The sequence below is a fragment of the Lathamus discolor genome, chromosome 3, assembly GCF_037157495.1.
Source record: "Lathamus discolor isolate bLatDis1 chromosome 3, bLatDis1.hap1, whole genome shotgun sequence".
Taxonomy (NCBI): Eukaryota; Metazoa; Chordata; class Aves; order Psittaciformes; family Psittacidae; genus Lathamus; species Lathamus discolor.
Window position 1 is genome coordinate 135417211 of NC_088886.1, and position 134776 is coordinate 135551986.

The following is a 134776-nucleotide window of genomic DNA, read 5'->3' on the forward strand; positions in this document are numbered from 1 at the left end:
TAAAGAGCTCCAGTCTACAGTATTAAACTAGTTTGGAGAAATCAAAATTTTAAGATTGAAATTGTTAACAAAAAAAAAATAGTCATACTATTTTTCCACTAGCTTGGCCCTGGACACTGGTATAAAGGGGGCAGTATTTAGGTGTTAAGCGGTACTCTGCTTCACATTCTGAATTATTTAGGCTTGCTAAAGCATTGAAATCAGCAAAGCTTTGCCCACAGCACTAGCCAAAGACCTAAAGTAGTGGTGAGTTTTTTTGTAAGTCAGGAAGCCGATTGATCTTATCTTTAAGTAACTTCATTAGGCCTTTCTTAGGAGAATGCTTCTCTCTTATCAGTTAGCAGCTGTTCAGATTTTACACAGAGCAGAATATTCTGTAATTCTGCCCTGGAGAGTGCTTCTGTATGCTGGTCCTTTTCCCTTGTTTGCTTTTTCCTTCCACATTCCAAGAAGAGGCATGAGGGAACCATGTGATATTTGATGCAACTGTATGAGGCTGAATCAGAGAGATGTGGCTTTTTCTCTAGTGGATTCCAAAGGCAGTCAGATTTGCACATTGATATGCACTTGGAGAAAAGTAACTACTTCACACATGCTGCAAAGATGTCTGTTAAAATATTAGGACTCAAGCATTTAGTATGAATTAAAATGTCTGAGCTTGAAAACATCAGAAGAGATAATATAGAGAAAAGGTTAAAAAAAAAAAAAAGTCAAAAAACCCCAACCAACCAAACTAAAAATGCCTTTGTGAATAAACAAGGAGCTGACTTACAGAATTAAAACCAATAACACTGAGCAATTTGTTCTGTTTGCTGCAAAACTAAAATCGTTATGTTTCAGTAGGTTCACAGCCTGGATGAATTGCTGGCACCTCACCTTCATTCTGAGAACAGAAAGTTAGCAACATAGTTACAGCCCATTGCATAAGCACTTCCCCTTTGTTATTCTAACAGGAAGACAGACTGTACCCATACAGATACCCAAAATGAGGAAACAGTAACAGAGGACCATGACCTGGGCTGGGAATGTATGATAGAGGTTGAACTACGCAAGATTCCAAGGCAAAAGTCTGTGCTATAATTGTTTCACTTGTAAATAAGTTAAAAGCCAGTCCAAAACCCAGTTCAATGTCAGCAAGCAAGAGAAACCTAGGAGACGTAGCAAGGTCTTGATACCAGTTGTCACTTGTCCTCCATGCTTATTCGAGGGATATTGACCAGACCACAGAGATCTTGGCCAGACTGGAGATACACACATCTCGGTGCTTGTGAGTATGAAATACAAGAACGTGAGAGATTGAAATCTGTGCGAATGAATGTTTTGTTTAAAAAAAAAAAACACCTTCCCCTTCCATAAAGTTTTATGCTGTGTTTTTACATTAAATATCTACCAAAGAAGGCACTTCTTTTTTCCAGGGACCTTTCTGTATTTTACGAAGAGTGCTATACTTTTGTGTCCACAAAGGAAACTAAACCAAATTTGATTCCTTTGATAAAATCACTCTTGTATATCTTTACTTGTAAAATTAGGGATACTGCGGGCTCAACTATGATCAGAGTTCAGGCACTGTCACCACATTTTTTTCTTTGCTTGGAATAACATCTAGAAATCTAAAAGCTCATATTGCCCTGTGAATAAAAATGTGAATTTCTGTAATTGGGAACACAATCATAGTAACCTTAAATGAAGGTCATATCCTTACAAGGAGATTTATAATGAGAGTGACAAGTACACATCCTGAAACATAACCCTCTGAACTGTACTGCATAGAAGCTGGAGTAATGATTCATCGGTTTTGTGAGGTTTTTTTAATTAATTCAGTGATGGGTGAAATCCCTTATGTCTTGCTTTTATTGTCTCTTTGTGACATTTGCCACATAATTATCATATTTTAATGTTTCATAGGATCTCCCAACTATCTTCTGTTCTCAGTAAAATCATTTCACTGTTGGTCTATAGCATTATGATTGATTCTTTAAAAAAATAGATCATAGTATTGCAGCATAGACTCCTAATGTGCAAACCTCAAAGCTGTAATAAATCAGCATTTCCCAGGTTTTCAAGGGAAAGTCTTGTAAATTAAGGATTTATAACAAATTGTATTGTAATCTCAACTTGCTCCCTTTGTTAGATGTTTAAAAAAAGTAGTATTCTGAACATCAGCAACTCTTTCATTATTCTCAGGCAAGAAGCTTTGTTTACGTAAGTTGGAAGAATACTGGTCAAATTAGATTTCTAGTTAATCTTTAGTTTTTAAAAGTCTTGAAAGCGGAAACTACTTGGAATCTTCCCAGTGCTGTCTCAAATTCTTGGTGTGCTAGCCATTGATACCTCATTCTTGTGTTATTTCTAATTGTATCTTCTGAAATTAAACATATTCCACCTACAAAAATTAAATTGTTGTGCCTGTACTGCACTTAAATAAACACATTAGATATGTTTTCCTTTGAAACTGTTCCCACAGTTAGGTAAGATCAAGACTTAGAAAGTTTTCTCATGACTGTTCTAGCTGTATAGGTTTTTATGCTATTACATGAAACAGTATGGATTTAAATAGTTTGCTTTGCCTTAATTTTATTCTCTGTTTAAATATTGTTTACTTGAGGACACTAATTGTACTACCACAAATGGAAAAATGTATGGCGCAATTTAATACAGTTTTCAAAGTGTCTCTCAAAGTAGCAATTATTGAAATGGTTCAGTGCACCAGATAAAAGAAAAATGTTCAGTGCAACAGGTTGAAATACTTGTGTTATGAAGCCATGAAAGAGTGAAGATAATAACCCTGAAATTCATTGTTGAAATTCATCCAACACAGAAGAGTAAAAAATAAGGTACTCTTAGTGGAACTAGCAGCATGGCAAAAAAGGGTGAAAACTGTGGCAGACCAGAACTTGCAAGTGCACGGACCTAGCAGGTTTCAAAGGATCTTCTCAAAATTAAATAATTTTAGCTGTTTCAGTTCACTGTGATATAGTAAACAATGTCTGAAATTACCATTTTAGAAGTGGTCTGCAATGATTATATTTCATTATACACTTTATGAATTCAATTAATTATTTGAAAATGCTTACATTTATGTATATCAGAATACTGCTTTGAGTTCCCTAAAACTACTTGAGTTACATATTTTCAAATGAGCTAAACTGTAATACTGGTATAGTTAGTTTTAGTGAGACAGAGGCAGCCATGACACAGTATGTATTGTCATAGCAGTATCTGTTAACTGTACATCTTTGATATAAGTTTGGAATAAGATAGTTCTAAGACTGAAATATCACCTGTCTGGTTCAAAACCCATGGCACACTTATACCAGTGTATAACTGGTGTCTGTGTGTTTTGGTTTTTTGGGTTGGATCCTAAAGGGGAGAATTTTTGTGTTGCAGTCCAGGACTGCAGAAGAAGCAGCAAATTATCAGAGCTATCCCTATGAAAACCATGATGAAAGTACTGTAGGAGAACATTCCCTGACATTTCCAGCCTCAGTCAGCTGACTGATTTTTAGCTCATATTGGTCAATTGTAAACCCTCCTGCAAAAGGAAGGTCACAGCCGTTGTAGATATAAGTTATCTATGAGACTTCAGAGCCTACCTGTTGTGGGAGATCAATGCAATGGTTTGCTGTAGCCAGCAAGGCACTGTGTAACACACATCTTCCAGTAAAAAGTGAGCTGGTAAGGGCTACTTCAGATGTTTCTACCAAATTTTTCAGTGTGATATAGACATCTCAAAGGCCTTTTTTTATGTAGGAGTTTAGGGTATTGCTTGATGAATGGAAACAGTGCAAGTGTTGCCATCTTAAAACCTCTCATTCCCTTCACTGGGAACTATTAGTGGCTCAGCTAAATTTCAGCAATGAAGCTTGTGTTGTCTGTGTCCTTTCAACGGAAATATGAACAGGTTTGCTTAAAGTTTACATTAACACATTTCACTTTGCAGTGAAACCAATGAGGAGCAGTCACACTGTTGTTTCCTGCACCTCACCTGAGATATGATATTAGCTTCATTAGTTTCTGTAACTGACTGACTTGTGATTTTCTTACATGGTGAATTACCAATGTCACTTAAATACTTTTGAAAATGTCAGTGTAGGCTAATCACAGACATACCTTTACTACTCACATTTTTTCTTGCCCAACAATAATTTTGGCCAGCTTCATCTTGTGAATTTCATTTGACTGTCATTTAAATCACTGCTTTTGAACAATTTATATTACTTTCAGCATATTCATTCATAATTTACTGTGATGATGTAACTGTTCTGGTATTGTTCTAAATCTGAAACAGGTGAGTCTTTTCAGATACATCTTTGCTGTTTACAGCTTCACTGATATTTAATCTTTGGGAAAGGAATACTCCAATTTAGGTTTTTGAAAATGATCCAAAGATATTAGAAAGTCTGAAGAGAGTAGTGTGAGAAGTCGATGTCTAATATAGGGCATATTGAGTGGCAAAAAGCTTAATAAAACTGGCAGACTTTATTTAGCAGGAAGATATTATGGATGTCTTCTATACTTGCCAGAACTAATGGCTAGGAGTCAGGCCTGGCTCTAGGGTATTATGCATGTGCAAGGTTCTTGGAGAAAAACAATTGAGAATGGAAACTTCATTAAAATGACAGCTATTTTAAATTAGCGCCCTTCACAGCTGTCTTATTCAAAGGGTAAAAGAATGATAGCTGACCTTCTGGATAAAAAATGACATTTAAAAATATGAAAGAAGTACAAATTAATTCAGTTATAAAAGAAAAACACAGTATATAATTTCTTTGTCTTGGGTATTACTGTTTTGCAGTGATAACCTGTGTCAGTTGAAATCTGTGGGAATTTACAATGGATTTTAACTCAGGAAAATGTGCCATCTCCTGACATCAGAAAAAGACCAACTGAAGAGCTTACGGTGTCTATTACATTATTTTATTTTGGGAAATTATGCAAATAAAGTTACTGATGTATTCTAATCCAAAACTAGCATACGCTGGTCCTGATTTTCATGATTGCTCTAAGTAGCTTTCCAACACTCTGGTGCCTAGGATGTACATTTGGGAAGTGGGAGGCATACATTTGAATTTGCACAGGCTAAGGAGAACAGAGCCACAGTTTTTATGGGTTTGAACAGATCAGCCTAATTGTGAGTTGTTTTCAAAAAGGCAGGTATCATCAGCCAGAAAAAGTGAGTCCTGACTAATTAACTGCCCGTCTTCAGAAAATTATTCCAGTCTGTGAAGCCCACATGCATGGGGCTCCTCAATATGCCACACTGTCACCAGTACATTTGGTGGGCTTTTATGTTCATTGCTCTGCTCATAGTTGCTTATGGGCTGGAACTGAAACCCTTACTCACAGAATGTTTTTTGTGGGCCAGCCTACTGACTTTCTTGTCTGTATGTATTTACTGCTGAGGGAAACCTGGGTACCTAAATGCGACTCCCTGGATCATCCTCTTAGAATCAGCCACCTAAGTTTTTGCTACTGCCTAAGTTGGAAATACTTTGTCACTTTCTTTTAAACCTAAGTTAATACCCTTGCTTTAAGGAATCAGTTTTGTCACTATTTATTACTAAATTATTATTCTCCCAAAAACGGTCTTTCAGGAACCAGTATTCTTGTAAATGTCGGAAATAAGTCAGATCAACTGTGACAATCACAGCTGATGTGGTAGAAGCAGTTGTCTGAGGCTTAGTCTAGGAATGGGCAAAAAAGCTGGAATCAGTCCTTTGGTTGTTGTCTCTGCTGCAGTAACCATGTCAGTGCTGTCACAAGTTAATTTATAACAGAGGCTGGACCTGGTTGGAAAATATCTGATGGAGCATTTCCATTGAGCAATATTGGTTTGTCAAGAAAAAAAAAAAAAGGAAATGTGGTAACTATGATCAATCTTTTGAATGAAATCATACAAGTTTCTGACCGAACCCTGTTTAGTTTCCCAACAGCTCGCCTGACCTCACTTGCTCTATTACAGCCCATGGGCAACTGCATGCAGGGGCTGTGTGCAAGCCAGGTACTGTGGGTTATTCAGATTCCCAGGTGGAAGACTAGTCAGTTTTCAGATCCTAAAAGCACACACATACACACAAACACACACACACACACCCTTTTTTAAAGTCACCAGCTTTAATGCTGGAGCATAGCTTTAATGAACAGTACTTTTTGGAGCCACGTTATTAGTGGTTTAGGACAAGAGATTCCAAGGCGTAATCTAAAGGACATGGTGAGTAATAAGTGGCTATGGAATTGTGTAACAGAATTCTCGCCTAAAATCTTTTGAAATGGGTATATTCCAGCTTCTGGAATATGAAATCTACTTACCAAGAACAAAAGTATGGGGGCTTCCTGATTTTTTTTTTTTTTTTTTTTTAATTCTTTAAGGTAGAGAAAGGGTTGTTAGGGTTTTTTTTTCCCTTTTATGGGTAGAATTTAATTTTTGACAGAGCAGTGTGCTAACTCAGTTATCAACAGAATTTTGTAATGACCTCCTTCATGCTGTCCTTTATAATTACAATCATCACCCTCAGTTTTGTGAGCTTGTAAATGTGCTGCAATTTGTGCTGTATCTCCACTTACCAATTGTGTCTAACAGTGTCTTTAAGAAGGCACTGGAGAAAGGATGTGGCAGCAATCTCGCTATACAGAAATCTGAACTTATTTAGAATATGCTTTCACTAAATTGCAGGGAGCAACTTTTCCTCTCTTGCTTGCTTCTATAGCACAGTCTTTTACTAAGCTGTTGCTTAGTAAAAACACTGACAGGCAAGAACTTTTGCTTTTCAGCTGCAATATCTGTAAAAGGAAAGGGAAATTCATGCTTTTCTTAAGTAATACGTGTTAACGACAAATGCATCACTTATTGATATCAAGGTTTCATTTCAGGAGTTGAATCAGCTGATAAACTATGGAAAAATTTATTAAATCTAATTATAAGCAAGGTTTACAAGCAGCTATATAGAGAAAAATTCTGCACTATTTTGTTCTTACATGAAGCAACAGTAGAAAACAGCTGGGGGGGGGGGGGAGAGCAGATCTAAACCCACAAATCATTAATTCATACTTTCATCAACTTTTTGTAACAAGTTTTGATGCACCGAAAGACACTGTATGCAACAGAAATCACTCCAGTGTGAAAACAGTGAGTTTTGATTTTTTCATTTCCTCATTTTTCATCAAAACCATTGTACCAGTGCAGAATATAATGTTATTGTATTGATCTGAGTTTCTCTACTACCCAATCAGCCGTAAGCCAGCAGTGTGTTGCAATGACAGCAGGTCAGAGCACATGTAGCCATTGTTTCTAATACTTACTGTCTCTTCTAAAAAAAGACCTATTTATGCCTATAGCAGCAGATTCATTAATTTTTACCAGCTAAATTGTATTGCTAAACTAGCATTTTTCAAACTCCTTACTGACAAAAACTCTGGAATGTCATTTAAGACTAGATTAAGTTTCAGAAAAATGTTTTCTCATATTTTTGCTGATTCAGGGATACAAACTACAATTGTTCTTTTTCCAATAAAGCACAACAGATAATTAAGGTGATCATATTTGTGTGAAGTACTGAGTATAGCTTGCTAAATGTCTTAATAAATTTTATTTCACTGTGAGGCATTTGCTGATCCAATGCAGATAATTAAACACTTCTAGGTCTATCTATTAAAAAACAAAAAAAAAGAGAGAGAGAGAAAAAAAAAATAAGAGAAAGGAGCCACGAAGTACTGCATATTACACCAAATGTGTGGCTTGCCATAAAGTTAGCATGATCGTTTTGGATTCCTAACATCTCCCCACTCCAAAATCTGCCCATTTATTGCAGTGAAACAATTGATCCTATTTACATAAAATTTTCACTGTCGTGGCTTGACACCTTTTTCAAATGAACAAAGCCTTCCTCCATACACATTATTTTTATACAAAGCCCCCATATTGCATAACTGCATAGTAACTAATGCCTTATAAACAAATTAAGGTATCTATATTCGTTGCTGTGTTGCTGCATTTGGCTTTTTAGCCTAAAGCCATTTAGAAATAGTTAATGGAATTTCATTTTTCACCCTGGTATATAAACCATGATAAATTTCCCCATTAAAGATCCCTGACAGTCTTAGATGACAGTAGATGAAGCTGAGTGATAGAAGCCTCTGCCCTCTTGTGGCAGATCAGGTTGATGAAGTAAACTAGCGATTAGACATTTTAACTTCAACAGTGTACTATAAAAGGATAAAAAGTTTTAAGGGTTCAATTCTGCAGGCACTGAAATCTCCAGCTACGCTCCTAGCTTCCTAATGAAGCAAGGCTCATGGGGAGAAAACGACTGGCCGTTCTGATTCAGCTCTGCCACTCAGACTCTGCTTTGAACATAGGTGTTTTCACCCTGTGCCATAGTGATGGGTAAATTCTGCAACTTCTCTACTGAGACTAACCAAGCTGATTTCTCACTGTAAATATCCTAGCATACCCTGTTTACAGTAGACAAATCATCAAATACAGGAATAATCCACATAGTTTAGTCCCATTTTACAGAGATACCAGAGAGAGCTAACTGAAGGGATATCTAACGAAGATATACTTCAATACAAGTGTTAAACACTAAAAACTAGTGCATGCATGCGTTCATATTACAAGAAGCTTGAGGAGTCTAATTTGGAGCTTTGAGCAAGGAAGAAACTTTTTCCTTCTTTCTTTCCCTAGCAGCAAAGAATTTTTCAATTACATTTTTCAAGGCACTTGCTGATTCAGCAAACGCCGTTTCATATTTTGAGCTTCCTGACATGGTTTGTGGGTGGTTCACCATGAAAAAGAAATAAATACAAAAATAGAAAGAGGGGAGGGGCACAGCTGTGAACAGAAGCACAGGGACACGAGAAATTTGTGGAGACAAGCTAAAAAGCTCTGGATATATCAAAAGCCACAGGAGGTTACAATAAATGAGTGATAATGGTAAAATGTAGAAGTACAGAAAAAGGTAGCTCAGGGAGACTGCATGTCAGGTTTTGCTTGTCTGTGCAGAGTGGCTCCTCTAATTCACTTTTGGAACCAAATCAGTATGGTTGTCTTAGAACCAATTCAGTATAGTAAAAGTCTGAGAGACTTTCTGAGGGAATAGAGATTGGTAAGAAATCATGTGTTAACAAATAAACAAAACAAACAGCAACAAAACAAGCCACAGCCAAAACAAACTAAAACCAACCAAACAAAAAAACCCCAAACACAAAAAACCCTGAAAATACCCCAGGTTCAGCGTAGAAAAATAAGCTCAGGCTAAGTATAATGCTATAGTAATATACTTACTGTCTTTGAACTTTGTTATATAAATTAATGGTAGATTTTAACTAGACCAGTCAGTTCTGTTTCAATCTTGTGTTCAGTGTGTTAAGTTCAGAGATCCCATCTATTTAATTGAATGAGAAAAATGTGTCAGTGATTTGACAGTTGAAGGTTTTTGCTGTAATGGTAATATATACAGGTATAAAGATGTGTCTGTTACCTAGGTTTTGAACTCAGTACTACAGAGATCTCTCGCCCAGATGCCTTAATAACAGCAACATACTATGCGTGACATATTTAGATATGAGTAAATGTACCCACCACAAATAAAACCATATGGTATTCAGATACCAGATTGTCAAAGAAAAACGGCTGTAAACAAGGTATCACAAAAAAAAACCCAGCTGAAGCCCACAAGAATAAAAAGTAAAAACTGGAACATAAAAAATACTAGTTCTTAAAGTTTGTAAGGCAAGACCAACAACGTAATAACATCTGTCTGTTTGTAATGTATCTGCTGAATGTCCTAGCCGGTCAATACCAGAGAATATTCTAGGAATCAGTCAGCAGAATGCTATTGACTTGGGGACCTTTCAAGGAAAACAACAACAAAAGGCAGAAGAGAGGATGATGAAGCTTTTGCCAGTTTGGCAGAATCTCAGTTTTAGTGTTTCTGCAGTTGTTGGTAATGGCTGGCATCCTTAATGCTTTTCCATCCAACCTTGCTGCTCCACCTTACAGTATTTAAGATAACTTGACACCAAAATTACTATCTCCCAAATAAATAATAACAGAAAGGGGGAGGGAACAATAAAGAAGGCATATGCACAAAGATTGAAAATATGCAGAGCCCTCACTGACAAGAAGAAAACAAGGGGTGTGAGTGGGTGTTGGGGGACTGGGAGGGCCCTGCCCAGGCATGAGAGTAGGTAGGAAAGCTGCAGAGAGAGATGACGGGGAGAACAGAGGCCAGCCAGGAATTACTGGTATCTGTGGTAAACTTGGGCTTACAAAAACTATTAGGGTTATTGTTGCCTTCTGCGTCTAATTGAAAAATAAAAAAAAGAAACATTGTGGACTAGCATCCATGTAGTTGTGAGCTTATTTATTATTAAATCCTACTTCTTCATGTCCTTTGTGTACTGCTACCATGAGGGGACAGCCTACAATTTCTCAAACATCTGTTTTGAAAGACTTGTGAATATTTGCTTACAATAGCATGTATTTAACATTTAAGCACTTTCAGCAACTCTTTGAAACAATTAGTTCATAATGAGCAGCTTCCATGCTAGCAAACTATACTAAAATGCTTATTAAAAACTTTAAAATGTTAAGACTCTGACTTTAACAAGAAAAAGGCCACACTATCATCAGCTCACTCTCAGGAGTATTTTTGAGGTGTTGTTTCTACAAAGCAGAAAATAATTGCTGCAAGGAAATTCTACTTCACTGTAAGTTTTTGTGCCAGGACGATGTCTGAAGCTACATCAAAGCCTGCTGAGGTTGAATGCTTTGTGACAGATTCCTGAAACATCATATGAACAGAGCTTTGAAATGATACATTATAAAAGTTATTTGGGGTTTTCTTCGGGCTTCTTCATGAACCTTTATCTCACTCCCTTCATCACCATGAGGCCCAAGGTGCTACCTTGCCAACCTAGCTGTAAAAACTAGAGTTTAGTAAGATACTCAAGCAAGGAAAAAGGGGAAAACAAGGAAAGTGTTCCAGGGAAGGGGGCTGAAAATGAGGTCTTGCTAAGTGTGTAGACCATCAAAAAGAAGAACTTGGCTTATAGGCAGGGCTTTTCCTCATTTTTCTTGACCACAGAATATTTGAGAACTCTGACTTATTAAAGCTGTCCTTGACGAATCAGCAGTTTCTTTGTGGAGATTCCTCTCAGAGGCCCCAAGAGTCCAAAAAAACACAAAACAAAAAACCCCAACCAAACCCAAACAGCAATAAACAGCAAACAGATTAAAGTTCATTCTTGGAACTTGAATGCTTAAGTTTGCTGAACCACAATAAATAAATTTAAAAAATCTCTCCTTCTTTCCCCGAAACTTCAGGACTGTTTATTTTTGTCTTGAGATGTTAAGTCTTCTCATGTAAATGAACCTAATCCATAGTTTGCAACTTCTGGTCATTTTGCAAAAGGGAAAAATACCTAAAAGGTACTTCCCACAGTTCATTTCAACTATTCTATTAGAAGTACTGCTTCACATCAAATATGCATAAGAGGGAGGTACTGTAAGGTTATTACAAATTTAGAAAGCAACAGTGCTATGAAAAAAACATGGAGTACATGTGCATAACTGTTTAATGCCTACATTTTAATTATTTTATTTTCAATGCGTACTGCCACATGCTTGAAGGTAAATTTTCAGGACCTTGGTGCCTGGGAAGCCCATCTAACACTGTTTCTATTATGCTGGAGACTGCAATTGCATAGTATGAAATGTTGCAGGGAGAGCTAATACTTTGGGTAGACATAAGCAATGAAGAAAATCCTATTTAGGGATTATAGATGAAATGAGGGACAGGTGTAGCCATAGTTCTCCGACTAACAAGAAGCAAATTTCATCATGACTTCAGTGGCCTTGTGCATGTAGCTTAGATGCTTACTCTACCATTCTGCATTTTGGTTCCTTGGTCTTGTATATGTGAATTGCAGTCCTGTAGATCACATTCTGTGCTACTGAAAGATACTGCACTTACGAGGAAGCAACAAAAACTTTGAGACATTCATTTATAAGAAAATACCTGGGGTGCAGATATTTGGAAGTACCTACTTTTTTCCTTCATGCTCAAATGCATTTGAAACACTGTTATAAAATATGCATTGAAAATCACAGTGATAAAATGTTCCTTCACATCCTCTAAATAGACAAAAGATTTCTTGCAAGTTATGCAGATTTTAAAGACATAAATCAAATAACCAATGCAGTGTAACTTCTTTTCTGTGATTATCTACATAATTGCGATAATTGCCCATTGTATTCAATGCTTTTTAGTAATATTTTAATTGCTATTATGTTCCTGAAAATGCCATATTCATAGACATTGTCAATAGTCAACAGATGGCATATGTGCTTGGTGTCATAAATTATATATCATGTCAAAAAAAAAATATCACTTTATCCTTTGCTAACTTGGCTAACTGGGGGGTTGAGTTTAGTTTTTAAAATATTCTATTTTAAGTATATAAGTATTGCTTTAGATCATGGTTTTGCATAATCATGAAATTAATATCTGTGAATAACTTGAGCAAAACGACCCAGATTAGAACTTGACCAAAATGCCATGTGAATATATTTACTTTCAACATTGATACCTGCTTCCATAGCAGACAGAAAAATAAGGTATGAAATAATAATTCAAAAAAGCATATTACGAAAAACAAGTTTTGGACTTAGCAAAAAATCTGAGTTTTTTTCTTTTTCCACTGTTACATAGATTTATATGAGCTTCTAAAGGCAAACATGATTTCTGCCTGCCCATTCTCTGAAGCAACAGGATCCAGTTACTAAATATGAGCCATCCAGCAGCTATACAGCTTCATTAGCACAATACTAAACATAGCTACAACACCCTATATCACGGCAATCCATGGCTTCTGTTTTGAAGATGATTTCCTCAAATCAGCTGAAAACGTGGGCAGGCTGACATTGCATTTGGTGGTAAAATAGAGTGTAGATATATCTTCTCAACATCATCTGATTTAGTGTGCCATTCAGGAAGCTTAGACTCAAGTCTTTTAGTTAGTTCCAATCAGAAGGCTTGATTTGGGGATTTTTCATATAGAGTCCCTTGGATACATAGGACAACCCTGCATATCCAGAACTCCAAAATATCCAGAGGGGGGCAGGGAAACCACAAAATAAGAACAAGAAAAACAACTTCTTATATTTATATTTTTAATGTTTAATATAGTTAAATATCTATTAGCAATCAATTAACAAATTATATATGCAAAGCTACCCTTGCCATTAGTGGCAGATATGCTGAATGAACAATGCAGCATAGAACACTTGTAGATTTTTGTTGGCTTGCTTTGAAATTATGTTTGAACACTTACTGTTTCAAAGAATGCACTGACATAAACCTTCACTAAATTTCCAGAGGATACACCATCATTCCGCAAACCAGCTTTGATCCTCAGTGACAATCTTGGATCCCCAATGACAACTAATTGCACATATGGTCTGGAATCTCCAGAATGCTTTGTATGGAGGATTGATGTGAGTGTGGGAACTGTTTCTTGGAAGTAAACTCAAAAAAGTTAAAAAGAATATTTTATTTAAAACCAGCAAAACTGAGCTAGGGAATGACTGAAGACAATTTTTAGGGGAGTGGGGGTTTTTGTGCTTGTTATATCTTGCTTGTGTAATGGCACCAGAAGACACAGATTATGTAAAGAGAGTTCACAAAAAGAGGTTTGCTATGCCAAACAAAATTTTTAAAAGGTGCCTCTGGTTTTGATGTCTCCAATACTGGATACTCAGGTTGATCATGTCAAAGTTGAAGGCATATTTTTAAATCTTTTTAATTATCTCTACCTGTAGAGTTAATAAGCAGTTAAGCCTACCTATGAATAATTCTGAGGCAAACAGATCCATTATTTTCTGTTTTAATCTGCGTGGTAGCCTTTGTCTACAAAGTATTATGCCTTAATAGTGGAGGGTTTATGTTGCTGATAAGCCTTTTGTCTAGGTTTGAAAACATTATGTGGTACCTAAACCAACAAGAATACTATTATTCTTTGTATTTTTTAGGGAGGGAGGTCTAATTAAGCAGGTTTCCACTGTTACAGGCACAGCTGTGAAGTAATTGACTGTGGCATGAGTTATGTTTCCCTAACTGAAGGCAAGGTTTCTCAATAGAAGATAGGTTTATTGTCTGAGACTAGAATCCACAACAAAAGGAATAATTAACATCAGAAGAATATAGATCCCAATATTTTCTTATTTTAGGTGTTTTCTTTTTTTGACGAGTCTGGTAAGTTGCTCTTTTAAAACAACTTGTTCTTTTAAATACTAGCAAGCTTCTTTGCTGGGTTAGAGTCCAAGGAAATTCGATTCTATTTAGTTAAAATATACATAGTGCTCTGGTATGTTAAAGTGACCCAATTAATGTATATATTCACCAAGAAAAACATCTAACTGAAATATCAAAAACTATTGGAAAGAGACCAAGTATCAAAAACTAAATGAAGTCAAGGACCACCCTTTTTTGTTTTAATTATTGTCATATCCTCAATTCCCTACCAATAAAAAGTATGGATTTTCTTATTCTCCTCTTTTCTGATATCTTGTAGTTAGGTTGTTTTAAGCAAGGCCAGTTTTCTCCAAACAAAGCAATATCAATCTTGATTCTGTGATGCAAATATTAAGCACTTCAGTCAAATGTTTTCAACTTCCTCTGTCGTGGGTCAGTGACAAAGTCTCAGTCCACTTCTACAAAAGTAGGCACAGACGTGAGAGGTCCATTTCATGATACATGTGTAAACAACCAGAAATGTTTTCAATGGGAAAACAAGGATTTCAAGGAGCTGAGAACTCTTAACTTTGAAATCTTCAGTGTATTAAGGAAGCTATAGCAGATTTAGTCTCCAGGCGACTAAAAAACGGAGTCAGCCTCTAAAGTAGTTTGGGAGCTGATTGAAGTGTAACTAGCTCATTTAGAAGTATTATAAGTATTACTTTTCATAATTTTATATTTAGAACCTTTCACATTTCCTCAGATTCATTTAACCCAGAATGAGTATAGTTACATATGCAAAAGTGAAGGCAGCATTATTTTTATACATTGAATTAAATAATTTGCATTTTAGATATAGCTCTTTATTTCATTATTTTTAATCATGAGCATTTTCTTTTAAATGTTTTTTGGGGTTTTGTTTGTTTGGTGGGGTTTGGGGGGTTTGGGGGGAGGATTGTTTTGTGAGGTTTTTTTGTCCTTGAGACTTTTCTGCTACGAAGCCTTTGTTTTTCAGCCAAGGACTTCAACATATGAGGCCTTGGAGAAAAACCACTGATTTTATAAAATCTAATTAAATAACTGTCAACCCAACCATACAGATAAAGGAACTTTAAACGGCCTGAACTTTACAGACATGGAGGCGTAAGCAAGAAGACATGTAAAAGACGAAGCAAATATGATAAAGGTATGGGATATGATCACTGTTAACATAATCATCTATCAGTCTCTGTTTCAGTTGGCTGATCAGTAACACTTGACATTTTCCTTCGAAAACAGTGGATCTACCCTGTTCTTTGCATTAGTCTTTTCTGTATCTTTTATTGTCATCTCTCAAATCATGGTGATTTTTCATCCTCATCCAACATTTTCTGAACACCTGCATGAACAAAGCTAAGTTTAAATGCAACTTTCTGGAAAACAAGCAAACAAAACTGGTAAGGTATTTATTTCTTAACAGACTACTTGGTTCTCATTTTATTGCTTACAGAGAAAATAATTTACTAAAAAAAAGCCTAAATTGGAATTGTACCCTCTTAAGCTGCTAAGTTCTGTCATTCTCTTGTATTCCTTATAAAGGGCCACTTACAGTCCTTCAACTATGATCCCACAAATTCATGGGTCACCCTTTGCCATTTCCTGCATTTTGAGCTTCTCCACAAGGTAGGTACCTTTGGAGCTATGAGCTCATACCCACTTTCCATATGCCACTCCGAAAACTTTACCTGATTCATGAAGTTTGATTCTCTGCTGTAAAAGCGTATGCATCTGCCACAGTTGCTTTAGGAGCACTGAGGACAAGACATCTCCTTTCCTTCAAAGCTTCACATGAAATGATGTCAAGCAGTGATTATAAAATGGTCTGCTGGTATCAAGACAAAGGTTGTCCTGTAAATTATTTTGACATGGGTATTTTTTTCCATATTTGCTGTAATGCACTTCACCTGAACAATCTTCTGGAACGGCAAGGACAGTAACTTTTTAACCATGCTATCTAAACGCTGTTCAGAACAGATCTGGAAGTAAATGATGAAGTTGTAATAGCCTAATGACTTACCTACATGATTATTACTACTATTGGAAAAGAATAGAAAAAGAAAGGATTCTATCATAGACGGATTTAATGAGACAGATAAGGTTATTCAGTGTTACCACAGCAATCAGACTGACTGTATGTAAAATACTTTTCCATGAATATTTTTTCAGCCTGAAGAATAATCAGTTATGCACCAATGTAGACTGACTAAGCATTCCGTATATCTCACATTAAAGCCTAAACATAATGTTTGAAATCCCTCCCTTTGAAAACACTATTGCATCTAGAGTTCAGAAGTGTAGTAGATGATAAAAAAATCCCAAGAATCAGGAGGCTGAAACTCTATACCAGTTGCTTAGAAATGCAGGTGCTTATTATATGATGAACAGATATTTATGATTTGCATAAAACTTATTATGTGAATTGCAATTTATGCCATGAAAAACAGCAGGTTTCTATCCTGATTTTCTAATCTAGTGCTGAAAACAGTAGTGAGGGTCAGTTTTCTTCTTGTGACTTCACAATATTTGTGGAATTACCGTAGAACAAATGATTGGCAACTATGTACTACAAGGAAATAAGTACAGTGAGGAATTGTTGACACAGTGTAGTAGGTAAAACTATTGATGTAGAAAATAGATTTCCCTGAAGTCAGTGGGAATTTTACTAGTGGGTTCCACATTGCCAGCATTTCACTGCCAGTACACAGAGTTTGGCTATTTAGTAGCCTTCCAGTATCTGAAGGGGGCCTATAAGGATGCTGGGAAGGGACTCCTCATTAGGGACTGTAGTGACAGAGCAAGGGGTAACAGGTTCAGACTTAAACAGGGGAAGTTTAGGTTGGGTATAAGGAGGAAGTTCTTTACTGTGAGAGTGGTGAGGCACTGGAATGGGTTGCCCAGGGAAGTTGTGAATGCTCCAGCCCTGGCAGTGTTCAAGCCCAGGTTGGACAAAGCCTTGGGTGACGTGGTTTAGTGTGAGGTGTCCCTGCCCATGGCAGGGGGCTTGGAACTACATGATTTTAAGGTCCTTTCCAACCATAACTATTCTATGATTCTATGATTCTATTTTTACCTTGAATTAATGTACAGTTCATCTAATTTCCTATCCCTCCCCACTCATTTTCTCCCATTCCTACTCTCCCTCCCTCCTTACCTCTCTTTGGTTTCTGTTCTATATCTGCTGCATCTGCCAGCAGTTAAATTTTAAAATAGATTTTTCCTTTGAAGTGCTAATGCCAGCACTGCTATTTCTATAGCAAGTAACTTCACTGACTGTTGTGGTTTTTGTTTTTACTCTTTCTTTTATGTGTTTGTATGTGCATGTGTAGAGTGTAATGTGACCTTAACAGTGAAGAGCAGAAAAATTGGAAAGAAAAAATCTCCTAATTAAGTTTTATAAATAAAAGTTAAACCCCAGCTGTTCCACCTCAGTCTGTGATTTTGTCAGATCTCAGGAGCTAAGCAGGTCGAGCTTGTTGAGTAATTAGATAGGAGACCTCTGAGGAAAACCCAGAGTGCTGTTAAGTGGTGGCACTGAAGATTCAGTAGCTGCCACTATTCCTTTTCAGTAAGTGTAAATCATTGCTTCTGTTGCCCTTTCTTCATTCAGCCCACCGATGGCTATTAAACATGACATGTCTGTAGAGAACCTGTTTTACAAACAGGTACAGGTTTTTTTAGAAAACCTTTACACTTTTTATTACTAGAATGTAGGCAGATGCTCTGAAAGGGCTACTTTATGCACACACTCTTTTTACAGTCTTTAACCATCTGCTAGTGGCCAAGGATAGGAAAGTAGATGAACACTGGAGACAGAGTACTGGATCTTTGATCAGTTCCAGCTTGACATTTGTGTGCTTTTTTAAGAAACAAGTTTTTTGTGTATTGAGCTATTGAGCAAGATGGTTATTTTTTGCTGTTGAATAAAATACGTATGTGTGTTTATTTTAAACGTCTATACTTACCTTATTTATGGTAATGACCAGCTGCCCTGTGGGGACCATTATATGCTGTACATTTATGTAGAGAAGTAAAAAAAGCAGAAAAAATTACTTCCATCCTTGGGTGTTACCCTGAAAGAGTTTGGGAGTCCTTACTGATACTGTGAGACTTAACTCAGAGATGTCCAATTGAAATATTTAGGTTTTATTCTTTCAGACTGGGAATATTTCATTCATGAGTGTGTTGTATCTTCCACGTAAGTTCTTTCATTTATTTACAGGTATAGAAAAAAACCCACTGATGAATAATCAGAAGTCACCAGTTATGTATGAACTGAGAAAATTAGTAATTTGTACTATTTGGATTATCCACAAGGTTTGCTTTGTGAAACATAATTTGAGACAACTGTTTCCTGGTCTGTATGTATCAGGAATATACTCATACTTCAGTGAGTTGAACTAAAGCTTGGCCAAAGCTTGGTGGGTTATCCTCTTCTACGGCTGTTTCTTTGAGCTGATACCGTTTGTTTACAAGAAACTACAAAATCCTATCTTTCTGTAAAAGGCAATAGAGTATTCCTTCACCACTTGCTCCAAGCCACTGTCAACTCACTCCTGCAAATGCTTTCTTCTTTTCTAAGTTATTTTTCAGGGCTGCAGGGGCCAAATTCAAAATACACCTGCTTGCATTCTCTCTTATTTTGTCCTAAGCTTACTAGAGAAGGGATGTAGGCATTTTGGGAAGGTTACAGACACCTAAATCTTCATATAAAAGATGAGAGTTAAAAATTTTTTCTCTTGTATAGGAACGTCTTTTTGATTTAGCAGGTCTTCGAGGTATTTGAATGATAGCTGTATATATCAGTTTCAGCCTCCAAAGCGTAATTCTGATGGATACCTTAAAGGAAGGTGTACCTCTGAAAATGTGGGGTAAGAATTCTGTAAATCAATTAATAATGATATTTATATTCATATCTGAGATTTATCACTTTAATAACAGCATGTATATTTACAACTGAGATTTATCACTCTGCCACATAGCTTTGTTATTGTGCCCAACGGCTTGACAGAATTTGGGGGTTTGTAGACTATTCCCCTTAGAAGAAGGAACTGTTAATAAAGATTGATTTTTTTTTCAGTGAAGTCTTGTTTCTAAAAAGCAACATAAAAATAAATCCTGTTTCCTTGAGCACAACAGAAATTATACATATTGAAAAGCTTCTTTTTGTCAAAGCTCATAGCATGGTTTGGGTTGGAAGTGACCTTAAAGATCATCTAGTTCCAACCCCCCTGCAATGGGCAGGGACACCTTCCACTAGACCAGGCTGCTCAAGGACCCATACAACCTGGACTTGTACATCTCCACTACTATAATGTCACCTATTCTTTCTCTCCCTTTAATCCTGACCCACAAGCTCCCAATTGGCTCCTCATTAATTCCCAGGCAAAGCTCCATGCACTCCTGCTGATCACTGAGGTAGAGGCCAACACCCCCTCCTGATCTCCCCTGCCTGTATCTTTCTATTCTATCACTCCAGCCACAGGAGCCACCCTACCACATCTCTGTAATGCCAGTAAGATCATAGCCCTGTAGGTGTGTGTCACTAACTCCTCTTGTTTACTTCCCCTGTTAGGTGTGTTTACATAGAGTCATTTAAGTTGGGCTCCGATGAAGCTTATTTACTGGCTGGAGTAGCAGGAGTTCCTTTGTGCTGCTCATGTCAGTCCATGTTCAACCCTTGTCAGTCTGTGCCAGCAGCCCTAAACCTGTCTCATTTTTCTCAGTGATAGCTGTTCTTTGTCAGTAATTCGACATTGCTCCTTCTACATATTGGCTGTTTCTGCATGTTTACATATGTCCTACATATCTAGCCCCTATCTGCTTCACTTGTATTTATTTCCTGCTTAAAACAGCAAAATCTCACCCACTTCGTTCACATTCTGAATGGGCTCTTTCAAGCTTTTGTTTCGTACAGACGCATGTAATTGTGTTTGGGGTTTAGAGACTACAGGCATTCTAGGTACTTCTTTCTGCAAAGGAGCATAATGACTTCTTACATCTATCTTAAATGAAGAGGGACAGCTATACCCAAGAGCTGCAGTGAGGTTTACCTGACATTTTACAGCATTATAAACCACATTTCAGCTGAAACTTCAGGGCTAGCAAAACAATAAAGGTCTTTGTTCAGCATTGTGGTGTACTGAGTTTTCCTCCCAGTGATCTCATGTCTGTTCCTCCAGAAGCAGGAAATGCATCAAGGTTCTGAAGAGCAAGTCTGCAAAATGCTTTATTCTTTGGCTATTTGCACAGCTTCTGGAGGGTGTTCTGTTATGGTGTACTGTAGACACCAGTGCTGTCTGCAACTTATGCTAGCTGTTTATAGATAATTTTTGACTGTTTTCAGGGTGAGAGAACTACAAAAGCAATTTTACTTTCAGTTACAGTCTGCTCTGAGTCTGCAGAAGGTACAACTCAGCTGTACTAACCATTTGGATTAATGTCTTCTTTTGGATCATCTTAATTTCTTGCTGTGACTGTTCATTCACCCTTCCTATTTTCTTTCTTCAGTTCACTGCCTCTGGTGACACGGTTTAGAGCAGAGCAATGGACATATGAGGGAGGGTATTTAAAATCAAGGACAACTTTAAAAATCAAAAATAGAGTATATGGCGAAATGTTTCAGCTTCAAAAATGTTCTACACTTGTTTGGAATGCCCTCAGTAGCCCCTCAGGAATGACAGAATTGCCCCATTTGGGGAAAATAAATCTGTCATCTTTCAACAGCACTGATGTCTTCTCAGTAACTTGTGCCTTTACTGTTAATAAGAATTTCTAACAATCGTTATGACTTCAATGAGAAAAAGTCATTTAATGATAATTTAGATGTCAGGAATTACAATACTCAATTACTAAATAAACATGAGAAAAGACACACTTCTCTGGAGTATTTCAAAGGTTGGTACTGTGTTGAATACCAGATGCTGCATATGTCAAGGCCTGAGGTTTCATATGATGACATTCCCATAAGTTTTTTGCAGATTAAAATCCACATTTGTCTAGATAATCTCACTTTTTTTATAAAGCTGCAAAGAAAAGGTCTTTGGAGAATGAGGAAAAGTTGAATCAAATTCACTCTTAATGAACTCTAGTGACTTGTGTACAGAAAGGGTGCTTTGACCCATTATTTTTCAGATGTTTAATTCACCTGAAAATTAACTGAAAATCAAGGCAGAAGACACTCTTTATGCCTGGAGTTTTAGTCTGTGCTTCAGACTGAAACAAGTAATCATAATTCAACTGAAACCAGTTTCTATGTAGTGCCCAGAATTAGTCATAAATCAGACCAACTTCATGAACCTTACTAGCTTAATATCTGTGACCAAACTTTGAGTATTAAGCTTTGAATTGAACAAATGTCATATGGCCTTCAGGCCTGGATATTTCACACAGCTGTAGTACTATCACTTGCTTTTAGTTTTACTAAATCAGGATTGATTTTATCATAAAATATTCCTTCTTCAATATAATAAATTTTCTCGAGAAAAAAAGAAATCTAGAAGATGTCTATATTTATATTCTAGATCAGCTACTGTATATAGTCATGTCATGTCAAATAGCATGAAACCTCAGAGAAGGTTCAGTGAATTAAATCCTAGCTCTGACGAAGGAACTAACAGAATTTCTTTGACTTTTGTGTGATGAAGATTTCATCCAAAGTCTTTGATAGAGATGCAGCAAGACTGAATGTCTAGATGTGACAGAACTGAAACTTCAAATGATCCACAGTATGAACACACATGACTTGATATTTCCAATGAATCTGTGTCCATATAAATTCAAATGTTGCAGAAGTGGAACTATGCATACATATGTAATAAAACTGTCCATCTTTTAATGCCAATAAGGCACCAGCAAGGAAGTTAATCATTTAGTGGAAACATAAATCTGCACTTCAATAAACAATATAAGAAATCCAGTCTTTGAAATCTTGAATGCTTTAATAGACACAAAGGTATACAAAAGTCAAGATGACTCATAGAATCACAGAATAGTTAGGATTGGAAAGGACCTCAAGATCATCTAGTTCCAACCCCCCTGCCATGGGCAGGGACACCTCACACTAAACCATCTCACTCAAGGCTCTCTCCAACCTGGCCTTGAACACCGCCAGGGATGGAGCATTCACAACTTCCATGGGCAACCCATCCCAGTACCTCACCACCCTTACAGTAAAGAACTTCTTCCTTATATCCAATCTAAACTTCCCCTGTTTAAGTTTTAACCCATTACCCCTTGTCCTATCAACACAGTCCCTAATTAAGAGTCCCTCCCCAGCACCCCTATAGGCCCCCTTCAGATACTGGAAGGCTGCTGTGAGGTCTCCATGCAGCCTTCTCTTCTCCAGGCTGAACAGCCCCAACTTTCTCAGCCTATCTTCATACGGGAGGTGCTCCAGTCTCTTGATCATTCTTGTGGCCCTCCTCTGGACTTGTTCCAACAGTTCCATGTCCTTTTTATGTTGAGGACACCAGAACTGCACACAATACTCCAAGTGAGCTCTCACAAGAGCAGAGTAGAGGGGCAGGATCACCTCCTTCAACCTGCTGGTCACACTCCTTTTGATGCAGCCCAGGATACGGTTGGCTTTCTGGGCTGCAAGCACACACTGAAGCTGGCTCATGTTCATTTTCTCATTGATCAACACCCCCAAGTCCTTCTCTGCAGGGCCGCTCTGAATCTCTTCTTTGCCCAATCCGTAGCTGTGCCTGGGATTGCCCCAACCCAGGTGTAGTACCTTGCACTTGTCATGGTTAAACTTCATAACATTGGCATCAGCCCACCTCACAAGCGTCTCAAGGTCCCTCTGGATGGCATCCCTTCCCTCCAGCATATCAAATAAACCGCACATCTTGGTGTCATTGGCAAACTTGCTGAGGGTGCACTCAATCCCACTGTCCATGTCACGAACACAGACGTTGAACAAGACCGGTCCCAACACCGATCCCTGAGGGACACCACTCGTTAGCGGTCTCCAGACGGACATTGAGCCATTGACCACAACTCTTTGTGTGCGGCCATCCAGCCAGTTCTTTATCCACCGAGTGGTCCACCTTGAATTTCAATATCGTATAACGAAATTCTAGATCGTGTACCACAGCCTAATAAAAAATTTTGGTATAATCTGGTAGTTTGAGAGTCAAAAGTTGTACAGCATGAGAAAAAATTATTATTAGTACTGAGCATAGGACAAGCGATAAACTATCAACATAGGAAAGTCATGAAAGAAAGTAAGGCCAATCCCATCTTCATCAGTGTTTAAATGGGATGGAGAGATTTAATGCTACTATGCACATTACTAGTGTGTACATTACTAGTATGTACATTACTAGTTTACTATAATGCCATGTATAAAACTCTGTCCATCAGTGTTTAAGACAGCCTAAATTAAACTGTAATAGATCACAGATGTTACCAGAGTAATACACAACTTGTTTTATGAAAAGAGATTAAAAGAAGATCTGGTTCAATTTAGTAAAAACTGAGTGTTGTATATAAATACATTAAATGGTGAACAGAAGAGATTAGCACTTAAGAACATTATTGACAGAAAAACAAATAAGACCGTTTCTAATCAGAGGAGTGATGTTCAGGCACAGCCTCCAGTAGGAACAGTGAAACAAACGGACTTTAAGATGAACCTCTGGATTGTAGAAGTTATTAGATAACGTAGTCTGCTAAACAGCAGAATCTTCGATTGGCAATTCAGAGGTTTTACTCAGGTCACACTCTTTTTTACTTTTTTCCTGCTAAAAGTGATGTACCTGAAGCTTTTGATTCTGATAAACTCTTTTTTTCCAATAAATACTAGATAAAATAGTTCTGTCTGATATGATGTAATTATGTTGGAACACCTGTACTAAGTACAGTGAAGTAATATGCCGGATATAGCCAGAAGCATTGAGAACACAATGAAGAAACTTAAATCAACCTGAAAACCAGACACCTGAGTTAAAAGAAAACTTTTGTTTCATTAGAATATTAATCCAGGACAAACACTTTTAAAAACAAAAGCAGAAACACCTCTCTCTGACAAGCCTTTTGTCAAATTTAATTAGGCTGTAACAAATAATAAGATGACCTCATATGCTTAATTTTAAAAGTTCTAAATTGGCTTTGCTTGTGTTCTTATCCTACAGTAAGAACGGCATGCAATACACACAAGAACCTTAAGAATTCGCAAATGTGAAGAAAACATGAAAATCTTGAAAACGAGGACAATTAAGATTTTTCTCTGCAGAAGGCAAATAAATATTATTTTAAAAAAGAAAATTCAGCTGTAATTTTCAAGTATTACTGTGCCAAATGTGTGGTCTAAATGCAAGTATTGAAGTATTAAATGGAGAAATTTTAGTCCTGCTGTAAGTACAAACCACAATGAAACCTCAACTGTGTAGTTACAAGTAATTACTTTTGCATACAAGTAACACAAAATCTACAGCATAATGTGAAAGGAAAAATAACAACGAAGTCTCATGCAAATGAAATTTTACCACTCTACCTTTCCAGTTTGTTTTCTTCTTCCTCCTTACACAGCTTTAATCATCATTGCTCATGATTATCTAAGGGCTTGTGGCAATTTTGGGATCTCTCTGTGTAAAGCTCATGGATTCTGATATTTGGGAATCTCTACAGGTAGCTGGGTCAGGTTGAAAATCCTAAAAATCCAGAAGAGGTGACAGGAGAAATTTTTGCTTTTAACACACAACCGATAAAGAGTTGTTAAACCTTGATAATATCCTATTCAAGTACAGTCCTTTGAAGCACGATGATGCTACCAGGTAGGCAAACCTGGTTTTATAGATGAGGTGAGGAGGTAATACGTAGGTGATAAATCATCTGTTTTTCCCAAACAACTAAGATAACTAAGATAACTACCTAATATAAGGTGGCTGTAAGAAGGCATCTCTTCCTTGGTGTTGTAGACTAAATACTTATGTGTAAGTATTGGAGAAGGATGGTGGACTTGCAGGGCTTCTACCTATATTTGGAGTGGAAAATAAAGACAGAGAAATGCGAAGGTTTTTCGGCCCTAAACAGCTGTTCTGAAACCCTTACAATCTGTGCAGTTGCTTACTCCTGCTGTGAAGAAACTCCAAGTCCAGCATATCACAAGTTTAAACAAATGGCATTTGAAGAAACGTGCACTGCCCCTGTAAAGGTCTGGGACAAGATATGTGCCGGAGGACTGGGGAGGGAGTCGGTGTTGCTGCTTCTGCAGACCAAAGCAAATTCACATGGACACCAACGGTGTCTTGCACGGAGAAACCCGACCGTAGCGACTGGCAAGTGGCCGAGCAGTTGTTTACCAGGGCTGGGGGGGGTGGGGTGGCTATCTTTGCGCAAGTGACCCCTGTGCAGCTAATGTTATCAGGGCCATATGGATGCTCAGTAGCCCTGCTGCCGTCAGGGATTCTTGCACGGACCGGCTCATCCCCTCCGTGCTCGGCAGCAGGCAGCTCGGGGCTCTGGGGCCCTTCTCCACAGCCAAGACACCTGGCAGCGAGCAGACAAGCGAGCGGCACACCTCCCGACCGCGGCCTGTTTCCTGCTGCACGGGGGATCCCCCCGGTGACCGAAACCCGCCCCGCGGCGCGGAGCCTTTGCAACTTGCGGGTACTTCCCCCGTCCCCGGCCGCTGCCCGCCCCGCTCCCGGGCGAGGTCCCGCTGCCGGCGGGCTGAGGCAGCGCGTGCCGCGCACGTTGAACCCTGACGGTTCACTGCGCGCGAGGAGCTGGCCGGGGAGCCAGGGCTGGCGGCGGCGCGGGGGCCGGAGCGCCTTTCCTGTCCCTCAGACCTCAGGCGGGGCACGGGCAGCCACGGCGAGCAGGGCGCTGGGCGCAGCTTCTCCTCCGCTTCCCTTCCTCCGTGCTGGCGGACTCCTGCGCTGCGGGGTGAACTCCGGGAGAAGGGACGTTTCTGAGCGCCCTGCCTCTCCCCAGCCCCCGCTCCCCTCAGTGCCTCCTCCTCTGGTCACTGGCACTGATGAATTAATCATGATGTGGCTGCTGTTAATGCATTTATGTGGAGCGGGCTGTGCCACCGGCTCGAGGCGTAGCGCGGACGGGTGATGGAGTGAGGGGAGCGCTGGCCCCTCCGCTCCAGCTTGGAGCCGCCGCCGAGCCGCCGCCGCCAGCCGCACGGAGCCGAGGCCGCGGCCGCACCGCCCTGCTCTCCATGGCTCCGGACGAGGTAATGGGAGTTGGGTCTCGCTCCCCGTCTCCCCAGCAGTCAGGGAAGGGGGCAGGGCTGGCGGGGGTGTGGAGGGGTACAGTGGCGCCGGCAGGGCAGGTTTAACTTGCCGGGTGCGGGGAGCGAAACCCGCATGTTGGTTGTGGGGTTGGGTTGTTGGTTGGGTCCTGAGGTTCCCCCAGACCCTGCCCGTGGTTTCAAAATTGGTCGCTTGGCACCACTGTGCGGGAGCCAGGCTCACTTTTATCGCCGCTGACGCTGTCAAAAACGCTGTGGCTTCAGCAGTAACAACAGCGAGCACCCTCCCTGTGCCGGGCTGCCGGGTCAGCCGCTCAGTGCGAGAAATTAAACGCTGTTAATCCATTAGCTTCATCTTCCCCGTTTACACGAGAGTGAAGAAGACTTGCTAATTAATTTGCATACGAGGGAATGATCTCTGAAGGAAGGAAAAAACACCCCGTTGCACCTGCTCCGCCGAGACTTGTCAGCTGAATCTGGAGGAGAGCTATAAATCATGTAAAGTGTTCGCGGTGGAGTCGGCTTCTGAGAGCTGTAGGATTATGTATCCAAATGCTGATTTTATATTTCCCACTAGGAAAAGACTGAAACTCAGGTCAGATATAAACTGCAACATTTCATTTAAAACTAAACTGTAGTTATTTATTGTAATTCTAGAGGGGATTTTTTTCTCTCTTGATTGAATAGAAAGTACTGCTAGAGCATGTAGTAATGATTTTACACATTATAGCTTGAAATTTCTTGCAGAGTTGGATGTGGTTGTCAGTGTAAGGATGATGCTTTGGAATCACATATGTCCTCTTATTCTTGAAACACATGGAAAAACTGAGAATAACCAGGCTGTTAAATTCTACTTTCAGTTTTTAGTCTGTACAAACCCATATTTTCTGAGATGCAGAATGGAGAAAACTTGGACTAGGGAGACCACAACTTCCATTGAAATGTTTGACCTTCTCAAATACAGCAACTAAAATCTGTGCGATGTCTGCTTTGATTATTTCCATCCTTTGAAAAAAAAAATTAAAAATGTGAAAAGCTACTTCCAAGAATTTTGCTTACTGCCTCTAAGGCATTACTGTGATAGTTCTTGACACTTGTGTGTTAGATGAGCTGAACTGGGAAGAACTACTGTTCAGTAAGATGTTTGTGTTTAGCAATATTTATTCCTGTGGCAGGTATTTTTTTATGGAATAGGAAATGATGGGTTTAGGTTGATAAGATCATGGTTTCACATTGTAGAAATTATTAATACTTTAGTTTTATGACATCAGTGAATTTACATATATTTGACGAGTTTTGTTGCTGCAAAACTACACTGAGGTTTTGTAATTTCAGATGAAACTAATTGAGTGTGGGGTTAATTGCTTTAGTAGCCTAACATTTTTGATACTGTTGTAAATGGCAAATATTATAAAGTGCTTATGTTCCAATTGTGTAAAAATACTGCTTTCTGATTCAAAAGATGTGTATTATGGATGGAGCCTGTACGTTGCCTTAAGTCATGTCATCAGAATGGGGGAACTGTAGAGTTTTGTTCTTTAACAGCACATACGTGAATGATTGATTTACAAGTTTCATAAGTTGTAAGCTTATTGTGTGTGTATGTGTGTGGCAAAAGAGGGCTATACTAGTAAAATGAACTAATAATAACCTAGAAATTTATGAGGTAAGCAAGAACATATAAGCCAGGCTAACCACTCAGTATGCTTACTTTGAAAACAGGCAGTAGTTTTCATATCACTGTTCTTAAAGCAGCAAAAAAAAAGCGAGCCAAAAATGAGCAGAGGCTGGAAATAAAAAGACAAAAATTTAAAAGGAGACTAGTCAGAGGGAAAAAAAACTATTTGAAATGGAGTCATTCTGTCAAATCCAAGACTGCATGTCACCATTGAACTCATATACAGCCATTTATGACACGTAAGGTGAAAGCCTCAGTCTGGTCTGTAACAAACCAGTTAAAAGAGTTGCTATTGAGGATTTGGTTTATCACAGAAAAAGAGATGCTAGAGGTCAAATGAGAGTCAATAAAGGTGGACTTCATCCCTGAGCTTGGAATAAGAGAGCAATTTTTTTCTTCTGAGATTCTTCTATCTCTTGAGTGGAAATGCTGTCATGAACAACAGTCCCTGAAGTGGCCAAAGTATACTAAGTGGTGGACATTTATTGGCTTGAGATAGCACAGTAATAGAAATACTTTTTCTGTTTAACCAGCGTTGCTCTGGCCAGTGCTTTGGTAGGTCATACACTGATAACATGGAAGTTCTGAAAAAATAGGGGTTTAAAAAATTTCTCACTGCTGAAGTTTTGAGCCAGTGTACATTTTTAAGTGACATTTATGTTTGGCTGCTAATGTGTGGATCAGGTTACACTGGGAAAGCATTTGCTTCTTTTCTAAACTGAGAAAGTAATTTGTCAGGGAGAAGGATGTAGGTAAATGTGTTTAGTCACTAGACTATTGTGTTGGATACAATGGATTGTGGGCTTGGTGACTTCAGTGAATCAAACACCCACCTACCTTTTCAACATTTGCAACAGGTTGAGTGTGCTTTTTGTATCATGAAACCATAGTACTGCATGTTTCTTGATGGACATAGCTTTGAAAGGATCTGAACAGAGAAGAGTTAACTGTCTGCAACACTGCTTCATGTTCTCTTAATTTTATACAAATACCTGTGTGGAGTATCTGTAGTCATGTGAATGTGCTCTATTTTCTGTAGCTGTTTTGAATTACACACTGCCATAAGGAAACTTTTGAACTGCTTGTTCAATGATTAATGTTAAAGTATTATGTTATGAGGAGTGCAGGTAGCTGTGTGACCAAACAGAAGCTTAGGTGAAATTTTTGGATAGCAACATGAATACAGAAAGAATAGTGAGGCCTGTATGCATACAGTAAAGTCAGATTCCTTTTTTGGCTGTTTATATAGTAAGCAGGAATCCATTAAAGACAAATGTTTGATGAAGACCTAAAGAGGCAGTATCATTTCAGTATGTTTGCAGTGCACTGCTCTGTTTAGTTGCTGATTGAATCTTTTGATCTCAAGTAGAGCTTCCAGTCATCTGCTTTGATGCAATATTCCATAAAAAGATGTAAGCTAGAGGGGTAAGGGTTTAAGTCTCAAGTCTGTTTTCTCTTAAAGATAAAAAATACATGTAGTCCTCTCATAGTCCTCTCATAGCCCCAGTTGAACTTTACTGGGAATAGTGAGAACAAAAAGACAGTGAAGAGGTGGGGAGCAGAACAGGGAGCAGTTCTTCACCATAGTAATTTGGGCTGAAGAAAAGGCTTTTCTGAGCTAGGCAACAATCTTATCTAATCCCAGTCATAAAGTCACCAAGTCTGCTTAAAGCCAGTTAAATGCTTTGCCCCATGGCTCTTTCTGGAAAGATGTTTCAAACCCTCTGTCCTAATGTTTAGAACTTTCTTTGAACTTCCAACCTAAATATATTCTTTGATTCCTAATTTTTAATATCTTAGTATTGTTATTTAAAAACAACTCTTTCATTGGTGTAGCCCTCAATAAATTACAAACATTGATCATGTGCCTTCCTTGGATTTTATGTGCTGGGATCAAACAAGCAGAGCAAGCACATTTTAATCTGTCTAGTAAAACAGAATAAATAGGAGGATACAGAGCTTAGCGGCGTGATTCTCCTGACTTCTGAATGTACCTCGCCTGCATCAAATACCTTGTACCTGAAGTGTTTCCTCAAAGTCTTGAATAAGAGTGCTAATGCTGCACTTGGTCTACTGAAAATACTTTACCAGATAGTGGTGACGATCAAGCTTGTGTTATAGGTATGCCAGGTTGGCTTAATCTTCATGCAGTAAACTAGACATGGGTGTGTGATTTCTCTTTTCCTGTTGCTCTGAAATGGTAAGACACTATGTAGTCAGAGAAATTCTATTTGTAATCATGTAGCTTTGAAGAGTTGCTAAATGTTTTCCCATTTCTAATATGCCTATCCAAATAGTCCTCCAGTTTCTTCTTTAACTTAGCAAGAGCCTGCCAAGTAGCAAGAGTGCTTCCTGTAACCATGTTTTATCAAAGCACCTCTACTTTGTACCAGGTTCAGAGATATTAAATGAGTCTGAAGAAGGATTTAAAATAAGTCCATTCAGTATGTCACTGTTAGTAAGTTTTATATCCACTTAATTTTTGTGTTATACCCCGGCTTTTGCAGCTCTAAATAATGTCTAGGTGATACCATATCAAATTCTTTACTGAAATCTGGAGATTGGACTCTGGGTCTCCTTTGCCTATATATTTACTTTTAAAAGTCAGTTATTCCAGACTGGCATGTCTCTTTAAAGTTATGTTGAAATTGTTCTATTTTTGAAATTGTCCTACTTACTGTTAATTACTTTTTAACTGAAAAAACAAAACCCCTGTTTCTCATACATGGAAGTCAGGATAACAATTGCCTGGGTCACCTGCTTCTCTCTTCTGGTACCTAAATGCCGTGTTTTCTACTCTTCGGTATACTCTCCACTTTGATCCAGCCCTTTTTTTTTTTTTTCTACTCACTATTTAAAAGGAGTAGTACCCTTCAGATTTCTGCTGATGAAAGGTCCATTGTAAATTCTCTACCCTGTGGCAAATCCATTAATAGTCCAGCGAGGAAGCATAATTTAATAGCTCAAAAGCCATTATATGTTAGCCATTGAGAACAGAGGACTGATCCAAACATTTTTTTAATTATTATTTATTTATTTAATTAATTATTAAACAATTGGTTTTCTTTCTTAGGTCAGCTTTGTATCCCAACTGTTTATTTCTTACCCCATCCCACCCTTACAATTACTGTCCATTCTGTTCAGCTGCTTAGGTGTTGTTCTCTTGGGACTTAACAAAAAAAAAAGATAGAAATGGAATATTGTGGGATTTTCATGATGATGGCTAACACTTGAAAATTGAGTCATTGAATTGCCACTGAAAAGGTACTATAGAAGTGGAAAGTAGTAAATTTGTCTGCATAATTTAAAATTTACTTAGGTTATTCTGTTAAATTACAGACTGACCAATGTTTGTGATGAGTAAATTTGTTGAAATTATTTAAAGATACTGTAATTCTCTAGATACCACTTTAAGAAGACAGCTAGTTTATGTGTCTCCACAGAAGAAAATTATGTCTTGCTGCTGAAAGGACTTTGAAGCCCTTTTTTCAGTTTTACATCCGAGTTTCCTTGACCTCAAAAGTGAAGCATCTCTCCAAGATTCTGTTTGGTTTTGTTGTTTGGTTTGGGTTTTTTGTTTGTTTTTTTTTTTTCGTCTTTGTTGGTTTTGTAGGGTTGTGGGTTGGTTTTTTTTTCTTTTTTGCTTTGGGTTTTTTTTTTTTTGGGGGGGGGGCGGGTGTTTTATTTTTTCTGGAGTGTCTTTCTTTTATAGACCTTTCTTGTATGTTAAAACAGGTTCAGTCTAGTCCTTATTTGTTCTGGTATGTGTGAAACAAGTGACAGTTACCAGAGCTTTATCAGTCTTCTGCTGCCTAGAAAGTTTTGAATGGAAACCAGAACTGACCAGAATCTCTTGCTAATGTTGCTGCAGGACTGCACCTCCACGTCTAGCCTGAAAGCTATTGCCCTTTCATGCATATTTAGAAGCTTAAGAACCTATTCTGTTCAAGTATTGAAGAAATTTCGATACGGAAATAAAGTGCAGTTAAGGCCCCTTGGCTACAACTGACAAATAGACTGGGAAGTTTTTAAGCCTAGAGAAGAAATGGAAACCCTTCATGTTAATGAAATAGATTTTTTAATGGAAATGTGAAGTGGAAAAGCTACTAAAGAGACATATGTGCTGCAATGGCTTGTATAACTTGAGCTGGAATAAAATATTCCATGTTGCTAATTAAGTGTGGTTTTGAAATAAGTGTATTTTTTAAATGTTTCATTTAAAAAAAGATAGGATTTTGCATTAATCTTGTTGTTGCATTTTTACATTGCAACTTTTTAAAAAACTTTCACTATTGTTGATTTTGCTTAATCCCCAAAGCATAGCAAGATTTCCATGGAAATATGATGCTATAGTATTACTCTTAACTTTGTACTTAAAATTTTTTGTTGTAGATAAGAAAGCAGAGTATGGCATGTATGGTACATTGAAAATTCAGGATAGGATGTTAACATTATCATGCTAAATTGAAGTAGTTTGCCTTTATATGTGTAATGGAGCTGCTTACACAGAAGATCAGATGGATATATAACCACAGAATCACAGAACTGGAGAAGGCGGAGGCAATCTCTGAAGATCTCCCTGCTCAGAACAGGCAACCTCTTTCAGTATAGGACAACACTTACATGAAAAATATTTTTTTATTGTGTTCAAATGGAATTTCTTGTATTTCTGTTGATACCTTCTGACTCTTGTCCTTTCACTAAATGTTGCAGAGTCAGGCTCTGTCTTCTATTCTCCCTCCCATTAGGTATTTATACATCATTATAAGATCCCTCCGAAGCCTTCTCCATGCTAAATAATCCCAGTTCTACCATCCTCTCTTCATATGACAGATACTCCAATCCCTTGCTATCTCTGTGACCTTTTAATGGATGTGCACCAGTATGTCAATACCCTGCTTGTACTGGGGAGCCTAGAACTGGACACAGTACTTCAGATGCAACCTTATTAGTCCCGAGGGGAAGGATCACCTCTCTCACCTTGCTGGCTATACTTTTGCTAGTGCAGCTCAAGAGAGTGTTGGCCTTCATTGTTCCAAGGGCACTTTGCTGGCTCATGTTCAATTTCTTGTCTGCTAGGACCTCCCACATCTTTTTCTGCCCAGTTGCTTTCCATCTGGTTGGTCCCTAGCCTTTTACTAGTGCCCAGGCTTATACTTCTCTGGGTGAGGAATATGCATGTCATTTTGCTGAACTTTTTCTCCAGCCTGCTGAGGTCTCTCTGAATAGCAGCACAACTACTCCCAGTTTCATATGGTCTGCCAACTTGCTGAGGGAGAACTTAGTCCCACTATTCAGGTCATTAATGAAAATGTTAAACACCATTGGCCCCAAGATCAACCCTTTGGGAAGCACCATTAGTACCTGGCCTCCACCTGAATTTTGTGGCATTCATCACAATCCTCTGAGCCCAGCAGTTCCACCAGTTTTCATTTCCATACTTCATCACTAGTAATGTTGATGATTACTGTTCTATGACCAGGTTAATTAACCATCCTTCTTTGTTCTGATTTAGCAGCACTGGCACGTGTGTACACACACACTGACTGATAGCTGTCCTTTTGTCTATGTTTTAGTGTATGAGTGTGAATTATCTATACTGTGTGTTTGACACAGGGAAGATAGTATTACTTTATTACATTAGACAAACACTGTACTTTTTTGCATTAGATTTATTTCCCCTCATTTTTGAGGGAGAATGTCCCTTTGGGCTTGATATCATTACAGCAATTTTGAAATGTGTAGTCTTGAAACTGATTGTAAAATCCAAGTGAATTAATCGGGCAGTTGCTGAATTTCATGGAGCCTGAATGGTCTTTCATTCATTTGAAGTAATTGTATACCTTATGTTAGAAAATGCAAGGGATTTAAGATATATGTTTGCTTCAGATGGCAAAAAAAAAAAAAAAAAAAGAACACCTGTATTCCATATTTCCTCTTGCTATGCCACACTCGCCTGCTTTGCCAGCAGCAGTGAGCAGAAGAGACACTGGGGTACCCTTGCTGTAAGCAATGCTTGAGATTTCTAGGGTGATAATCAGTGCTCTGTTTAAGCTTGGTCTAGGATCAAGCTCTTTTGTCTCACGAAAATTTATTCAATATTGCTTGAACAGAAGGCATTTTCTATTGGCTTATCAAGTCACTGGTGCATTTGCTTTTAGCTAAAAAGCTGTGTTTTCTTTGTGTGTGCGTGCATAAAAGAGTGAGGAAAAAGAAACTTTTCATCAAATTAAGGCTTTCCATTTACAGAATCACAGAATCCCAAAGGTTGGAAGGGACCTCAAAAGATCATCTAGTCCAACCCCCCCGCAACAGCAGGGTAACCTACAGTACATCACACAGGAACTTGTCCAGGCGGGCCTTGAATATCTCCAGTGTAGGAGACTCCACAACCCCCCTGGGCAACCTGTTCCAGTGCAAAAGGTAGTACTTAAAATACTGAGACTGCTAATTTTTTTAATTTTTTTTTTTTTTTCCTCCTTGAAATGAAGATACAGTGTCCTGGGGACACAGTGATGAGCCAAGTATACTTTCAGCTTAGTACCTTGACTCTGATTTTGGGAAGCAATCTAGTCTTTGCAGTTCGATTCTGAATTCATGTCCTGTAGGAACTCCATCAGAAAAATTGAAGAATTTTATTTCTCTGTGTGATTAATGCTGAGGCATCTCAGGATACCTCCAGAATTTGGGAAGAAATAGCTCTTTGCATCTAAGCTACAGTGAACAGGTAGGAATCAAAAAAAGTGCTGATGGACACTTGTGCAAGTATGGAGCTCTAGCCTTTACCTTTGTTTCCAAAATCTGTATAAGTGCATATGCTCATCATCTGAATTTCAGTAAAATAATTGCTTGTGTTTTTTCTTCTTTTTGCTGTTGTCTAAAATTTCCTGTTAACACTAAATCTGTTCAATTTGGCAACGCTGAGCAAGCCCTTTTCAACTGGTGCTATGAAAGGTGCAGAGATAATTAATACATAAAATGTTACACATTATCTGCAGAACAATGGGTATTACTAGTATTTTTCCCTGCTATGATCCTATAGAGTTCTAACCAACCATTCTGTGTATTACATTGTCATGGTTTAGACCCAGCTGGTAACTCAGCACCACATAGCTGTTCACTCACCCCCCATCTTCCCCCTCTCTGGGCAAGATGGAGAGAAGAATCAAAAGAATGTTAACCCCATGAGTTGAGATAAGAACAGTTTTATAGCTAAAATAAAATATAGCAATAATATCAAGAATGCCAATAATAGTAATAATAATAGGAAACAACAAGAGAAAAAATGAAAGCTCAGGAAACACAAGTGATGCACAATGCAGTTGCTCACCACCCACCTACCAATATGCAGCCTGACCCAAGAAGTGATCTGGGCCTTCCAGGTTATTCTCCCCAGTTTATATGCTGGGCATGATATGCTGTGGTATGGAATACCCCTTTGGCTAGTTTGGGTCAGGTGTCCTGTCTCTGCTTCCTGCTGGCTTCTTCTACCCCTCCTTACTGGCATGAGACTGAAAAGTCCTTGATCAGAGTAAGCATTACTTAGCAACAACTAAAACAGTGATGCGTTACCAGCATTATTCTCAGACTAAAGCCAAAACACAGCACTGCACCAGCTACTAGGAAGGAGAAACATAACCGCTACTGGTGAAACTAGGATATATGTTTAAGTATTTGCAAGTCTTACCTTTTTGTCATATAGAAATTGCTTAAAGGGAAAAAAAGATGCATAATTAAACTTTGTTTGAACTGCAGACAGAAGAATCCTTTATTTTTGCAGGGATTAACCACAGAATATGTGTTCTAAGATTGTATTTATTTTCAGTGGGATCTTAGTGGGTATCTGAAAAAATTTGAAGCAAGATAATAGGAGATAGATTGTGTTGATAAATGGCAAAGTGTCAGTCAGTAGAGTTATTGGTTTTTAAAGGTGAGTGAATAAAATAAACCAAATACAGAGTATATCTTTTTAGTTTGTGGATGGAGCTACTTTTGTCGTTGTCATAATTTAACATTTATATAGTGCTTATTAGGTACAAAACTCTTTATAGATATTAATGGTCTTCATTACACCCTCTGAAGCATGTAGGTGATCTTCTATAAATGAACAGTATAGGACCAATATATTTTAGACATAGAAATCTGATAGGAGTTTGAATTTTGATACAAAATTGAAGTATATGAAGGGCAGACTCTAACCCTTAATATCCAAAATCACCTTTTACAAGTTATGCTTTCAGTTTTAAGGAATAAAGTTACAGGGTTTCATTTAGAATACTTGAATAACATCATGTCTCTGATAATGGAGTATAGTCTGATGTAGTTTTTTCTGAATTTATGTGTTGGCTGCTACACAGAACAATTATTTAAAGTTTCATACAGAACAGATCTTCAGTTTACAGATTGTGTCAGCTCTAGCTTCAATTCTTCTGGGAAGGTGGTTACTCATGGAAAGCAGAGGCTTGTCTTTCCTGTCTCCGCCCTCCTTGGTTGACAGACTTCCCCTGCAGCAATCAGTTGATAGCAAGCAGTTTGAGGACTATTTCTGTAAGGAAAAGTTTCACAGCTTTAGTTCAACAGTAAGATTAAGATGAAAAAGAAAGTAACTGTCGTCTATTTCCTTGGCTTAACTAGTTAAAATCATAGCCACAGAAATGCTCTATTACTCAAATAAGCTGTGCATTTTATACAGTAAACAGACCTTATTATATGAAAGGCAGACAAGACTTGCAAACAGTAGTTTGTACCATAAAATACAAAGAAATAAATCTTGACTGGAACTTCAGGATTTCCTGTTTATTGTTTCTAGATAAACTATTTATTACAATATCTGTGTATCCTGGGACCTTGTTATGTATGAAGGAAACCTAGACAATTCTCCAGATAAAAAAATTTAATGTCTTACAACAGCCAGATTCTCAAGCATCTTCCAGACTTGCCTCACGTTAATTCCCACACTGCTGTCTCACATTATACCATTTATAAAGGAAAGTACTGTCAAGTTTAAGATGGGAAATCATTTGCAATTGTCGACTTTGACACTTTCTAGTGATAGATTCCTGAGTTGCAGTATGAAAATAAGCATTTAAGATTTTTTTTATTTCCCAGGTTGCAACAGTTGGACATGTGTTAGACATAATCCCCAAATATTAGGTTCTGTCAGTCTCAGGAAGATTTGACTCTGCTTCCTTTGTACCCTTTAGTTTATTCTGTAAATAGCTCAATTTACTTGGGTGTGTTTTGGTGGGGTTTTAAATTTATTTATGTGGTTTACAGAATTTCATTGTATAGCTTTGATTTTGTTCTGTACTATTAAATATTGAGTCTTCCAGTAGTTTTGATAACCTCTGCATCACTGATTTTCTCGCTGTGATATTTTCCCCCTCTAGTAAATTAATGAAATATCCTTACAATGTGTAGACATTTTTGTGCTTCTAGGGTTTTCTAAATTTGAAAATCTGACATGTGCACTGGAGAATGAAGAAAAAGAAAAGACTTGTTATTTTCATACTCTACTGCATTCTTATGTTAGCTCCAAGTTTCTGGATCCTAAAGTAAGATCCATGCCTGTACATTGCGAAAAAAAAAAAAAACCAAAAAAAACCCTCAGAGATTAGGCCTCTTTAGCAGGTTAGAGAGCTGAATGTTTTTGTTGTTTTCACACTTCTTTTAATATCCGCTCAGCAAAATTTTCAGACATTCATTTAAATGTTTGATGGCTGTTTTTTTATGTTTGTGCTTTATTTCCTGTGTCCTGATAGCATAAACAGTGCCAGTGATAGAAAGCAGGCATTTCAAGCCTAAATTTGTCTTGAAAATAGGACTGTTATGGTAATTACATATGGAGTTTTAGAAAATTAAAATAATATAAATCTTCACTAAGGAGTCATTCCTCAAAGTCAGGTAACCAGGTATTCAGAAAAGAGCATTTTACCTTTTTTCTTTCAAACCCTTGTGTGGTCATATGCACAGAATATTGTGCTTTAATACTCCAAGGAATTGTTCTACTTGGTTTCTATAATGAAGCAGTTTCCTTTAATCAAATAGAAGCCAATAGAAATACAGAAGCATTGAACATAGCTCTATGTTGCCCACTGGGAGACAGTTAATTTTGTGCTAGCTTGCACTAGAAGGAAATGCTGTTAAAGTGTTTTGTTTCGTTTCTCTAAAAACTCTAACATTCAGTGTGTGAAATTTCCATTAAAAAAAAAGCCCCAACAATATTATATGTACTTATTGAGGCAATTAGCTGTTAGGCCAGTTGTAGAACAATACTATACATGTTTTAACCTGTTAGTCCTGTACAAGATGATTATATTACTTTTTACTGTGGGCAAACAACTATGGGCTACTCTGCTGTTTATAATTTACTTTTTATGATCCCAGGTTATTCTCATTTATTAAATGGAAATAATAATTCACATATATGTTTGTGAGGAAGGACATAACTGTTAAATTGCAATTTCTTTGATGGAAGTGATTTTGCATTTATCGATAAAAGATTCCTTGTTAAAAAGATTCAGAGAAAGAAGAATGTTAGGATTTCAGAGTAATTTTTAAAAATTATGAATCAAAACTACCAGTTGTCTCTGCATATGGCTTCTTACACGTGCATCAGTATTTTGGCACAGTCTCTGCCTCTGCAGTCATGTGCTGTGGATACTGGTCCCATGAAATTTGTTGATGTGTGCAGTTAATAGCAACAGATACTTTATAACAGATACTTTGTACTTTTTGCGATCATGAGGTGGTCGAATTCAGGATCCTCAGGACGGTGAGAAGGACGTGCATCAAGCTCACTGCCCTGGACTTCAAGAGAGCAGACTTTGGTCTCTTCAGGAACCTGCTTAATAACGTTCCATGGGATATAGCCCTGGAGGGCAGGGGGATCCGAGACTGTTGGTTGATATTCAGGGATCACCTACTACAAGCTCAGGAGTGTTGCATCCCAACCAGTAGGAAGTGCAGCAGAAGGGCCAGGAGACCTCCTTGGATGGATAAGGAGCTGCTGAGGAAACTTTGAAGGAAAAAAGGCTTATACAAGGTGGAAGCAAGGACAGGCAGCCTGGGTAGAGTACAGGGATGTTGTCCCGGAAGCTAGGGACCAGGTTAGGAAAGCTAAGGCCCAGTTAGAATTAAACTTGGCTAGGGATGTGAAAGATAACAGGAAGGGATTCTATAGGTACATAGCGAATAAAAGACAAACTATGGACGTGGGCCCTCTCCAGAAGCTATCGGGAGAACTGGCTACCCTGGATATGGAGAAGGCTGAGGTTCTGAATGACTTACTTGCCTCAGTCTTCACTGGCAAAGGCTCTGACCACACCACCCAAGTCTTGGAATGCAGACGCAGGGACTATAAGAATGAAGACCTTGGGCCCACTGTAGGAGAGCATCTGGTTCGAGACCATCTTAAGAACCTGAACGTGCACAAGTCCATGGGACCTGATTAAATCCACCTGCGGGTCCTGAAGGAGCTGGCAAATGAAGTTGCTAAGCCACTGGCCATCATATTTGAAAAAATCATGGCAATCAGGTGAAGCACCCGACAACTGGAAAAAGGGAAATATAACCCTCATTTTCAAGAAGGGGAAAATGGAAGACCCGGGGAATTACAACCAGTCAGTCTCACCTCTGTGCCTGGCAAAATCTTGAAGCACATTTTCCTGGAAGGCATGCTAAGGCACATGAAGAACAACAAGGTGCTTGGTGACAGCCAGCATGGCTTCACTAAGGGGAAATCCTGCCTGACTGATTTGGTGGCCTTCTATGATGGGGCTAAGGAACTGATGGACAAGGGTAAAGCAGTTGATGTCATCTACCTGGACTTGTGCAAAGCATTCAACACTGTCCCACATGACATCTTTGTCTCTAAATTGGAGAGACATCAATTTGATAGGTGGACCACTCAGTGGATAAAGAACTGGCTGGATGGCCGCACACAAAGAGTTGTGGTCAATGGCTTGATGGCCGGCTGGAGACCAGTAGCGAGTGGTGTCTCTCAGGGATCGGTGTTGGGACCGATCTTGTTCAACATCGTTGTTGGTGACATGGACAGTGGGATTGAGTGCACCCTCAGCAAGTTTGCTGATGACACCAAGCTGTGCAGTTTGGTTGATATGCTGGAGGGAACCTTGACATGCTTGTGAGGTGGGCTGATGCCAACGTTATGAAGTTTGACCATGACAACTGCAAGGTCCTACACCTGAGTCGAAACAATCCCAGGCACAGCTACAGGTTGTTCAGAGAAGAGATTCACAGCAGCCCTGCAGAGAAGGACTTGGGGGTGTTGGTCAATGAGAAAATGAACATGAGCCAGCAGTGTGCGCTTGCAGCCCATAAAGCCAACTGTATCCTGGTATCCAGAGCATGACCAGCAGGTCAAAGGAGGTGATCCTTCCCCTCTATTCTGGTCTCGTGAGACCTCACCTGGAGTATTGTGTGCAGTTCTGGTGTCCTCAACATAAAAAGGACATGGAACTGCTGGAACAAGTCCAGAGGAGGGCCACGAGGATGATCAGGGGACTGGAGCACCTCCCGTATGAAGACAGGCTGAGAAAGTTGGGGCTGTTCAGCCTGGGGAGGAGAAGGCTGCATGGAGACTTCACAGCAGCCTTCCAGTATCTGAAGGGGTGCTATAGGGATGCTGGGGAGAGACTTCGTTAGGGACTGTAGTGATAGGACAAGGGTAACGGGTTGAAACTTAACACAGGGGAAGTTTAGATTGGGTATAAGGAAGAGATTCTTTACTGTAAGGGTGATGAGGTGTGGAGGATTGGCTTGTTGAAAAAGGTCAAAAGGTCATGCTCCCATCAACGAGCTGAAACAAGACATCTGTGTAGAACATGGTGCAAACCTCTCACGACAGATAATGAGGAAATGAAGGACACCGGCAAACAGCAACATACTATGACCAATCACAGCCAAAGCCACTAAGTGATAAGTGCATGAGAAGGAGGATGGTGGGGGGGTGCACGGTGTAGCTGCAAAAATGTAGAAGCTATAAACCAATGATCTTGTAACATGTAAAAGCTATAAGCCAATGATCTCTCTGTAACCAAACTATAAACATGCAAGCAAGGTATATAAGTATCGATCGATGGGTCCGGATGGAATGCACCCACGGGTGCTGAGGGAGCTGGCGGAGGTCATTGCTAGGCCACTTTCCATCATCTTTGGTAAGTCGTGGGAAACGGGCGAGGTGCCTGAGGATTGGCGGATGGCAAAGGTCACACCAATCTATAAGAAGGGCAAGAAGGAGGACCCGGGTAATTATAGACCGGTCAGCCTTACCTCCATCCCTGGAAAGGTGATGGAACAACTTATTCTTGACTCCATCACTAGGCATATCAAGGATGAGGGGGTCATTAAGAACAGCCAACATGGTTTTATGAGGGCGAAGTCATGTATGACCAGCCTTATAGCCTTCTATGAGGAAGTGACTAGGTGGAGGGATGATGGTAGAGCGGTAGATGTAGTTTTTCTTGATTTCAGTAAGGCATTTGATACTGTCTCCCACAGCATCCTCATAGATAAGCTGAAGAAGTGTGGGCTTGACAATCAAGTAGTGAGGTGGATCGAGAACTGGTTGAAAGGAAGAAGGCAGAGAATTGTGGTCAATGGCGCAGAATCTAGCTGGAGGTCTGTGACTAGTGGAGTCCCTCAGGGGTCGGTGCTGGGACCAGTGCTATTTAATATTTTCATCAATGACCTGGATGAGGGAACTGAGTGCACCATCAGCAAGTTTGCTGATGACACAAAACTGGGAGGAGTGGCTGACACACCAGAAGGCTGTGCTGCCATTCAGCGAGACCTGGACAGGCTGGAGAGTTGGGCGGGGAGAAACTTGATGAAATTTAACAAGGGCAAGTGTAGAGTCTTGCATCTGGGGAAGAACAACCCCATGTACCAGTACAGGTTGGGGGTTGACCTGCTGGAAAGTAGCGAAGGGGAAAGGGACCTGGGGGTCCTGGTGGATAGGAGGATGACCATGAGCCAGAAATGTGCTCTTGTGGCCAAGAAGGCAAATGGCATCTTAGGGTGCATTAGAAAGGGAGTGGTTAGTAGGTCAAGAGAGGTTCTCCTCCCCCTCTACTCAGCCTTGGTGAGGCCGCATCTGGAATATTGCGTCCAGTTCTGGGCCCCTCTGTTCAAGAAGGACAGGGAATTGCTTGAAGGAGTCCAGCGCAGAGCCACAAAGATGATTAGGGGAGTGGAACATCTCCCTTATGAGGAGAGGCTGAGGGAGCTGGGTCTCTTTAGCTTGGAGAAGAGGAGACTGAGGGGTGACCTCATCAATGTTTACAAATATGTAAAGGGTAGGTGTCAGGATGATGGAGCTAGGCTTTTTTCAGTGATATCCAGTGATAGGACAAGGGGCAATGGGTGTAAACTGGAGCATAGGAAGTTCCACGTTAACATCAGGAAGAACTTCTTTACTGTAAGAGTGACAGAGCACTGGAACAGGTTGCCCAGGGGGGTTGTGGAGTCTCCTACACTGGAGATATTCAAGGCCCGCCTGGACAAGTTCCTGTGTGATGTACTGTAGGTTACCCTGCTCTTGCAGGGGGGTTGGACTAGATGATCTTTTGAGGTCCCTTCCAACCCTTGGGATTCTGTGATTCTGTGATTCTGTGATCTGCTTAGCAATAAACGAGACTTGTCGGTCATCATCTGATGAGCTCGTCTCCTGGCGATTCCCACAAATGGTGACCCCAACGTGATCCCTCGAACACCACGGTGGGACAACGTAAGTTCTGCTCGAGTCCTGATCGCAGCCACAGGACGGTCAAAGCACCAAGATCTCAGGATTTTAAGCGCCGGACCCTGGGTGACCGTATAGACGAGCCCGGCCGATACGCGCCGCCGAAACCTGAAGGGGCTGCAACAAGCGCGCAAAGGCATGGAAAGGCAAGCGGCGTATGATTTATTTACTGCCTTCTTACAAAAGCGGCAGGTTAAAGGGATCGACCTGCAGAAAGAGCTGCAGGGACTGTTAGCTTATGGACAGTCTAAGGGATGTTTTGTTAACCCTCACACTGTCCATGAATTAGCAGAAAGGCGAAAATTTGGAGATAAGATTTGGCAAGCTATATATAATACCCTGTTAAAACAAAAGGCTGGGAAGACAGCAGGGATCGGGAAAGCTCCGAAGAACGCAGCCACAGAAGGCAGTGACACTGTGAAACATTTGTTGGTCATTTGGAGAACTATTTTAGAGATGTTAAAGTCAAAGTTAGGTAAATTATGGCGGGTGGTACATAATGAACTTTTACAATATCAGGCAGAAAAGAAAGCTGCCGAGCAGGCACTCATGGCTCAGGCAAAAAACAGAAGTTATGAAATTGACTGGCCTTCCTCCATTCCAATGCCATCTGCTTTTTCACAAGTAATGTTGCCATCTCCACAAAATGCAGATGACACCGGAGCAAGCCCCTCAGTTTCGGAACCAACAGCTCCCCCCACTGCTACGACTCTAAAACCAGAAAAGCCCTCTGTTAACCCTCTTTCAAGCAATGAGCCTATCCCTGGGGCAGAAAGTGACCTAGTGGAGGCCATAGCTAAAGAAAGAAGGGAGGCTTGGGCAGCGGTGGCTAAGGACAGCCTTGAAAAGGGGGACGATGAGGTGGCGACCTCGTTGGCATGCCCGGTGACTTTTCAGCAACACCAGGGTGGTTTGATGGCAACTGTTACCCCTTTAGATTGGAAACTGTTATCACAATTACGAGCGACAGCCAGTCAATTTGGAGTCACCAGTGAGCCGGTAAAGCAGATGTTAGATTATATCTGGACTGCTCATATCTTGCTACCATTCGATTGCAAGAGTATTGCTAAGCTTATATTCTCACAACATCAGCAGTTGCTTTTTAACGCTCATTGGCAAAATCTGGCTCATGGATTCATAGCTATACAAAGACAACCTGGGGATCCCCTTTACGGGGTAACCCTGGATGAGTTAATGGGTACAGGACCGTTTTTTAGAACCGAGGCACAAGTTTTATTAGGACCTGATAAGTGTAGAGCAGCTATGAATTTAGTACGGCAAGCTATTAACCAAGTTAAGGACCCAGGAGGTGTGCCTTCATATATGGCTATCAAGCAAGGACGAGACGAATCATTTGGGTCCTTTATAGACAGAGCTGCTGCAGCTATTGAGAAAGCAGGTGTCCCAGACTACATGAAGGGAGCCTTGTTAAAACAATGTGCTTTACAAAACTGCAACCCCATTACCCGAAATGTTATTCTTACTTTGGGAGCTAATTGGACTATAGAGGAAGCATTACAAAGAATGGCCTCACAACCAACAGGGCCGCAAGCTATGGTAGTAGATGCCATAAAACAGTTAGCTGAGGGAATTCAGGAACAAGCAAAGGCTTCACAGACTCAGGTGTTAGCCGCTCTTGCACCCCTTCAAGCGTCGGCCGCACTTGGCCAGCGCAACCGCGGCCCTCTACGCTGTTATCAATGTGGAGGAATGGGACATCTCCGCCGAGAATGCACTGTCTCAGGAGTGTGGTGTCAGAAATGCTGAAACAACTCACATAACACCTCTATGTGTCGGCGAGGTTCGGGAAACTGCAACAGGAGCGCGTACACCAACGGCCGCGTGCAGAAACAAGTTGCCACTGCAGCTCAGATGATTCCACCCCCTTGCAACCCGCAACCAGCGGAAGCCTCGGCTTGGACCTGGCAACCTCTGTAGAAATAACACTTGTAACTTCACAACCTCAAAAGATCCCTACAGAAATTAAGGGTCCTCTTATAATACAAGGACAAGCCATGGGTGCCTAACTACTAGGAAGATCCTCCGCCTCAATGCTGGGACTGTTTGTTCTCCCTGGAATTATTAATGCAGATGTATTGTGTGCTTTCCCTGTGATGTATGTGCTGGATCAAGACCCGCAGTGGGAAGGTCTCGTATGCCCTTATCAGGGGTATCAGGAGGACTGTGACGGACCATGGACTTGGGATCCCATATACAACTCATTTGATACAGTCTGTCTGTGATACTCATGTACTAGAAGTTAGCAAATGTCTATGAGTCTATTGATGCTTGGAAACCTTTATAGATATTGCTGGCCACTTCTTCTGACATAGACTGGCCACCTGTGTCAGAATGAGTGTGCATTTTGATCAGTATAAAAGCCCAAACCTCATGCGATGTGAGGGAGGCAGATCCTCTGCGGGGACGCTCGCTAGGGCTGAGCCTGCCACCTCACACTGCGATGATGCTTGTTGGAGCTGGTTTCCTGATAGTCTTCACAGAGTCCTTGTGCCATGTCCTGTACGTGGGACTGTGTAGTGTGAGTAATGATTGTCTGGATTTTGTGTTTCAAATATTGTAGTTGTGTGAAACGTGCTTGTGGGATCCCATATGCATACATATGTGTGTGTGTGTGATGAGAGCAGATGGTGTTCTATGTATTTTTTTTTGTTATCGTGTTCATGTAAAAGTTTTCAACAGGTAGTGGTTTAACATTTCAGGCAAGAAAGGGTTAACGCAAAAGTGTGGTTGCTGACAGGTATTTATGGCTGCTGCTGAAGCAGGCAGGCAGCTGTAGCTGCTGCCGAGCAGGCTGCTGTTTGTAGCTGTGCAAAGCAGGGTGAACAACTTTTGGAAAAAAAAAAAAAAAAAAAAAAAAAAAGAGGGGGGGAGAGAAGAAAGGAAGGTAAAGTTGCAGAGCACAGGTAGACAAATGCGAATCCAGGTGATAGACTGGAAATCTATTCAGAGAGAGGCTCTGTCAAACAATGATTTTGATTGTTGCAGGAAAAGATTCTCGCCTTTCCTGTTAAGTACCAGATTAACGCTCAAGGTCAGGCAGTAAATGCTGAAATGTCTCCCTTAAATTGGAAATTGCTATCTCAGTTAAGGCAAACTGTTATTTCTACAGGCATTCAGTTTGAACCCACTAGGCAGATGTTGTCATATATTTGGGGAACGGATTTGCTGTTATATTAAAAGTATTGTGAAATTAATCCTCACCCCTTAGCAGTTGTTGTTATGGAACAGGTATTGGCAGAAAACCTGTCAAGAGGCAGTTGCAGTTCAGCGAGGCCAGGGAGATCCCCTGATTGGAGTGCAATTACAACACCTGATGGGAACTGGACAGTTCTCCACTAAGGAGGCTCAAGTCCAGCTAGGTCCAGAATTGTTAAAAGAAACTATGAGACAAGCCTTGCTACTGGGGAGATCATCATCTGCGTTGAAAGGACTATTCATTGTTCCAGGTGTCATCGATGCTGATTATATGGGTGAAATTACGTTAAATTATTTATGCATCTTTGGTGATGAACAAACTCCAGCTGTTATTAAGCACTTTGTACAAACACAAGCGCAGAAGATAAAGCCTTCTTTTAAGGTGTACTATCGAGATCCTAATACAGATTTGTGGCAGGGACCGGCAGAAGTAATATATCTGGGCCGTGGTTACGCCTGTGTTTGTGCTCCTGCAGGACCCTTGTGGGTACCATCCAAGTGACTAAGACCGGCTGTTGCAGAAGCTCCAGTGACGGCGTCTCCAAGCTAGTGTATGGACCCTGACTCGCAGAACCGGGAGGAGCGTTGCTTGCGCCGAGCGCTACAGCCACTAATAGAAGAACTTAACTCCTTAGTCAACACAGAGCTTTCATTGAGCACGGTCGCCCTCCTAGATCCGGTCCATGGCCACAGGCATATAGTGGTACAACTGAGATTGGTGATACAACAAGTGCTTCGATAACTCTGTAGTTTTGTCATCAGTGTGACCCTACAGTAGAATTATATTGTGGTGGTTGTCAGTCTATAAGGCATCTTCGCCAGAGTTGGCTGAAACAAAGACTTTTTGTATAGTCTGTCAAATTATCTTTTATGTAACCCGCTTATAGCACTTCAGAAATATTTAGCTGATTTTAGAAGTTTCACTTCATCGAGCTGCATATACGTTTGCTTTACAAGCTGCTTCGCTGTTATAGGTCTCATAGTTATAGGGGGTTTGTTACTTTGTTATGCTTTGCAATGTTGTTCTGCTTGTTTACAACGACTCCTGACTCAGTCCTTATTCCTTTATAAAGAAAAAGGGGGAATTGTGGAGGATTGGCTTGTCGAAAAAGTCAAAAGGTCATGCTCCCATCAACGAGCTGAAACAAGACATCTGTGTAGAACATGGTGCAAACCTCTCATGCCAGATAATGAGGAAATGAAGGACACCGGCAAACAGCAACATACTATGACCAATCACAGCCAAGGCCACTAAGTGATAAGTGCATGAGAAGGAGGATGGTGGGGGGGTGCACGGTGTAGCTGCAAAAATGTAGAAGCTATAAACCAATGATCTTGTAACATGTAAAAGCTATAAGCTAATGATCTCTCTGTAACCAAACTATAAACATGCAAGCAAGGTATATAAGTATCGATCTGCTTAGCAATAAACGAGACTTGTCGGTCATCATCTGATGAGCTCGTCTCCTGGCGATTCCCACAATGAGGTACTGGGATGGGTTGCCCAGGGAAGTTGTGAATGCTCCATCCTTGGTGGTGTTCAAGGTGAACTTGGTGGTGCTGGCCAGAGCCTTGGGCGACATGGTTTAGTGGGAGGTGTCCCTGCCCATGGCAAGGGAGTTTGGAAATAGGTGATCTTAAGGTCCTTTCCAACCCTAACTGTTCCATGATTCTTTGATTCTAGAAATTTTGATTTATTTTAAACATAATTATTATCCTCATTATATTTCTAATCTCATTATAATTTATTTTTTACCAGATGGAACAACCGAAGCATATAGTGAGTTGTGATATAGGAGGCTTTGGGTAAGACTCAGAATTAAGTTTTGGTTTTGTAGCTGTTAAATGAGAGATGTTCAGTATGGTCTTTATTGAATAGTATGTCTTAAATATAGTGGTTTATATCTACTGCAGTGTGTAATTGAGTTGAGCTTATTTTTACTACTTTAAAAAGTGGAATAATTCCTTGCACTTCAGAATTCCTCAGAACATGAATTCTACCTTCCACTTAGCTAAGCCTCCAAGTATGAAATACCTTCATCTTGACCTCTTAATGTCTAACTTACCCTAATTTTGATGCCGACTAAATAGCAACTTAGCTTTAATACATTCCTGTTTAATGTGAGGTTGCTTTGAAAAGTGAATATTGAATATTGTGATCTAATTTGTAAGGTCATAAGGAAAACATTTTGCCACTTTGAAATTTTATAAATTGATCCTTTTTTATTTAATATCAAGGGAATTAGTCTAAGAAGGCTAGGTGAGATAGGAAGAGCTGTAAGTGGTTTTCCCAAATAACTAGACAATGCTTTCTAAGGTTCATTCCTTGTTATTCAGACACATACGGCCGCAAAACGAGTGAGGAATTGACCTTGTTTTCCTGATTTTCCTCCTGCATCTGAAAATTGGATGGGCATGTGTAGTGGAAGGTTTATGTTCAGATCCCTCCAGGCTCCAATTGTTCTTGGTTTCCCATTGTCTCCTGAATACTTCCTCTGACAGTTGAAGAATGGTTGCATTGGCATTACCCAGAAAGCAAAGAAAGCTGTGCTGATGTGTGGCTAAAGCATCCTGGAGAGAAGACTGTGTTGTGTCTGGCTCCTGTGAGTTCTTTGGATAAATGGGGTTGCAGTGGGAGAGCTGGAAATCACCTGATTTGCTGTAATGCACTATCTGGGGAAAAGACCTGGGAAATATTTGGATGGAAACAAAGCTGTCTATTTAGTAGAGTACACTTGGGTGAAGTAAATAAGTAGAGACCAGAATGTCCAACAGTGCTACTACCAGCACAGTCTCAGAATTGACTAGAGTTCACTAGTTTAGAATTGACTAGTGACTTTAGACATTCTCAGCTTTGTGCTACCAAATGGTATATTTTTAAAAAACTATTTATGGAGAACTGATATTTCATGTTTCTGAAAGTTAGATTGATTTTAAAGGAGTCAGGTTTTCAAATTCTGGCTTCATGCTCTAAGAATCTAGTATTGTATATCCATGTACTTTAATATATGTTCGTGGTGCTTTTTCATAGACTTGCTTAGCAGTAAACAGAATAAATTGCTTTAATAACGTTTTTCTTCTTGTTTTTCACTGGAGGCAGGTAATACACCTTCTTTACATTAGTAATTGAAACACAGTGGGTTTTAATTGTCAGATGTCACCAGATACTTTAGCACGAGTATTTGTGAACTTAACTGTGACGATGGTGAAGCACTGGAACAGGTTGCCCAGAGTTCTGGATGCCCCAGCTCCGGAAGTGGATGGGGCTTTGAGCAACCTGGTCTAGTGGAAAGTGTCCCTGCCATGACAGGAGGGTTGGAACTAGATGATCTTTAAAGTCCCTTCCAACCCAAATCGTTCTATGATAACATTAGTTCTGCTGAAATCCATAGAGCTGTATATGGCTGTAGTTACAGTTGCTTGAATTGAGCTTGCATTGAGTACTTCTGAGAAGAGTGTTTGTTTAATGTTGGAACATATTCTATAGATTTAACTAACAGTTGAGACAATTTCTTTTCTTTTCTTTTTTTTTTTAAAGCCCATGTTGTACCAGAGCTGCCATAGGGAAAAAAAAATTTGATTGCTTTGATATTTGGGTCATGATAGTGAAAAAAAGGCTTCTGACTTTGCAAATTATGCTAAACTGGGAGAAACAACGCAATTTCGTTTTGCACAAAAGAACTTACATTAGTTAAGTATTCAGGCTAATAACTGTCAGATGTAGTTACATGCAAATATGCAATGTTACTCTGGGACAAGAAGCAAATTGAGGGTATCTACTGAATGGAAAGATCTTGGAGTTTGCTGACCAGCAGAGTTATAGAAGTATCTGTTAGAAGAATACCTGGTGTATAACGTTTTGTTTCAGTACGGCTGTACTGTAGCTGGGGGAAGAAGGAAAAGGGAGAGTTATATACATTAATAATTTGAAGTCATAGAAGTTTGTTAACTCATACATACATGGGGACATTCAAAGTTAAACTGAACTAAACATTTTTATATTAATCATATTAAGTCAATATGTATATAACACTTGTTCCTTTTCTCCATTCAGTGTATTCACTGAATGGCCATTTTATTTCTTAAGAAATATGTGTACACATATATTTTAGATTTAATTTGGTTTCATATTCCTGAGTTTTCTTATACTAATGTGACCTGAGATCTAATCTGCAAATTAAGGCGTACTCTGTGTGTTTGTTTGACAATAGTTACTTCACGTGCTTAAATCATAGGTTCACATTATCTCCAGTGAAAACACAGGTTAAAAATACTGTTGTACCTTCTTGCCAAATAGTGGACTTAACCTGCTGTATGTGAAGCTGTTATTTTGAAGAGGGTAATAGAAAGTAAGTAATAAAAAATGTGATGTACTATTCTTTCTGGGGGGAGCAAGAATATGAAACATGTTGAACAACAGGGTGGCAAGAGAGGGGTCCATATTTTAATGGAGTCTAGAAAAATGGAACGTCTGGGATTAATCTGATGATAAATTAGGTTTTCCTACTCCCATAGCCTGTGCTCACTGGACTTATTGATATGTGGTAATACACTCTTTCCATATGGCACCAGTATGAAAAAAAGGACTGTCTTTGCCAGCAGAGCCCAGTGCCATCCATTTTCCAGCCCGCCTCTCTTACAGTCCAAAAAGTGATTGTACTCCGTTTCTAAATATGATCTTCTTTCCCCTTCATCAGATTCGGCATTTGCTGGAGAAAACACAAGAACTTAGTCTGTTTTCCATGTACTGGGCGTGACTTTATTGGTGATTCAGAAAGATGGGCTCAGAATGACTGTCAGTGAAAAAGCTCAGCTTTCTGCTGTGAATAATCAACAGTTGGCCAGCAGCTGTGTGTGGAAGGGCTCAACAGTAGAGTCTTGTTGTGGAAAGCTAGTGTTTTATCATCCGTATAATTGGTGTCTGAAATCCATCTGCAGCCATGTGTCAACAGATAGCTGAGGTTAGAAATTAACAGTCTCTAGCAGTAATAGCCAATTCCTAGAGAAAACGTAGGTGTTATAAGAATATGATAATACTGTAGCTGATGTTAAACCAGCATTAGAAGTTAGGGGGAAGGACAGAAACTCAAGCCAAGGTTTTATTCCTGGAACCTTGGCTAAATTCTAACTTAAATATATGCTGTCTGCCTATCCTAACTTATTGGTGTCTTACCTCGAGGCTGGTGTAGCACGAAGGAAAGAAATTGTAAAATGTCTGTGGTGCAAAGGACTAATTTTAATTCTTATAAAATCTGAGACACCTAATATTAACCTTATGAAGTTAATCTTGCATGCCACCATACACAGTTCTTTAACATTAGAAACTGGGGCAGTGGTGGGAGGTAGCTGTGGTAGGTGCTGGTCTTTTTTCCTGCTTTATTTGTGGTCACCTTAACTGAATTCTGTGTTCAGTCATTTCTGAGGCTACTGTAAAGAAGTAAAATTTGTTTGGCTTGGAATTCTTGCTCTTTGCTTGCAAGTAGCCAGTTCCCTTTTATCCCTCTCTTTTGTTGAGGTTGGTTTTGGGGTTTTTTTTGTTGTGGGTTTTTTTGTTGGTTTGTGTGTGTGTGTTAGGGGTTTTTTATTTTTTATTATTTTTGGGGTTTATTTTTTTTCCCAAGCTTGGTGAATGTTGTTTCGTGGAAGACAGCTTGCATGCCCTGTCACCCTGCCATCCTAATTCTTTTCTATGCTGTCTTTCACCTCTATTTGTCAGAAAGATTAATGTGAGAGTAGTATATTACCATAACATGGCACAGGATTGTATTAGCTAGCTCTTGTCTCACTAGAAAGGATCCGTATTCCTTTATTGTATGTTTTGTTTGAATGTGTTAACAGTATGAGTAGAATCCCACTGAAGGAAAAAATTATCTCTTTGGAAAGCTAACAAAGGAACAATTCCATATAACAGAAGTGTCACAGAAGAGAGGTCATTGTTTTCATTGTTTGCACCTTTAGACTAAAAAGCTGAAATGGATCCAGTCATTAGTGCAATTTTTGGATACTACAGTCGCAGTAGTTGAGAGTACAGACAGGAAAATAGTAAAACACATTAGTATTTAGGGGTATATACTGTTTGAATTCTTAACTAGAGAAGCATGGGTCTCTATTTTTCACACTTAGGTAGAATGACAGAATAATTTAACCTCTATTTGTGAGAGTGCTAACTGAAGCTGGTGAGCCACGGCCTTTTGTTTAAGAAGCACTGAAATAAAGGTATGTCGCTCAGTAAAAAAACAGTGCATGTAGCCGAGGAGTTTTGCTGAGTAATTCTTAGGAGAAATGAGGGAATGATGCAAAGGTGAAAATGAGGCAAATACTCATGACCTTGTGTAAATAACTACTTGAAATGTGAATTCAGACACTGCTTTGTGAGAGCTCTTTAGATGGAATAGTAGATGAAAATGAATAGTAAAGAACAGAAAAAAAATGCTGCCTGTGTTTTGTTGTGCTAAGTGGAACTTAAACATTCTCTATAAATAAGCAAGATTGCATCAGACACCAAGTTCCATCATCTGTTTCTTTCCTTAATCAGAAGAAAACTTGAGAACACTGTAATTTTATGTAGCTGCTTAAGTCAACTGTAGTTGAGCTGATTCCATCTCTAGGAACAACCAACTCTTTTTGTGCTAAGATAAGGATTGAGAAAACAGGCTCATCATTCTTTGAAGCATCCCATCTCTGATCTAAGTAACTGCCAAGGGATCTCTAGAGAACTTCTTGTGTATGTTTTTTTAGAACACCGGCAGCATTTTAGTCTATTAGGGAAGCAGTTATTAAGTCCACACAGTGCATTCTAACTCACTTTTGAAAGATTTGCACCTGCTTCAGTTGAAATTTCAGAGAAGCCAGTTTAGGTATTGGATGTGGGAAAGACTGAACATGCCTCTTGCATCTAACTTAGCACAACTATTCAGTAATAATTCTCAAAAAATCCCTTAGTCAAGTTGAAACTAGGAAGAGATTTATTCTTACAGAATGGGATGTTGGGTTTTTACGTTTTCATAAACTTACCCAATTTTGAAGGTGTAGGTAATACAGTCTTACATCTAGGCTGGCTTAGAAGTACGGCAGTACAGCATAGGTAATGAGCAGAATAATGATCTGTGTCTACTAAAAGTGTTGTTTCCTATACTATTTTGACTTTTAGTGTATGTATGGGTACTTAAAACTTGTTACATAATTTGCATTTAACATCTATTTTTCTTACTTACCTCTGCTTTAAGACTGTTTTCCTACTTCTGTGTGGTTCTTATGGGAGTATGATAATTGTGTCCATATTGTGTATATTTCCAGCACATAGACATTGGGTATTCTGATTGCATTTTTTTTTTTTTTTTGGTTTAACAGTGGTAGAGCTAGCTCAGACCTTACTCAGTTCTTTAAAAAATGAATTGTGAATATTTCTGTCATAGATTATAGCCTCATAGTAAAAGTCTTTTCCTTATACGTGATCAGAATTTCTCATGATTCAGCTTACATCTGTTATCTTGTCTCCTCCAAGCATGCAACACAATGAAGAGCCTGGCTGCGCTGTTGTGATGAGCTCCTTTTTTGTTAATAGTAGCATTATAGATACCTCACTTGTAAGGTTGAATTCATTTTTTTGTGGTTCTGATACCAAAAAGGTGTTGGAGGCAATTCATCTCACGTGTCTAATCTTCTCTGTCATAGATGTGGGTACTTGAAGAGAAGGTTTAGAAAGAGCTTATCAATGTTTATAAGTATCAATTGGGGAGTGTAAAGATGAACTGTACTGTACTCAGTGGTGCTCAGCAGGAGAACAAGAGACAGTGGGCATAAAATGAAACACATAAGAAAACAGTTTTTTATTCTAAGGAAGGTCTGGAATGGGAGGGTTTGGGGGTTTTTATTGTTTGGAAAAAAAATCAAGTAATCTCATATAGATAAGTTTTCCATTATGATAAAGAGATGAGATGCAAGCGAATGGAAGCCAGCTGAACAATAGCTAAAATACTGTTGGAAGAAACCAATTTTTTTAACCGTATGTTCTTAATTAATTGCCTTTTATTCAAATCTGTAAATCTATTGAAATTAGAATAAAAGATCTTGATGTTATTGTTTCCTTCTGTGAATGCACGAGGTCTAATTACTTCAGTAACATTAAACATTTCAGTAAAACTTGTGGGTTATGTCTCCAATCAGTTCCTATTGTTCCAGTAGGAAAAAAAATTAAGTATTCTGAGTCATCATATAACCAAAAATTATTCTTGGTTTTTTATGTATCTCTCAGATTTTTATAAAGCAAGTAAGGCAAGTAGAAGTTTATTCTGTTATAAAACAAAACAAACTTTCCTTTTTTTTTTTAACCATTCAATTTCAGACCCAACTAAATTTTCCACAGAATAAAGTAATTTGAAAATGTACTGAAATTTTTAGAAGCATATTAAGATTTATGGCTTTTAATTGAAGATATTCAGAATTAAAGATTAATTACTAAATTGCAAAATTAGCGTTTATTGAAGTATTGCCAGATATTTTTAAGATGGTATTTAATTCCTTTATTTACAGACAAGAATGTATCCTGAAGTATCAACATTCTGTGCTACTATTACTACTGTGGTTCAGAACTAATGAACTAATTTATCTATAAAGAAGGTTTCTGTAAGACTGGAGCCAGTGCTTTTGTTACCTTGATCAGCTAGAGCTCAAGCACAGAGACCAGGGCCACAAGGATGATCAGGGGGCTGGAGCACCTCCCATATGAAGATACGCTGAGAAAGTTGGGGCTGTTCAGCCTGGAGAAGAGAAGGCTGCGTGGAGACCTCTAGCAGCCTTCCAGTATATGAAGGGGGCTTATAAAGATGCTGGAGAGGGACTCTTCACTAGCGACTGCAGTGATAGGACAAGGGGTAATGGGTTAAAACTTAAACAGGGGAAGTTTAGATTGGATATAAGGAAGAAGTTCTTTACTGTAAGGGTGATGAGGCATTGGAATGGGTTGCCCAGGGAAGTTGTGAATGCTCCATCCCTGGTGGTGTTCAAGGCCAGGTTGGACAGAGCCTTGGGTGACATGGTTTATGTGAGGTGTCCCTGCCCATGGCAGGGTGGTTGGAACTACATGATTTTAAGGTTCTTTCCAACCCTATTCTATGATTCTTTGATTCTGTGTGTCACCTGTGATTGACTCCTGTGCAACACAAAGCATGAGATGTAAAGGAAATAAACTACAGTATAGAAGTAAGCATCAGAATTAAAATCTCTGACCACAGGGAAAATGTTTGTACTTGTTTCATTCCGTACACAAGCCATAGGTGCCAGCAGTGAGTAAGGTGTACGGGCATCTTTTTTTCCCAAAAAGTTGTTTCTACTTCATTTGGTGGTTTTAGTCATTTCTTAGTTCATTTGAACATCAGAATTCATTGCGGACATCTCACACAGGAACTAAATCAACACGAACACTTCAGGGCATAGGACATCCACACTTTCTCTGGGCTACATGTTCCAGTGTCTCACCACCCTCAGTTTTACTGGAACTTGTGAAAATGAGGTATTATGCATATCAACAGCCTAGATTATACTTCAAGTACGAAACTCATGGTTGGAAGGGTCTAACTTCTAGGGTTCAGTCGCTAAAAGATGCATCATTGTAGATCACTCTACACAGTAGAGTGACTTGATTTAAAAAAAAAAAAGTGTAAACAATCTTTGAGTAAGAAGAAGTCTGGCTCAGAAGCCTCTGGTACTATCAAGTTTCCTCTTTCAGCTGTGAAAGAGATAATCATGCTCTGAGATAAAAGATTGCCTTTGGATTTTAGAAACATATTTTTAGGTGAAAGTGAATTTTTACTCTTCCCTATTATTTCTCTGTGGTGACTCTGTAGGGTAAGGAGTTTTCCTGTACTGATAAGCTTTGCTAGGAAATCACTTGATGATGATTTCACTTATTAAATTTTGAAGCTTTGATATTCTGGGCATTAAATGTAAATGAGGTTTTATTCAGGTTTTTTGGTTTTGATGCATTTCCCAGAAAATTAACTGCAAATACAAATCAGTGTACTCAGGATTAGAGATAGATGTATAAATGGAGGTAGATGTTCTTGAGGAAATGTCTTTAACCTAAACTTGAATTTTTGGTTTTCTAAAATATTTTTTGAAACATCATTAATTATTTCTTCAAAGATAGGAGAAAAAGGTAGTCTTCCCCTTCCCCCCCACCTCTCCCCCACAAGCCACTGTCATAGAAGCACCATTAACATATTTTTTCAATATTGCTTTGTGAAAATATTTTTAGAAACTTTATAAACACATTTAAACTCTCTCCAGATGTCAAGTGGTTTTTACATTGTAGGATTTATTGTCAGGAAAATTGAAGCAAAATACACATATACAGCAATATTACAGATGTATGCTGCTTCCTATGGACACTGTGTAAAATTTTACCAGATTGTCTTCTGTTTCAAATAGATTGTAAAAAATACTTTTTTACATTTTGTATTGACTTGGTTTTAGTTTGCCTCTCTTTTCCTCTGATTATCCGTTTGGGACACTGGATATGGCTTCAGGCAGCACCTTTTCCACATTTGCTAATTGATAACACAGCAATGAAACTGAAAATGCATTTCTTAAAATGAAAAATCAAAAACGACAGTGTAGGGCACAGATGTAGCATAGCATACAGTATTACAGGGCAGTTGCTGATATTTATGTGTTTGAGCAGTTGGTGGTACTTAAAACTGACATGACACATTGAGATTCATCAGTTTGACAATGAGTCCCACAGTCCATGCTGTCAGATAACAGAGACACTGATAAAGTCTACTTGGGAATGAAGTGCTATAGCTGTAGTTGTGACAGATAGTGATCCCTACCACTTCTACAAGCAAATAAATATATAAACTTCCTGTTATACACTTTTTAATAGCCTAAATGTAATGCAGTTAAAGCTCTTTTTCATTGTCTGATAAATATAAATGAAAAACTGTATTGGTTTTGAAATCTTGCTTTTTCTTTTTTAATCTGTTCTTCAGAAGAATGAGCTACATTAAAAGTGTTCCAAGGACCTTTAACAAATATGGGAGTATTTTGAGCTGTTTCACTTGGTGATCTGTTTTGAAACAATACATACACAAAGTCAACAGTTTGTAACTTCAGGCAAGGAACTAGTTTTGAATAGAGACTTCACTGCTAGATATAGTAGTATCATCAGTGGTAAAGAACAGTGCATAGTTTCTTCAATAAACAAAGGTACCCTGGAGATACTCCACAATAATCTTTTATTTATATATATATATATATACACTTACATATACACCTTCACTTACCAACTTTCAAATTATAGTTGATGAATAAATATATCACTTTTACTACTGAAGCAACAGTAGGCTTTTTACTTAGACTGAAGTATTTTTAAATGGCTCACTGCAGAGCTATTTAGAAGTTTACATGTTTTAGACATGAAATTTTACCAGGTGTGCTTTAATTGCATGTTCTTCAATCCCAATCTCCTTTTTTTTGTTGTTGTTGTTGTTGTTCCCATTTATGGTGACCTATACAGATACTGCTGTGGCACAACATTGCTCTTAAGATATTTATATTATAACCATCTTAAGATAGTAGTTAAGTAACACAAGTCAATATTTTCAATAGAATCCTAAATCACACCTGTAACTCTTGTTTTTTTGAAGCCCTGAAGATGTGTCACAGGATAGATTATATATTATAGTTATTATTACTGGTTATCCATATTTCACACTGTTAGAATTGTAGATTACTATACTTTTAACTAGTCGGCTCTACAGGTTTTTCAGCTGTTCTGAGAGACTTCTGATGCCTTTACCACTCCTCATAACTTTGATCTCTGATTAAAACTACATAATAATAACTTGTTTTCTGAATTTCTTGCTGCTGTGTAATTGTTTCTAAGTGCATCAAAGACTAGAATGAAATTGATAGTCTTATAACTTAATTAAAATGTTGGTTTACTACAGAATACTAAGCATAATTTTCATGATCAGATGGTGATATGAAGCTTTTTATTAAGCTTCAGAAAAGAATGCACGCAATTTAAATTTACAATTCTTTCCTTAAGCTTATCTCTTTGCTTAAATGTCTCTATATTCTATAACTTTTCCATACTGTATTCACAAATGTGTCAGTTTTCATGGGAAATATTTGCAGTATCTGTGGAGAGGTACACTTCCTCTCATTCTGGACTGAGGTCAAATCAAGTAAATCCCTGTGTCCAAGCATAGATCATGGAAGTCACAAAGTTTTTATATAAAGATGTAAATACAGTTTGCTCCCCCAAGGGAGGAGACTTCCTGTGTGTGCACTCCGGAGTTCACATGTGTAGTAGCTCTGACGTAGGATGTATTGAAGCTGTTGATGCACTTTACCACTTAATGTCAGCATACATGGCAACTTCAAGTATATCTGCTAACATTATTATTATTGTAGCTCTTACATTAGCTCTTAGGGGGTTGTTTTGTTTATAAACTGTATTTTATGCTAGTAGAAGATGTCAGTTTTCAATAATTCCATATGAAGACTGGAAGTGTATTCCCATGCTTTCTCCAGAGATAATGCTCTCTGAGAGCTATACAAAAACAATTCTTGAATGACTGAAAGTGAGGAATTTTGTAGTTTTTTAGAAAATACATGTGCTTTTATGTACGTTATTAATATTTATTGGTTTTTTACCTGGATGTATTTAATTTTTCATTTTATGGAAGTGCTCTGGAAATGTTCCATAGGTAAACAAATGCCAGCAATGCCATGTCTTCAGGGTAGGTGGAGAAGAAGACTTATATTCAAACTGCAGTTTGGTTGTATGCTAAATAATAACTTCCAGTAAAGACTCCTTCCATTTAATTATATGCAGTTCCGGAATATCTGAGAACACCTATAGTGACCATTAGTGGTGTCCAAGTTAGCCCATGTTTAGCACCTGTCACTCCTTTATAAATAGTGTTTGGTATTTAATCTTGTGGAGGTTAGATGATCTAAACTTCTTAAAGCTTCCTGTTCTGCTTCTGGGTGGTTTGTTTTTTGGGTTTGTTTTTTGGTTTGTTTTTGTTGTTTTTTTACTATGTTCCTGCAACCATTTGTTCTTTTTAATTTAGTTTTATGCAAGGAAGTTCTCACTCAGGGCAAAACTAGCTTTACACAAAACACTGTGCTGCTTTCTCACATCCTCATGAAAAGGTGTTAGATTTTCACACAGAGATAACATTCCTTTGTGCAACAGCCTCAAACAGAAGTATTAAATTTAACTGGTAGCTTTCTTGTGACCTTTTTTATTGATACTTTTTAAAAAAAACATGGTTAGTAATATACTGATATTTAATAAGTGGCAGTTGGTGTTGCAGGGAGCTCAAAGGCTTTTTGTTCTTTGTTCTCTGATACAAGAAATCGTGTGTGAAGATACTGATTGACAGCCCTGCTTGCTATAACATTTTCTATTTTGCTTTGGTCTCTGGTGTAGTTTAGGTGGATCTTCAGATATTTCATCAGGATGCAGCCACAATACCTTGGGTTTAGGAAATTAGCTTCTTCCATTTTTTTATATTTGGATCATTTTATGTTTACCTGTTTCAACATATGTTTCACATAGGACAACAGTTACAATCAACAAAGTATGCTAACTTTAGAAGCAATGACTGGAAGCCAAAAATGGGGCATAAAGTTAGCTAAATAATTCTCAGAGAGCAAATGGCATATTTACAATGTTGATTAATCATGCTTTACTTAGAAATTAACTGATCATATGTGACATGATGTTCTATGTGTCCTATATGTGTTCTATGTGTCCTATACGTACCAGCTTTACAGTCAAACAGATATCCCATTACACTAGAAACTCTTCTAATGTAATTTAGATGAACTTTCACATTTTCCATTTATTACAAATGCTCATTAAAAATACATACGTAAAAGATACAAGTTGAAAAGGCCTTAGTGGCAGTCCTGGTACTATTCAGACAGAGCAGACATCTCTTAAAGCACAAGGAGACTGAAACAGATAGAACCTTGGTTTTGTTGTGCAGGTTGCTCCTTCCTCTCATATGTCCAACAGAAGGACTTACTGTCTTAAATATATGAAAGCAAGAGGTTTTCTTCAGCTTCATCTCCTGATAATTGCTGTGGAATCCCAAGATCACAGAGGAGGAAATGGTGAATGGGGAGATGAATGATACATGTTTTTAAAAGGGACCATGGTCTTTTCTCACCTGGCCAGATAGAATTTTCCTTATTTGTGGGAGCTGGGCCACAGGGAAAGGAAAGTCCCAGAGATTTCATTAAGCTATTGCTTTTACTGTGTATTCAGTGGATTTAATAAGAGTCTGATTTGAGCAGGAAGGAATTTCATGGAGACCATCATCAGGTTTCTAACACTGGCTAATTTGTTTCAGACAGGTTCTGAAAAGTAATCGTCCCTCAAATAAGCCTCTTAGAGGAACATTCTCCATGTGACAGTTTATTTGAATTTGATTTCTTTAATCTTAAAAGACTATTTTTGGATCTGCTCCTCACCTACCTCAGTATCTGTTTCTCTGCTCATATTTTCCTTTGAGGTGGAAAATATTTGGACAGTGAGAGTAGCAAGGCAACTTGTCTGTGGATTTTTGCTGTCATTTGACTTGCAGGCAGGTGAAAACCTGAAGATTGACTCTCAGCATGAGTGATTATGGGTAGCGTGCTGCAAGTATTCCACAGCAGAATATACTTCATTATAGCTGCAACCAAAATCTCAGTCAAGAGGTGCATTTTGAAGAATAAATACCGACAAAGTGACAAGGCATTAAAAAAACCCCAAAATTTCCAGTGGAAAGGTGAAATAAAATTATCAGAACCAGGGGGAGCTCTCGTTCAACTTCATCAAGTTGAAATATAAAAGCTTTCTAACTCTGTGGAAGGTTTCAATTAAACAGTTTTGGTAGATTTTCTCTTTTTTTATTTTTTTTCCCCCAAATATATTTTTCACTGTGTCTGGATTTGGATTCTTTATTTTACTCCACTGTGTTTTCTCTCCAGATCACTTCGTAGTTCAACCTCATTTGCTAATTAGGAAACTAAAAAAAAAAAAGCAAGCCCCAAAAGGAGGGAAAGAATACAGTCTTTAAAATTAAATCTTATATATTTTTTCCTGAAGTCTTTTTATTCTATGAAAGGTGTCCAGGGGATCTTTAGTTTGTCACTAATGGAAAAGAATTTTTTTAGGCTTAAAAATAAGGTCTATGTAGGTTTTCAAGTATTCTTTTCTTCAAAAGCAGGTTTACAATAACACTATCAGATCTTTTTCCCAGCAGAGATATATTACAGAGTTTATGCTGAGTAAGACATTATTAGGGTAGACAAGTCTCTGGGCAGGAGAGCTGCCATGCTGCATGGAGTATCCAGACTGAAATCAAGACTATTTATAGTGGGAAGGGTCTCCCCACAGTTACTTAGAAACAGCCTGCTCTGGTCGATTGAGGCCTTCTGTGTGTGCATTGACTTGTTACCAAGTAACACTCCTTTTGGAACAGGACTTACTGATGCAAGTAGCGGCTGTACTTTTATTACCCTAGTAAGGTAGACAAGGCAATTCAAGCTTTGTGGGTCAGATCTAATCTCTATTACCAGCAGTGTGGTAATAAAATAAAAAAAAAACTTTCCAGATTTTTAAAGTACTAGACTTTATAATATTTTAACGCCAGTTACCTTTACCAGCAGCATCTTCTATTGCATTCTTGTCCTAAGGATATTTTTAAAATTCTAACCACAAACTATTTTTTTTTTTAATGAATTCTATTCTGCTTTTTTATTCATTTTATTTAATGAATTTGGACATGGTTTGTAAATGATCAAAAATTTGCTTGGATGTGATACTCTTCCTCATGGAGTGAGGTTTTGTTCTGTGTAAAGAGGGCTTTCATTCACCTTTGGTAGTTCTACTTGTCTTTGTCTACTAGTCTTTGCCATCTGAAGATTTCTTTCACAAAAGATTCACTTTCACTGATGTATTCTGTTTCATTACCTACTCAAATTAAACAGACTGTTCTTAATTAGTAGTAAGATTTGATTACTCCCTGCACAGAAGGGGCTTTACAAAATAGTTAAATCTCAACTGCTGAAGGGAAACATATTTTTTTAATTTATTTATTCACTGCATTATTCTATGTCTTGAAATATTCCAGTTTGGGACCACTGGGTGGGGCTGTACAAATGCCAAAGACTTCTGCCTACAAGAATTATAATCTCAGCATGAACTAAGAGATGACAGATGGATATAAACCAAGGGGAAGCAATATGAGGAAACAATGAGATGGTAGAAGGTAGATATTCAGCAGAGGAGCAACTGACTTCTGAAGAGCAAGAAACCATTGGGCAATAAAATAGCTTTGCTAATACCTTCTGGAATATTTTGTGTGGAGAAGAGCACCATAAGAGAAAACTCTGCAATCCTGCTGCAAGACAAGGAGCTGACAATAGAAATAAGGTACAATTGGACGATGATAAATGAAAGATGGCAGCAGACAAAGGTAGATTATGAAGCACTGAAGAAAATGAGGCGAAGCAGAAGGCAGTGCATATATTTGGCCTGTATTGTGGTATCTTCAAATCCTTTTAACTTTTCTTCTTTTAAAGAATTACATTGTGGAACATTGGGGTTAAAGCACCATCCTACATACAGTATGTTAGTTTGCCAGAAAAGCTGCATGTTGATCTGGCAAAGTATTTTCTGTTATCTTTCAGCTGCACTAACTACAGAATCCAAATGATTTAAAGATCGAAGCCTCCTGAGAATACATCTGACTCGTTCTTTTTCTATCTCAGGTTGTTGAAACTTTCCCTCTGAATAGCTATTGCCATGCTTAATTAGCAAGCAGATCATAAGCAAAACTGCTTCTTCACCAGCTGTGACCAGCAGGTATTGACAAGAAAGCCATGTAAACTCTACAAATGACTGCTGGTGTGCTTAAAACAGCAGAAAATATATGTTCACTTCAATGTCCCTGGGGCATTTAGCTTTGTATATTAGACAGCAGTTTTTACTGGAAATATGAACACAAGGCTTGTGAACCTGCAAAAATCTATAGATAATGTTCCAGCTGTTTGAAAAAGCCCATGCTCACTTTTTGGTAGAGTGTTGTTAATATTTGACTGGACAAGTTCAAAATGTTTTTCTAGGGGATAGAAAAAACCAAGAGATTGTTCGTTTTTCAACTTTTCAGAATAATTTTTTATCTATATTTGGTACCTTCCAGGTATCAGGACTAAAGCCTTAAAACAGTCATTTTCCCAGAATAGCAAGACCTTTGTCTCTCTACCACCATGAAAATTTTAATTTGTCCAGTAAAAAAAAAAAAAAGAAGTCTCAGTTAATCTGTATTAAATTCTGAATTCTGAAAAGAATTGATAACTTTGCAAATAAAATCCTGCTATTTCTAATGTTGTTAGTAGAGAATTAATTCTACATCCTTATTACAAGCAACTGGGATTCCCAAATTATGTTTGTGAATAAACTGTAATATTGACCCTTCAGTGCAAGTCAGGATGCTGACAAGTGTTAAGAGTCAGCTAACTTGACCGGAGAATCTGCATTTGTATATCATTGGATCCTTTGGCTTCGATGGACCTAGGCCGCCCTGGGAATACTTTGCATTATAATGTGTATTTAAACTGAAGCCCACCAATGGCTTAGTGTGTGTATACATATGTATGTGTACATGAAAACATCTCGATCATTCTGTATAAAAATAATATAAAAGATACATAAATTTATTTAGCATACAAATTATACTGTATTGGACAATACAGTGTATTTATACCTTGATTAATCGTGAAGTCCTCTGTACCTTATTAATTTAAGAGCACCTGTGATCAGTTATGCAGAACTTCTTTTTATGAAATTGAAAACCATCATACATTTTGTATGCCTAGTCAGAGAAATATTCATGCATTATTATCTGCATGAGTTCATAAGTGCCATATTGTGCATTAAAACTAGCAAGGAATTAATCTTGCTGAGCAGTTTCAGTAAGAACTTTTTGCCATAGTAAATAGGAGGTGCGATTTGTAACAATATTTTAGTAGTTTACCTAAGGAAGCTGTGGAGTTTCCATCACTGGAAATTTTTTATGATCAGGTTATACAAACATCTGTCAAGAATGGTTTCAATAAATTTCATCCTGCCTTGGGGCAGAGAGGCAAGACTAAGTGACACCTCGAGGTCCCTTCCACCTCAGTTTTCTGTGATTCTGTGGTATTATGATGCCACATATTGTAGATATGTTTATAAATGTTAGTTATAAAAGCTTGATTGTACTATTTTATCTGACTCCTGTTTCTTAAGCTTGGGGGATTCACATGTATAAGTAAGAAGGAAAGGAGAATGGTTCCAAATTAATTATGAAAACTTGAAATACCGTTTAATTGGATGCTGTATTTTAAGTTCTACCTTGAGACTAGTAAAGGACAGAGAGCAAGGAAGAGATAAAAGCAAAGCAGCATAGAGGAAGACTTGAAAGTTTGCTGAATCAAGCTTACTTATTAAAATGTTTTAAATGGAATGGATCTGTAAAGACAGGACAAAGTATTCTTCCGACAAGTTTATGAGGAGGTAAGTGTGGCATTGCCTTGAGCAGAGACTGGAATGTTAGAACTAACATTGGAGTGGTGAGTTTAGTGTGAAGTCCCAACTATGCAGGGTGCTGAGGATTCATAGTTCCTACTAAGTTCAGCAAGATCTTAGGGAGCGTGAAATGGTTGCAATAACAAATCAATTTACACAGCAGATCATCTTGTGCTACAGATACCCCATTTGGGTATTTATAACTGTGGATGAAAGAGCTAGTACTCAAAAGGTAGGCTGCTTCAAGGGAATAGCATTTATTGAAGAACGTTTCTTTTATTTCTAGCAGACAATGATAGCATGTTTGGCAGAGTTGTTAGCATTTACTAACTGGTGATATAAATAAGGTGCTTGTTCATAACTATTCTTCTGTGAAATTCATAAAAATGTATGTTTACAGCCTCTTACTGTATGCCTTGTCCTGTTCATGGAATGAGTGGTACAGGTCTTTAGGACTCTTCAAAACTATGGATGGCAGCAGCAATGTTTATGCCTATTCAGCTATGCCTGCAATTTATTACCAACTTCCCAAGCTCAAAAACTGACAACCCAAGGGAGGGGGTAATTAAAGTGGAGTTGAAAGGGTATACGGTTCTGTAAAATGTTCATCTTTTGAGAAAAGGATTGAAAAGCCAGTGGATAAGGAGGAGAAAACACAAGTTTCCTGAAGTGGTGTGATCTAAATGGAAATAATGGTACTCAGACAAATCGGGTACTTGACTGTAGTTCTCCCAGACTCCAGATCAGTGTCCTAACAGAGGCTTATCAAACATTTTTTTAATTAAATAGCATTTGTGTTAAACATAAAAATGTTTTCAGTTGTGGGTTTCTGCAGAAGGAACATTAACTTGAAAACTTGTGATTTTATATGGCTTTGCAGTAGTGATTTCTAGTACATGTTGTAGCTACAATTAATATAACTTTGTTTCTATGAGAAGCACAATATGGCTTCTCTCATCCAAACTAGACTGAGCTTGCTAGAATTGTCTGATCTTAAAACAACAGTACTTGCACTGGTAGAACAGAATTCTAGCATCTTCACCTTTGAAGTGTGCCTTAACCTTAAGCCATTTTTCAAGCCTAGTAACAATTTATGTCTGTGTGTATGCATGTCAGGGTTTGTTATTTTTTGGTCACTTGAGGACATCTAATATTTTGGGTGATGGGACTCCCCATGAATATTACTGAGTTCTGTTTTTTTCAGTTAATATTATTTGATATTTTTATTTAATATTTCTGTCATTAAAATATGTTTCTACTATTAAACATTAGTTGTTGAGAATGCTCTCTAAATACCACTGTATAATAATGGATTGAAAGTATTTAGGTTTTTGCAACTGACCCATTTTTAGAAATTTCTGCAACATTTGCACATTTAGAACATGAACAACTACTCAATTTATAGAATGCTCATTAAAAATGAAGTAGCAGTTTAGTATAGGAATAGTTAAGAGGTCAATGAAAGTCCCTGCAGCATGGGACTAAAACATTTCCTTTTATTTGTCATACTACATACCATTTTCCAGCAGTAAGATTGAAAACTGGTAGCATGTAGGTAACCTAAGCTATTTGTTACCTCAGATCTACATGCATGATTAACTTTCTTATTCCATGTGAATGTATTAAAGCAATAAGTACCAACAATGGTAAGCACACAATCAAATACTTTCAAAGAAAATAATATGAGAAAATATTTCCTGTTGCCTTGACAAATATTTAACATACATTTTTTTTAATTAATTATTAATTTTATATGCCTCTCTTCTTAGGTGTAGTTGTTATCAGGTGCAGTGTACCTAGCTACTTCTGTTAATATGGGCTGTATTTGGAGAAGTTTAGTGTTTATGAAATCTTGGACTTTGATATTAAAGGTTGTCTGTTTAGAATGGAAACATTAAAATATTCTGGAAGTTTCTGAAAAAGTTGCCCTATGTTTTCATCTCTATGGAGTCTTCAAATGTGTATATTCAGTGTATATTTCTGAATCTGATTTTTATAATCATTACTAGTTTGAGCCTTTTTGGTTCTGTGTGCTAATTTGACACAATTAATCAAGTGTTTAAAAATGTCTTTGCAATTTGAAAGTGAGCTGTTAACATGTCTGAAGGTTTATACTGCTGAAGTGAAATCTGAGTGACAGATACAACAATTCAGTTAAAATATTCCAGGATTTGATGTGGAAGGTATGTCAATTGAAAATGTTGCTGAAATCACAGCATGGTATGGAAATAATTATGTACATATTTAGGTTGGTTGTCTTAGAGGATGAAACCTTTGATAATAAAATAATGTAAGCAAACACTTTTAGACTTAAGTATGGCTTTTTATTTCAAGGAATTCTAGTGTGTGCTTATATTCAAGAACACGGCTAAGAATTTTATTGGATATCTCTACAGTCATGTCTTGAATAGAGAAAAGGTGAAGATGTAGTTCTAAAATTTAGTTGAGATATTGGCACCTGCTCTCTAAGAAATAAGTTGTGAGTTACCAAATAGCCTTTTGTAGATTGTGCTTCAAATATGTATTACATGAGAGAGTTTTTATGTTTATCTTCTGTTACTGGCAAAGGTTACAGCTATACACACTTCAAATGTTATGTGTCAACAGCTAAGCTTTCTCTCTTTCTTCAAATTCAGCGTTATGTTAATGCTTTTCAAAGCACAGGAACCCTAAATACATTGCAGTACTCTTGACAAAGGCATAAACTGCTAACATTTTAATAGCATAAAACACTATTTTCTTTTGATGTAGGGATAGACAAACAAAGATTGCTGTTACTTCCTTACTTTCTGAAGAACCTCGAATTTGTGTGCATTAAATCCACTTAATTTTTTAAAAAAGTTTACCTATGACCAGTATACTGAACAGCTTATTTCATTGATTTAAAATGTGGTAGTTCACATCTTCTATTTGGAACACTCATTGAATTTTGCTAGTGGAGCAAATTACCAATGTACCACCAAATAGACTTTAATAAAAATAAAAAAATAACACAGAAAAAAATAAGAGCATTGTGAAAGAAATAGTGAAGTCCTTAGTTATGGTAAACAAGCTTCAGGGATATGGGGGAGGAAAGGTTTGGTGCAGGTGTAATTTTATTTGCAATATAAAGAAGAATCAGTTTACACAAATTTGTTTGGGGCAAGTTTTGTTAGAATGGGAATAGAAACAGAATCCTGAAAGCTTCCATTTCAAGGTAGAAGTGGCAGTAAAGTTAAGCAGGTTTAAGAATAATCAAAGTTGGATTAAACGTCTTCTTTCTTCAGAACTGCAAAAGGCGTGTGAGAACATGAGAACGTTCAGTGGATATAAGATCCTAAAGAGGCAGCTAACGACTTTTTATGTTTAAAATTGAGTTTTCATGATGTCATATATTTGAAGTAGCTTCTGGATAAGACAGGTCTTGGAAGTACTCTTGCTGTACAAGACTACCACCAAGAAATAATTTTTCAACTTTTCTCTATGCTTATGTTCTAAATTCATACAGTATGAATTTTGTTGCATGGCAGTATACTGTATGGGCAGATTCAACAAGTATTTTGCTAGTTATTACTCCCCCCCATTGTTGGGGTATATATCTCTGTCATTCAGGTGTGTTCCACCCTTCAATTGTGTTCTTGTCGCATATATTCACCAGTTCTCTGAAACATGCTTTCTTCCTCAATTCTTATGTAAAACAGAACTCTTTTGGATAGTAATGTACTTGTTTTCTACAGACTGCTAATAACCTGTAAGTACATGTATGTTACTTTTACACAGGTAGTTAAGGGAATGTGGGGAAGCCACTGTCTATGCGATCACTTAAAGAAATGCTAAAACCATACATGCAGCAGTTACCTATAATTTGTATGCAATCTTGAAGCTAAAATCTCAAAACAGTTGATTAGCAGAAATGAAAGACTAAATTCTATTATTTTGTATTGTTTAATGATACAGGAATACCTCAGACTATTAGTCCTGTTGCTCTCAGTTCTTCTGTTGTGCTTAGCAGTAATTGTTTCATGCATATTGTTGGGGGGTTTTGTGAAGCTTTATATATGATACAGCCACAAAGCTGCCAGTCTAAAATACAAACACAATGTCATATATGATGGAGGCAATCAGCAGAAGTAGAGACAGAGGAAACAAAACTCAGTATGTAAACAATAATTTCAGGATACAATTTAGACATCTTATCTGTGTCTTAATAATGCCTCTGAATAGCAACGCGTTTAGTATTTGGAATGCAAAATTCAGAAGTTCACATACTGTTGTCATGGATTTTCCAACAGCACAGTGTGTGGGCATCCTGTGTGCAGTGAATTTAGATGTATACATGAATTATTGCTTTTGCTCTGATGATAGTTTTCTTCGCCCACAGCAGAGGATGCTGTTCATTCAGGATTTGCAGGCATTAGTGGAAAGGTCGAGGTAATAGATTCACTCAAAAGCCTATAGAAAACTCAGAGAAGTTGTCAAACAAGGTGTTAGCATGGACAGGTTTGTAAATGTTTATAAACAAGTGCCTGTCCTATAGGTGAAGCTAGAAGTGGTGAAGTGGTGCCAGTATTTCGTACTACACATGAATAGCATCATATTTTCAGTTTTTTGTAATGCCCCAATTATCAGTTTATTAGAGGAAGCTGTTCTAGGGGAATCATCTAGCTCAAGCTGAATGTTCCTCAAAATTGACCTATTCCAACTATATCTAAGAACTGTTCAAAAATTAAACAGATAAAAATATGGGTGTAACCTCTTAAAATTAAAAAGCTTGAGACCTCTTCTATAATTCTATGATTCTCTGTTGGTTGTAAAAGGGTTTCTCTCTCTTGGGTTCACTTTTTGGAGTCTGTATGGAATGGGCTGCTAGTGATTACAAACACCTAAGTCTCCAGCTCCTCTTGGGTCCTGGTAGTAATGAAATACATCTGGTCTTCCCTTCCAAGTATCTTGTCCCTTTCTGTCTGTTCCTTTGGTTTCTTCAGTACCCTTGTGGCATTTATGTTCCCTTGTGCCACACAATTTTTCATTGCAGTGCACCTGAGTGTGACTGCTGCTGCATAGCCTGGGTGCCAAGCAGGAGCTCTGAGGCCAGGAGTGGGGTTTTCTGCTTGGCCTGGCAGCTGCTGTGTAGAGTAGTGGGGCAGGTTTGAGGCAAAAAAAACAGCTGTGGGAAGGGAGAGCATGCTGTGTGCAATGGGTGATTTGGAGAGTTTTGGCAACCAGGTTTCAAATTAGATTGTGTGTAAACAGAAATTAATAGAAACTATAACTTGGCCAAATTTGAGGGAAATTTTCATGGACTCGGTAAAATACTGACCATTCTTTGCCAGATTACAAAGCCTTGTTTAACAAAACAACACCGAAGCTTCTCAAAGAGCAAGTTGCTATATATTTTCTTTATAACCTGAACAAACAATGTGATTTTCCCCAACTTCATTCTTGGAAGCAGCTCAGCTCAATAAGTTGCTGTTTTCAAGAAAAAACATCACCTTGGGCATGTACCCAAGAGTGGCAAACTTGCAACTGAAAACTGGATCTAGTAATAAAACTGTGTTTAGCAGCATTGGTGTAAGTCATTCTAACAGTAATTAAAATTACGAAGATAGGTGGGACTCAGGAAGGGAGAATTTAGGAGGAGGGAGGAATAAAGCACGGAAACAAAAGAAGAAAGGTGAAGCCATAAGGGTAAATGCTGAGACTGCAGAGCAAGTTAAATAGGGGTGATAAACAGCATGGAGAACGTACAGTAGTTGAATAAAGTTAGATGATAGGTGTCATTTCACAGTAAACAGGTGTCTGCATAAGTGTTTTGGAATAAGCACTGCATGGAGTTAGCTCAGTTTTGAAGAAGTTGCATTAGTCTTAACCAAATAATAAAATGTCAAGCATAAAGACATTATGGATTTGTTAACGTTATTTAACCCATTCCTATGAACTGTTCCAAAGCCATTGAATTCAGTGCAAATAATTCTTGCTGGCAGGTGGGATTCATATCATATACTTACTGTAGAGAATGTTTATAGCAAAAACATCATCAAATCTCAACAAGTGAACTACAGAATGATTTCATCTAGACTACTTCCAAAGCCATGTGCTGGAATCTTGAACCATCTGGTGGTTTTGATCTTGGACTTAAGTACCAAATCAAAATCCTCCAGAATGCAACGAGGTTCCATTGAATTGTTCTAATTAATTTGACTATACCTTAAAAAGCTTAATTCAGCTTCTTTTGATACATCTCTAATAGATTTATGTTTGGTCTGTTCTACAATTCAGATTTTGGCTAAACCTTCTTACAAGGAGGCACCAACAAATCAGTATGCAAGAAATTAAGACATGCCATTTATTCTATTATTCAAGGATAATAGAAACTAAAACCACAAATACAACATAAAACAACAGTAAGGTATACCAAAAAAGAGCTTACAAAACAATTTGCTAAAGATATAGGCTACCATTATTTCAAATAATGGAATAGGAAGCCTGTCTTTGTAAAGCAAAATTTGCAGGTGATATTAAATTTTCCTGAATAGGAGAAAGAAAAGCCAACTGCAAAGAAGCACCTCAGTGATACTGAGTGATAAATTGACAAGTGAAATTCATTGTTAGTAAATGAAAGCAGTTCTCAAAAGGGTAAAAAAAAAAATTAATTTGTACCCAAGAATGGATGCGTAATTGACTGTGAGCAATGAAAATAGTAGCAGTCAAAAAAACCCACATTTAATATTAGAAATTTTTAGAAAGAAATAGAACAAAGTAGAGAACATTATGACTACAAGCAGTGTCACAGTGGGTCACCTGCACCTTGAAAAGGTAAAGAGAAGGTAAAAAGTAGGAAAAAGGTAAAGAGAAGAAAAGGTAAAGAGTACAATGAGTAAAAGATGATTAAGTCTTTCAAACAAGGACCAAGTAGAACTACAAATTTTCAGACTGGGCAGAAGAAAATTGAAGGAGGCTTTGACAAGTTCATCAAGACATGAGTGTCAAGTAAATAGATGATGAGTGATTGTTCACTGACTCACTGCAAGGACATTGGGCATTAGATGAAACTAGGAGGTGCTATGTTTAAGTTAAACCAAAGGAAGTATTTTTTCATGTTTAATATACTTATGCTATGAAACTCCTTGCCACAAGTTGAGTTTACATTGATTAAAAAAGTGTTATTACTAGTTACTGATAGCCCTTAGGGACTGTAAAGCTAATAATTCTGTCTCAGAGAGACACTAAAACTCAGACTCACTTGAGGCTGGGAAAGTTTGCTTGGAAAATCACTGTGTGTTTGCCTTGTAGTATGCTCCCTTACATGTAGAGAGGGGATACAGGACAAGTAAAATGCTTGGTCCAAACAAGTGTAGCTTTTCATAGATTAAATTTAACAAATGTTTCAGTTAAAACTGCTGCCAAGATGCCAGCATATTTCAGTTGGCTTGTAGCTTCAGAGATGGAGAGACATCTGTGTTTCTTTTGTGTGTTTTAATTTGATTTAATCTGAAATTGATATCTGCATTGAGAAGAATAGGATAACATTTTTAGATCTTTGTTATTGTCACATAAAAGCATGTTCCTTTCATGGCTAGTTATATTTTAATTTACTCACTGCATATATTCAAATCGTTTTTGTGCATTTAATCACATATCAACTGTTGCCTTGTATTTAATGCCTACACTTTCCTTTTAATGTATCTTGAATGAGACCTGCACTATAAAGTTCAGTGTTCATTGGCAAAAAGCTACATTGGACTACGCAATTTGTAAGCACAAGAAAAACAATACACAGCATCTTTTATTGATGCCCAGGATGATGGAGGAGACATAAGTGATGCTAAGCAAGGAAGGATGCAAACACACTGGAGGACAGGACTGGGTGTCAAAATGTTGTTACTTTATTCAAGTAATAGTTTAATGGTAATAGGCTGCAGTTTAATGTTCTCTGTTAGTGAACTCTTAGGGTCTTCAAGAGGCCTAGGATTTGGGGTCATGATTGATGTGGATATGAAGCAACAGAAAGAGTCTAGAAGTCTAGAAAACATGACTCACAAGCCAAAATTAAATAAATTGTGACTGTTATAATGTACTGTCTCAAGTTTTCCTTTGAATAGTATGACGTCTTCAAATTCTCCTTTGAATAGTATAATGTCTTCAAATTCATTAAGATAACTGTTTAGGATTCATCATTTAATCATGTTAACTTATGCCCTGGCATTTATAATATGTAGAAGGATCCAAGTTCCTAAATTTCTCTTTGTCTTGCTTAATTTTTTATATTTACCACCTTTTTTCCTGTGGCATGTGACTGTCCTGTCATGCTGCTGTCCTTTTTCCGTAAGTCATCCAACTTTGCTTGTACTTTCAATATCCACGTCAGACTGTATGCTCTAATTGTATAGTTCCTGGTCTTCACTAACTTGGTGAAACACATAAAGTTGTACTTTGAGCTATGACAGTGGAAACTATGGTAATTTAATCAAAAATGGAGATTTTTCTCTGCCCCTCTTATCACAGAACTCAATAAAGTAAATAAACATGTCCAAACCTATTAAAAATCAATATTTATTTATATAAAATTTCTTTGGAAAATATATTAAAGTAAGTTGTCACATGTTTTATATGACTTGCCCCCTAGTTATTATCATCCCAGAAGTACAGATTTCTCAAATTTGATTCTGTTTCACCTTGAGCTCTTGTAAAAACTATTTTATAGTAGATTGCTTACTTAAAACACTACATACTGTATTTTGACATACAACTTAAAATGTACTTTGTTGGCTGTTCTTTTTTATTTGCTTTACATAGGTCTTCAGTAACACTTAGTGGCAGTGACGCTCCTAGATTAATTACGCATTGTTCAAAGTATATAACTTTGTCAGTTTTAATTTCTTTGCATTTTTGTTTCACTGAAACATGTTTTTCCAGAACTTGCAAGGGGATGAGCAAGGGTTATCCTAGTTCATTTATCTAATGTAACAGTCAAAGTACAAAATCCCAAGAAAGTCAAAAGATGTGTGCATTTTTCTGTCTCCTTATATTAACAAATTATTCATGCTTGCAATCTTCTTTTGACAGCCATGTCTGAACTCCCTCTCTCTTCTGAGAGCGATTGGCCAGAATGAAACACACTGTTCCTAGTCAATGTGAACCATTAGTTTACAAAAATACATTAAAATTGTACTGGCATTTTCTTTCACTGCTTTTGCATACTAATAGTGTGCTTGCCTTTGTCTACTAGCTGCATCAGCAGCAAGCTGATGTTTTCATTGAGATTTTTGAGTGTTTCACGAAGACTCCAAAGTGTAGGGCTCTCCAGGAAGTCTGAGGGATCTAGGTGTCCATCTCTAATTTAAAATTCAAATTTAAAATTAATTAGTAACTGAAGCTCTTTAAGGTCCTTTGAAACTCTCAGACTGTATCTTTTCTGAAGAGTTGAATGGTGCAGTCTTCTGAATTAACCAGGTGCTGAAGATTTCCTGACATTCCTACACTTTCTGAGCTAGTTTTTTAATCCACATTGAATCTTTGCTTTACATAGAAACTAATAGCAAAGTAGCTTGTCAAAAATTCAAGTAAACTATGGAAATCATTTCTTTTCCCTGTGCTATTTAGCTTGGAAGGTCAATGGAATCTAAAACCTATGTAAAAATTTTGCTCAGCAAAAAGGGATATGTGTTGGATTATATGGGAGGGGGACTGTAAATAAATTGATTTAATTTTAGCATATTCCCTCCCATTTTCTTATTTTTTTTTAATGTATTTTTTCCCAGTTTGTATCAATGACTGAAAGGGGTTTGTTGGGTTTTGTGTTGGTTTGGGTTTTTTTGCATTTTTCATAACTTTAAAATTATCTTTCAACATGGGAGCTGATATTGCTTGTATTGATTGTTTGTCAACTCTGTAATTTAAAATCCCTCTGGAGCACCCTGATATATTTCTAAACGTGCATGGTGATTTAACATTTCCGTTATTGTTGAGCATTAGCAATGCAGCTGTCTGCTACAATCACAAAGGGTCCATCTTAAGGTCCTTTCCAACCCTAACTAGGCTATGATTCTATGATTGCTTCTACCTTTCTGTCACCTGGACATTCAAGGTATTTGGATTTGGCATTGTAATATCACTCTAAGGTGAGAAACATAATTTGGAGGAGCATAAATTGGGGAAGAGAGGGGAATATTTCAAAACTTTCATAACTTTACTACTAAGTAAATTATTCTATGACTGAATTCTGTGGGACTAAAATTAGACCAATGTAAATGATTCTGAAAAATTTCACCCTCAAGGTTTGTCTTCAAGTGGAAATTACTGTGAGAAGCTGAGGCGTAAATTTGAAAACACATTAGCTTCTCCCCATGTGAATAATCTCATTGTTTGAGGAGGTTGCTGTACTTGGAGAGCATGTAATCAACTGTAAATTCAACCTCCATCTCACTTTGTTATGGCATAACTGTCCAAGGTCTCTTTGCGCCAGCTTCCACAGGACAATGTGGAAATTGAACTCAAATTCATTCAGTCTCCACTACCACCATCACAACCATAATACCATCCTTACTACTTTCACCTTCCTATGTATCTGCACTAGAGTAGAATCTAAATTGTCCTGAGGTTTTATGTGTTGTAATGAATCTAAGTTTGTCTGTGCTTGAGCAGCTGTTCATGTTTCCTGGGTGTACATATTTATCTGTTTGCAATAAACTTTGATAACCTACGTTTATCAGCATCAGCTGTATTGCTCATGAACCCATGTAAATTCTTTGATTACATTTTGTATTACTGCCTATTCTTTATTTCTGTGTATTATATATATGTATGGGTATTGGCACAAATACAGAACCTAACTCTAGTTATTAAAACAATTAGTAATATGGTTTTGCCTACAGATACTTAATTTTTTGCTTTTCAGAAATTCCACTGCTTTCTCCCATCCCTTCCTCTTTCATTACCAGCTTTGTGGTGCTTTTAGAAGTTGGTTACCTTATATTTTAAAATGCCTCACATTCAATTTCTCGTGCATATTTAAGAATGCAGCAGATCCATAATGTTTTATGAAATAGGTTGAACTTTGTAATTTATTTCCCCTGCTACTTTTAAATTTGACTGAAATTTTGTTTCTGAAACACTCGCAGACTGTTAATGACAATTATATCAGCCTTCTTTTTTTTTTGAAATGTCAGGGAGAATAGCTTCATTTTATAAATGCTTTTAATGCGCTATTCTCTAATTTCTCATATAATTTTGTTAAGCTCCATAGTATAGGAATTGAGCCTCTTTCACATTCAATAATTGAGCCTCTTATTTCTCACACGCTGACACTTCAGTGTTGTTCGATGGTAACATCTTGATTCTGATCTCATAAATTTGCTCTGAACTGTTTATTGTCTATAAACTCAGAGTGACTTTTTCTCTTGACTGTAATTCGCTTTAAGGCATCAGTAGGTGTTACAGCTTTCCAAGTACATCCATGTCAGACTTCCCTCCCTGTACAGAAAGGTTCTGGAAGAAATTTAACCTGCTCTTAATGCTAATGTTCTTTTTGCTTGAAATGTATTTAAATTGATAGATGCCATAAAGGATAAGTGGGACATGAGTGTGAAAATATTTTTAGCTAAGAAATGTCAAACTACAAATCTAAGATGAAAATTCAGCATTAAAAATGTAAAATAATATATACAATTTATAGTTTCTAGAAGAAACACTGTCCTCTCTTGAGAGGAAAAGCTATTACCATTGCTTTAAAACAGAGCTGGCATCAATAACCGGTAGCTTACGTTGCTTACTTGCATTACCTTTTTTTAGCATGCTATAAACAGAAATAACTATTCCATATTTTATAGTTACAAATTAATTTTAAAATCCAGATTTATTTTCCCCTGTGGGCACATATTTAAGGTGAGAGGACTGAGCATTCATAACCAGAATGCAGAAAAAATCTTTTATTGCCACAAAATTAAGCATGATGTTGCTTTAAATAGAAGGATACATTTTTCACAAACTGGACCGGGGGAAATGGTATTATGACTATGCTTGGCAAACCACTTTATGTATTGATGACCAAACAATGACATACTAAAAGCTGAGAGTAGGGAGATACAGTGGTTGTGAAAAGTAATGCTGGGATTTCATCAGAGATCCTCTTTACCTAACTGAATTTCATGTTAATCTTACCTAATTACTGCATGTTTGTGAGGTTTTCTTTTAAAGTTCTTCTGAAAGGGTATAAGGTTTGTACAACTGTCATGAGCTGCAAATTGGTAGGCTGCAAATGTTTGCCAGAGAATCATTACATAAATAAGTTTTTTCCATCTTGCTGAGTTGGAAAATGATTGTGTCAGTGTCTGAGATCAGGCGCACTTCACTGGAGTTCTTACCCATACTAGAGATACAAAAACTTCAGATGCTCAATATCTTTTAGGATTACAGCACCATTTACACAGGGAATTAAGATTCTTTGCTCTGACATTCAGCACTGTCCAACTCCATTTTATTAATGAAGCACTACTCACTGCGAATAATGGCAGCAGAATGCCTCTCTGATTTCACGTGCTTTTAGGCAGTCTGATTTGAAAGTGTTGCTTTGGTGCTTCACTTTCTCTTTTTTCTATGAGTCTCACTGGACTTGACATTTGTTCTTCGAAGGTTCAGAGTAACTGCTAAACTACTGATAAAGGATGCCACAGAAAATCTGCTGAAAATATTTCTGTTAACACTATGGAAAAAATCAGAATGCATTGAAAAGGGGAAAAATAATGTACTCAGAATTAAATTATACAGTGAGGAAATTAAAGTAATTGCACCATGCATAGGGGCTGCTGCGTGTGCTTACAGGAAAACAAGGATCAGGAGACACAATATGTGTATTTTATGTTTAAATCAACCAAACGCAAACACCTACATCATTGCTTTATATAACAGTGCTTTAGAGAATCATAGGGTTGGAAGGGAACTCTGGAGGACATCTTGTCCAACCCCACTGCCAAGGCAGGGACACCTAGCGCACATAATGGTGATAGAGAACAGGTAAAAAAGAGAAATGAGAACTTTTCTTTTTTTAAATTTCTGAGGAAAAATTAAGTGGTCCACAATAGTATGGGATGAGTGGGTTGTAAACCATATTGTAAGGAACAAAAAAATTAATTGTGGCTAGACAATGGCAATGATAGATCACAAAATTGATCACCTCCTCCCACAGAAAGTAAAGGTCTCTTGCCAGTCTGCAAATGAAATAACAAAATTTTTGCTTTGTATTTTTCTGTCTCTTTTACTTGCTGTGCAGCCTCCCCACTGGTAAGAGAGTGACTTTGGACATTCTAACAGTTTATTGTTCTAATTAATATGCAGTTAATTATGAAAATATTTCAGAACTGCTCCACACATCTCCCTCTTTTGCCTCTGTTACAGGAGTTTCTAGAACCTCGTCAAGTACCCGAATACCAATAACACCAGTCAGACTTAAGGAGAAAAATACTAAAAGGTCACTATAAGATATCTAAGTGCAACAGATGTTTTCCAAATTCATGCTACAATTTCAAATAAAAAAGTACTAATTATAAATTTTACCGTCATAACCACCTAACACAGTATTTGACTCTGGGAGGGAATCTTACTATGCTTTAATTCATTTTCTGACCACATCTATTATGGCTTCTCCTTCTCAGAGTTTCTAATATTCCCATAACCATTGTCGCAAGTCTCACAGATTTGAAGTCTTAAAGGCCAGATCTTGAACGTATGTGATGGCTCCTAAATGTTATTTTACCTTAAAGACCTAGGTGAAAATTGACAGAACTTAAAGGCTGCAAAGAATTGCTGTAGGCACACTCAGACATCAAAGAGCTTTTCTGAGAAGTTGTAACTGATTTGAAGTGAAGCAGCATTAAATGAATAGTGCAGAAAGCTTATTTGGGTGCAAAGTAACGCTGAGCTGTGGGGGAGGAGAAGTGATGCTGTATGGCGGTGAACATGTTCTGCTTGAATTAACCATGCTGTTTGATGTAGTGGTACAACCACAGAAAGTGTGGGGAGACATTAAACTGGTAGATGCAGAGATGGTTTTTGCACAGGGAAGTTGTCATATTAACTGACTGGACTAGGGGAAAGAGAAGAGGGAGTTGCTTTGTTTTCCACTGAAGTTTTAAGAGGTTTTGACATATGTATGTATATCTTTGGCTGGAGTACTGACATGCCTACAGGTTCAGGCTGTACATCAAAGTTAGTAAGGTTGGGACTGCAGGGATTTTTTTCTAAATTCTGTCTTCCCTAACCAAGAAGTGCAAAAGACAGTCAGATAGGAAGCCTGCTGAAGCTCAGAGGTCCTGGAGGTAATCATAAGAAGTATTTGCTGTTGGCTATCTGCTCTCAGATTTTTTAGAGTAGGGAATATTCTTTTACTTTATTTTAACATAGTACTTCAGCAGTGGGAACAGGTCCTGTAAGGAGGAAATCATCCAATTTCTGCTTTTCTATGATATGCAGAAAATAAACTCTCTTTTACTTACTCTGTAAGACTGAAAGACTGTCATCTTTGACTCTCTTTTTAGCCTGAGGAGCAGTGTGAAAGAAGCATGAGTTTGGCACACTGGGCTATTGTCTGTGCTGTACTGTGATTATTAGGCATTTTCAAATGTTTCCATAATTGCTTTCATTCCTGTGTCTCTGCAGCTGCCTGTTGGGTTGAACATGCATGTATGTAACTCAATAATTGACGTGTTGAAGGCATCGAGTCTTTATTCAAGAAGAGTATTATCTATTTGTTTCTTTCCTAATGTGCTTGCCTGTTCTGTATTATGTATTATGGTTCTGTATGGTACCTTCTTTGTTAACAAGGATTTGCTTACCAGTGTAAGATTTTGCCTTTTCGCTACTTTCTGTATTAATCAGTTTTAAGAATTGCTAGGCCATTGCTTTCTGTGGTCTCTGACTTCAAGTTGTGTGGGTTTGTTTACTCTCAGGAAGGGGGATTTTTTTGTACCATTTTGGATTCTTTGATGCTCAGAGACTCTCAGCATACTTAAACTCGGCGTGGACTGGGTATGCTTCTTAGTTTAGCAAATCCTATTATTCGTCAGACATTCATACTCAGGCCTTTTGTCTCTGATCCTTATCTTTATCTTGTCTCTTATTAGGGCCTATGCCAGTACCCAAGATTTCAAAATTAGATTTTCAGCCTTAAAACAATTGTCTAGATGACTGATGTTTTCAGTTTCTTTATATTCTCACAAAGACCCAGTTTTATAGGCTTCTGAGCTGATTTGGGTTGTTGTTTTTTGTGGGGTTTTTGTTTTTTTTTTTTGTGGGGTGGGGTTAGGTTATTGGGTTTTCTTTTTAATTTTTCTCTGCAGTACTTCTCACAATCCTGAGTTAGCCAAAAACTAAAAATACCAAGTACTTAAGAAGTAGCTGTAGTCAGAAAAATAGATGTGTCCTTTGGCTGCACACAGTAATGAAGTATTTCTTATACTTGATCAGTTATCCTTGACAAGGCCAGATCATTTCAACTCTGATGGGCCTTTCAGCTGCTTTGTTTTATTATGGGTGAATTCTCAGCTCACTTTACACCTGTACTGAGCCAAGAAGCTTTCTCTTAGTGTATGAATTTGACATTAGAAGTTCTTCAATCTGCTGATTGTTGGATAGTAGGACTTATTACCAAGGGAACGATCAGTTTATTTCATGCCTTCTATAATGGGGATATACAGCAATTGTATAGGACCCAATACAGCAATTCTTACCAGTCAGCATCATATAACTACTTCCTAGAGAATGCCAGTCTTGGAAAAGTTCTCTGAAAAGGTATTATAAACAGAGGGTAAGATAATGACCTTGGCTCAGCAGACTTGGCTGAAGTGCTTAGTTGTGGGAGAGCTTTCTAGATGGGGACAAAGAAGCCTCCTTGCCTGTAAGACTTCCATCTCATGGCTTCTCTCCCTGGCCAGCTCACGTGTCACTCCTGGCTGCCTTAGGTAGCTACTCATGCAGCTGCCAGTGTCTGATGAGCAGCTCTCCCCCTGTACTGGGACAGTGCTGAAAATGAAACATATAATATTGACAAGTTCTGCCCAGAAGAACTCTCATGTGAGGCCAAGTTTTCCCTTTTTGGAGTGCTTAAATACTTTAGAATCCCACTGGTTCAGAGTAGCAGGGGCTTATGGTTGTGGTTGTTTTTTTTTGTTCTTTTTCTTTTAATGCCAGGAAATTGTGCTTTTTACAAGACAGCATAACTAGTTCTAGGGTCACCTGTTTCACATGCATGTCCTGTAGGAATTTGCTGGTTTGTACAACAGAGGTCTAACCTGTCCTTGTCCCTCTTGAATGCTGCTGCCATCTCTGACCCTCTGAGGAATCTTTTCCTTTGAAAGACGGGTCTCTCATAAATCCTCTGCAGCAAATTCTAATATTAATTCCTAAGCATCAGTGAGTATTAAGGTGCTCTTTGTGACAATGAGTGTGGGCAAATGAATAATATTCAACTAATTATATCTGAGGCAGAAAGATCGAAGTTTTATCTTGGTAAGATCTGTGGAAATAAAACACAAAAACTAGTTATCAGTCACACATCATTATATCTTACACCATTATAATTCCATTATTATTCAGCTGAAGACCTGGTATAGCAGATTACATGAATGTTTATGTTGGTCCTCGTGCATAATTAACAATTAGAGGTGTGAGTTTAATTCAACAAAACAATAATGTAAACCCATTTGAAATACACCAATGTGATGTGTAGGGTGGTTACATATATAAAATTGGCCTTGTTATCTGTATTAATCTGACCACTATCTATCCTTGCATCTTAGTAGGAGCAGAATTTTTATGTCTATTTAGATGTATGATTATAATGTACCTGGCTTTATGGACTAAACGTATTAAGGACCTTTATGAAATTGCAGTTCAGTAACTTTTATGTAGATGGTTCGAGTATGGTGTTTTTCAAAGATACCATAAAGTATGAACATGTAGGCTACAGCTGTAGAAGGCTTATTTAGCTCAGAAATATATTAGCATATTTATACCGTATATATTACTGTATATAAGGACTGCTATATATATTTGCAGTCATCATCAGGCAATTTTCTATCTTGAGTTATCAGAAAAGGGAGTTATAGAAAATTTCTAGAAAATATAATGTTAGCCTTAGGGAAGCAAACTTTCTTCAAAACTCCTATCAACTAATATCGCCTGCCAATGATTTAATGTGTTTATAGTTTATGCTAACCTTAGCTTTCCTTTTCATCCACTGTAGTCTGTGTACCTGGTAGAAGGGAAGCCCGCAGCCAATTGCCATTACTTCGCAGCTCTTATCTTTTACTCACCAAATAGCAATTTTCTTTCTTATTTCTTTTCATATTCCTATAAGGTAGTAACTGTTGGCTATTATAAAACTGCAATCTCATTAGAAAAGGTTCATCCAAATAAATTCACTGTTGATGACTGCATGGGGGTTGGAACTAGATGATCTTAAGGTCCCTTCCAACCCTAACCGTTCTGTGATTCTATGACTGTATGATATTAGGACTTTAAAATGTTAAAGTCTTTGTCTTTTGGGGAGATAATATATGTTTTTATATTGATGCTTAAAGAGACACCTTTAGACTCTCTCTTTTCCAGAAGAGTTGTTTAGACAGCAAAACAGGATTTTGGGACAGTCTGCGGGATCATGTTTTTTTTAGGAATTACCTCATTTAAGAATTCTTAGTACATGTCCCTAGAAAAAATATGTCTATAGTTTTACTCTAATTAAAGTGAACAAAATTTTTAGGTGCATACAAGAATATTAATGTTCTTTAGCAGCAGCATGAACTGCTGTGATGTTTGTGTGACTCTGGAATCTATGACTCTTTTTTTCACTTTCCTAGTCCTCTTCTCCTTGTATAACCAGAGACCACTGGAGCTCAACTTGAAGTTCTGTTAGAAAAATCCTTCATATTTTACTCACACTGCACGATCACAGGTGGGAGGTGTTCTTCATATCCAGTCTGTGTATATTCATGGAAACTGGCTAAACTCTCCTTTTGATTTTGTTAAAGCCTTTGATAAAGCACAGTGATGACATCACGGTTATTACATTTAGTTATTACATTTAATCTGGCAACAGAAGATAGAGTAAATGTGTAGCAGAATACTTTCATGCTCTAGCTAAAGAGTTATCATGTTCTGGGATCTCTGTCCATTCACACCCAGTCTTTAGTTTCATGGAACAGTTAATTTGGGAGTCTTCTGAGTCACATCTCATTGAAACTTTTAGGACACATCTCTAAACTTATTCGGTTGCACCTATTTATTATTGATCTAACATAAAAGTAAAGTAATTGCACTGCTTGTATTAAAATTCAGGCCTGCTCACAATTGTTTATATGAAGGAAACTTTTTTAAACTTTCAAATATTTTTCACACTTGGAAATGGGTTCTCATTGTCTCCTGAACTCAGTCTAGGCATTGCAACCTGGATAGATAGAAGTAGCTAAATTTTGTTTCCTTTCATTTCATGTTAAAGATGATACTATTTTGTTCAACCATTGGACATAGAATCATAGAATCATAGAATAGTTAGGGTTGGAAAGGAACTCAAGATCATCTAGTTCCAACCCCCCTGCCATGGGCAGGGACACCTCACACTAAACCATGTCACCCAAGGCTCTGTCCAACCTGGCCTTGAACACTGCCAGGGATGGAGCACTCACAACCTCCCTGGGCAACCTATTCCAGTGTCTCACCACCCTAACAGGAAAGAATTTCCTCCTTATATCCAATCTAAACTTCCCCTGTTTAAGTTTTAACCCATTACCCCTTGTCCTGTCACTACAGTCCCTGATGAAGAGTCCCTCCCCAGCATCCCTATAGGCCCCCTTCAGGTACTGGAAGGCTGCTATTAGGTCCCCACGCAGCCTCCTCTTCTCCAGGCTGAACAGCCCCAACTTCCTCAGCCTATCTTCATACGGGAGGTGCTCCAGTCCCTGATCATCCTCGTGGCCCTCCTCTGGACTTGTTCCAGCAGTTCCATGTCCTTTTTATGTTGAGGACACCAGAACTGCACACAATACTCCAGGTGAGGTCTCACAAGAGCAGAGTAGAGGGGCAGGGTCACCTCCTTCGACCTGCTGGTCACGCTCCTTTTGTAAATGTCAATTATCAAGCAGAATTAAGGTATTATGAAGAGAACTTCTGATAATTGTATAACTTCTAACATTTAATGCTTAGAATAGGATTAGTCATTGCTTTATTGGAATTGAATAAATTTATATTGGATTTTATTAAGCAATCTGTCACATATGCACAGGATTATTCATTTACTATTTTTCAAAAATGCATAGGCCATACTAAGAACAGATTTGCATTGATTATGCTGTGTAACGAGCTCTATTTTTACCAAAGGAAAAAGAAAAAACAGCCTAATTGCAGATATTTGAAAAATTTTCAAATTGTAATGTTGATGTTGTTACTTAGAATTACTATGTGAAGCCAGTCAGTATGTACTTTACACAGGCATAACTGTCATTACAGTATAATTTTCTTTTTTTATAATTCCTGAAACAGTTCACCTTGTATGACCTTCTGTTGTCAATACAGTTAGGCTGCTATAGCTTTTTTATATTGTCAGCATTAGCAATGTTCTTAATTATAATGGAGCTGTTCGAAATTTGTATACCAGTAAGCCTTAAAATATTTGAATTGTATTCTCCTCCTAGTGGCTTATTTCTGTGTTGGGATAAGTTCATATCTAATAGGAAAAAACAGGAACTGTAGTACACCTTTTTAAATCCAAACATGTTTTTAAAAATCAAGACAAAAATTGATGCTTTGTTATATATTTGTTCTGACCACCTCCCTTTGCTGTATTTTTCAGTAGCAAACAGTAGTATTTCTGCACAAATACCTAGAAACAACAAAATACTGAATTTATACTTTGTTTCAATGGGGAGGGGAGGCACAGGGAAGAAATTGCCGTATTCCACAAAATACTCGCATCTTACGCTGAAGCATTGAGGCATTTCTTTGCTTTTCAGTTCAGCATGTAGCCCAAATACAAGTTAACCACAAAGAGATGGGAGTGGCTGCCATGAAATGGAACAAAATTGGAACTAGAAGGGGAATTGGAATCCCTGGTGAGTTTTATTTTTGGTTAGGACTTCTACGTGACCTTGAGCAGATCACATTCACCCTGCCTTTCTGAAGCATTTGCACTCCTGAACTGGATCTATAGGTTGGTCAGTTGCAATTTCTTGTAAGGTGAGAATGGTATCTTAATGGGGTGCAAACAATTCATTAACACAAAGTGCTGTGGAATTCTCCAGCGAAAAGCATTACAGGCTAATTATTATTAGGAATTAATAATACTATAAATTGGCATCGATAATATAGTTTGGTTTACTCTATGATGGACTTTACCCTGAAGCAAGATAATTCAGAAGCAGCTTAGAGGTTGGGGTTTTTTTACAATAGAGTGCCAGCGGTTAAGGGTCTTTAGAACACTTTTGCAATATTAAAATGATTTTTCAGCCAGCATATTAACTTCTTCAGTCTAGTCTAAGGTTTTAAAGAAGTAAACCAAACAAAAGCACAAGGTATTATTTCCTTAATTAGTCCTCCCTGCAGCACGAATTTCTTTCTGAATTTCATTTCTGCGTAATAAGTAGCATATCTGTTGATGTTCCTTATGTTACTAAGCAACACCAACACTACCAAATAATAGAAAAAAAACAAACAAACAACCACACATGTAAGAAGGCACTGTAATTTTGATTGTGTATCATGGGGTTAATTTCTTAGGAATACTCTGAGATACAGAGAGTGTGCAGTGCAACAGTGTAAAATATATTGGTTTCATTATAAAAAGCAGCTCATATCTTCTAAAAATGTGCATTTCATTGCATACAGGCAGAAAAACACCACAAAAATTATTCAAATAACATTCCAATTATAGTGGATAAATCATCTTTAAAACCTTTACATTTATGTAGCAATTATAAACTAACCACAGGATCTAACATCTTAGAGTATCATCAAAATCAATCAAATATCTTAGGCTGAAGCTGGAATGTTGTTCTGGTGGAATTGCTCCCAAAGGCAATTTTGATCCATTTAGGCACCAGTTTTACAGCACATTCTGAATTTGGCTATTTCTAGTAGTATTTTCTGGGTAATGTTTTTTGTTCTAGCAGTGACTCTATGACATTTCCACTACATAAAACAACTAATTAATTGCAAAATGGTTAAAACTAACATAATTGTTTTCAAAAATGCTGCTAATACTTCAGTCCCTAGAAAACACAGAACCTCTTCTGTTACTTGATTTCTGTGTTTTATAGAAAACTGCTGCTTTCAGATGGTAAGTAAAACAGACTCTCACTCACGTCACATATGAGCCTGAGAATATTTTAGAAGACCAACATTTCCTTAGCTTAAAGTATGAATTTCTCATTCAGCATCCAGGCTTCTTTGGACAACAGTAGTTGGATGACTGGATTCTTAGGTGCATGAAACCAGGCAATTATCAGTTAATTAGGGATAAAACAATACAAGTGTGTTGGGGTTCTTACATAAAATTAAGAAGAGAATTTGAGCATTCTTTCATCTATCACCAGATCTAGGAAGAACATACCTCTGTTTATACTACTGCAGAGTGCCCAATCTCAAATACTTTTATATCTTTTTTTACAATGGTTTTGGTTAATTTCAGAGAAATTCCTTCTTTCTGCTCTCCCCTCCTATTTTTTATTTAAGCTATTAACCCAATTAGTCTCAAGAATACTTCTCAAAAACTCGACAAATAATACTAGTTAAATAAAGCTGCCCAAAATGTCTGTCAAGAAAGAATTCATAAAAAACTGTTTCAAGATGGATTAGGTCTGGAATTTGAGTTAGATAATGAACTGTATGTCTCAACCCTGGATCTGCAAGATATCCCTTGCTTGGCAGACATTCATGCTGGTCTTGCCTCACTTTCAAACTACTTGTAATTGAACGTATACAGGTGTATATGCATTATAACATACAATGTGCCATATGTATCAGCACAATAAAGGTAAATTGGAAAAAAAATTGTAAGGTGTTTACAAAAACAATTCCTCAATCTTCCTGGAAGAATTTTAAATTTTAAATGAAGATGACTGTAAATTAACACTGGGGTTTTGGAACAGGTTAAAAGAAAGATTAACTGCTCCGTCTCCCTTCCTTCCCCCCCTCCTTCTAAATTCCAGACTACTGGCATCACAGGTCTAGAAAACAGTTGTACTGCCATATATTCCTACTTCAGAGAAGAAAGGAAGTGTTTTCAAAACCATTTTATGTGTAGCTCTACCCTTACTCAGAATGGACTGCTTAGGAAACTTGCGAATCTCCAATAATTTAGCTTGAAATTATTAAAGCAGATTCACTACCTATGAACATGCTTAACATTTGAAAGTCAGTATTTTAAGGAGTCATGTGGACTCTGATGCCTCAATTTGCATGGTCAGTCTTGTACATTCTGTGGAGTTTTTCAAAACCGACATTAGCTGCCATTATAGTAGAATGCATTTTGATTCCTCAGCAGCACCATGTTTACCATTTCCCAAACTTGCCATTCGAAAAATGTAACTACAGATGATTTTAGTATAAGCAGATCTTGTTTTCCATCCTGTAATTGCTGTAGAAATGTTTGCATTCCCTGCTCTTGAGGACTTTAAATAGAATTTCCATGTAAAGCTCTTAGTAAAAAACTTGCGACCTTTAGAGTGTAACTTCCTTTCAGGTTTGTAAAGAACAGTATTTTCTGTAGTCTCTGATTACAAATCCAATTTTGTACTTGGACTTTTACAATATTTAAGATGTATACACTCACACAGTACCCAGTCGAAGCTGTGCTTTTTTTGAAGAAGCAATTGCCCTTTAGGTCTTGCTTGAACATAAGACGAAATGTTATGTCCAATCTCCACAGATTTACTCCCTAAAGATCTTAGTTTATTTTTCAAATGGCAATTTTAGGGTTAATACTTGCTATTTATCTGTAATTTTAGAGCTCATTCAGGCTAACAAGAGTCTTTCCCTAGACATCCAAGAAGCTGGAGCAGGTTTTAATAAGATTAAGAAAATAGATTTAATGAATCTGCTACCTTGCCTAGACTGTTGTTATAAAAAATATTCTTAACTAACAGTTTCAGTACTTAAAGTAAGCCTCAAAGTAAACAATTTTTACACAGAAGTACTAAGTGCTCCTCAGAGCCATGACGAATGGGAATTGTCCATGTTTTCTAAGGTTGTTTCTAAGAGGCAAAGTACTGTCACCAATATATTTGGAAAAAGAGACTAACTGACAGTGGAACTGAAGAAGGAGCTAAAATCATAGTATTTCTGAGACTACTTCAAAATATGAGCCATAAATCAAATTCCAAAATCAGATACTGTTCTTTAAATGACTGCTGCTTCACTGTGTGAAATAGCTTGTTTCCACGCTCTACACTGAAAGCAAAACAAGGCTATAGATCCATTCTGTAAATCTTAAAATGTTATAATTGCTCAGAAATTGGATGAAGTGCAAGAATCCTCTCAATGGAGATTTTTCAGGCTTCAGGCAATCGAAGCATAATGGCTCGTACAGGTGTTGCGTTGATCTGAATTTGAGATGATAGATCTGTTTGTGATCTGTTTCAAGTAATATCAAGCAATATAGAATTCCCCAAGAGATTTCAAATGTCACCAACAAAGTTAAAGTGACATTTTTCTTTCACTGACATGTGCACGTGCATATACCTGGAAGCCTAAAGCTTTTTTCAGATTTTTAAGAAATTTAACATTCACCACTTCCTTAAAATTATCGTATGCTATGTGGATTAAGAAGAGTGTAACCAGTTCCAACCAGACTTGCTTCCCTGCAAAAATTTTCAGGCATCTAGGTATCTCTTATATTGAGCTTTGGAGGAATTGCAGAATATTATCTGAAGGTTTGATTTTGCCAAGAGTTTCCTGACACTTAAGTGACTGTGCATTACAAGAACTGGAGAGTCACAAAGAATCCACCGTGTCTCATTTTTGTTCCATACTGATCCGAGACACTTGCTTTGTCACACATCAGTTTTCTGCTCTAAAAGGCTCTGATTCAAAATTTTTGCTTATATCTGTGCTTTCTTTTCTGTGTCTAAGTAAACAGACCTTTCTTAATATGATCCATACCTCACTGGAAACCACATGGATGCATCACCATCCAGTGCTATTATTTAGATTAAGATATACTATACTAGCAGGGAATTTAGGGAAGGGCATTGACATTCAGAAATGCTTTGGAATTATTATCAATATTATATTGGTTATGGTATATACAGCAAGAGAAGTATATGCTGTATATGGAGAAGAACTAGGGAAATCAAGAAAATAATGGTCAACAATTTTAAATCAGGTAAACAATTCTAATGTTCTGTTTAGAGGAAATACAAGCTGTTGAAGGGTTAGCATCCATCACTGGTCACCTATAATTAAGTGAAAAAACACACATGCAGATTTTTTCGTTCTGCTGAAATAAAGTCAGGCAAAACAAACTACTTCTGTGTAAATTTTCCGCTGTGATCACAGATTAGATTTGTGAATTGAATTGTGAATTAAATTTCCAACTGGAGATGCATTTAGAAACACTGACCTGTCTGTCTTTATATTTTGTAGATGCTTCAGAAACTTGCTGTGTGTTTACCACGGGTTCTACCAACCAACTCGAGAAGGGACTTACTTATTCTTTCATTAGCCAAGCATATCATTATCTTGAACTAACTATTCCTCTACACATGGCCTTCCTACTGGTGTCAGCTTATCTTCTGCTGACTCATGCCCAGGGTGCTCCTGTTGAGAATGGGGCACTGTTGGAAACACTGAAGTCACAAGTAGGATTATTCAGCAATAAAAGCGAACACTATTTGGCACAGGTGAGACCTCCTGGCACAAGCCGACAAATACCTCAGACAATCATCATAGGAGTTCGTAAAGGAGGGACAAGGGCTTTGCTGGAAATGTTGGATATTCATCCTAATATTGTGGTGGCAGCTACAGAAGTCCACTTCTTTGACTGGGATGAAAATTATGTGAAAGGAATAGACTGGTATAGAAGTCTGATGCCATTTTCTTATGGAAATCAAATTACAATTGAGAAAACACCAGGCTATTTTACATCACCACAGGCTCCAGGAAGAATTCATGACATGAATAGCTCCATTAAACTGCTGCTTATTCTAAGAGATCCCACTGAGAGAGTTATATCTGACTATACCCAAGTATATTACAACAGAGTAGAAAGCCACAAGCCTGTTCAGCTTTTTGAAGATATTGTTATTAAGAATGGAGCACTTAATACCAAATACAAAGCTATTCAGAGAAGTCTATATGATGTTCATATGGAAAAGTGGCTTAAGCATTTCAGTTTGGATCAAATTCACATAGTGGATGGCAATACTTTAATCAAAGACCCTCTTCCTGAATTACAGAAAGTTGAAAGATTTCTAAATCTTCCTTCCAGAATTATGTCTTCTAATTTTTATTTTAACCAAACCAAGGGATTCTACTGCATAAGAAGTGACGGAAGGGAGAGATGTTTACATGAATCCAAAGGGCGTCCCCATCCTCTTGTTAACAACACTGTTTTAGAGCAACTGTATTCTTACTTCAGAGAGCACAATGCAAAATTTTACAGGATGGTTAATCATTCCTTTGACTGGCATTAATGCATCTGGAATCAATGTTTCTTTTAAAGGGCCGACAACAAACTGTTTCAAACGTATCTTTCTAAACTGCAGAGATTCGTACTATGAGAACATACTGGTACTTTGCTTCATGGGAAAAACATTAACTCATTAAAATAGTACCCTTTAGTCTGGGGAAGCAGAAGTACACATTTGTACAATTAGTGTGAGTCACAGTCTGACCATCATCTTTTCATCATGCAAATACATTGACTACAGTACTTCTTTCAGACACGCATCTATTACAAAATTTGTGCTGTATTGGAATAATGACTACTTCTAACCATGTAAAAATGTAAATATTTGAAATGGTATTATTCTGTTATGTATTTTTTGTTCTTAGTATTTTTTATATCGCGCACAATTGATAGAGGTGTTGATTTCTAGAATTTTTCATACAGTAAATGAAGTTGTATGTTGAAACAGGGGTATACATAGTGGCTCCAATAAATAATTCATCCCCTGTTAATGTTGAATTAATCAATTAATAATAAAAGGAATCTACTTCACCTGTGATTTTGTATAGGTGAAGTAGAAGCTCCCTGTATGTAGATCATTATTATTAAACTACACTCTTATTATCTTGGATTTGGAAAAATAAATAAATAAATAAATAAATAAATCTCCAAACAAAGTAAGACTATGAGCTCTGTGAAGAAGTTTAAGGTGAGAGTTCTGAATGTAAAGAAATTAAAATATCAACTTACACTGTTATTCTGTACACAAAAAAAAAAATAAATAACAGCAAAAATGCAAAACCATTATTTATATTAGGAACAATGCAAATATTTGATTATAAAAATTATCTTGCTTTGTTCTTGAATGGAAAAGCTTCTCATTAGTACTACCATATGGATCACGTTTGTATTCTGTTGTTATTCTGTTGTTCTGGCTTTCGTTTACACATCTCCATCGGCACACTGATTCTTGCTAACAAAAAAAAAAATTGCTTGCCCTCCACAGCGTGGAGTATTTTTATTTTGTCATTTCTAATGCAGACCATGGGATGCTCTCATAGTTAAAATAGTATCTTGTTATGCTGTATATCTCAGACACCATATTCCATATGCTAGGTATGACATACTTTGATTATATATAAAAAACATCTATCTATGCTCCTGCATTAGGAATTTTTTACTTGTTTTGTTTGATGGTATTGTACTTGTGTTCTCCATTTTCATATAAACATTTTATTATATGTCAATACCAAAGAAGATCAACTTGAAACGTTAAATATGGTGCCAGATAGAATTACAGCTACAGATATGCTTGTTTGACATTGTACCTTGCAATCCAGAAACTCTGGTGCACCCCTTTAGTAGAACATTCATTAGGTGCATTCTTCTTCATGCTTCTCAGAACACTGGTGAGTTCTAGTTGTGTGGGCACACTCTGATCCTCACAGCATCAAGCTCTGCTCAACACTGCTGAAGATCCTGGATCTGTGTCCTGTCTAAGCCACTATTCAGCCTATAGGAGCAGATGTTTCTAAAATGGGATTCAGTCTTCCGCTTCACAAGCTAGAAGGTATGTATTGCAGAGCTAATTTTAAGGCTCCTAATACTTTATGAGGGGGCAACATATATGCTAGGCTGGTATAGCAGCATTTCACTGAAGCTGAACAGAATCAAACACAGCCAGATTATGTGGAAATAAGCTTCATATAATATTCCCTCAATAAATAGAAAACATTGAAAATAGTATAATAAATCTTATTCTTGATCTCTTCTACTACTTGTATGTATACAGATGAAAGAAAATTATATGTGTCATTAGCATATAATTAACCTCTGATATAATCTTTCTTAAGTATGCTATTACTACATCTCTGATTTCTTCTGGCCTAAATTGTTATTTACTTTTTCCACCTTTTCTGAGAATTCTGAATCATTGGTCAGATCTGGACACTAATCAGAAGTATAAAGTTGATCTGAATCGGGTGTGGCAATACAAATTCGTTTCTTTCAAATTAGCCAAAGAAGAGGATGTTTATGCTGGTCTTAAACGATTTCTACAAGGACATTAGATAGGGAAACTGTAGTTAATTAGTGGTGTAGTCTACCAATGCCTTCTTTGTCATTTGTCAAGTAAAAACCTGTCCCAGAAAAATTCTGAACTCTGAATCAGTAGGGTGATTTTACGTTGAACTAACACTTCATGTTTTGTGAGCACAACACTTTTAGCTCGTAACAGAAGCCCCAAATCCAAATTCACTATATTGTTTAGCACAGCCTGTTCTTTCTGACGGGTGCAACCTCAGTGATGAATGAAACTCATTCCAGTCCACTAATTTCAGAAATATAGTATTGAAGGTACAATACCTTCAACATACCAACAGTGTATATCATACATTGTAGTTTTTCATTTTTCTTTCAGCATTGCTTTCTGTTTCTTACACATTCTACTTGTTTTGCTTCTTTTCAATGATGAGTCAAATAGTATTGAGTAAGAATAAGGTTCTTTTCTTTTTGAGGGCTTTTGGTGGTTTGGGGGGGTTTTTTGTTTGTGGGTTTGTTTTGGGTTTTGGTTTTTTGGGGTTGGTTTTTTTTTTTTGGTTTTTTTTTTTTTTTTTTTTTTTGCAAGAACCTAATTTGGAAACAATGTGTGCTTTAACAAAGGTTTCAGGTAGTTTGCCAGTAATTGAAGAGTTCACGTCTGTATGTCACATTCAATTTCACAGGCTTCCAAGAAAAAAAAAAATAATTCTAATGTCTTTCTGTATTTGTGCTTGCAGGCATCAAGTCTTTCTTTTTCTTCTCTGAAGTTTACAGCAAATCTTTAGATGAGTTGAATGCAGGAATAGTGGTTGACAGAAGCTGCATGCATCTTTGAAAGTGCAGATCCCTTTCTGGAGTTTACATTTCAAGGACAGCTGATCTGTATAGATCAGTGATGCATATATCTACTTGATTTGTTAGCACTCTTCATTCCTACTCAGCATTTCTGGGAAGGACAGAGTTGATGGAATTAATTCAATGATCACTTTAGAGTTTACTAATACCAGAAGAAATAAATTATGTCTAGTATAATATGAGTGAGAAGTTGGTTGTTTAGGTTTGGTTTTACATAAATCAAGACACTCATCTGAAGTTTTGTTTTGGTGAATGGTATAAAACCTCAGCCTCTGCATTACAGAATTCAATAAACATATCAGACTATAACATTACAAACTGTTTCGATCAGTTTCTGATTTTGTGGTCTGAAAAGTTTATCTCATGAAGGCTGCCTGACCTTCTTCATTCTTCTTGTCTTCAAGATAACACTCCTTCCCTCATCCTCAGGAGGGGGATCAGATCATAGAATCATAGAATAGATCAACTTAAAGCAGATCCACTGAGCCATACTTCAGTAATACAGTAATAAAATAATAAACTAATATATAGTAATATCAATATAGTAATATATAATATATAATATATAATATTATAGTATATAATATAGTATTATAAATACATAAATATAGTATATATACTATATATAATTTTATAGTATCTATAATATAGTATAGTAATATAATAATAAAAAGCACTCAATTTTTGGCACTTGGAATTGAAAAGTTGTAAGATTTTTGAAAGAACTGGAGGCTCACAATCAGTTTAAAGGTGTTATTAACAAGACAGATCTCAATCTAAGAAATTACAGATATCTCATAGGATACATATGATATGATTTCACAATTGATTGCAAACCATAAACTACTCTTCTCCAAATTGGTCATTGAAGGACTTTCATTTCATTATCTGATACTCAAGGGGTGTTTGCAGAAATAAATTTCATGTGGGAGGGTTGCTTAAAAAGATCATGCAGTTGTTTCAGAGGGGTTTGGGATCATCTGAAACAGATGATACAGTCACATGTGTAAGACTACTGCAGAATATATGATGATTTGAGCAGCTCTTTGATGTTGTTTTGCATTCCACAAATATTAAACCTTCACTTGAAACACTGTTCCTTTCCTTTTTCAGTTAAAATGCTGTAGTTATGGTTGCTTTGATCTAATATCACCAAGAATTAACAATATCAAACAAATAGAGCTGTAACTGTATCAGCTTAGCCTTTGCCACAGTAAGAAGCTCACTCACACTTAATACTTATTTAATATTAGCATTTTTTTATACAGACTACATATATTACCTAAAGTACACAAAGGAAAAGTGTTGGGAAGCTGAAGAGGTAGGGGTTTGAACAAAAAAGCTCTTAGCACTTAATGGGAAGAAAACAAAAAAGTTCCTCTACTGCAGTCACCCTCATCATTTTACCACCAGAGGGTTGGACTTCTTCATTGTGTCTTCTGTATCTAACTGCTCAGAGGCCCTGGGCTGGCTTCTGGTCTTTTTATTCATAGCTTAGCCTTGACAGAGCATTTACAGTTCCTCTTAAAGAATACATGTGAAAGCAGAGACATTTTTGGAATATCCATATGCAATATGATAGAGAAGTTTACAGAGGGTATACACTTAGTGTACTTCATTGTATGCTGCTACCCAACATCAACTCTTTCCATTGTATCCTTTTGATTCAAAGCCAATAGATAATCCTATGAAATGCATTGAAGAAAGATTAGATTGACTAGTGCAGGAAACTGCATCTGCATACAGAGTTTTCAGTCTTCATGCACATTTCAAAAGCGCATCAAAAAAGAACTTTTAAAATTGGGTTGTTTCCAGCAAGTTTGACTGCTTATTCCCTTTGCTAATTTAGATGCTTCTTTCACTAGCTGGACAAAAATTTTAATATTGTGATTATCCCCATAAGGACTTGTGTGGTACAAAAAAAAAAAAAAAAAGTTATTATTTTGCTTTATAGAATCACAGTTAAAAAAACCAAACCGCAATACCTTGATTCATAGATTCATAGTAAGAGTAGCACAATAACAATATCACAATAATATTTGCTTGCATAGAAAGAAATATTTAAATTATTTAAGTAAAGATTATGCTTTTGTAAACTTTTATTTCCTATACTTGTGGATTTGATTCTTCATTTCCTTCAAAAATTTGAAATCTATTGTAGAAATGAACAAACACATTGGAATGAAAATCAGTAATAATTTGCCTAGCACAGTAATCATTGCCAGTAGTTAACAGCCAATATTTCGTTACTGGCCAAATAATTTCACTTCAATTATTTCAATGTGACTTGCTAAACTGTTTTGCAAGTTTGTGAAACAAATTTAAAAGTTAGAGCCAACAGTGGATAAAAAGACTCTGCAGTATCATCCTGTGATTGTAGAGGAATTGCCATGTCTTTAAGGTTAATTAACAGTGAAATAAGCTTACCTCAATTCCTGAAAAATTTTGGAATCCAAAATGCTAAAGGAACTGCAAAGTATAAATTACTAGTTAAAGCTGAATCCACTACTTCAGGAAAATACAACAGATTAAAACAGACTGATATAAATCATACTTTGCTGGTTAAATAGATGTGATGTAAAATGCACAGTATCTTGTGTATTAGCCCATGTAACAAGTACTATGAAGTCTATTTTCTGATGCAAAATGGTCTTAAACTTATACATTTTATGTTCTTTTAGTTCCATGACAAAAATCCCTCAGTATGTGTTTAAAGAAAAACATCTTAATGTAAAGCCTTTACAGCGCATTTTTTTTTTCTCTCAAAGGACATTTCTCTGGTTTTGTATTGTTTTCTCTGAGATAAAAAGGTGGTTTGAGTCACATTGCAATAAATGCAGAGTTAACCATAACAGAATTAAAAATATTACTTCTGTTTATTACAGTTCTCAGTGAAGAACCTTTTTAGGGTTCTTCCCTTTTTATGTAGGGACATAATAGTTTAACAATCTCTTTGTATTTTCTCTCTCTTCATTAGCTAACACAACTAAGTTTTAGTTTTTCTTATTTGGAAGAATGTTACTCTAACCTCTTTGCAGTATTACCCAAAAGCACAGACTTGCAGATTGAAGTTAAATGGCAGTAATAAAAGGGAAGGATAGGTAATTAAGAATCCATTCCCTTTGCCACTCAGACTGGCTAAGATTTTCTTATTTTTTAACTCTTTTGATGTGAACATTTTGATCCATTATAAACTTTCTATCAGGATACATCTAGGATGTATCAGCCAAACTTGCAATAGGAGAAAATAAGGTGAGTGAAACTAGATGCACTCAAACCTAAGCTGAAAGCTCTTTTCTGCTAAATATTTGCTGACATAATATGGCACAGTTACAAATTAAAATTATGGTTGGCCTGATAAGACAATGCACAGGACTAAGTCACATATTACTAGATGGATTTATCTAGGTATTCTACATGCCTGAATTAATTTTACAATCATTAGGCTATTAGGGGCATACATGAATATACATTTTCAAAACACTGTATTACACCTTATTAGAGAATATTAAAATACTGTAGGAAAGGTTGAATATATTATGTCTGTCCCTGTGTGAAATGCTGCTGTGCTACTAAGGCAAATTGGATGGGAAATAACAATTCTCTAAACTAAGTGTTGGGCATTTTAAAATTCCTTATGAATAACTTGCAGCACTAGATGTAGCAGGTTTGGTTTTGATTTGACAAGGACTGTCAGCCTAGAAAAATGCTATGCAACTGTCATGAGAAGATTGAAGATACCTTTTCTGTACTGTGCCGAGACACAAATCTACAACTCAAGACAAGTGACACAGATGGAAAACTGTAAACTGCAGGGGGTGCATTGCTGCCTTGAGTGAAGAAGGATTAAAGGCTCATAAACAACATATGCTATAGTTACACAAGCACGCACCATACACAGCTTGCACAATACACTCAATCTAAACCAAAACCAAGCAGAATCTACAGCTGTGCACTGAAGTGATCCTGTTGAAGGCATACTGAACCAGGGGCAACAGTTTCTGTATGAGCTATCTGTAACCTATTGTTTGTTGTATTAATAAACTGGTCTGTTTAGGCCATGCACTGGGCATCTTCTGTGAGTTAGCATCATATACTGCTCTTAATATTTTCACCTTGCAAACAATGAGTGCTTTATTCTCAGATTCCAAGTGAGCTTCATCAATTATTCGCCAGGCAGCCCACACTGATGTGATTTAAGTTCTTGCGTACATAGGACAAAATTAATAAAACAGATAGATGAACAGATTCTCTGGGGAAAAATGACTAACGGGTCAGATACTTAGGGCCTGTTTATGTACAGTAAGCATGACAGAACAGGGTTCAAGTAAACCGTCTTTCATACTTTTCAAAATAAACTTTTTGGATGTTTTAATTTCCTTGGGGAAATGAAATGTAGAGGGGAAAGCCTCCTCTACATTGTTTAATAAAAACCTTGCCATTTTAAGATTCATATTCACACAAGAAATTAAAATATTTTGGTTTCAGTGTCTTAAATCACAGATTACTGTTCAGAAGTTACTACATTTTTATCACCATTAGAAAACTGTTCATTTTCTTTTTACTTCTTTTATGCCTTGTGTCACACTCCCCCACCTCTCACCTGAAAAAGTGTTCTCACAGGATATACCTCTTTTGCCAGCTGCTTTCAATGTGATATGCGCAGAGTTCACAATGTTAATCATTTGCATTAAAAGTACAATCATTGGGTAGGGTGATATCTAAGTCTTACATTTCTACATAAGTGAAAAAAATGGCATACGAAATAGAACTGTGGTCACTTAAATGGGTAACTGCTGAATCATACTGAGAATTGTGCGCTCCAGATTATATATAAAGAGATCAGGGCTGTTTCAGCCATCCAAGTGACTGCTTGCATCATCTTATGTGCATTTGGAAACAGCGGTTTCTCTCTGCCATCAAACACACATTGAGGATTCAATCTGAGAAAAAGTTTTCTTCCAGTTCTTAGGCCGGGTGGAAATGAGTGGTTACGTGCCTTTTTTCCCCCTCAAAGTACCCACAGGACAGACTTTTACTGAACTACAGTATGTATTTTTAACAGCAAACTACCTTTGGAAGCCCCGTTTCATTTCTTTCACTAGGTGCTGGGCCATATTTGTCCAAACCCACAATTGTTGCAGATGGTAATTATTCTGGATAAACACAGACACCCAGGAAACTATGAATAAAATATACTAATCCAGCTTTCTGTAGCTACTAGGTACAATGAGCCAGAAAATACAGGAGCTTGTTATCTTGTTAGGGTCCTTTGTCCATGAATCCTCTTTATCAAATAAATATCGGGTACAGTTATATAAGCTCATATGACTCCCTATCCTGATCATCTGTATATCATTATCAAAGGGAACAGGATTATGTTACCTCACTTTAATACTAAAGCCCATGATGCTTATTTCACATAAATGCAACTTCACTGCCAGACACCTACTATCTTTGGGGGTTTATTTTTTCTCTATCTATAAATTCTTGTCTGTGGTTTTTTTCATTTACTATTGGATTCTGGCTTTTCTCTACTGTAGAATAAATAGTTTTCCTCTTAAATTGAGCTTTCCTAAAAAAAAAAAAAAAAATTACACAAAAAAAACGCAACAACACCCCCCCCCCCCAAAAAACAAAAAAAAAAACCAAAAAACAAAAAAAAAAAAGCCCAAACCTATGGCTTTCAAAAATATAACTTGTCTCTGTGCTATGTCAGTGAATCAGATTAAAACTTCAAAGCAATTAAGAAAAAGTAGTTAACCCTAACACACATAGCAAACATAATGATTGAGGATGTTTTTTTGGGGGGGAAAGGAAAAAAAAATCACTTCCCCTAAAAACAAAAAACGATAAAAGCATTTGGATTCATGTGCTCCAAAAATGTTGCTCTGACTTCATTCAGTTACAATGACTGCAGTAAAACTAATTTGTAGTTACAGAATGCTACTTTAGTCTTAGATGGCTGATAAGCCAAATGAAATAACTGCGTTTTCTGAAACATAAGTACTCTTATCAATACACAAATTAAACATTTGATAGTAATGATAATATAGAAGCTATTTCTGTCTTAATTTGATTTTTCCTGCAGAAATTCTAGTCAGAGAGTTAGTCAATGACAAGCAATAAACTGCAAGGAGAGAGGCGGAGGGGAAATTCCTTTATATGCATCATTGGCCTCATTCTGTCAACATATCACCCAGATAGCTGGATACACACAGAGATGCATTCTGGCAATGCTAGGAAGGGACCTGCATTTCCTGCTGTCTGTTTCAACTTATTAGTAATAGGATGATGCTTCTGGCACATCTAAAATAAATTAATATTCTATTAATTCAATTCAAAAAGGGGTCAGGAAGATACACTGCAGATTTCTTCAGTGCAAATTTGAGACCAATATCTTTTAAAAAGAGTACCAAAGTACCCCAATGTGTAATTGCCTAAAGATGAACCAAATGACAGAATATATTCCAACACTTTCCAACATGCCTTCAGTGCAGATTAAGACACCAGTTCATAAAATAAATATAAATATAGTATTTTCAATGCTAACAGTAACACAAAGAAATTATTCTAAATAGTTTTGGTTTACTTTAGAAAGAATTTTATCTGAACTGACAAAAGACTTTTATTATTGCTGATTTGAAGTTGTGTTCACTGATGAACATTGAGGTCTTTTTGAATATCAAAGAATGACCGTGCAGCAGTATTTTTTTAAAGTGGTAATAGGCTTGGCAGGAACAACTGACAAACTTTACATAATTGACTTAAGTGTAGTACTGACTGAAAATATTTGCAGGACTATATCTAAGTAACTTACACATAGTATAAAACAATGCCAAAAATAAGAGTAACAGAAAAGTCTGAATAAACATTTTAGCATTTACAGTACCTTATTGATAGGAAGATAAAATAAACAAATAGGAGACTAGATCTATAGCTTTTGACCAGAAACACACTCCTACTTGTAAGACATAACACTTGAGCTAAGGCTGCGGATCCAGACCATTGATTTGATTGTGCTGTATTCTGATATTTTGTTCACAATAGCTGTGTCTTCAATAGGACCTCAGATACAGTTATATCCTACTCAAGATGAGAAAACCTGTCAGGATTTCACTGGATGTGAAGATGAATTTGGATCATCTTGTAGTCATGACAGGCAGCTGAAATATAAGTAGACCAATGAAGATACCTTTAGCAAAAAAGTCTGAGCACATTTAGTAGCTTGCCCTTTGTACATTTTACAAGTGAAAACCATAAAAATCTTATTTGAAGTGTTTAGTATCTTATGATTTAAAATAAACAAACATAATAGCCCCTCAAAGATTCCCAGAAACACTGGGCAGTAAGCTGAAAACCTGTAATAATTTCTCATCAGCAATGTTCAAGGCAAAGAGTGCTTACTCTTTAATAAGGTTAGAAAATGTCCAGTCTTTCTTGCTTAGTCTGCTACTTTAAATCATAACTACTAAGAGTGGAGTAACTACAACTAAAAGCATTGTTGCACAAAGCTTTCCAGTCATAGTTGGAAAGCATGATTTTAAATACACTATAAATTTGTGACACGTTTTAGCTCTGGAGGAAAAGTACTCCAGAGGAAAAGACTGTACACACTCAGCTCATTCCATTTCAGAAAGCCCTCAGGCCCAAAATCTCTCTCTCCTAACCGTCAAGATTGAAGTAGAGTACAGGGCATCAGAAGCTCAAAAATGCACTTGGGATGCAATCCTCTTGGGACATTAAATATTAACATGAAAAATCTTAAACCTTGGGCTACCAGGCAGCTGATACAGATAGCAAAACATTGTGAAGAGTCACGCTCCTTTCTGCTAATCTCTCCTTGCAACAAGAACACACAACTACTTAGTGAATCAGCTGCAGGCAACAGATCATTTATGCAAGTTGCCCAATATACTGCATGTATTTCTTTAATCTGTCTGCCATTTCACAAAGATACGCATCAGGATTATCATCAGGGGATTCAAACAGAGCTTGATCTCATTTTCCTCGCAATAAAGTTAACAGTCCCTTCAGGTCCTTGAATTACAGCCTCTGGTCAATAACAGCATGTAGACTGCGCAACCTGCTGCCCTGCAGGAATGGTACCTCATCACAATTCAAAAGGCCTAGGGAAATAACACTTTCTTCAGACCTCCTGCCTGAACCAATCATGATAAGTTAAAACTGCAGGGAGTCTGTCTTGGCTAATCTCACCTTTATCACGTAATTCAATCATATAAATGGAAAACAGTTGCATGTCTTCCTTGGTTGCAACTGGATATAGATTACACTAATGATAACTCAGGCCATCTTGCCCTCAAACTCCTGATAAGACAGATTGCCCTTTACACATAAGTATAGGAACCAAACCAGGCCCTTGTGAGACACAATGCTAGGCAAAAATAAGCAAAAAATTAGCTAGGTTCAAAAGTATGCTGACACCATCTGCTATCCCAGGTGGCTTAAAAAAATAAGCCAGTCCCAAAGAAATGCAAGAACTAAAAGAAAAATCACCAATTACTTTATACTCTTCAGTTTGATTTTACTCCCATATTTAAGCTTTCAGGGTGTTCTAGCTTCATATATCCACACTTTTCTTTCTCTACAACCAGAAAAGATGGGCATTTCTTTAATTGAAGAAAAAAAAAAGAAAAAAAAATGGCAAGATACTTACACTAATATATTTAACATATTCACATATTTACAATAGCTGAAACTTTGGGGAAAAAAAGGACAAAGACCTGGAATTGCCTTGATGCTTGAACTTCAAATGTGGGAGCTGGTGAAGTTGAAGGAAGATTCATCACACGCTTCCTTTCTAGATGATTAGCTGGAGAACTATCTAGATCTGCAGTATCAGAGAGGAGATGATGCAAAAAGGTGATAAGGTAAACTGTTATGAATCATAGGGGCCAATCTCTACTCATCAGATCCTCATTTAATTTTACGCTAAATGGCACCATTCAAAGCCAGATTCTTCTGCTAATTTAATATGAATTTGACTCATGGTAAGAACTTGTAACATTTAGACCAAACTCTATGAACACCCACTTTTTTTAACCTAAGGTTTTTTGTTTTTTTTTTGTTGATAATAATCAGTGATATATATTCTTAATGAAACATGCTCGTTTTGAAAAAGATTTCTGCAACATGCTTTAAACAGAAATGCCAAATTTGCAATCTTTACCCCATAGTGTTCTTTAGATTACTTGGATTATCCACATTTCATGTGGACTTTGCTGTTAGTCATGAATCTTTCCTATATGCTTACACAGGAAAGAAGTTAGATTTTAGCTTTATTCATGGTCCAATACTATCAGGCATTCTGCCTATGAGAATGAAGTATAAATTACATAATTTAATAAATGTCTGATTTGAGAGCCAGCACAGTTTTCTTGATGAATGATACCTAGAAGTTATAAAGTCTGTTATGGAGAGGAATGACACTGAGTTTGCATTTATAAACATATTAACAAAAGGAAGATTAATTTTTTCAAAGTGCTGGGAAACAACATTTTTCTGATACTCTTTTTGTTTATGCTCAACCAAATACCTGTGCTCTGGTACTTCATAAAAAAAATTACAGTGTGAAATCTTCTTGCAGTTTTGGAAGCCAGCAGTGTGTGCTGGTAGATCCTAATCTCTCCTTCATCCAATTGATGTCTATTTCAGTTTATCCATACTTAAATCACTGTGACCAAATAACTGAAGAGAAACTGATTTGTTTCAAAGCTTTTTGTAAAGAGGAAGGAGCAGTTTCCTCTTTAAAGCTCCAGGCTTACCAGCCAGCTGTTAATTTACTATGACTTCCTTCAGTAGTAGTTAAATTGATGCATGTTTAACCAGGGAAAATATTGTAAAAAGGAAGGGCAAGTGCTGTTGGGACAATTTCTTTACATAATTCTATAGAATTTTCAATAAAAATAAAAAGCAACAGTCCTTTGTAGACAATGCCTCTATTGATGTGAATCAGTTACCATCCTTTAAGCATTCTGCACCAATCAATACATAGTCACAGACACTGTAAGCAGCATCCTGAACCGTGCAGACAGAACACAGCCATACTGTTCCTATACCTCTGTTGTGAGTAAAACATCCCTGGGGACAGGTGCCCTGTTCTGTGTAATGGTATATCCATGCTTGTTTATAAGTCTGGTCTACTGATAAAGCTTGACAAATAAAAATGGAACAGAAAATACATTCTCTTCCAAATTTCTTAAAATCAATAGATCCATATCTTTCAATAAATGGGAGAGAATGAGAGAAATCAAACTACTGGAAATATCTGAGAAGGGAGAGAGAAAAAGACATGCATTTATTTGCTCCAAAAGCGGACATTCAACAGCAGCTGTACTGAGAGAAATTTCAAACTCCACAGTAGAAGTCAACATTAAAAGCATTGCAGTAATACATGAGACATAAAACAGTGCCTATATTTCATAGAATCATAGAATAGTTAGGGTTGGAAAGGACCTCAAGATCAAACTTAGAATTTATTATTTTAAGACGCAAATTCACTTAGATGCTGGGGAAGGGATCAACAAATGCTAAATAGATCTTTAAAAGAGAAAAGAAATAAAGGGCTGAGCAGTAAAAAAAAAAAATGAAAACATTAGATAGATAAAATTAAGTAGTATACATTTCTCATGTATTTTATGTAAATTTATTATTTCAGTGTGTTGAATCTCATCTAGTATCTTGTTATTTTTAGATACATCAGATTATTTTTCCCCTTAAGATGAATCCATGTTGTTTGAATATTCACTGTAATGTAAATAGAATACTGGTGGGTTTAGAAATTCTGTACTATAAGAATTAACTCTAAAGCTTACATAGTATGCTTCTAATGCTAAAAAATTACAATGTGAACATTAACAATCAGGTGTGTTGAATCAGATGCTGAGCCAATAATTAGAATCATAGAATAGTTAGGGTTGGAAAGGACCTCAGGATCATCTAGTTCCAACCCCCCTGCCATAGGCAGGGACACCTCACACTAAACCATCTCACCCAAGGCTTCATCCAACCTGACCTTGAACACTGCCAGGGATGGAGCACTCACAACTTCCCTGGGCAACCGATTCCAGTGCCTCACCACCCTAACAAGAAAGAATTTCCTCCTTATATCCAATCTAAACTTCCCCTGTTTAAGTTTTAACCCATTACCCCTTGTCCTATCACTGCAGTCGCTAGTGAAGAATCCCTCTCCAGCATCTTTATAAGCCCCCTTCATATACTGGAAGGCTGCTAGAGGTCTCCACGCAGCCTTCTCTTCTCCAGGCTGAACAGCCCCAACTTCTTCAACCTATCTTCATACCAGAGGTGCTCCAGTCCCCTGATCATCCTCGTGGCCCTCGTCTGGACTTGTTCCAGCAGTTCCATGTCCTTTTTATGTTGAGGACACCAGAACTGCACACAGTACTCCAGGTGAGGTCTCACAAGAGCAGAGTAGAGGGGAAGGATCACCTCTTTCGACCTGCTGGTCATGCTCTGGGTATCAGGATACGGTTGGCTTTCTGGGCTGCAAGCGTACACTGCCGGCTCATGTTCATTTTCTCATCGACCAGCACCCCCAAGTCCTTCTCCGCAGGGCCGCTCTGAATCTCTTCTTTGCCCAATCTGTAGCTGTGCCTGGGATTGCTCCAACCCAGGTGTAGGACCTTGCACTTGTCATGGTTGAACTTCATAAGGTTGGCATCAGCACACCTTACAAGCGTGTCAAGGACCCTCTGGATGGCATCCCTTCCCTGCAGCACATCAACCAGACCACACAGCTTGGTGTCATCGGCAAACTTGCTGAGGGCGCACTCAATCCCACTGTCCATGTCAGCGACGAAGATGTTAAACAAGACCGGTCCCAACACCGATCCCTGAGGGACACCACTCGTTACCGGTCTCCAGCCAGACATCGAGCCATTGACCACAACTCTTTGTGTGCGGCCATCCAGCCAGTTCTTTATCCACCAAGTGGTCCATCCGTCAAATTGATATCTCTCCAATTTAGAGACAAGGATGTTGTGTGGGACAGTGTCAAACGCTTTGCATAAGTCCAGGTAGATGACATCAACTGCTTTACCCCTGTCCATCAGCTCCGTAGCCCCATCATAGAAGGCCACCAAATTGGTCAGGCAGGATTTCCCCTTAGTGAAGCCATGCTGGCTGTCACCAGGCACCTTGTTGTTCTTCATGTGCCTTAGCATGCCTTCCAGGAAAATGTGCTCCAAGATTTTGCCAGGCACAGAGGTGAGACTGACTGGTCTGTAATTCCCCAGGTCTTCCATTTTCCCCTTCTTGAAAATGGGGGCTATATTTCCCTTTTTCCAGTCATCAGGAACTTCACCTGACTGCCATGATTTTTCAAATATGATGGCCAGTGGCTTAGCAACTTCATTCGCCAGCTCCTTCAGGACCCGCGGATGGATTCCATCAGGTTCCACAGACTTGTGTGCGTTCAGATTTTTAAGATGGTCTCGAACCAGATCCTCTCCTACAGTGGGCCCAAGGTCTTCATTCTCACAGTCCCTGCATCTACCTTCTAAGACCTGGGTGGTGCAGTCAGAGCCTTTGCCAGTGAAGACCGAGGCAAAGAAGTCATTCAGAACCTCAGCCTTCTCCAAATCCTGTGTAGCCCGTTCTCCCGAAAGCTTCCTCAGGGGGCCTATTTTGTCCCTAGTCTGTTTTTTGTTTGCTACATACCTGTAGAATCCCTTCCTGTTATCCTTAACCTCCCTGGCTAGGTTTAATTCTAACTGGGCCTTAGCCTTCCTAACCTGGTCCGTAGCTTCCTGGACACCATCCCTGTACTCTACCCAGGCTGCCTGTCCTTGCTTCCATTTTTTGTAAGCCTCTTTTTTCCTTTGAATTTTCCTCAGCAGCTCCTTATCTACCCAAGGAGGTCTCCTGGCCCTTCTGCCGCACTTCCTTCTAGTTGGGATGCAGCACTCCTGAGCTTGTAGTAGGTGATCCTTGAATATAAACCAACAGTCTTGGGCCCCCCTGCCCTCCAGGGCTATATCCCATGGAACCTTACTAAGCAGGCTCCTGAAGAGGCCAAAGTCTGCTCTTTTGAAGTCCAGGGCAGTGAGCTTGCTGCACGCTCTTCTCACTGTCCTGGGCATCTCAAATTCAACCATCTCGTGATCGCTGCATCCAAGGCTGCCCTGGAGCACCACATTCTCAACAAGCCCTTCCCTGTTGGTGAGCACAAGGTCAAGCATGGCACCTCTCCTTGTCGGCTCTTCTATTACTTGTAGAAGGACTTTGTCTTCCACACAATCAAGGAACCTCCTGGATTGCTTGTGCCGTGCAGTGCCATCGTTCCAACACGTCAGGGTGGTTGAACTCCCCCATGAGAACAAGGGCCTGCGAGCGTGAGGCTTTTCCTATCTGTCTGTAGAGTTCTTCACCCACAGGTTCTCCTTGATCAGGCGGCCTGTGACAGATCCCCACAGTAATGTCTCCCACGGCTGTTTTCCCTTTCACCCTGACCCACAAACTCTCTGTAAACTGCTCACCTGTCCCCAGACAGAGTTCCATACTCTCCAGCCTATCCCTAACATAAAGGGCAACTCCCTCTCCCCACCTGCCGGGCCTGTCTTTTCTAAAGAGCCTGTAACCTTCCATTCCAACACTCCAGTCATAGGAGCCATCCCACCACGTTTCTGTGATGCCTATTATATCATACCCCTGTAGATGTGCACACATCTCTAATTCCTCTTGTTTGTTCCCCATGCTACGGGCGTTTGTATAGAGGCATCTGAGCCGAGCACCAATTGAAGCCGACTCGGGCAGAGCAGCCGGAATGTATGTACATTGTTCCGAGCATTTATTATAGGTTCTGGCAACTGATTGGGTGTGTTGGGATGGAATGATGCCCCCCTCCCCCAACACATCTAGTTTAAAGCCTCCTTGGCCAGTCTGGCAAGCCTCCTACCAAAACTGTTCTTCCCCTTCTTTACCAGACCAGCTCCACCAGCCCCTACTAACTTCAGTCCAGGTTCAAGACACCCAAACCCCTGACTATGACACCACCCTTTTAACCATTTATTAACCTGGCCAATCCTCCTAGCTTTTTCTTGGTCCTCCCCTATGTCCTGGAGAATTGATGAAAAGACTATCTGAGCACCGGAGCCCCTAACCACCTCTCCCAGGGCTCTGTAGTCCTTCTTTATGATCCCCAGTCTACTACCATCTATAACCCTAGCACCCACATGGATCACCAGGAGCGGGTAATAGTCTGTGGAACTTACTAGAGCAGGCAGCCTCTCTGTAACATCCCTGATCCGTGCCCCTGGTAGGCAGCATGCCTCCCTCGAGACGGGGTCAGGCCGATAGACGAGTGCTTCCGTCCCTTTCAAAGCAGAGTCCCCTATTACTACAACCCACTGCTTTTTCTTTGTAGCGCCAGGGGAGATCTTTACTCGTGCATAATCCGGCTGTTTGTGGTGCAAGTGTGTTTCCTCGTTAGCCTCCTGCAGGACAGCAAAGCGGTTCTGCGTGGGGACAACAGATTTAGGAGGAAGCCCCTTGCCTTTAGTTGTCCTTTTCCTCCTTCTTTTGTTATTTTTCTTTGTCACTAATTCCCAGCTTCCCAGGTTGGTGGCCTCCTTCTTTCCTTCATGAGCTGGAGGGGAAGCTTGAGGCCCCTGCACAGTTTGGGGCTGGAGCAAGCAGCCCTGCTTCCTCTCAGCTACCCTGACATCTTTTCAGACAAACTAAAGCCATGTTGGTTGTCCTTGGATCATCATGCATCTTAGCTGTATAAATTTCACCTACTTAATTAGAATGACCAGCATTCTGAGCTGACAGCTACAATTGCTTTTCTTTACTGCCACGGCAATAGTTTCCGTTTTTTCCTACAAGTAGTTGCTTGTGTCTCTGGTGGGAAAGCAAACCAGAAAAATACAGCACTTCAGAACTAACTTTCCTTAAAGAAGTCCTACCTGTTCCCTTTTGACTAAAGCTAAGTTTTAATCACAAATATCTGATTTGTTCAAGTATTTTTGCGTCTGTCTCTGTATTTACTCCTGTATTTACTCCTCAGTATCAAACAGGCATGTAGGATCTTCTGGGGGGCTGAAAAGCACCTGGCTAAATACAGGTGGGTTTTTTTGTTTGGTTTTTTTGGTTGTTTGGTTTTTTGTCGGGTTTTGGGGGGGGGGTTTGTTGTGTTTTTTTTTTTTGTGTGTGTGTGTTCATACAGGAGTGCAGTGCATTGTTCTAAATAAGTATTTTAAAATTTGTTATTTCTATACAAGTATAAGGAGAACTGGTACAGAATGTAGGCTTAATATATTTTTCAGATGTGTCTATTTAAAATGCAAATATGTGTATATGTGAATATCAGGGTCTATGCCTATAAAAAGCCTCTTCAAACGTTCAAACTCCTAATTATTTTTTCAAAGGATTCCTGGGGATTCTTTGACTCAGATCACCTTTCAATTTTTAATTTATTTTATTAAAATCTCAATAAATCATCATATTGCCAACTTTTCTATCTGGAATTCATTAACATATCAGAAGATAATTTATCAGTCTCATCTCATATATTGCTTCTCATACATCAATTTGTCATTTCTCTGCTTTCATTCTGCTTTATATGAACTAAGAAAATCTTGTTTCAAATTTCTATTAATCCAGAACATCCATATTTTAACTATTTAAAGTCATCTAAAAGCTTAAATTAGCCAACTTTACATATGCCAGATTTTTTTTTAATTTTTTTGCTTGGTACGTGAAAAATATTCTGAACTACTGAATTATAGAAAATATTAGGTTTAAGTTTCATCAATGCTGACAAAATCTTGCAATAACAGTTAAGAAACATTTAGCTCTAACAGTATTAACAATTTTGATATAGCAAGACTTGTGTTTTCTGTGCAATCTTAGACAAGTCACCTAAGCCTTCCTGAATCCCAGAGCTTTTCTGCAGGACATTAGTCAGAAGAATGCAGTAGTGCACTAAGTAAACACTCTCCTTCCAACGTACTTAAGGAACTGTAGAACAACTGCAGGTTACGCCCACTTAGAAAATGCAGTGTTCCTATTTCATGGAAGTGTAGTGAAGGTGAATCATTCAAGATTATAAGGCACTTGGGCACACACAAAACCTAAAGTAGACAGATAAGTAACCATGCATGTGTGAACCAATATGATCAAAGTGATACTAAAAATGCTTTTGGTAGCTGGCCATCTGCATCCACTAAAAGCCAGGTTCTCATCTGCACTTACATTCGGGCGAAATATGTAGTATTGCATCTACACCTTTACCTAGTTTCCGCTGATGGCTACAGTGACAGAAAACTACTGCATAAATGAGATCAATCTTAGGACATTGGATATTTTCTGCAGGAACAGAGGTATATTTTACAGAATTCAGTTACTGTATGCAGACTGTCATTCGGTAGTTAAGAACTCCAAGTGGATTAACAGCAACTGGAAAGTCACTAGGACTTTGTCAGTTAAATGTATTATTGTATGAATTCTGAAAAACACAAACAAGCCAGCTCTTGTGCGCAGTGGTTTTAGCAGATCCAAAGTAGTCCCATTTTAAAACTTTGTAATATAAACAGAGGACTGCTTCCATCAATATCTGATGAAACCCATCATCAAGGATAATGGGTTATCAAGGATAATCATAAGCTGTATGATTTTGTAACACTTTTTCAGGAGTGAATGTAGAAGAATCTATGTAATGGAGGCATGAAGTAGAAGCAGAAGAGGCTGTAGGTAATCTTTCTTGACATTCTGCAAGACTGCAACTATAAATGACAGTTGTGAACAAGTGTGAGCAGTGAACAAGTGTGAGCGATTAACAATAGGAGATTCGTCTTACCTGACCGTAGATGCTTACATTGCAGCTACCTGCATGTAACTGTTGTCTAGATTGGTTCAGTAAGAAGTAATATGCAGCAGGTGGAACATGGTTCATCTAGCCTGTTTTAGACATCTATGCAAGATAATACAAATTATGCCCTAAAAGTACCCATTTCCATCCTCTGAAATCTGCAAAAGAATTAACATTTGCAGGTATTTACACTAGCAGTGTTCAAGTAAGATGAATATTACAGAAATTGCTGTCAATGAGAAGAGCAAGTGAAAAGTGTTTAAACCTGGAAGAAAACAACCACATTCACTCCCACCCTGGCAACCAAAAAAGTTGTCGTGGCCATAAATATTTGTGGGAGTTCAAGTAGAGGTATTCTTTATAATTCATATACCGACAATTTTTTTATGCACCATTGTGGGTAAAAAGTCCTTTTTTTTTTAACGTGTATCTGCTTTATTCAGTACTGTTCTAGAAACTCAAAGGAAAATTTTTTTGCTAATTGCTATTAACAAACCCTTAAAAGGCAGCTACAAACAGCCCCTGACTGGCATCCTGAAACAGCAAATGCCAATGAATGATTATACTCCGGGGAGGGGGGGGAAAGAAAAAAATTCCCTTTGTCCTTTAATTTCACTTTATCTCCTTACTTCATACTTTGAGATAGAGCTAAAAAGAAGACAGTAGTCATTTCTTACTAATCTTTTCACCTCAATCAAATCCCTATTATTCACCTTGTTCAAAATGAATTATCGTGGTTCTTTTGACTCTCTTTGTTCCTGTAGAAGTACTACTATACCTTTAATCACTTTCTTAACACCTATCTGAACTCTTTCAGCTTTATCTTTCTTAGGCAGCTGTCAGAGAAGGCACTGGGATCACAAATATGTACAGAAATACAAGTAACAGTTTCTCACATACAGTTTGCCAGATTACCAGTGAGCCTGTGTACTTGCTTGTTCACTCCTTGAACTTAAAAAACATGCTCTTGTATCAGTTTTTAGACTGTGAATGATCTAAATTACACAATAATGAGGTAGAATTTGTGAAAGTTTCAAATAACAACATAAACTTGTAATCTCTCATTAATATCGTGTAGTCATGAAAAAGTGGCAGTCTGCCAAAGCAAGTATTTTACAACTCCAGGGGAGTACTGTGGGAATATATTGCAAATTCTATGATAGAAAATACAGGCCTAAGAGTCACAAAACTGAGAAGATGAATAAAGAGCAGAATGAGTTAAGAGAAAAGAACAAGTAATAGAAAAAAAGAGATAATCAATTGATCTAGGGACTCTGCCTAGATGGAAGGAGGAAGAGTGGTAGCGGAAAGATACTTTAAGAAATCATATTTTACTCTGACAAAAGTGTAAAGGTGTCATGGAAAATTAATTGTCATAAAGCCCATAAAAATATTTTTTCTGGATCCTAGAGACAGACATTCTTTCCACCCTCACGCCTTCCCGCGAAAGAAACACACAATGATTAAATGAGACCTTTTACTACTTTTTATCAGGTTAGATGCCACAGAGAAAACATTAAAGAACAATTTTCTCTGGACAAAAATGTAACTGTCTGTTTTATTGTTGGTCAGAGAAAAAAGACAGAGGTGGCTTAACACAGCTGAATGATCTTGGAAGCAAAACCATTGCTCAGACTCTTGAAATGTTTCCTATGCCTCTTTCATATAGCATTGTTAGAGTGTTTGGAACAAATTAATGCCACTGTTGATATCAACCTAATCCCATGAGGGATAAGTGAGAGTCACATTGTCTTGAAAAATTTGCAGCTATTTCAAGTCAGATTATAAAGAAGAGACTAAGAATTCTTTCAGAAAGATTCTTAAGCAGATTCTGCATGACTGCAGGGGGCAAGGCAGGGAAGCAAAGGTTTGCAGGGAAGTGAAAAAAACTTTAGGAATATAGATGAGCCAAGTTCACTGAAACAATAACACTCTTTGAATCAAGGAGTTGTAAATGTTTTTTAGACAAATTTTGTAGCACCAGGATGACATCAAGTGGCTACTCAAGCCAATTACTCCACACTTGTTGGAAACAGTCATTATGATATCTCCCTAATAAGCTATTCCTACTGTGTAAACATAATTGTGTTACCAACAACTGCCTCTATTTTAAATTCAATTTTTGCATGTCTTGATTTCAAGTCCTCTGTGCTTTCCTTAAGCTTCCTTTCATAAATAATAAACCTAGAAACCTTCTAACTCAAGAAATAAATCTCTCTTTCTCTAATACCTTTCAATTCAGGAAACAAGAAATATAGATTTTTTTGGATTTAGCAGGTTTGTTAGACCTAATTGGAATAGCTAGGCTTAGCTAGTCAGACTTTAACTAAAAGGAAAGAAATTAATTAAATACCTTGAAATATCTTCTTGATGTGTAAGGCATATTATTAATAGTTGAAAGAAATTTCACAGCTTAAGACAGCGAGAACAATCACTGCAACAATACTCACATTGACATGGTAGACTCCCCATTGCTGGAGGTTTTCATGATGGGGTTTGAGAGAGTGATAAATAATCTCATCCAGGCTCCCTTTGCCATGAAAGGCTGGGCCAGATGATCTTTCAAGGTGCCTCCCAACCCAGGCTATTCTATGGTTCTGTATTCTAAACAAACAAGAGCTCTAGCTTCTGGCAAGCTTGTATTAAGGCTATAAAAATACTATAAGCCATTTAGTTAATGGATAAACATTTCAAGCACCTTTTTACTTTATTAATGGTACAATTCACTATTGTTTGCATTCCTCAAAATCTTATTCCAATAAATGTCCATCTTCAAACATGGCAGTAAGGATTACAGTCCAAAACTGAGTGTGCAGACAACCAAGTATCTAAGAGTATTTATAAGACAATCTCTTTCCAACATGAAGAATGTGATCTTTAAAGTTTCCACATTTCCTTCCTCGGTGTTGCACAGAATTTAAGTCCTCACAAAGAAAAAAGGAAAGTCACAAATAGCAGAAGTAATGGAACCTTCCTATGAATTTGTATCCTTTGATCCCACTATCAAGCTTTACAGACCACAAGAACCTCACCCTTTTTCCAAAGACCCAGGTGTATTTTGCCCGCTTTTTCTTCAGTGGGACACTATTTTGAATAAATTTCCTGCTTCTGAGTGCCAGTTTCCACGGATTTTATAGGAACTTAAGTAAATTCCAAATTTCCTTGAAAGTAGCTATAATTTCAAATGTTATTACGAGTACAATGACTAGATGAAGAAAGAGAGCATTGCCAAGTAAGCCTTGTTTCCTCAAGCTGTTAGTTAATAAAAAATAAAAAATAAAAAGCCACACAAAACTGCCACAAACCACCAAATAAAAAAACCCACCAAATTCCAGCCCCCCCTCACTATTGCCCTAAACAGATATCAATTTTCAAGACATCTGTTTCCATTCTTTCTCTTGCTTTCCCAGCCTCCTCTATGAGCTTAATGAAAGCTAAAACTCTTCTACATTCCTTTTATTCTTTTCTTTTCCCCAGTCTAAATGCACTTCAAAAGATTACCCTCTCTAAAAATGCCTTGCAAAATATACCTACAGGAGTTTTGTCCAAACCTAGTCTTGCCAGCAGTTTCTACTCTGCTTGCATGTCAACTAATATTTTCGTTCAAGTACTCAAATGACACCAAGCTGTCGAGTTCTGCCAAGAGTTCCTCTATGTTATGTGGTCATGTTTTTTATTAAAACACTCCGACTCTCAGATGCTTTTATCTGGTATGAAGCCCACAGTAAGCAAATATGTGCTAATTCCTGGAAAAGTAGGCCTTAAGGAAGCTACTCATCTAGAAGAACTAGGATGCCCTTCAGAGTCTGATAATGACCCAGATGCCCTCAGGGACTTTTCTAAAAAGACAGTCACCTTGTCTTGTTTAAGCTTTGGGGTTTCAGAGCTGAACTTGATAAGGAATGACAGCTCTTAGCCATGGCAGACTCTAGAACTAACAAACTTCTTTAGATGACAGACAGAAAACCAGCTGCATGTAATCTGATTTTATGGTATTTGGCATAATACACATTTTTTAAAGTATTTGTCTTTCAATTACACTTTCTTTTTTTTCCTCTCCAATAATTTATTCATATTGAAAGTAGTTTGGGAACAGTATAAAAAAGAATGTTCATTACTTCATTGCTTTTCTCTTGGCCTTTCACTTTTAGGACAAATGAGAGAGTGAACTGTTGCTTTGAAAGTATATTTGATTGTCATGATGCACAGATAAGAATCATGATCCTACTTCAGTCATAGACTGGAAATAAAGAATACAGAACAGAACGTAGAACAGTGACAGAGAACAGGAACATGAGGCACTCATCTAAAGCACTTTAATCAGATTACTTCAGTAGTATTTGATAAATAGCTATAAACAGTCACACCACAAAACCTAAAAAATAAACAGGACATCTTAAGAAAGGGTAGATAGAATCAGTCAGAAAACCTGTTCTTATTGTTGTCAGGTGCATGTTCCATAATTCATTTTTCAAAGTTTTCAGGGTTTTTTTCTCTAAATTAAGGCTAATAGTGTGTGAGTGTCAGAGTGAGAGAACATGAACAAGGGTAAAAAAAGAGCAAGCACTTTCATGCACCAAAACTGTTGAAAATAATTTCCCACAGGCTTGAGCTATGATGATAGAAACAAACTCACAACAAAAAACTGTGGCTATTTAAGAATCTCTTTTGGGGTTCCTTTTTAACAATAATTCAGCATGGTTGCCAATACTGAAATCATTGGGAAATTCAAACTTTTCTATATACAAGAGCAAAGGAACAAAGGAATTGTAATGCAGCATTCAGCATAAAGATAGAGACAGATGCTTTCTTTCCAAATTCCAAGAGAATTTGCTTTGTCATTTTATTTTGCCAAAAGAAACACTGAGAAAAGAAAGCGGTTCGAGTACAAAAATGTTTGGAAACGTTCCTACTTAAGAATGGGGAAGGATCTTTACTGGCATACAAAAGGAAGAAATGACAAGTTGAGATAATGGGGAAAAAATAAGTTTCTCAAGCAATCATACTGAATGTTAAGTACTTTGGAAATATCAGAATTACTTTGTTTTGATTTAATTAATTTAATGAGAAAAAAAAATTAAAAGCCTATAGAAAACAAACAGAAAAACCCAAAAAGCCAAAAACAAATAAAAAAGCAAAAAAATACCCAACACCCAAACCAAACAAAAAAAAAAAAAAAGAAAGAAAAACCCACAACCTGTTAATGCATTATCACCTAGCAACTTGAGGCTTGTTTTATGTTTATTTTTTGGAGAATCAGGTCCTTACCTGATGGAAATTCACATAGTTCCACTAACTTATATTTAACTAGCTAAAGTTTCATGAACTATAGCCTAGTATCAACAGGAAACATACAACTTTTACAACTACAGTGCTTGCCACTGTGATAACATGACTTTCTGATGTAGAGTGCTATTATAACTTGAGGTATAATTAGTTACATAGGAGAAATAGGGAAACAGGTAAACTTCTAAAATCCACTTCTGGTCCTACTGATATACACAGAACCTGACATTACAAACTGAAAGCAAATTGTAAAAATAGATAAGATAATGTAGTTTTATTTGCTTCCTTAATGCAATTCTGCTTTGTGAATCTAGCCATCAAGAATGCTTATGCTGTTGCTTAGTCAACAAATGAAAAGCTTCAGAGATAGCATAATACAGGATTAGACTCATCAACAGACCTACATTTTCCTTTTGTTACTGGCATACCAGTAACATCACTTATGGCTACTCATTATGCCTTTACCTAGTTTAAGCTTCAGGTAGGCTTGGCATTAGAGAGCTCATCCTTAAGATATTCTTTTACAGCATCTTCCTATGGCAACTATTCTTGCTTTCTTTTCCTATATGCTCTCTTTTGGTATTAAGAAGCCATAGCTGACTATCCAGTGTTGGCAGTAGTGTGTTTTCAGCAGGAGGTTGGACTAGATGACCCTCAAAGGTCTCTTCCAACCAATATTTCTATGATTCTGTAAATACTTATTTTCAGTAAGTATTGATTTCTAAACTGATGCTAAATTTTACATTAAGAACAGTACATATAAAAATTTTTATTAAGTGTACTCATCAGAATACAGCTACATAATACCACTCCCACTTAGTAATTATGGTCATTAGCTCAGAAAAATGCTATTTTGACAAAATTTTTGGTGCTTACACTGAGCTGCCATTAGTTAAATAATTTCTTTAAAGAACCATTACTGTGCTGGTTGTTAATGTCTTAAGATGTGAGTATCAGGCCCTAAATGCTTATTATTGGCTGGTATCATGTGATGATACACATAGACGTTTTAAAAATTATAAAGACTGACAAAAGGATGGTTTATATTTTCCACATTATGGGAAAGCTGTCAGACAGAAATCACTTTGCATGGCTCAATTCCCTACTCCTTTACATTTCATCACAATAATTTACACCTATTCAAATGGTATGCGGTTTGTTACCAAACTGGACTGGTTTCAGTTAACACCTAATTTCACTCTGCATATGTGCAAATTAATACATGAGGTGCAAACCAGTGGAGAATTAAGATTCAAGGCAAAAAATTATTGTCTGGTGATTAAAAATTCGTAATACATTTATAGAATGAAAGTTCATCTGAGGCAACTCCTAAGAGTACAACTAAGTACACATGAAGATATCTGAAACTCTTAGTTCAGTCACCTGGCAAGAGGATATAGGTTTGGGTTAGCCCAAGGGTATAAACTAGATAGGTATTATTCCCAGATATGTATCCAGAAATAGTTGTTCCCAGCTGTCCTCAACTCTGTCCCACTGGGATGTCCCAAGCAAACTAGGCAGCAAAAACAAAGTATAGCAGAACTTACAAGCTGAGGTTTCCTTGCAGACGTTGCCTCCAGATCTGAAGAAATTAAATTGCAGGCAAAGCAGTCTTAACACTCAGGGAATTTACTTTCACTTAATGTAATTCGTTGCAAATTAACACAAACTTCTAATCACTGATTCAGGTAAGGGGGGTGGGGGGAGTGTAAGCAATTAAACACTGATGAAAACATTTTTCTTCCCCCTTCCCCAGGCTCAGCTCAAGCCAAACTACTACCCTCTCCCACTTGCAAGTCTCAGCTCCCTTTATTTACACCACAGTTTATGTTCTGTCCATCCCAGTTCCTTCAGGGAGATGTTAGGCAGTGCAGGAGGTTATCATCAAATGTGCACTGGTTTCTTTCTGCAGCTCGTTTCTTGGGCTAGGAAAATGAGGTACACAATGAATGAAGATAGCAAGAAGAAATTTGTGTTACAGGACCATCCAAGTCACAAGTATCCGTAGGGAATAAGGAAGCTTTCTCCTGAGAAGACTACATTGGCACAAGGCTTCTCAGTTTTTTGTCCTCTTTATAGTAACAAAAGAAAAGTTAAAGTTCTTAGAAAAAACTGTCATGCAAACTCACTATAAGCAATGTATGAGCCAGAGCAGGCAGATTCCAAGGTAATAGGGTGGTAAAGGACTTGACTTCAAACTTAAAAGCTATAGGAACAGCCTGTGGGATGCTGAACCTGAGCTAAAAGGCTATCCTTTAGCTAGATTAATTTAAAGAAATTTCAACCTCAGAAAAAAAATATAAGGTCTTTCCCTAAAGAGAAAGAACATTTTGCATAATCTAGAAGACAGTGTAAAGAAACAGGATAGATAACAAATAGCTGGCTGTGTGATCATCAGGCCTAGGAAAAGCTAAACATAAAATTAATTTGCAGTTTCCACACTAACAGAAGTTACTATATGATCTAATATGAAACACGTAATCTGGGTGCCTAAGCTAAGAAACCAAGTTTCTGTGCAGTAACACAGAACCTTCCTGGACTATAACACCAAAGCACTAATTTTCCTTCCTACTCCCCTGCGAAGGAAACAAGGCTGTGCTTTTGACCCGGCCTATGCTTCAAAAGGCATGTACCCCTCACTAACATAATGAAACTCGCATCTAGCGGTAACACCCAGATGGCAACAACCTCCACAAATTTTTCTACTGATTATTTCTCTGTTGCCAGGATTTCACTCATTCATGGCACAGTAACACAGAAAATTTCAGGAGTTGTTTCTGCATCAGGAGGGTCAGCCTATATGGCAGAATGCAAGATTCTGCTGATATATCCATGCTAATTCAGGTTCCAAATGCAATAAGGATGAATTACTACATTGTTCTGCCCTGGGCACCTTACTCTGCTTAATCAGCAAAGCAGCTAGCCTAAGAAAACATTGATCTTCTAAAGCTATAGTGCTTATGAGATCTAAGCAAGTACATAGTACTGCATTGTGCCATGTCAACACTTGCCAACAGCTGAATTTATGTGAAAATGTGGAGGTCAGTCTTCTAGGCTGACTTCTCTGATTTGGACTAAAATTAAGTGGGAACTGATTAGTTGAACACATACCAGAAATGACTAAGGAGAAAAAGGAGATGAAATGGGAAGATTATGACAACTAATATCTCAGTTATATGTGTATGTATGGCTATGAATAGTTACAGCTGAGTGGCAATGGATGGGGAGATTTTACAGTCTCTCTGCTACTTCCCCATCATTTATCACAAATTGCAGGTTGTACAGGACTCAGCCAGGAAGAAGATTATACAGCCTAATTTTACTGGAAATGAAACTTACATTTTGAATGGCCGTTTTTGCTTATTTGTATTTTCAGTTTGCCTTTGATAGGACTGTAAAAGATGTGACTGTATCCAGGAAACTCCTCTGAAGGAAGGGGTGAATTTTCTACTCTAAAATTCACCAAGCAGCCAATCTTAAATAGCTCATGTGTTTTGAACACTGAAATTCATTGCTTCGGGGGTTTGAGTCTTTGAGCACTTTTGGGTCTTTGAGCGATGCAAGAAAACCTGTAATCAGTGGATCTAAAAAGTCACAACATGCAAATTTTCTTCTGACTACATGCTAGACATTAGTTTTATCTATTACTTTAGGTATACAAGAGACAGTGCTTATAGTAAATATATACCATTTCCACATACAAGGTAATGCATGCTGACTTAATTTTACTAATTACAGTTTGCAGTATCAGACTGATGCCAGTGGGGGATTCAACAGCTGAATAAGCAGTGCAAAACTCTTCATACCTCTGTCATGGGAAAGAAAAAGATAGTGCAACATATAAATGTACTTAGAGAGACATGAAACAGACAGTTAAGTGTGAACCTTAAAACTGAAGAGTCTAAGGTGACAGATGCATAGCAAAATTATAATATTTAAACATAGAATCAGTTAATAGTATAGAAACAAAATTGTCTCCTCCTCAAAGTAAATTGAAGTGTCAATGCAAATCAGAATTACAGTACAGGTCCTGCAGCTCAGTTATCAGGCTTCTTGAGTAAGACAGTTTTGTTTATATATGTTAAATACCAAAACCAAATAAACTTCTCTCTCTAGTATGGGCTTTTTTTTCCTCACTAATCTCTTGCTGTTCTAATTTGTATGGACCTCAAAGTATCCCACATTTGTTAATTTCAAATCTTGTCATTGTTCTAACTAAGTTCACCTTAGTGACAGCAAAAGTAATAGCAAAACCCTTTTTTTTTTTTTTTAAGCAAACCAACCCAGGAATCCGCTGGGCTGGCAGATCTTCATGAGCTCTTACAGCTTCAATTTTAACATTGAAAAGCTAATCAAGTTAAATTTTGAAACTAAAATGTTACTTCCTGCTGCTAGATTTCATGCTGGCAATTACAAACTGTTTTTCATAGGGGGAGAGGCAGAATAGCTTCTTAGAGCCTTCTTACCTAAACTTAGCAGAATGCCTTTCTGCTATTAAAAGTCCACTCAAAGGCTTGACTTTGCAACACTTTTGTTTTTGTTAGGGTCATTAAGCTCACATGAAAGGAGATTCGTTGCCTGAGTTCAGCCCTTCAAGAAGTTCAGTTTGGATCTGGGAATGTACATAAAGCAGACATCTAACAAAAGAAATATTAAAAAAACCCAAAACAAACCAACCTTAATTGGCTGAAGACCCTACAGTCCTACAGTAAACAGAAGAACTTTGTACACTATAACGTTAGTGTAAAGCATGCTTAAGGAGCAAAATCCAATTAAACTGTGTTTTAAGTCACAAATATTGCAGTATCTGAATGTGTCAGGTGGTCAAAATAAATTGATTCCTCTATATGACAGAAAGCATGTGTTCTTTGACTTTCATGTCCATAATGATCTTTAAATATGAACATAAAATACAAAAGACCTATTTGGTTTGCTTACAAAATTCTTAGAATGATAAATGTAATTCTAAACAGTATTTGCATCCTCCCAGTAAATTTATTCAAGCAAAGAACAATAGTAGAACAATCTGAAGTTTAGTTTCATGTCAGTAGGACATTTTCCAGCAGAACTAGTTAATGTACATGACTCCTTTTAAGAAGAAAGGTGAAAAAAAAAGCAGGGGGGAGGAGGGAATAAATCAGTAGATCTGTCAGCTATCTGTATGTTGTTAATAGAAATTATAATCATTCCATATTCATAGAGGTGCAGCTGGCTGTTTAGTGTCTGATTATAGGGCAATTTAGGTTGAAAAGCTTCTCAGGTCTGCAGATCAACCTCTGATTCAGAGCATGGTCAGCTTTGAATAGCTGAGGCTGTCATGCCAGGTTACTCGGCTTTTTCCAGTTGAGCTGTTAAAACCTACAAGGGTAACACTTCACAATCTCACACTTGACAATCTTCATGGTCAAAAGTCTTTCCTTACATGAAGTCAGGATCTTTATTCTTTCAGCTCATGCCCATTGTCTCTCATCCATCTACCATGGATCACTGTGCCTGAGTCCAGCTTGATAACCTTGTATTGAGAAGCTTTTGTTAGGTCCCCAGTACTCCTTCTATTCTCCAAAGTGAAGAAGCCAAGTTACCTCAGCCTGTCCTCATAAGGGAATGAGCTCCAACCCATTTCTGAGCATCTCAGTGGTCACTGGGCACCTAACCTCCTGGCTGTTTACTTAAAAAAAATAAAAAATAAAAATAAACATACACCACAAACCAGATAGAACTGGAAGATTCTAATAGGATCCTCAAGCCCTATAAAGCATTGTGAATGACCTTTTTGTAGTGTCTTAAAACCTGACCACGAATCTATGTATGATCATAATTTCTGTGACTTGGGTTCAGACAGAGCAGAGTCTCATGCCTAACATTTATGCCTAGCTCTGATATTATGAGATTAAATTACAAATAAAACCCTGAGATGCTTTAGATGGTTATTGCATTTCACTTGGCTATTACTGCCATCTAGTGATATAATTTACAATCTTCAAAACTTTTCATTTAGAAATTATATTGCATCAGATGTGTTTAGAAAGGTTCAGGACATATTCTGAAATCAATGCTTCTATGCTTCATTTATTTGCTAATGAAATGCCCCATGTTGGTATGCAATTATGTATATACACAGTTTTGGAAGCTGATATTTTTTTCTGTCTTCCCTGTAAGCATGCATGTGAAGATCCACATATTTGCCTAAGAAGAAAACTGTTCAGAACCATAGCAGTAGTTTGGAATGTATTCAGCTTCTTCTATTCTGGCAATTTTCCCTTCAACGGTACACATTATTTATTACTACACTGGTTGTTAGTAAATGATTCATGATTATTTATATAAATCTAAATTATAAATATATGTTATGAAAATATTTATAGTCAAGGGAGCTAATCTCTTCCTCTTTCCAGTGAACAGAAAGTGTCTCATCTTGGTTTAAAAACTAATCACTTCCCAAGTCTCCTGCCTACCTAACATGAGACGATGAAGTGAGGAAACACTTAATAGTGAAAATTGACTCCTACTGAAGGCTGAAGTTCAAATGAGAATAAGGTACATGATCCAAATGAGAATAAGGTACATAATCTTTATAATAAAGGAAAATTCCTATCAGAAACATACATTATTTGTCTGTGATTTGATGTCTTCACATCAAGATTAATCTTTCTAAAGAATTCATTAGAGCTGAAATTCACAATTTAGTTCATACAAAAAGATAGGGGTTTATAATCATCTGGGTTTGCTTCCTAGCTAGCAAACTACTTGGCAATTTTCTGTAGTTACGTGCACTTAATAATTTTTTTTAGTCAGATTTTCTCACTTCCCTGAATGGTCATCCAGTTCATAGTGCTGCTGTATTTAAATCAGTTTATGTATTGAACAAACCCCAAAGCAAAACCAATATCTAAGAATCTTAGGCTTGACAGAATCACATCAACTATAATCAAATTTGGTTTCAATTCTCAATTGAACTGCATGTGAAAAGCCTTCCCACACAGTTCTACCATGGGAGAGGTCAGACTTTCACCATAACTTACCGCGGATACCTGAATCACAGACCAAGCACTGAGGGCTCAGTCACAGTGAGCTATAGTAACTTTTTCTTCACAGGTGAATCTTTATGTTTCTCCAAGTACTGCTATAGGCCTCTAGGGCATGTTTTTATGTTTTATATTATTGGGATGCCACTCCTTGGTATCTCCCCTAGCTGCCACAGAAAAACCTGTCTACAAGTCTTTCTTTAGCTCAGCTGAACAAACTATGTGATCTGCTTCAAAATCTGTGATATGAGGAGCTGTATGAGGTCACAGAACAGGTTATATATGCACTTTCTTGAAGGACCTGTTCTCATCAGCATCAGTTTAGCAGAGTATTTAGCCTACATATGTTAAGAGCACAGTCTGTGGAATGTTTACTTTCTTTAAGTAATACTTGGGTCCTTTATTCTAGCAAGAACTTGTATAATAAGCACTTCGACTATTATTATCATTGTGAGCTGATGAATATTTTGTTTGTATATATCCAGATTCCAAATGCCTTCCTGTATTTTCCAGTTCTGAATGTTAAAACAAACATATACATTCTGAGTTTGGACTACAAAATAAAACCTAATCATTTAACAGAAAGGTAATCCTACTGTCACACGTAGAAGCAACCTCAGTTCTAGCTCACTTGATACTAATTAACTCCAAAATCCCAGAGAACTTCATTCTTAGATTTCAGCTTTTTGGTGCTAGATAAGTCTTACTGTAACTATACAATCAGGCAAATGCACCTCTGATAATATAAACTATGCAAATAGGAAAGAAGAAAATGCAAGTCAGACATCATATTCTCCACAGTGGATTTTCATTCTTCCTGGAATCTCTTCAGATTTAGATATTTTTAATAAGTGCACATTCTACCATATTACAGTAAGACATTCAAAATACATACTTCCAACCACTAGAGTAAACTGGAAGAAAATGCTGCTTCTGAAACCAGAGAGGCTTGGAGATTCTTAATTAAGCACGGAGATTATACTGTTGAGCACAGCTATGATTTCTTGCATTCACTGCATCGTTGTTAAAGTAACTAAACTGATGGACCACTAGCAGTTCTAAGTTACTTTGCGAGCCATTACATTAAACATATCTAAAACAAGAGATGACTTCAAGTGGTAGAAAAGTGTGCATTTTGAATTATCTCTTTAAAAAGCCATCTGTTATTGTCAGAAACAAAAGAAAGGATAAGAAACAGAAATCATTCTCATAGAGAGAATTTTTATTGCCGAATCTGTAACTTGCTAGAACTAGCAAAAGGGATCAGACAGATGCTTCCAAATCTGTGTGCTAACCAGAACCAGTCCAGGAAAAGATAGCCAGGCATGGGTTAAAGTTAGACATTAGGTCTTGAATAAATCTACTAGTTCATTACTACCAAAAGGGGGGGATCTTGTTCCTCCTGTTTCCGGCTATATACACTGTCCTCCTTCTTTCATATTCTGCACCATAGCCTGCATTGAGTCAATTCAACTTGTTGAACCAGAGGAAAACTAACCTAAGACAGGAGAGTGAATAATTTGTCTGTGATTTGAAGACTGGAATCAATTTATCACACAGTCTGTTTAGTACTAGAGCTGGTGTGAGGGAAGAGGTGGGATCATGCAACTAGGAACACCTGAGGAGTTAGAATTTACCTTTCTCACAAGAGCAAGCTGTTATATTATATCAGTCATAAAACGTAACTTTATCCTCAAACTGTGCCTCCAAATCCTGCTTGTTTGTGAGATTTAGCTGTACTTAAAAGCTATCTATAGAGTCTTGATCTCCTCTATGCCTCAGTTGCCCAGGCTAGCCCACAGAAATCATACTGGCTTAGTTTGCTACCAAATTTCAGTGTCCCTCAAACTTAGAAAATGCTGCCCCTAACATCCCCCCACCCTCCCCCCCCCCCCCGAAAAAAAGGTAACAAAAAATATTTCCATAGAGTATTCTTACTTTTCATTCCATTTCCCTTTTATCAGTGTTTTGAACTACATCAATCTTCCTTGAATTAAGGGCATGTCAATTAGGACAGGGCCACTAGAAGATAGAACTGTGGCACTGTAGAAGGTTAAGTGGAGAGTGTTAGGCCAGTATGTAGCCCACCCTTCTCCTAATATTTACAACAACTGGAAAATTGTCTGAGGCTTACAGTTTGAATTTCTCAATAGCAGATTTCGGCAGCATGTAAAATTATTTCATGCTTATGATAACTGAAGAAACTTAACTGAAAAAGATTACCATATTGTGATTAATTGAAAAAATAAGACTGCAATAAATGTCAAGTTTCAAAATAGTATAATCTTATTAAACCGATTCATTATTTGCTGTAATAAATGCAAATCTATTATAACTAAGCTTCTATAAAGACAGTATGCCCAAAATAATTCAATAACCACCTATGAGATTATAGAATTCAGCAATAACACACCCACTATAATCGCGGTGTTTATAACCCCTGATAAAAATTAACTGGAAAAAATCACAATAACAATTTTACCTTATCACAGTTGCCTATTTATCTTCATATACTTGAACAGTAATAATACAAGGTAAATGGATATTTTTTTTATAAACCTGATGCATTTTTTTTAAGCAAACATGTACATAACAGTTGCAAAAAGAAAAAGGATTAAGTGCTGTGACTTCTGTTCCAGTTTGGAAGTAATGTGCTCAAAAATAAACAGCAGGGCAAGTCACATTTGGGGTTTTGGTTGGGGTTTTTTTCATTTTGATAAATGTAATACTTGGAAGAAAGCTTTGAGCTGGCAACATTTGCAGTTTGACGGTTCAGCTACAAAGTTCAGGACATGCAGCAATCAGCTATTTAACTAGCCCATCAAAAACATCAGCTCTGCAGTGACCATCTCTAGGTCAGTTCACAATTCACTCTCCTTCAAACCCTTGCAAGTTCTCACTGGTCTGTTGAAAATGGTTAGGCTAACTCAGGCGCAATCACTGTGGTGGAATAACCTTAAGATACACTCCTTTTCTCCTACAGATAGATCTCGGTGTTACAGCTCTATCACATAAAATTAATCAATAGGCAACACTTACACAAAGATCAGTTTTCAGGGGGAACAGATGTAAGGAGGTCTCTACAAATGCAGTTCCCTGCTGAAAGCAGGGTCAACTTTGAGATCAGATGAAATTCCTTAGGGCTTTATCTATTTAGGTGCTGAAAAACCCCAAGGGCAGAGACTGCTAAAGTTCTCTCCTGCAGCCTGTTCTGATGTTAATGCATATCTGTCCTGAGAAAGGGTGACTAAAATATATCCTTTGTATGGTCAGCCACTGTTTGGGCAGTAACAACACTGAAGGACTATGCTGAATTTTGGTGTAGAAAAGATCCTAAAGTTTGACTCCTGGCAAAAGCAAAAACAAAACATATTGAACAATTGATATACATTCAGCAGAGCAGCCTCTTCCTCTCTTACAGTGGCTATAAAAGTTACAAGAAAAGAAAGCACTCCCTGGTAAATACTCCTTGAAATACTTCTTTGCCTTTATTCCTCAGAACCAGATTGTCCAAAAAGCTTTTGGTTTGGGTTTGTTTGGGGTTCATTTCTGCTTAATTTTCTTTTTTTTTTTTTCTGACCTACTCCTTCTTGATGAGAGGTGAAGTGGGAAATTCTGGGCAGCTGCTAGTTCAGGTAACATCCGTAAGGCAATTTTCCCTTAAAATCCAAATAGCTGTACTCTAAATAAAACAAGGCTGGAAACAGCCGGTCTTAATTATTTCATTAAGCAATGTCATCTGGCAGACTACATCTGAAAACAAAAAACCAAGAAAAAATGACCTGGTAGGATCAAAATTGGTTTGATTTTAGAACACTAAACTGAATGATGAAATAGCTACCTTTGTCTTTAACTACACACAAACACTCCTCAGTACTGGAAACCAGGTTAAGGTAAGGCCCAAATGAAAATCAAAACCAAGGCACTCAGAGAATACTCAGTCTGTATTTAAATTATTTTCCACCTAAATAATCTTTGAAAAAGAGCAAATCATGACTACACATTATCACCTTCCATAACTGTCAATTTCATTCTCTTGGGCAGTAGTTAAAAGAAACAGATATTCAGAATTAGTTCCTTAATATTTTCTGAATTCATATTTTCATTTTTATTAGAAAATACATTACACAAGATAATTGTCAGAAATAGACAGTGGGACTTTAAATCATTTGAACAGGATTAAATAGCAAAATCCTTGTATTTTCAATGAAAAACAATATTCTGTGAAAAGAACATTTTATACTGAGAAGTTTGGAACAATATTGATAGTGGTTTGTATTTCTAATTTTGCAGCTATCTGTGATCGACTGGAATGCATGTTTTTTTTTCTCTGATTGAGGTGCAGAGGAGCTGTTTGGGTTTCAGCTGAAGAGCAAAACAAAGTATCTTCATGGGAAGAAAATACTAGATAATAGAGAATTATCCAGTTCCTAAGGAATAGCCCAACAAGAACCAATAATAATAATAAGCTGAAAAGAGAGAAATGTAAATCAAAATCTTCAACAAGGTGATTAATTGAAGCAGGGTGAGGGGATTACTAAGAAAAATAAGGGTCCCGTCTTTTGATATTTCAGTGAAAATTAGGTAATCTTTTGAAAGACAAACTATGGTAAATTAAAATTACTAGACTCAGCAGCAGAGGTGACTGCATAAAACTTAATGGCCTGTTAAGTAATCATCTCATATTAAACCTTGTAAGGCTTCTTGTTACCTTCAATGTTTTTGCAGCAAAACATAATCATGCTTTATATTTCAGAGCAGCTTCTAGTGTAATTATGACAGGGGAGAGGAACTGAAACAGAATTAACCTAGATCTTAACTCAGGGAGAAAAGCAGAATAATCCCAAGAGGTTTTTCTTTTCTAAGGCTAAACGTGGTCAGAGAGAGTTTATTCTAGCAAGAAGATACAGATCTTTTCACTATGTTGTCTGATAAGAGGCATTTTCTGGCTATAAATTGGAAAATGAACATGTTGATATTCCCATTCAAAAGAGTGATTTTTAGACACTGATTCTGGTAATTTTTGTGTAGCCCTGCATTTCACCTGTGTATTTCTGAGTCTGATTCAAATCAAGCAGTGTTTTGCAACAGTTTGGGAGCAAGGGCATAACAAAAATGGGGTTTGATATTATTGATTCTTTATAGAATGTTTCCATCTAAAAAGTCCTTTCTGCAAAAAAGAACTTTTTACCACCAAAACAAAAAAAAGTCAGTGTTATCAAAGCTCTGGTACATTTTGACAAACTTCAATTCTTTATTTTACTGAAGTATTTTTAAAGATATGTATATACTGAAAAGGGAATTTCATTTTCTGTGAATGAATCTTTTCAAAATAAATTCAGTGAAAATTAGGTGAAAAAAAAGGAAGCTACAAAATATTGAAAGGTCTTTAAGCCTGCACAGTGAAGCTGACTGAAAAAAACCCCAAACGCTCTTCTATTCAGGAAGACAATTTCAGTCACTACTTTGCCTTAATTTTTTAGTCGAAACGGTGTTAAACATTTTTGTGATGTGTTTATGACATACACAGATCACCAAACATACTGCAGAACTTGGCATAAAGAATAAAGATGTGAAACAACTTTCAAAGTGAATGCTTACTGCACAGAAAGAAAATATTTTTCTCTTTGCTGTTTATCAGCCTTTCTCACAAAAAGCAGCTTTTTGCAGGTGGTACAGAGGCTGCACAGAGATACTCTTGGACACAGATACTGCCAGACGTGGGTTACATTTTTTCACAAAAATAAGTTGCTTGTTTTCTTTCTTTGTTTTGAGAGCACAGAACTCTTCTGTGAAGGAAAAGAAGTCTGTCACAATTCAACTAATAATAGAAGAATAAACCGTTGTGCAATCCTGCACTGAATGAATCTTTTGGGACTGATGAGCCGTTATTCAGTACTACTTATGGGAATCCCTCAAAGCAAAAGAAAAAATTGTCTGTCTGTATAACTACAGAAGTATTAAGAGACCCTTAGGTTCAGGAGAATGAAAGACAATAAAAACAGATCTGAACAAATCCATGTGGACATCTGTAGCAAAATCCTGGCCTAATTACATCTATCAGAAAAATATATTTTTTACTTCAACAAAGCCATAACTTCTTCCCAATGTCCATACATTTCCATCTGTCCTTAGTGTAAAACAACTTTCTTTCACATACCCTGCATAAAGTGATCAAATCTACACACATACAAAGCAGCTTTCAGTCTTGTCAAAGGGCAAATCATTACTCTCTAACTGAAAATGAGGAAACCATTTGAAATAGAATATCATTTTCCCTAATTCTTCAGTAAGCCAAGACTAGATTTTGAAAACCTAACTAAATTCTGGCCCTAATGCCACTGCAGTTGTCATGTTGTCGTGCTTTAAACCCAACCACAAAAGCTCGTTCACTCACCCCCCCCCCCCCCCCCATGTTGATATAAAGGGACAGAATATATTTTTAAAAGCTCCAGGAAAGTTAAAATCCTTCCAGAATATATTTAATCTCATGCAGTTATTCATGATAATTCTTCTTCTTTGACTTCATATCTCAGTTTCCTTCATGGCAATATAAAGCAACTTCTAGCTAATCTAATATTCTCCTGGCTAAATATAAGATCCAGTCATTTTCACTTGTTTTTTATGTTGTCCTTTTCTTTCTGTTTGAACACTCTTCACTATGATGTTTTTGTTTCATTAAAAAACTGTAACGTACCAGGAGAAATTCATTTTTCATCAGAATGACAAAGCTGCCCGCTGCCATCTGACTGCCAGATAGGAGTTTTCAGGCTTTAAGCTTCAAAGCAGGTTCCATCTCCCATGCAGCAGAGACAAATATCATGCTGCGATTCATTAAATATTATTTTCTTTAAAGGCTCCCTAGAGAAAAGTAACTATGAAAATCTGGTCAAATCACAGACCTACAGAAAGAACATGTTTGTAGTGCAATGCAATACAGCAGTTTCTCTATGTGGCTTCTGCAAACCTATAAACAATATTTTAATAACTTTAAACCAAAATTGTGACTTTTAAGAACAGTATTGTTTCAGAATGAAATAAAATATATTGAAACTTTTTCACACATAATATACACTAATAAGCTGAACACAGTGTTTAAATTAACACAGTGTTGAAATAGTCACAGACTGTTAAGATTCTCATGTGCCAAATTTCATGCTCCTAAAGATCAGAAAGAAAATTCTACATTAAGGCTGTTTCAAAAAGAGGGGACCTTTTAGGGGCAAAGGAGACATTCAAAATCATTAGCAGCTTCTTAGTAACTTGGCCTTGGGTGCTTATTAAAAGGTTTGTTGTAGGTCCAAAAACTGTTTCTCTCTAATTAGGTTACAGATTGCAATCTTGTAGGATCCTGCTGCCAGCTACATTTATCTAATTGATTAATAACATGCTGAAAGATCCCAAATTCAGTCTAAACATATTCAATTTGTAATAGAAGAACTCTGTTGTGAAAACGGATGAAAGTTTAATTATATTTTGCTTTAACTTTTTAAAGTAGTCTGCATTTCACTTGTTATTGAATTTATGTTTTTTCTGAGGATGTTAGGTAGAATTTTGTGTTCTACAAAAAAATTAGGGGGGGCAGGAAAGGAGGTACCCCCAAAATAAACTGAAATACAAAAGAAAGCAGATAGCAGCTATATTTCTAAATATAGAAGACTTCACCTTTCAATAGCAAAGAACTGTTAAGTTGGTTTAGCATTTTCAAAGAACCACACCTAAAGGATGCTGTTCCACAAGTTAGAAATGCTCTAAATTGCCAGTCCAAAATAGGTTGTCTTGCTCAGGAGATTAAACTGGCCAAACCAAATACCTGTAATTGAAAGGTTCTTTGTTCTTGAATTATCTTTTTTTTTTTTTTTTTCAAGAGAGAAAAAAAAAGCTGCTGTTAAGGTGGACAAGCACTCCAATTCTTTTGCTGATATAGAAAGTAACTTTCAAAGTAAGTGCTTTCAAAGCATTTATTGTCTCTAGAGACAGAAACCTTGGGGGAAAAATAATTATTTCTTTCATGGCCCAAAGTATTCTCTGTTATCTTGTCTCCAGTTACATTTATGCATGTACTTACCATAAAGGTGGAAACTGATGAACTTTTGCCATAAACTGGCTGACACATTAATCTCTAACACAGAGACTTATTTCCATTCTTCACATAAATTAGCAGACTGATTTCACCCTAATGCTTACCTCAATAATTTATGTCAAGTGACAAAAATTTAGGGAAACTACAGATAACCAGACAATATATTTAAGAATATGATGCGTTAGTTACTGTGAGACTACCAACATATGGTAAGAATATTTTTCCCTAGTAAAAGCTATTTAAATGGTCAAGCTTGATTCATATTTGGCTAGTATATTGTTAAAATTCTCTATTTGAAAGCAGGAATGTAGTGCTTCTTTTAGTTTTCATTTCAGTATAATAATTATCCCATAATACTTATATCATTTATCCCATTACCATATTTAACCTAGATCTGAAAATATATAAGGACGGCACCAAAATTATACCCTAGGACACCCTCTTTCTGAAGGAACAGAAATTAATAAAAACAAAGATATTCGTTTTTAAAAAAAAGGAAAAAAAAAAAAACACCTAGGAAATTGTTTATCTACCACCACCAAATATTAGCAAGGATTCTACAGTAAACATGTTCAGGTTAGTATACCCTACTGAGTTAAACATTAAATTAACAAAATCTCATGTCCTCATATATTGTTCTAATAGCATGTGGTATGTGTGGTTGACAGTTTTTCAGCAGGTTGCTACATGTAGAAAAAAGATCTACACATTTATCAAATAAGTCTGAATTTTATTCTCATTTCACTTATTTAATCTTGTGGACTATTTGAAACTGAGGCTGATTAAGATTGGGGCACTGTATTTTTTATATGTTCAAATTAGGTACCTGAATGAAACTTTGTTTTTAAGGGGTAAAAGTAATTGAACAAATCCTTCAATTGGGCTAAAGAAAATTTAAAAGATGCTGTATTTATGCTCAGAAATATTAGCACAAATAGGTCTGCTGTAACTTTACTTTAAAAACACAGTAAATAAAATGTAACTGCCCATAATCAGCTAAGAATTGTTGAGCTCTTTATGTCCATAACTTTAACATTGTGTCACACTGTTTTCACAAGAATGCTCTCCAAACAGTTTTCAAGGTTAATTTTGCTGTGACTCCCTCTGGTAGGGAAAGAAGATAATTCTGTCTCCTCACTAATTTCTTTCCCAGCTTGATATCAGTAGCTTTTACCAATGCTAAATGAAGTTTTCATTTTTCTGTCAAGGCCACTGTTTGAATTTGTCTCTCTGTTGTATTTCTAAAGGTAACATTTATACTTCAAAGGATGTAGAAAAAACAAAGGATGCTTCTTGTTAGTGAGATTGCCGAGAATGTTGTATACCTAGACTGTAGTGCAAGATGCTGTATTTTTCCATTTCTATTTGCAAGTAATTGAAATTGAAGAGGATTTGCTTGAACCTGATCAAAAGTATTTGCCCCTGTGGCTACAGTACAGACTGGGGGGGGGGGGGGGGGGGGAAGAAGGGGGGAGTGAATCTGTTAGCCACAGTGTCAAACTTTAATATAAATTAATTGTATAAGCCTTAAAAGTTTTACTTTTCGGATCATAGTCACCAAAAAAAGTGTTCAATTCCTCATATTACTCGTGTTGGTAATTCTATTGAAGTAAGACTATTCTAAGTATATAACGTCATTTTTTTTTAATTTGGGGTGATGCAGTTTAGCCTGGGGACACAGGCAGCTTAGTTGTTGACAAAATTATTAGATTCAGACTTAAACTAAGGACTAGATGTAATAACAGTACTATATTCAGACATCCCTTTTATTAATGCGCATCTTTCAAGTCTGAACAAGCTCCTAAATAATAAAGTATGAACTTTTGTTCAATGCACATCACAAAAGCTTTTAGGGCCTGCTGCTATGAATCAACATGATTTCAGCCCAAAAATCTTTATTCATTTACAACAGCTGAGGATCTGGTCTACAGGAGGTGCATTACTTGGCATTTGAGACTAAGACTGTTCAGATACATTACCACCCTTTCCTAGTCACTCAGGAAGATGCTTGAAGTACTCAAAATCTTGTGAGCCATTACCCATATATACAGGTGAATGAGATCCTTACATTTTAGTAACACTTAGGTATTTTTCCACATGCATCTGAAATACATTCTTCAAAAAGAAAAAACATCCAATTAAAATAATAGTGTGTAATCTAAAAGTAACTATTGCAATACCTCTAATAAGAGCTGAGGCAAACAAAAACAAAGCTGATCCACACTGCTAATGTTTTATATTAACAAAAGGCCTTTGGCTGATAGACTGACGTAGTGCTACAATGATAGAGAAACGAAATAATAACAAAGCTTTTGATTTCACTGTGCACACATTACTTACTCCATTTCCAATTGGAATAGAGACAAAACCCAGTCTTTGGGGATTGCACACAGTTACCAGTTACACCATCCTGGGACAAGGCACATTAAAATTACTATTATTCTGGGTATTTATACTTTGAAGCTGTGGTTCTGCAGTCAGGCCAGGTGATCTTGCTTTAATTAAAGAGGGGAGTCCTTATTTCCACTTCTTTTTCCCTACACCCTGATAATATGGCTGAAAACTACTTTTTGTTGAATTAATCTTTCACTGAAAACAAGCTAGTGAGTTGAGCTGGGTTATGGAGTTGTACAGCAAAAGCCAGAGCCAGCACAGTACAAGCAGCAGGAACATATGTCAGAGATTCAGATAGAAAGCAGAGAGTTAGCAATGACCTGATAAAATTGTCTCAGCTGATGTCAAGAAACTGAATCTTCAGAAAGATTTGTAACTGACCCAGTTAAAGATTTCATTCACCCAGGATCTTCCTCTAGATTTTCACAAACGTGAGTACTGAGGTTTAACTCTGAATATGCTAGATTGCTGAGTACTTTGATTGGTGTCTTAATGAAGCACAGTGAATGAAGGCAGCAAAGTCACCTGCAAAGGCAAACTGAGAAGAGTTTTAAAAACTGTTCACACATGCTCCTCTCTAGTGAAATACAGGCTACCAATATTTCAAACACTTTTATCAATTCTCAGCTTTAAATATGATTTTTTTTTCCTTGATATCAATGAGTCTGCAGGGACTTAAAATGAAAATTATGTGAAGCTAGTAATGCAAAACCATTTTGTAGAGCACTCATTCCACTGCACACATTTGGTAGAGATAGGGAGGCTTGAGGAAGCTTATCACCCCAGTCATAATATTACAATAGGCTCAACAATCTTTTCCAAGGAACTGTGGAACAAGTTGTTTGTCCTACTAAGAACACAAGGGAATCGTCAGCTACCGAGCTGTTTAGCCTATTTCAGAATCAGTGTTTCCTCACTGATACTCTGGGGAAAATACTTGCATGCAAAAGCATCTTGCAAACTTTATCATATGCTTGAAAGTGATCACTTAACACATGAATAATGGAGCACCACATTTTAGTTCAGAGATACCATTTGCAAGGCAGAGTGGCCAGCATCAACACTTCAATAACAGTTCAAATTTATTCTGACCTAATGTGCAGAATCAAAACCAATAATTTTTATTTTCCCTTTAAGAAAGCTGGACTTGCTGCCCTGGTATGCCAGAGCAACCTGCAGTTTAAGATAGCTTTGCACCATATAAGTGAAAAGTACAACTGTGTGTGTTCAAGTTCTGCCAATAAATCACCCACACAAACACATAGGTAAGCGTGCTTTCAAAGAAGGGGGAAATTGAGGGGTAGAAAAACTTCTCTTTGGGTAGTTTCAAAAAAAGCTTGTATTGGTTAATATGTCAAAAGGAACTTGAAAATAATCAGAGAAGAGAAGGCTGCATGGAAACCTCATAGCAGCATCCCAGTATCTGAAGGGGGCCTACAAGGATGCTGAAGAGGGACTCTTCGTCAGGAACTGTACTGATAGGACAAGGGGTAATGGATTCAAACTTAAACAGGGGAAGCTTAAGTTAGATATAAGGAGGAAATTCTTTACTGGGAGGGTGGTGAGGCACTGGAATGGGCTGCCCAAGGAAGCTGTGAATGCTCCATCCCTGGCAGTTTTCAGGGCCTGGTTGGATGGAGTCTAGGGAGACATGGTTTAATGAGAGGTGTTCCTGGCCATGGCAGGGGCTTGGAACTAGGTGATTACAGCCCTAACTGTTCTAATATTCTAGATGGAAACCTTAGTTTAAGAACAACAAATCCATTAGCTGTGCTGAATTTCTAAGACATCTGTATGGTTAAGATGGGTTTCAGCTTTGATTTGTAAAATACTGGCACTTCATATATTATTCAGATAAATTGGGAAAAATATAATGAAGATTTTGAGACTCCTCT

General features: G+C 37.4%; 1 protein-coding gene and 1 long non-coding RNA gene across 6 annotated transcripts; both read left to right on the forward strand.

Moving 5' to 3' along the window:
* The first annotated feature begins 1000 nt into the window (after positions 1 to 1000).
* On the forward strand, positions 1001 to 24545 carry LOC136011275 (uncharacterized). Its single transcript, XR_010611312.1, has 5 exons — positions 1001 to 1267; positions 13380 to 13498; positions 15338 to 15423; positions 15816 to 15899; positions 24413 to 24545. It is a non-coding gene; the product is annotated as an uncharacterized LOC136011275 (long non-coding RNA).
* A 1371-nt stretch (positions 24546 to 25916) lies between these two features.
* On the forward strand, positions 25917 to 93392 carry LOC136011277 (heparan sulfate glucosamine 3-O-sulfotransferase 1-like). 5 transcript variants are annotated; one of them, XM_065672909.1, is made up of 5 exons: positions 25917 to 26466; positions 82551 to 82645; positions 84699 to 84797; positions 89326 to 91919; positions 93127 to 93392. In XM_065672909.1, exons 3-4 carry the CDS (start codon positions 84737 to 84739, stop codon positions 90372 to 90374), a joined length of 1110 nt encoding a protein of 369 aa, XP_065528981.1. In that variant the 5' UTR covers positions 25917 to 26466; positions 82551 to 82645; positions 84699 to 84736; the 3' UTR covers positions 90375 to 91919; positions 93127 to 93392. The 5 variants fall into 5 exon arrangements, with proteins under 5 accessions (XP_065528981.1, XP_065528983.1, XP_065528982.1 ...); XM_065672911.1 differs by lacking the exon at positions 84699 to 84797; XM_065672910.1 differs by lacking the exon at positions 82551 to 82645.
* Positions 93393 to 134776: the final 41384 nt, after the last annotated feature.

Excerpts from the sequence above, each read along its gene's own strand:
- LOC136011277 (XM_065672909.1), top strand. The coding sequence starts at position 84,737 with ATGGGAGTGGCTGCCATGAAATGGAACAAAATTGGAACTAGAAGGGGA. Across the intron at positions 84,798-89,325 it reads AAGGGGAATTGGAATCCCTG|ATGCTTCAGAAACTTGCTGT; the intron begins GTGAGTTTTATT and ends TATATTTTGTAG.